Genomic DNA, 144,179 nt, shown 5'->3' on the forward strand with positions numbered 1-144,179 from the left:
TCCATGAGTAAAGGTATGAACGGTGCCATGCTACTCTAATTCCATAGAACAGTATCAAATCCGTTATTTTTAGTCTATGTCTTGATCAAAAACATGAATACTGTTCTTGCATCAAGTATTAGTAGAGATGTCACCTGTGGCTACTCTGTGAACATATTTACCAATCAGAGTTATCTATTTTCCATAGTCAAGTCTAAAACATTTGTTTAGTCTCTACTGTTGAAATTAGTGTGCAAACACACATTAAAGACTTTTACCATTAAAATAAAAGAATTACAAAAATTAAAAGTTGTGAAGCAGAAGGCAATTAGAAATATTATTAGTCTCAAAGACCCATCTTTGAACACTTAAATGTAAAGTTATAATATTTTAAATAGGATTGCATTTTGGATAATTTTGATAGTTAATAGACTATTTTCTCAAATCAAAGTATTTCTAACAAACTTTATTTTTTTACCCTTACAGTATATTTGCCATGTTATATCATCAAAGACATGGACCATCATGATGCGATACAAGCACATATATATGATATATTCCAAAAAAAGAAACATTCTAGTTCTAATGTTAATGAAACGTCTAGGCACTACTTGCTAGTCATGAATAGAAGATATTAAGTTATCTGAGCAGGCATACTGCAGGGAATCTCAAGTGTCTGGCTGTATTATTGAGCTGAAGTGAAGTAAGGACAGAGACGTATTAGCACTTTCATGTTCTTAGAAAACAGTCACCACTAATGTAACATGGATTTCTCCTTTGCGTGTATCAAAGGACCTTTGCTCATTCTCTTTGTTTATTTGTACTGTCTCATATAACATGTAATTTAATTATTTACTTGTCTTTCAGCATATATTTATTTCTCAGCATGGAGGTGTTTAGGAGGAGACTTGATAGGGTGCTTGGCTGCATGGTTTAGTTGATAGGTGGGTTGGATAATAGGTTGGACGTGATGATCTTGAAGGTCTCTTCCAACCTGGTCTGGTCTACTCTACTCTACTCTACTCTACTCTACTCTACTCTACTCTATTCTATTCTATTCTTTTCTAATTCCCATGTATTTCTACCATTTGTTTAATGCAAGCTACTATTTCAAACAACAAAATGTTTCCATTATTTTTCAAATACTGTGTTTCATTAACAAGTCAGCAGCTCACTTTACTAGTTTAGTCTATGATTCAGTAGCATTTTCATCCAGCCATAACTAATGCCTATTGAAATGTTGTCAGCTGTTGTTTGGGCTGCTCTCCCTTACCCATTACATTTCTTCAGGGGAAACTAGCAGTTCTGAGGCAACCTATATTTCAAGCAAACTTCTGTCTGAGAACTTTTTAGGTAAAAGAGGTGTGACTGAGCACAGGCAGAAGACATCCTGGCCTTGTCATATTTTATCCATGTTTAGAGGAAATGCTGGGAACCCTGACAATTGCAATCAGTGCTGTCACATTACTCTTCCCAAAACACAAAAGAAATATTTGTAAAATTATTTCTCTTCAGCTCTAGTCATTGGCTGCTTGATAAACTAGATTATGGTTTGCTTTTACAGACTCTGTACTTGTAGTAGCCAGACATAATCCCCCTCTCCTTTTTTTCATCTTCCGCTGTTGCAGGTGAGCTAGGCAGAACAACAAATTGTTAGAAACTTTGAAGTTTGGTTTTTCTTTACCTGAAAATGCTTACTTTTGAAGATGTCATTTGACCTTGGTTTAGTAGTAGGACTGAAAAAACAGTGAAATCTTTTTGAAGTGAAAATAGCCAAAATTAAAGCGTCTTCTGATTAACCCACTTATCAGAAAAAATTTCAAGAGACAAAATGGCTTAAAAGCAGATATTTTGTCAGGAGCCATGAGCTTCAGAAAAGCCAAACACCATCTCTCTAGCACATTTCTAATTAAATATACAATTAAAAAGTTTTCAGTGGCCCCTAAGGCTTCCCAGATGAGTTAATAGAAAACTCCTCATCTTGCTCTAACAAGCAAGATAAAACTTTTTAATAAAAAATTATACAGTTAAATAAAATGTATCCCTACTTTTTTCTTTTTTCCTTCACAGTGCTTCAGGGATTTATTATATGCTGAATCAAGTGACTCAGGATTTCAGAAGCAAAACCAATAAAGATAATGAACATTAAATAAAGTTTGCTTAAAAACTGAATTACTGCAGACTGTATTTTAGGTATTTTTGGTATGAAGTAATATGCATGTTATATAAAGGAGACCTTTGTATTAATTATTTGGCTTTTAAAAATAGTTTAAGATTTTTATTTTAATAGAAGAATTAAGATTAAGTCTTTTCAGAGGAAGTATTTATATTTCAGTTGGAGTATCAATGATGTCCCACCTCCTTTTTAAAGAAATGCCTAGAAAAGAGATTGCAGTAGCATGAATTACGGAATGTTGTTCTCTCGGTTCTTTCTCCTCCAAAGGATCTGTTTGTTTGTTTTCTGTGGGGGAAGGCTGTGCAGTCATGGAACTGAAGCATGGATGAAAACTACACCACAAAACCGGCATGTGGACACTTATGATGGATGAGGGTAGTCAGAGCAAAATGGAGGAATGGGCATGGGCATGCTTTCAATGGGAAGGTCAAAGTGGGACAGTATCTGAAGTAATGATTAAGAGCAAATCTGACAAAAGTAAGCCTCGGGAAAGCATCCAGGGGTATGCTAAACATGTTTTTTGCTGCCAAAGAAATAGTTACAATTAATCCATGGTGTAAAAGCACTTATGCAGTACTGCTGTTTTTGAATTGTGATGGCTGGAATAGTTCTCATGCTACTATTAATCATACTAATCAAGACCTTTAAGTTTGATGGTAAGTCACACATTTCATGCATTAATTTCCTCTTTTCACCATTAATATCTCCCCCCACATCCCCTGCAAATCTGCCTTTGTTCTTAAAAATAGTTAGAGATCATTTCAACCCACCAAGTGTTAGTGGGAGATCCAGTGATGAAAGAGCTTATATGTAGCTTCTAATTCTTTACCTCATATGAAAATGACCGTTAAGGTCATGCAATAAATGTTTTGTGAATGTTTAGTGAATTTTCCATCCAAAAAGTTTTTGTGTAAAATGTTACTAGAATATTATAGGCTGGTTTTTGTTTTGTTTGTTTGTTTTAACACAATTTTGAATCATAAAGGAAAAAAAGCCTTAATGAGAGATTTGCTTAACATAGTAAATATGTGAAGTTGTTTTTCCCTCGAAATATATAGTCACTTTTTAAATGTGAATGTAGAAAACTTTCTATAGTGTTTCAAAGAATAAGTCACACAGCAAACAGATATAATTGCCATTTGTATTGCCTCCCATCTGTATTTTTCAAAGCTTGTTTTTAGTGATTTAGCTTTGCTAGGAGCACTTTTTTTTTCAAGTGGTAAACATCTTTGTGTGATTACTTAGTTTTAGTATCTGAACGTCCACCCAGGTGGAGGACCTGGTGTTTGGCCTTGTTCAGCTTCATACAATTAGCATTGGCTCATAGGTCTAACCTGTCTAGATCCCATTTTGAATCTAACGAGAAGACTGCATTTTCCAAGGTAAAAGAACTGATCACATCCTGGCTTAAACTGTGTGATAAACACATTTATATGCACAAATGCCTCTCTGAAAGTTTGTGAGATTTTTTTTCTAAGGCAGACATCTATGTATTAAACTCATTTATCAAACAGCACTTTAACTGAAATAGGATGCAAGCAACCATTTAAAAAAATCTCAAAATCTACACACACCAATAACAGTGTATTAAGCAGCAAGGAAGTATGCATTTTTCCTCTTTCTGTATGGTGTGGTTTCTTTGGGAGTTTTATTTGTTTGGGTTTTTTGTTTTGGGTTCAGTTGGGTTTTGTATTTTAGATATTAATATCCTGTTTTTAAATGTTGCACTGGACAAACAGTGCAAATGATAATGTGATCGTCTGGGTTTGGGGTTTGTGGTTTTGGTGAGGATTTTACCACATATTGCAACCAAAATGAAATGAGAACTCTAGTTCTTGGTTTGTGTGCTCTTATGTTCACATTCTGAAAACCTGTATTTAGTCTGTGCTGACTTTTCATAAAGAACATCAAGAATATTTCTGGTTTTGTGGAATTTGAGTTTTATTAACATCTTTCTATTATATATTTTATCTCCTCTTATTGCTTGCAGAATACAATCCCTAATGCTGTGTTTCAAATATAATGGAAATGATCACCAGAGATCTTTTGTTTTCCTGTTTATTTGAGAAGGTGAGCTGTGAATATGCAGACACAGAAGGAATATTAAATGCATCAGTATTGTTGAGATTTCCATAGATGAACTGAACTCTCAGCATCTTGGCAATTAGGATGAGAAAAAGTGATTGCAAATAAGTGTGGTTTTTTTTATATACTTGGAACGTTTACTTCAGCATAAAAATACTTGAATATGATCATTGAAGTAAAGTATGTTTGAACTAGATGGGGTCTCTTAGTCATCTTCAGGGGTACTGTTTCCTGGAAGTTATCCTAATGATTTCAGTTATACTATTTGTGGACAAACATGTTATTAGTTGAGGCAGGAGAATCTAATGGCTTTATTAATTATATCTTTTCCAACAACATTAAAATTATGGTTGGAATACCCTCTTGTCCAGAAACTGTAAGCCTGTGGTGGGTTAACGCCCATTCTGAAAAAAACAAAAAAAACACCAGGGTGGAGGGCTTGTGGGTGCTGTGCCCTCCCTGCAGGACATTTTCCCCCTGGGAAACTGAGTCTCTTCCACTCCCCGCTCCCTGCCCAGCTAGGGTATAAAAAGCAGGGCATTGCAGCCATTAGGCCTTTTGACTCCTGCCTCTCCTGGATGAGAGCTACTAAGGCTGCCTTCCTGCTCCTCTGCCACGTGGTCGGGCCTGATCCTTCTCCCTGCTGCCTTTGCATCTCTTCAGAGAGAGACTGATTTTGTATTCTTCTTTGTCCCCCTGATAACCATCCTTGTTCTTTGCTCTTGTGAACCTTACCTGTTATTGTTATATATATATACACGTATATATATATATATATGTATATATATTATTGTTTAAAGAAAACTCTTAACCTCTCTGCTTCCAAGCCGACTCCAAATTATTGTTTGGTGGATTTGCTCCTTTCCTTTATTTTCCTCTCTCTGTTGGGAGGGAGAAGGGGGGAGAAATCTGCAATTAGAATAGAATAGAATAGAATAGACCAGGTTGGAAGAGACCTTCAAGATCATCGTGTCCAACTTTTCATCCACCTCCACCTAATCAACTAAACCATGCAACCAAGCACCCCATCAAGTCTCCTACTAAACACCTCCAGTGATGACGACTCCACCACCTCCTCGGGCAGCCCATTCCAATGGGCAATCACTAACCTCCAGCCTAAACATCCCCTGGTGCAGCTTGAGACAGTGTCCTCTTGTTCTGGTGCTGGTTGACTGGGAGAAGAGACCAACCTCTGCCTGTCTACAACCTCCCTTAAGGTAGTTGTAGAGAGCAATAAGGTCTGCCCTGAGTCTCCTTTTCTCCAGGATAAGCAGCCCCAGCTCCCTCAGCCTCTCCTCATAGGGCTTGTGTTCCAAGTCACTCACCAACTTTGTTGCCCTTCTCTGGACACGTTCCAGCAAGTCAACATCCTTCCTAAACTGAGGGGCCCAGAACTGGGCACAGTACTCAAGGTGCAGCCTAACCAGTGCAGTGTACAGGGGCAGAATGACCTCCCTGCTCCTGCTGGCCACACTGCTCCTGATGCAGGCCAGGATGCCATTGGCTCACCTGGCCACCTGGGCACAGCAGTGGCTCATGTTCAGCCTACCATTGACCAGTACCCCTAGGTCCCTCTCAGCCTGACTGCTCTCCAGCCACTCTGACCCCAGCCTGTAGCTCTGCATGGGGTTGCTGTGGCCTATGTGCAGAACCCGGCACTTGGATGTGTTAAATCTCAAGCCGTTGGACTCTGCCCATCTGCCCAGCCTGTTGAGGTCCCTCTGCAAAGCCTCTCTACCCTCCAGCAGATCAACTCCTGCCCCCAGCTTGGTGTCATCTGCAAATTTACTGATGATGGACTCAATGCCCTCATCCAGATCATCAATAAAGATGTTAAAGAGCACAGGGCCCAGCACTGATCTCTGGGGCACACCACTAGTGACTGGCCGCCACCTGGTTGTGGCACCATTCACCACCACTCTCTGGGCTCGGCCCTCCAGCCAGTTCCTAACCCAGCACAGAGTGCTCCTGTCCAAGCTATGGGCTGGCAGCTTGGCCAGGAGTTTGCAGTGGCGGATGGTGTCAAAGGCCTTGCTGAGGTCCAGGTAGACTACATCCACAGGCCTCCCCACATCCACCAGGTGGATTTTTCCTGATCATAGAAGATCAGGTTGGTCAGGGAGGACCTGCCCTTCCTAAATCCATGCTGGCTGGGCCTGATCCCTTGGCCATCCTGTAAGTGCTGTGTGATTGCATGCAAGATGACCTGTTCCATAATCTTGCCTGGCACTGATGTCAGCCTGACAGGTCTGTAATTCCCTGGCTCATCCAACCGGCCCTTCTTGTGGATGGGCAACACGTTGGCGATTTTGTTCTGATTAACAGTACCAGGCCCAGAAGTTGCTATAGAAAAACATTTATATTTTTGGTGTATTTTTAGAAATTTTCAGACGGGACGTGATAGCTCCTGCTTATATATAAGACCTAGCTCTGGTTTATTTTCACATTTAGACAGTTTTAGAAACTGACTGTAGTTTTTGCCTTTACTCTTATTCAAAAGTGAAAAAGCATTGCAAAAGTATCTGTTTGTAACTGTGGTGATGTATTTGTGAATAATACAATATCAATGAGCTTTGAAGATCAATTTACTTTTATGAAATGCAAAATCAATTGTTTATTTAATGAGGTTCTCTGTATTGCTCAGCTGAAGAAAATGGCATAAATTGAGAAAAGTTAGGCAGTGCATTTGAAATTTCATTGTGGCGTTTCTTGTGTTTTGTTTGTGGTTTTGTTTTGGTTGTTGTTTTTTTTTTACTTCCAGGTAAATTCTGCTTAGCTCTTTACTAAAACCTATATCAGTAATGTCAACCATGCTCATGGAGTACCAGTTTCCTGCTGAATATTCTGAGACATTTATTTCAGTATTGAAATCACCAAACCTTTCATTCATAGCTGGATAGCTGGATGAATTCCTCTTCCTGCCTGAATCTTTATTCTCAATTTGTAACATCAAAATCTCACCTAACTTTTAGGTGGCAATGTACATTTTTCTCCAGCTTTACTATGAAAACTAAGCTGAAGTTCTAAATTGCACACAACTAAAAAATGTAAATACAGACTCCAGTTTTCTGAGCCCACTTGCACCTCCTGTGTCATGAGGGCAAGTTCCAGTACACAGGTGACATCTGTCCTTCACAAGTGCCCTTATTCTTGACTGTAAAGGAAAATACTTCTGATCTCCTACTTTTTCTGTGGAAGTTCCCAGCTTTAGTAAGCCCTATTTTCCAAATTGTTGGAGGGTAAGAAAATAGGCATGCAGTTGTATCCGCAAAGCAAAATTAGTAACCTAGATCACACAACCCAAAAACCCAATCATCATCATCAGACTTCAAGAAAGCTGGCCTCCTGTCTTCACAGCTAGTTCAGATCAATAAGCTACAGACAAACCCTCTTATTCCAGTGCAGAATGCCTTGCCATACTCTCCTTGCTCTGGGTTCTCTTCTTATTTATCATCCCCACATTTGATAAGCCCCCATGACAGCAGAGCAGATTACGTTAGTTTCACCTTGGCTATATGTGGTGGTAGCACTGGTGACTGCTATTGCTCTGGGGAGCTGGACTGCCTGTCTTGAGGCTTCCTGCTGGTTTGCAGCTCACAGCTTCTCCCCCAGGAAGGGCCTAGTGGGGTTGGGTATATCCTTGCAGTAGGCCATGTGCAGCTACACCCCAGCAGAGGAGCCTGGAGGTACTCTCAGATCTTCCAGCTGAGGCACACCATGTTGAGCTAACCCGGAGACTGATCCTTACTTCTACCTGTTAGCATGTTTTGTATATGTCTATAATAACATATCATTTGCAGTTGTGTGCTTTTGTGAACTTCAATGCTGAATTTAACTGACTAGTGTTTTATCTTTCCTTTTTGACTGCTGCATTCTTGTCTCTAACTTCTACAGGATAGTGAAATCACTATCCCATTCCTAGAAGATGAGAAAGACATCAAGATGAAGGAAAGAGAAAGTGAGAGAGGATGACTCAGAACTGAAGAAAGTTTGTTCTGCAAAATGTATTCTTTGGTAAAACCTTCCATAAATATCTGATGTGATATGGAGCAAATCACTGACATTTCTCCCTTTGCTGTACTGTGGGAGAAGTACATTTTTCAAGATGAAGTACATAAAACTTATTTTCAGAAATGTTTTATCTTGACAACTGAATTTCTTAAATTTGTGTGAGCCAGGAGGGCTATGAAAATGTGCATTCAATCCTCTTAAAAATAGGTGATTTTAATGAGTCTTCCATTTCCCAGCAGAATTCCTAACTACTAATTCAGTCAATAAGAGAAAATGTTACTGTTCTCTCAGATATGTTTTCTGTGGGGCTAACCATCTCTGAGAAAGTCTGTTTTTTACCCTAGATGACATAATAAGTAAACTCTTCAATGCTCAATTCCAGTGGTGGCTAAGAAGTGGGCAAGGTCTGTTCATTGTTAGAAAAACATCTTAATCTGACGGACATAATCAGACACCCCCCAAAAATGTTGCCAGTAAAGTTTAGGCGCCTCTGGAGTTTACTTGCAACTAAATAAACAGTTTGATAATCAACCTGTACTGTACAAAATTCATCAAGGGGAAGAAACAGTTATTGCTTGCAAAGCAAATGTTGCTGAAATAACTTTTCATTCTGATGATCAGAAATTAGCAGCTGAATTGCAATATTTTGTAGAGTGTAGCTACCCTCTTTGTATGTCAGTTTGCTTCTTCAGAAAGGTCAGCCTGATTTTGGGGCTTGCATAGATGTCATGTGCTGTCTCTGAGGTACAGTATAGACTATGCTAGTGAACAGTCACATTCCTGAACTGTAGTCCTCAGACATAGCAGTATTTCTGTTCAGTGTGTGGTTCCCACTGCATTAACTGGGACTTGGATATTAAATACCTTTCTTTGTCCAGCCTTTATATCCTTTTAAAGATCTAGCCTGAAGATACAGATATGAGAACTACAGAAAGGCCTGAGAGGAAGTAAATAATTCTTTATTCAGTGCAAGTTCGCATAGTATGTAGAGGCATACTGCAGCAGGAGGATAAGGGATTATTCAACTGCTGTTTTTTCGTTCTCTGAGCAGTGGACATTATCCTCTACAAAGAATAAAGCATACAGCTTGTGAGGTAAACAACAGTACTTTTTAATAATCAGTTAAAATTCAGCCTGAGACTAGAATTAATGTGAAGAAAATAATTTTGTGAACTATGCACTTCTTCATTCATTTAGTTTACTTTATCATAGGATATATATATATATATGTATATAAATATTTACACAAAATAATCACTTTCAACATCAGCAACAGCATGTTCTGAATAAGTAGCCTCTACTTAATTACAGACATTTTAGGACCACTTAAACTACTAGGTGGTAGTTTATGTGATTTTATGCATGTATCCTCAACCTCTGCCCTTCTTGCTTCTATCTGTTTGTCTCAGAAATGAAAAAAAAATATATAAAAAATTTCTAATAGTCAGCTCTTCTGAGATGCAAGAATCTATCACATTCACTCATTTTTATAGCCTTTAAATATTATTGTGGAACAAATCAGTAATGGTAAGTACAAAAAGAATGGGAAAAAAAAGTTTAAAATTATTAATTTTTATAGAATTTGAGCCAGCAGGAGCCTCTCTTGTTCTGTTCTTCACAGAAGCATGCACAATGCTTCAGAACAAAGTGTTTCACAAGTTGATAAAACCCAGTAAATTTTAGTAAAGAAAATAAATTTTAATACATTCCTTACTGCAGAACTAATTACAGCCATTGTAGTAATGCTTACACGTATATGTTTTCTTGTTCAGCACAAAATCACAGAGCTGCAACATAATGAATGTGTTTTTGTCTCTGCTTTTTAATCTCAGCATTTTAAGGAAGTCATCTTGATGCAAGCTGCATTAGTCATAATCATACCTGCTGTTACAGGAAGACTGTATAGAATAATTGAAGCACCGACAAATCTTCTTTAGGCTTTTTGTTTGATCAAAACTGCACTATCTATCTAAGAGAAGATGTTAAGATTGTGCTTTGTCAATAATAACCTCCAAAATGTTGTATCTGGATAGGTAATGACTTTAGCTATCTGCAGTTAGGCTGAAAAGGAGTAAAACAATAAAAGGCACATATTAAGAAAGTGAATTTTCTCTTTTTTTAGAAAGAAAACCAAGGGCAAAAAATGTTATGCTTAGCAATCAATGTGAAGTATGTGAAATTTTCTACACAAATCATGCAAAGGTTAAAAAATAATATTGATGAGTTGGTGCTAAGATTTTTAAAAGATGTTTTTATGCACTTATCTTTGCAAATATGAAAGTGAATTCTCATTTCAGGGATAAGTTACTGCGGGATTTTCTAGGGCTTAGTTGTTATTGTTCCCCAACAAGTTTGGTGAGAAACCCAGGTCTTTGTGAGGAGAAAGGGTATGACCAGACAAAATATGAACTTAATCAATATTTGGAGAGCATACCAAGCATTTTAAAAGCAGAACATTCAACACAATGTTAATGAGATTGGTTCTACTGAATGTGTGTACCCAGTAATGGTTCTCCAAACAGAATATAATTCCCCAGTTAAGTAATGACTGAAGAGAGTGAGCCCACACACTTTTTAAAATAAGTTTTTGAAGGAGGCAGAGGATAGCAGATTGACAGCAACACAGCATTATGAATATAATGGTAGGAGAGGGCATTAGAGCTACAGCCTTGGCAGTGCTGCATAGTAAGGGATTGCTGAACAACAGAAACAGGGCCATTGTTGAGTAGAGAGAAGTGGCACATGCTTGCCATGGCTTAAACCAACTCTCCAGAAGCCTGCAATCTGTATGCAACATGCATCTGATAAAGAGAAGCCTTTATTTAAAACACTAGAGTTTCAAACATGCAGAAGTCAGACTACTGTATTTTCCTTCTGCAAAAACTGGATACCTGATGTGGCTCATCCAGGTGATCCAAATACCATGGGCACTGTTTCTCTGTTGTCCCTGTGCATTTCCATTATGTTTGAATCAGGATCAGCACACAGCCCCTTCCTCACAGGAGGATTTCCCCCATGACGATGCCCTTTCAGACATTTTCAGATCTTCAATACTTCTTCAGATGTATACAAGAAGCGACATCCACAAAAAATCCTCTAAAGGAGCCAGAGAATTACCCCATGGAAAATTTATCTGCTTAATTTTATTTAACTGTGCATATTTTGCATAAACAGTGAGGACATCAGATAGGACCAGAATTATCTTACCAGATGCATTTCTTTGCAATGCTTGATATACACTTCCAAAGGACACTCTACTTTTCATTACCTTTCTGTCTATAAGCATGTCTTATTCAGTAGAGACTAAAGCTACTTGGATTTAAATAACTTATTTTGTATGAAAGATGTAAAGACAAGATACTGAAGAATTTGAAGGGTGGGTGGAAGGTATTTTATTTCATGTAAAGCATAGGATTACCTTTGTTTTTCAAGAATGACAATGAGGCTGCATTACAAAAGAATTAAACACTCATTTAAGCATTTGGGGTTTATTCAAACTAGACACAATCCCAATATTAACTTAAAGCATGAGCCTCCAGATCCACAGTATATCTTGTGTCTGATATGCATTATGGACTGATTCAGAGTACATGCTTATAATGTTGATTGTAGACTTATTCTGAAGAGAGCTATCACAGTCTCTGATGGACTGTCTTAATAAACTCACTAAGCACACACTTTAAAGCACTGCATCAGTTTAAAAATGAATAAAAAGCAGTATAAACTCAAACTGATCCCAATGGTAGTAAACCTTGTAGGTCTAGCATCAGGTAGTCTTAACTGCCTTCATGCAGTTTGCAGGGTGCAAAAGTACTGAGGTATCTGTCTTATTTGCCTTTGTCCTTTGGGCAATCGCTATCATTTTAGTGGGCTTCTGACTGTATGCCAGGGTACGGGTAATGAAAACCAATATCAGATGCATACAGTATTAGACAACCTTATTGCAGTGCTGCCATCACACATCATTACTGTCAATTTGACCTTGTCAGCACTCTTTGCAAAATGTTCTTTGATTTAGCATTTTTTTACCTGCTATTCTCACCGTCGACAGGAGTTATGTGATCTAACTGATCTCAACAACACACTCACCCATAACAAGACTAAGTTCTCTGCCTTCAGGCATATTATTTTAGTGATTTCTAACATTTTTCCATAGGTCATATATGAGCAGACCTGTTATGTCCATTATTTTCCACTATAATGTATTTTGCCTTTTAGATAAGATCTTGCACTTCCTGTCATTCACTCTCCCTTAATATAAGTAAAAAGATCATTAAGGATGCATACTTCACCCTCTGAGATTAGCTGCTGTCAATGCATTTATGCCACCATTTGTTCTAAAAACGTTATGGGGAAAATCTTATTCAATAAACACACATTTTCTTTTTCATTTTTCCATGCCTATCTTTAATAAACTAAGGTGGTATTCAGGTCACTCAGTTAAATTGAAGAGCTCCTAAGAACAGAAAGAGAGTATGTTTTCTAGTTCAAATAGCAGTGTAATAAAGAAACAAATTAAAGAAGGAAGAATTATAGAATTGTAATAAATAAAGTGTTTTCAGATTGTAAAATTGCAAGAAAGAATTAGACTATTACAGCATTTGCAAAATTTTTCAAGGGGCAGAGGAGGAATATATTTCATTGGAAAGAAAAGTCATCTTTTGTTAGTCACCTCCTTGAATGGTGAGAGCCAAGAGTGGAAAAAGTTGATGGAGAGAGACTGTGGAAGTTTAAGGGTAGACAGAGTTTTAATAATGAAAATATATCACAGAGTCATGGAAGGTGTGAAGGTAAAGACTAGAGAAAATTATCAAAGGTTTAGCATAACAGGTGAGATCCAACTCGTTTCTTTTAACCTTGTTAAAGGTGATTGATGGTAGGCTGAACATGAGCCTGCAGTGTGCTCAGGCAGCCAGGAAGGCCAATGGCATCCTGGCCTGCATCAGGAACAGTGTGGCCAGCAGGAGCAGGGAAGTCATTCTCCCCCTGTACACTGCACTTTGAGTACTGTGTCCAGTTCTAGGATCCTCAGTTTAGGAAGGATGTTGACTTGCTGGAGCGTGTCCAGAAAAGGGCAACAAGGTTGGTGAGGGGCTTGGAGCACAAGCCCTATGAAGAGAGATTGAGGGAGCTGGGGTTGCTTGGTCTGGAGAGGAGGAGACTCAGGGGTGACCTTATTACTCTCTACAACTACCTGAAGGGGGGTTGTAGTGAGGCAGAGGTTGGTCTCTTCTCCCAGGCAACCAGTACCAGAACAAGAGGGCACAGTCTCAGGCTGCGTCAGGGGAGGTTTAGGCTGGAGGTTAGGAGGAAGTTTTACACAGAGAGAGTGATTGCCCACTGGAATGGGCTGCCTGAGGAGGTGGTGGGGTCGCCGTCGATGGGGGTGTTCAGGGTGAGGCTTGACAGGATGCTTGGTTCCATGGTTTAGTTGATTAGGTAGTGTTAGATGATAGGTTGGACATGATGATCTTGAAGGTCTCTTCCAACCTGGTCTATTCTATTCTATTCTATTCTATTCTATTCTATCCAGGTTTCCTTGATAACTTGGGGAGAGGGCTTTTCCAAACGTTGATTCATGCTTTCTGAAACAGAAGCCAGTAAAATCTAGAAATTATAAATGTTTTGACTAGAGTATAAGTAATACCAACCCAAATATAAACATACTTAAATAATGTAGCAAATAGCAGCATGTAAGAATTTTGTAACATTGGGAGGGCATAGCCAGGCACAAAGCCTAAACATTTTATGTAAGTATGGGAATAATGTGACCACTGAAGCAGAAAAGACAAGTTGTATGTAGGAGGCATCCAAGTAAGCACCTTCTTTGCCTCAATTTTTAGTAGCAAGATAGATTGTCTTCCAGACAACTGGCCTCCTGAGTTGGCAGTTGGAGTCAGGGAGCAGTATATTTCCCCTGTAATCCAGGAGGAAGTAGTTAGAGACCTGCTCAGCCACTTGGATCCCCACAGGACCAGACAGGATCCATCTTAGGGTGCTGAGAGAGCTGGCCAAGCCACTCTTCATCATTTTTCAAGAGTTCTGGTTCACTGGAGAGGTCCCAGATGACTGGAAGCTGCCCAACGTGACACCCATCCACAAGAAGGGCCGTTTGGATGAGACCTGTCAGGCTGACATCAGTGCCAGGCAAGATTATGGAACAGGTCATCTTGCATGCAATCACACAGCACTTACAGGATGGCCAAGGGATCAGGCTGAGCCAGTATGGATTTAGGAAGGGTAGGTCCTCCCTGACCAACCTGATCTCCTTCTATGATCAGGTGACCCACCTGGTGGATGTGGGCAGGGCTGTGGATGTAGTCTGCCTGTACATCAGCAAGGTCTTTGACACTGTCTCCCACAGCAAACTCCTGGCCAAAGCTGTCAGCTCATGGATTGGACAGCAGCACTCTCTGTTGAGTTAGGAACTGGCTGGATGGCCGAGCCCCTTTTCCCTTCCCAGTACCTCACAGACACAATATGAGCCAGGTGAGAGATAAAGGAATGAGCCATGAAAAGCTGCAGAGAGAAGTGAAAAGGTGACAGAGTAGTTTATACAGCAAACTTTATCCTAGTCAGCAGCAAATTGAATGATATAGACATAACCATATTACAATTCTGCATCCAATCCCCTACTTTAGTTAACTTTTACTCAAAAATGTCCAGAAAGTTCCTATTCTTTTTCATAACTAAGACACTAGGTTAAAGTACCAGCCTTAAACAGTAACAATCTGGTAATGAAACATCTAGATCTATATACAGAAAAACCCCACCAAATATTTTCATTGTCTAGTAATTTTATTCATTTTCAGATCTATAGTCAGCTGTTTAGATGGTAAAATCTTGAATAGTCCTAAACTTTGGATTCTTTCCTTGGTCCTTTATTTTTGTTTCAGTTTGTTTTTGTGGGTTTTTTTTGTTTGTCTGGGGTTTGTTTGTTTGTGTTGTGTTTTTTTTTCATTCACCTTTCTGTCTCCCATAACTCAGAAAGTCTTGAATTTTGATTACCAATATGCTTTACCTTTTTCCCCTTGACACACTTCTGAAACACAAAGCCAGAAGGAAGCTGCTTAAGAGACGTCTCCTAATGTTTTTTAATGAAAAAGTCATTCTGACTGGACCATGTTTCCTGCAGACATTTCAGAAATAAGTGAAGAGGTAGGAAAAAAAAAAAAAAAAAAAAGCACTTTACAGACTTGTGTCATGCTCTTCTGTTGTAAACAGACGGTGAAGAGGTGACGAGGTCCTAGAGCAGATACAAGAGTAAATAATGTAAAGTTAGCTAGCATAAATTAATGAAAATCTACAGTCCAGCTGACAATTCCACATAAACTCTTGTGCTTGAGATTTTTACTCCAAGGGTACCAAATATGTGGATGTATAACGTGTTCTTTTTAGACATGTGTTACAAAATGAAGTGTTGAGGTGGGGAATTAATAAAAATATAAATTATTATTTAATCCAAACCCCTGCCCCCAAGACTATACACAAAGTTAGGAAAATTTAGGTGTTGGAAAATGTTTTTGCAATAGATATATAAATGACAACGAACACTTTAAGAGACAGTAATTGGAAAAAGATAAGTTTACAAGGAGTGAACTTTCCTCCACAAACAAGAGACAGGCAATTCCTCTGAGACTGTGGGAAGTATTCCAATTTTACTCATGAGGCAGCATTGTAATTGTGAGGGTTCCTCTTATGGTCTCCTGTTTTTGGGATGCCTTCCAGAACTACAGTTGTAATCCACAATGCAATGCAAAAAGCCAAATAGAGCCTGCAAGAGTTCCTTGCAGCAAGACAGCGCAAGGGAGCCATGCAGCTAGGGAGCTCTGCAGCAGAAAGAGCACTTTGCCATAGGGAAGAAGTGCTTTGGTGCCAGGGAGAAGCTTTACAGAGGGAAGAAAGAGCATGCTTTCAGCTCACTCCCTTTTAGATATCTCCAATGATAATTGTGCCAAATGGCACCAAAAGAAGTGGAAAAACTCAACCTGTTGCATCCTGGGCTTGCCAAAGCATGGGGATTCTGACACGCGGTGTGGGGAAGGGTCCATGTGCCCCAACCCCAGCCCTAGGTGGGAAAGGAGCCTTTTCTCTTTCCACCATCCCAACTTTCAAAGTGGGAGGAGGAAAGGAGGGCTTGGAGTGCACTACCACAACATGTATCAGATTAACAACTAAAACATTCACTCAGATTATGCTGATATGAAATTATATATGTTATTCCAACCTTACTGATTCCATGATTCTATGATTACTATACATATTACATGTATCTAATAAAACATGTTAAATAATACTTATAAAATAATTTAAAATTGGGACCAAAGGCAATGGAATATAAATTAAGAAATGCCTTTGCTAATAACAAATAAAATACTTCACTATGAAAAAATAGGAATATAGCAGTATTTCAAAAAGTTTTCCTTTTAAAGAGGCTTTAAAAATCAAATAATAATGAAGAAGCTTTCTTATTTTTTTAACTAGTTTTACTTTTAAAAGTTAGCTGCGGAAAACTCAGCTGCACATATGTGAAAAAAAATAAAGGCAAATAATTGAAAAGCACAAATATAAAGCTAAATTGCTTGAAAAAGGATTCAGATGTTTTAGATGACCTAAGTCAGATATTTTCTTTTGAGCTAGAAATACCAAATTCTCTTCGTAGCAAGTAGAGAAAAGGCACACCTCTAGAAAGGGGTTTATGGATTTGGTGCTTATTTTAATACTGAAAACAAGTGTCCAGGATGGCACCTCTGGATAGAGGCCTTTTCTCAGTAGATAAGATAGAGGCCCTAGAGTGACTTGCATTGTTCAACATATTTCTCTATTTAGAGTTTAGGTGCATAAAATTAGGTGTCTGTGATTTTCAAAAAGCTTGAGTTGCAGTAGAAAATCTGAGTGAATTTGACCAACCATTTGCCGTATAAATGTGAAAATGGTGAAAGCTGCATAGAAAGACATCGAACATCACTTTGAAATATAGTACTGTCAGTATATCATTCCCCAGAAAATCAAAAGATTCATATCATAGTGCCCTGTATCCCATAAACTGATGATTTACAAGAAAATAGTTTATAGAACAGAAACTTGAAACAAGGTTGTTTAAAGAACAGCAGCAATAGCGTTATTCTAAAAAATCTGAAAGCTATTATTTAGAAACTAAACAAATACATCAGTAACGGGAATTTAATAAATGTCAGGGACTAGCGCTAAGTTACTGCAGGAATTGAGGGTAACGTCTGACAGTCTGGGCAGAAAATGCATATCATACATGCTTATTTTTAAAGAACTGAGAAATTGGTAGCAGCGGGGTACAGAAATGAAAGCCCAGTGAAGTGATACTGTGGAGTAACCCAGATGTTATCAAGGCATTGGAAATGTCACTTGCCTGCTCTTTCATCTTATTAGGTGCAATAAAGAATTCTCTAAAGAGCTTTGCAAACTATATCTTTGATATTCTTCTGGCCATCTGGAAAACAATGCCATTTTAGAATGTACTATCAAGCTTAACCCAGAAAGGTCACATCAAATTTTTAATGTCGAGTGAAAGTGGGAATTATTTTACTTTTCTTTTAAAATACAGATGCCAGTTAAGAGGTTTTCTGTAAGTTACTTTTTATAGATAATACATATTAATGGCAACAGGTAGCTATCCAGCTGACTAGGATATGTTGCAGATTCAATATCTTAAACATACACTCCATATTTAAAAAAAATTTGTTAATATATAGTGATATTACATTATTATGCATTATTATGCATACAAAGGGGATAAGCCGTATGAGGAGAGGCTGAGGGAGCTGGGATTGTTTAGCCTGGAGAAGAGAAGGATCAGGGGTGACCTCATTGCCCTCTACAACTACCTGAAAGGTGGTTGTAGCCAGGAAGGGGTTGGTCTCTTCTCCCAGGCAACCAGCACCAGAACAAGAGGACACAGTCTCAAGCTGCACCAGGGGAGGTTTAGACTCGAAGTGAGGAGAAAGTTCTTCACTGAGCGAGTCATTTGTCATTGGAATGGGCTACCCAGGGAGGTGGTGGAGTCACCGTCCCTGGAGGTGTTCAAGAGGAGATTGGACGTGACACTTGGTGCCATGGTCTAGTTGTGAGGTCTGTGGAGACAGGTTGGACTTGATGATTCTTGGGGTCTCTTCCAACCTTGGTTATACTGTGATACTGTGATAATGATATCATCAGGCCTTCATGTGACAAGCTGAGGGATGACACACCAAGGCTGGAGGGGTGGGGGGCTAGTAAGGGCCTTCAGCCCATTGCTCTGCAGCATGCTGGTGACACAGCAGCACAGTTAAAGTCTCACAGAGTCTCCCACCCCAGCAGGGTAGAATTGGTGTGCTCAGTTTGATTCCTGCCATGCCTGCACACCAATGCATACAACATGGGGGATAAAGAGGAGAAGCTAGAAATCCATGTGCGGTCAAGAGGTTATGATCTGGTGGCAGTTACAGAGACATGGTGAGACAGCTCACATGACTGGAATATGGTCATGGATGGCTATGTCCTTTTTAGGAAAGACAGGTCAACAAAGCAAGGTGGTGGAGTTGCTCTTTACATGAGGGAACAGCTAGAATGCATTGAATTCTGTCCAGGGGTGCATGAGGGGTGAGTTGAGAGTTTGTGGGTGCAAATTAAGGGGCAGGCTAGCATGACTGATAATGTTGTGGGTGTTTATTACCGACCACCTGATCAGGACAAGGAAGTTGATGAGGTTTTCCACAGGCAGCTGACAGCAGCCTTGAAATCACAAGTCCTGGTTCTCATGGTGGGTTTTAACTACCCAGATATTGCTGGAAGGCCTACTAAGCCAGCCACCCACAGTCCAGGAGGTTCCTCCAGTGTATTGGTGATAACTTCTTGATGCAAATGGTGGATGAGCCAACTAGGAGAGGAGCACTACTGGACCTGATACTCACTAACAAGGAGGGTTTAGTTGAAGTAGTAAAGGTTGAGGGCAGTCTTGGCTGTGGTGATCACAAGGTGGTGGAATTTGGGATCTTGTGTGGTAGGCACAGATTATCAAGCAGGATCACAACCTTGGCACTTCAGCTGGGTCAACTTTGGCCTTTTCAAGAAATTGATTGGAAAAATCTCATGGGACAGGGTGCTAGAAGATAACAGGGCCCATGAGAGTTGGTTAATATTCAAGGACCACTTCTTCCAAGCACAAGAGCATTCCAACAAGTAGGAAATTAAGAAAGGGAGCTAGGAGACCTGCATGATTAAGTAGGGAACTGCTGAGCAAATAAGTGGAAGAATGGAGTCTGCAGGTCATGAAAGGAGGAGCTGGCCAGTTGGGAGGAGTATAAGACTGTTGTCGGAGGATGTAGGAAGGGAACTAGGAAGGCTAAGACCTCCTTGGAATTCAACCTTGCAAGGGAGGTCAAGGACAACAGAAAGGCCTTCTTCAAATACATTGCAGGCAATATTAACACCAGAGGCAATATAGGTCCAGTACTGAATGAGGTGAATGCCTTGGTGACAGAGGATACAAAGAAGGCAGAGTTACTAAATGTCTTCTTCATCTCCATCTATACTACTGAAGACTGCCCTCAGGAGCCCCAGACCCAAGGCCCCAGAGGAAGACATGACAAAGGAGGAGTTTTCCTTGGTTGATGAGGACTGGGTTAGGAAGTAGTTAAGTAATCTGGACATCCAAAAATACATGGGCCCTGATGGGATGCACCTAGAAAGATCAGAGTATACAGCTCAAGCATGGGTATTTAGTCTTATGCATTCTTGAGCTGGCAGAAAGCAGATTAGTTTTGTACAAGCTTGCAGTCTGTCAGTACTCAGATGAATTTCAGGGTTACAAAGTGCTTGGGGACTGTCTCCCATACACAGTTTGGATGAGGTCACCTTGTGTTGGGAGAAACAAGCTTAGGCACAAAATCTGAACCCTGATACTTCTCACAGAATAATAAAACTTCTTCAATTTTATTTATATAGGATTATCATTTATGGCTGAAGGAAATATTTCTCTTCCCAGACTTGAGAAAAAAAAAATTAGTTAGTGAATAAACTACACAATCAAAACAGAGATGTTAGAACACATTATTACAGTAGCAGGCATAGTACAGTAATTTGTCTGATTGTATGCTGTTTCCATGTTCTTGTACTATGCTTGTCCAATAAGAAAAAAAGCCTACAATTCTTTCTTCAGTAGAACCATCTTTTGACTACATTCCAGATTCAATTTTCTTTTCTTTTTTAAAAAAGTTTATTCCTCAAGTAGTTTATTTATTTGTGGTGCACAAACATTAAAACTTGCAATCTCCCCACTGGTATCAAATCCCACTGATATAAACAAAGTAGACTGCTTTAGTCAAGGATAAATGCAGACTAAGAATTCAGTTTTCAACACAATTTATAATTCTGTACCTGACGAGTATCCCTGTTAGAAGATAGAGATCATATAAGAAATTCATCCCATATGTGAAAGGTCAGATTCAGAGGCTGTGTGTTCTACAACAACCCTCCATGCTTGTTGTTACAGAAGCTCAGAGGAGCAAAAACATATTTAAGACAGACAACAATAGTAAAAGAGAAATGAAAAAAAAGCTCTGGAGGAAAAAATAATACCTCTGTGCTCCCAGAGGAAGAGCAGACAGGAAGAAGGAAACCCAGAGAAAGTAAATCTCTATTGTAGAAGATTTCAGCTTAAGACTCTGTGTGAAACACTGTAAATAATATAAAATCCCCAACAGAACATTGAGCTCTATCTCCCAAAATCATCCTTGGAAAACATTATAATTATCCACATATTAATCTATGAGAAAGAGTACTTAAATATTCCCAAAAGTATTAAGAAACTTCAAGTGCAGTGAAATTATCTATATAACTTAACCTTGCCCTAAAACGACAGTACGCAGAAATCGTAATAGTATTTTTTATTTATGGTCTTGAGTAAACCCAAAGTCTCACTTTATTTGCAAAGCACAACTTCTTTACATTGTCCTACTCTGCATGGGCAACAGTGACTAAAACACAGTCTGAACCAATAAAATTTGAACTGCTGGCTAGAGCAGAGAAATTTCTATCAGCTGATACTTTCATTGAAGATACAAAAATATAATATGAACACACTGATTCTTTGATTTTTTTCCCCTGGATTTGTCAGTTCACTCTCTCTTTTTTCTCAGGCTCTCACCCCCAGCACTTATGATTTCTTTATGGATAAGAAAACTGGTATTCAAGTATGGTTCTCACTGCTGTAGTCAATTATCCAAAGAAAGGAAGTTGGTTTATGTTACTTTCTCCTATGGGATGTTGTGGTGATTTTAGAATGTGATAAAACATTCCCAAGAATACTTGTGCATGAAAACTGGGTACCTATTGTCATAGTTTAAACATATCATCCTGATTCATGCTGAAACAGAGAAAAACCAAAGGAATAATAAAGGCGATAACTAAGTTTCTTAGATGTTTTCTTACTGCTGCAGTTAGTCATCTGCTGTCCTAAGGATGGCAGTAAAACGTGTCAGAATTAAAGTAATTTCATTCTGTAAAGTATAAACACTATATACAGATATACAAGTCAAACTTGCAAGACTGTCCGCTCTCTATTACATGGCTTACCTTTTTATGTCTTGAGCCAAGGCATATTGAGTGTCATGACTATGTGGGCACATAGGAGTTAAAAGCAGTCTATGAACAATCTGATTTATTTGTTTTCTACATATCAGAATAATTTCTATTCACTTATACTGAATGTAGGACATACTTGATAGCTGTTAATCTGTACGGTAATTAGCACTAGTCTTGCAAACCAAAGATAGCGTAAAAGCTTTTGCTGAAATATAAAGAGTCCCCATGGTTCATAATTAGCAAACAACTTCAGTTTCTGATAAATAATTCTCCCTATTATTACAGGTTCTGTCTAATTACTGTGAGTGGATAAAACTTGATTAACCTGTCCATCTTACATAGCAGAAGCTTTAACACAAAAATCTCTGCTATGTGTTCACCTTCACCCCCCCTCTTTTTTTTCGATAAATTTCTGAAACATACTTCTTTCAACATCGGCAAGAAATTTGAATTTAGTGTAGGTTATGTCTTGTAAATGAGTTCATGTTCAGGAATGTGACTTCATATGCCAGAATGTATGAAATATACCAAATCTGAATTATTACATAGTTTTCTAATGAGATAGAATGACAGTCATTTTACAGTTAGAAAATCAAAAGGAGGGTAGAGATCACCATGACTGTTGGAAAACATATTTAGAAGGGGCATTGCTTGATTGATTAATTCCTGCTCAGATTAAGGAAGCCAAAATGGAGCTGTTTTGGGTTTTGTGGCATTTGGTATACTCTGTCTTAAGAGTGATGCTTTACAAATGGTTTGTTTCTGCACAGATTGATAAGGTTGGCAAGTACATAGTATATAAGCTGTTCCTTTGGTTTAAATACAAGTTAAGGAGGTTTGGTGATTACAGTAGTGGTGCTGGTAAAGGTGGCAGACCCCATGCCAGTGCCCATAAAGGCAGTGGTGGTGGCAGACCTGGCTGTGCCCATAAAAGTGATTGTCCTGGAAGTTTTGCCTATAGCCCCTGCCCAAGTGGTAGCAATGGTAGCAGTGGCAGTTCCACAGGCAGTGGCCAATTCCAAGGCAGAAGGACTTCCACCCTCAATGGCTGGATTGGAAGTGAGTCCAGCAGTGGTAGCAGCAGGGTCACAAAGAGTGCCCACTGATGATGTTTCTGTGCAAGACCCTTCCGCTTGTCTCGTGGTGAACTCCCAAGCAGCACCAGTAATCCTGGTTGTTACTCTGTACAAGACACTTGAGGACAAGGATCCTTCTGATCCAGGTCCAAGCTCTCCATGTAAAGCAAAGAGAAAGGAACACAAACCAGTCTTAGATGACCCCTTGCAGGGGACTTCTTCTCAAATGCAGACCAGAAGTCAAACTAAGAAAATTGCTCAGGGTGATAGTAATGAGGAAGAGAAAGTCTGTCTTAAAGACTTTGTGAAGCCACCAGTGGATGATAGAGATGCAAAACAGGATATGAGTCCTAGTAGATCAGGAACTTAAGGAGGTGCAGCTGAACTTAAGGAGATCCTACAGAGGCTTTCAACAAGGGGACAGCAAGATAATGAAGATGAGGGTGATGAGGATGAAGATGATAAGGATGATATGCAGTCAGCTAATGCACCCAGGCAGGAAATTAGGCATGTAAGAAAGGATTACATTAGAGGAGACACTGAGCCAATAATGAGCTGGTTAGGAAGATGCTTTGACATGGGTGATCCTGCTTTAATGGTGGATCACAAGTCAGTGGCCCAGCTGGGAACCTTGGTGAAAGATACTGGAATTGACAAGAATTTAGACAGTTGCCTTGGTAGAGTTTCTCTGTGGGCATGCCTTTTATTGGCTGTTCCTCCAGGGATGACCTCCCAGAGAACCCTCAGACATGGGTTATGATAGATAATGGAATAAAATGTTTCAGAGAGTTTGCTGTGAGAGAAATACTTTATGGGAATCATAGTCCTCTGAATCCTGATGAAATTCCTGAGGGAACAGGTGTTGCCAAGAAGCTCATTAAACTTGCTCATCCTAATCATGCTACTATATTGGCAAGCAAAATAGAGGCAAGAAATTATAGTAAAGTGCCTTCTACTGTTGGCTATTTGTTATGATCGCAAAAAGGCTATTTAATATTCAATAAGTGAAATGATTAATAAAGAGATTAATAACTTTATTAATCATAAAAATCCCATGAAAAATATTAATAAAACCTGTTTACTGGTTCGAAATATTCAGTTGTGGAACAGATATCTCACCAGCAGGAACAAGTAACAATTTAAACGATATGTACAAAAATCCAGAAACAACAAACAACACTTTAAACTGTAAAGAGTGAAAAAAGGAACATTGGTAATGAAGCCGGTGATTGCCCACCAGGTGGGGGGAAACTCCAGAATTCCCCAGGGCAACAGACCTTTAATAGATGCTTATAAAAATCAGATTTTGTAATTACTCACTGATCCTGGAACCCTGCGGCACCTGTGGGAATTTAAACAAAACTAAAATGGCGTCAACCACGTGGAAGCTGCAGGAGCATAGTTTTCACTTTCTGTTGGTGTCTGCAGCTTGTTGCTGAGACAGGATTTATTCCTGAAGCCTTTGTAGCTGAAAGCTTTGTAGAAAAGAGGTTCTACTGCTGCAATCCTTCACAGCGGCACTTGTCACTTCTCCCAGTAAAACAAAACTGTCCTAGGGATTCAGCTCCTCTGGAGTTTTGCCTCTCAGTCTGGCAAGCTGCATCTGTCTGCTCCTGGTCTTTACAATGCTAATGCAGTGAGGGGTCTTTGCAGTCCTGTCTGGGTAAACTGAAACACAGTTCAGCTTCCAAGTGAGGCATGTGATTCCTTCCAGAGCGTGGACAATTGCAAGGCAAGGCTCTGGCTCTCTGGGCTGGTACTTATAGATTTCCCAAGACAATAATGGCCAGTGACAACACAGATTGAGAGATAAAACACTGTCACTGTAACCTATAGAAAGGGTTTTCTCCAAACGTGGCTAAAGGCACGCCCACCTGGCCCACTTGGGCTCCAGGATATGATCAGGCAAGCCTGGGTGACGTGGGCAATTCCTGAAAAACCAGACCTGTTGGCTCTGCCCCATTGTCTGGTTCAGAGCATTTTTGAGGCATTTTATCCCTTTGGGATGCTATTTCACTGACCAAATGAGGCAATTGGAGGATAGTCTCACACATGTTTCTTTGGTCTCAGCCATTGAAACTCTGTCTGGGGAGATAAAGAATTGCATGAAAGAGCTGAAGGAGGAATTTAAAACCTCCATATCCAAACTGACAAAGGGGGATGAACTCAATTTCTCTTCTAAGAAATGGATATACGTTTATTCCCCTTCTTACAAATGGATACAAGTTTCAGCTATTAGGAACAGAAGGCCATTCCAAAATAGGTCAAACCAAAACAGACAACAGAGGCAATCACATGGGAATATTTGGACAACCCTGCATGACCAGTTTGGTGAAAACATGAGTAGGTGGGATGGTCAACCAGCTTCTGATCTTTTCATGAGATTAAGCAAACTGCAAAGTGGCAGAGCCTGAGGTAGCAATACCAGAAGGGTAGTTGTCCCTTCCTCAGTTTCCCAGGACAACTCTCATTTCTCCAGAAGTGATTCTAACACTAAGACTACATGCTGCATCAACTGTGCATGTGGATGTATTCCCTGTAATTAGGGGTGCCTTGTCTCCTGCCAGGGGAAGGACAGGGATAATGGAGATAATAGAATCTATTGGCATGTGTACATCCAGTGGCCTTGTCACTTCAAAATTTCAGAAATACAGGGCCTTGGTTGACACAGGAGCTCAGTGCACCATACTACCATCAAATTATCAGGGATCAGAGCCTATACTATTCTGGGAGTCGCTGGTGGGTCTCAAGATTTGGCTAAATTGAAGGTTGACATAAGTTTAACTGGGAAAGAGTGGAAGAAGCATACTGTTGTGACAGGACCTGACGCACCTTGTATTTTGGGAATTGATTTTCTGAGAGAAGGGTATTTCAAAGACCCTAAGGGTTACAAATGGGCTTTTGGAATACCAACAGTAGAAATTGATGGAGGAAAATTGAAGTTGTCTATTAGACCTGAGCTTTCAGATGAATCTGCAATTGTGGGACAACATGAGATAGAGGATGTAAAGCTGTCAGTTGCTTCTCAAACTGTGCATCACAGACAATACAGAACCAACTGTGAATCTTTGGTGCCCATTCACAACTTGATTCATCAATTGAAACATCAGAATATCATCAGAAAAACTCATTCACCTCTCAACAGTCCAACTTAGTCTATTTGAAAGCCAAATGGAGAATGTCATCTGAGAGCTGACTTCCATGCCCTGAATGAAGTAGCTCCACTCATGAGTGCGGCTCTACCAGATATGATGGAACTCCAGTATGAGCTGGAATACAAAGAGGCCAAATTATATGCTACCATAGATATTGCTAATGCTTTCTTCTCTATTCCCATAGTGGAGGAATGCATGCCTCAGTTTGCCTTCACCCAGAGGGGCAGGCAGTACACATTCAATCATTTGCCCCAGCAAAGCCAAAGAAGAGTGGGTGCAAGAAGAATGTTTGCAAGTCTCTGTGAAATAGCAATAGCACTCACCTTGCTAGTTCTAATTTTGTCCCATGTTTCAGTCAAGAAATTCAGTTAATTTCTTGGCACATCTGATAGAGCAAAGTAGTTAATGGAATACAGATCATCAAAGGTCGGAGGGAACCTTGGATAAATAGTACAATAATACATCTCAGCCACCAGCTGTGGAGGTAAACTATAAATGATACAAGGCAAGACAGAAAAATGTGTTCCCTTATTTAAGTGGCAGTGTAGTCAAAGATATAACAACCTACCTGCTGTTTCTACTTTTCTTTTAATCACCAAGAGGACCCTGCAGCAGCTGTGAAAGAAAATGCTAGATGCTGTAAATGTGTGTTTTCTTCTCACTAAGTAATTTGGAGTAGCCTCTCTATTTTGCCTTTGACTGTTCTTAGTAATTCTGACACCCTTAAAGCAGCCACCTGTTCAACCACATCAATCTCCATTATCATCTTCTCCCATCCCTTCTCTTCCCTTCCCTTCCCGTGTCCATATTTCTCTCTTTTCTTTTATTTTACTAATGTTTAATCTGAGAGCTCCCTTGTTGTGTTGTATCGTATTGTATAATTCAGTAAATTCTACAGATATTCCTGCAACCACTAGAATGGTAGTTTTCTTAAGGGAAACTCAAGACATTCCAAAGTATTCCAAATACTTTCTTTTTCCTAAATATTTTTACCAAGTTCAGTCTCTTAGTTACATGTATTATGTCAAGTACCCTTACCTTGATTTGTGAGTCCTTACATGCCATTGAAATAACAGAATGAAGATCTAAATCTCAGAGATTCTTTTAAATTATTCTATCATAAATGCAGTGTTTCTGGATTAAAATATGGCACATAATCTCATCATAGGTTGTCCATAGTGCTCACACTGACATTTGCAGTAGACAAAGCTCAAATATAGACAGAATGCTGCTGTCAAGTAACTTGTTTAAAGCAGGAATAGTCTAGTTCAGAAATAACTCAAAATATGAATTATTGGCATTGATTGTTCCTTGCCCAGCTTTTGCACATCTGAAGAGTTTGATAATTTTTATAAGAAAAAAATATTCCCTCAATTTTCTTAATGTGGATGAAAATACTGTTTAGTTGAAATGTGTTATTTCAAATTTTATTTCATATTTATATTACTTTGTCTCAAATCGAACCACAGAATCACAAAATCACAGAATACTTAGAATGGGTGAGCTTTAAAGGTCCCTTCCAACTCTAAGTCCCCTCCAGTGACCAGGGACTTTTTTAACTAGAGCAAGTTGCTCAAAAATTGTACTTCCTCTCTGGGCAACCTGTTCCAGTATTTCACCATCCTCATTATAAAAGATCTAAAGATGCTACTTGCTTAATTGGAGCTGTGTTTGAATTTACAGCAGGCTTAACAGAAGCCAACAGGTTTTGAGACAAAACAGCTGCTGCAGAGCACACTTCTGGTCCTGCCGATGAAGAAGGTCACCATCTTAGGAGTTGCTGCTGCTCCTGGCTGATTGCTGGAATCACTGATAGCCCCATTCAAAGCCACCTTACCAATGGACTGTTTAGCTCTAACCATTTCCCCTATCTCCTCATCACTAGATACCTGTTGATTCAAGTTAGAACTACTCCTCCTATGTCTAGGTCTGCATTTGAAAATTAAACAGGTCTTGGATACTCATTTCCCCCAGCACAGTGCAATTAACAAGTACACCATTACTATCACCAACAGCAGATTCACACAAAGCAAATAAATTACTTTTGGATCCTAGCCATCCCTCAGAATGACTCTTTCACCTACTGGGATTTTGAACTCATGGATTTCTATAGGCAATGATTCTATATAAAGAAACACATGTGGCTTTTTTCAGGCATATCAATGTCTATAGAATAGTATTTTCTTGTTTCAGTGGAGTAACAACTGAGTTACTAAGTTCAGCAATGCAGTTAGACATATATGTAAATTAGTCTTTGCTTACAACTGTGTTTATTCATATGATACCCATGAAGCATGTGCCAAAAGCTAAGCACTTAGACACTTTGCTGAATGTAATTATACTGTGCATGTCATTCTGTGGAATTTATGAGAGAAATACTGCAAAAATTAAGTAAAGGTAGCTGCAATGCTAGCTTGGATAAAACCAAAATTCCCCAAACTTGTGACAAATTGCATGTGCATGTTGACTTAAATGCTCATGTTCCTTTGAAGATGATCCCCCCTTTTTATGACAAAAAGAGAAACCCTTCATTTAAATATGATTCTGCCATCACAGATTTCTTCAGTAACAGCAAAAAGTTGTAATCAGGAGCAGATCATTATGCAGATCTGAATAGATTTCAGGGCTCATCAATAGATTCCAGGGCTCATCAATAGAATCATGAATAGACTTTCAGCTCATCAACAGTCCACCAAGGTCAAGTATTATACTTCTAACACTTTTGATGCTGTTATTTCATGTCATGGGACAATTCATTTGTTTTTATATTTTTCCTAAAACTACACTTCTTCCACGTGGCTGAACTTAATATTCTTGTTTTAAGATACACTTAAACAAGTCTTGACTTTTATCTATGCTATCAAGTTAGAAGCTAATGTTTTAAGTCAGTTGGTGAACATAATCTTATTTTTAAGAAGAAGAAGAAAATAATTTTATGTAAACCAAAATAGAAATTCCTAGCATTCTTTGAACATTAAAACATTGCATACATTTTCTCTAGTGAACTCCCCTTCTTGACAAAGAAAAATGAAAGCCTCTCCTACAGAGCAGTTTATTTATATTCTAGCTTATATGAAAACATGTCTTTGTGAATTGCCATGGCTTCAGATCTTTCTTTAATAAGCCTAATGCAGTGTGACGAGTTCTCAGGTCATATATATCTATGTATATATATCTATATATATTTGATGGAACTTATTTAAGGCAACAAATTTCAGTGAATGGTGCCGTTTGTGATATAACTTTGCTTCAGTACTTAAAAGATAAGTTAGAAATAAATTTGTGTGTTCCTACATTCTTGTTTGCTTTGTTACACAGATCACTGCAAACATTGTTGATCATTAACACCAATTCTGAACTGTGGATACATGTGCTGGAATTAAATCCTAGTATTATTAAAACTGATGTGTCTTTTGACATGCACTTCCCTGGTACTTTTTTACTTCATATGAAAGCAGGACAGTACATCAGGTGTTGTCATAGACTACTATTAGTAATCTGTTGTGACTGACATCTAAAATAGTTGTAGTCTTTTGCAGGAGAGAATTCCAGAGGAGTTCAACTATCTTCTCTTTCTATTTTCTGTTGTTTAAAAATGGGAATCCAGGTGATCAGCAGACAGAAAGACAAGGGCTATGCATGCTTGCACGCAAAAGGGGATGAACAAAAGAAAGGTGACAGCAGTTAAGAATGAGAACAGGTGTGGATTAAACCAGGGAGCAGCCTGAGCTGGCAACACATAATAAAGAATTAAAGGGCCACTGAAGAGAAACTGAATGGGTGCAGAAAGGAAAATCTGGTGTCAGAAGTAGTGAAAAGAAAGATAACGAAAACCTAGCATTGTTAGACATGTTGCATTTGGAACAGTCCATATACATTCATAGCTGGAAAGAAAAACAGGAAGCTCCAGAGCAGATACAGGAACTATAAATTTCTAACTGTAGAAGAATATTCAATTATTTTACTGAATTAAAGCCTATGAGAAAGAAAGGTGCAATAGAAAAGAACAAATTCTCTAGCTTCACTAAACTAGAATAGTTTTGCTGAAGACAAAGAAACTATATTACTTCAGCTTCAGAGAGGAGTTAACTTTTAAATGATAAAGCTGATGATTTAGAATTAGAAGCAATATACTTTCAGAGATATATTAGCGCCAAAAGCCATGCATGGTCATAACCATAATGAGTAACTGGTTGGTAATTTATATGGAAAAAATACATTAAAATGCAAAACTTAATGTTTTCTTAATGTAAAAATGTCAAAGAGAAAAATTCAAAAAGAGGAAGCACATGGTAATCATTACATAAATTATCCCAGTTAGCTGTTAGTTTTGGAATGAAGGTATATTCTGTGTGATATATATTGTTGCACTGCAGATTGTTCAATCAAGTTACTTTCTAATTTTCAATTTTTGAAATGTAATATGTAATTATGTTCTACTTAATATCTTCTATTTAAGCTGTTGCTTTAACTAAGGCCAGATGGACTGCAATTAAATTTCAAATGGGAACATTTAGCACTTCAGAAATTAAACTGGTTATTCTAATTCTTCCTGAAAGTGATAAAAATAGAGATGGGAAATAAAACATGTAGATCTCTTAGACAAATAACAGTACACTTCAAAAGTGAAAGGAGGCCCTTTCATAGTTCTCAGAAGACGTTTTTTTTTGTTTGTTTGTTTTATCATTTTTTCTATTATTATAGCAGATAAATAAACAGAAGACACCACAAAGACCAGAATACCTATTTTTCTTTTTCTTCTTCTTCTAATAGAGTACACTTGTATTGCATGCTTTTTTTTTGTAAAATGTAATGAAGGAAACAGAAAAATACAGGTGCTGGAATAAACAAGGCCTTTCTCGTGCATTGTTTAAGATGCACACAGTCTGCAGATGAGATGTGTGGCTGGTACAATCACAGGTTTGCTAGGCTGATAAAGATGAACTTGATGCCTCAGGCATTAGCTGGTGCCTTCAGGCCCAGATGTCTTTTTATTGCTTGGAGGGCTTGGCCCTCCAAATAATTAAGAAATTGACCATAACCAAACTCAGCTAGGGTAAAAGAGAGTCCTGCTATATTCTCTCCACACAGAAGCAGCCTGGCAGTCAGATTTACTCCCCTTAACATGGGACCTCTGTCTAAGGAGTCCTTACTCTAACTATATATCTAAATGTATTTTATTTCTCTATGACTATAAAAATTACATTTATGGTTGACTAATTGTAGGCAGTTCTTTGTCTAATAAAGGGAATGTTTTATATTTTGAAACAACTAAGAACTACTTAAGTTTGAATTTTAGACTTTACACTAGAGAAAAGTTTTATCTGGCTAATTTGGAAGTACTAAATATTTGTGGTCGAGGGGGTAGGGACTGTGGATTATTGAACAAAATCTTGTCAATGCAGTTCAGTTTACCAGCATGCACTGGTTTTGACTGGGACAGATTTAACTTTATTCATAGTAGTAAGTATAGATCTATGTTTTAGATTTATGACTGATATAGTGTTGGTAATACAGGGAGGTTTGTGCTATTGCTGACCAGTGCTTACACAGCATCACAGTTTTCTCTTTTTCCACCCTGCTCTAAAACTGAGTAAGCTGGGAGTGTTCAAGAATTTAGGAGGGGACACAGCCAGGACAACTGACCCAAGGAATATTCCAATATTAGATGATGTATATTCAACACATAGCTAGAGGAAGACTCGGTCATTAAGAATTAGAGTGTTTGTCTTCCCCAAGTCCTGCTTTTCTGGAAATGGCTGAACACTCGCCTGCCAATGGGAAGTGGTGAATAAATTCCTTGTTTTGCTTTGCTTGCATCCATGGATTTTGCTTTACTTACTAAACTGTCTTTACCTCAATTCATCATTCTTCTCACCTTTATTCTTCTGATTTTCTTCCCCATCCCACCAGGAAGGACTAAGAATGTGCTGTCTGGTGCTTAGTTGCTGGCTGGGGCTAAGGCATGACACAATGTCTTACTTGGAACTTTATTACATTGGTATTTAGCAAAATTTGTTAAATAATATAACAGATTTACCTTATTTATAGATATACTCAATTATTCTACCATTGTTCCTTCTTGTTTACTTTTAATGTTTTGGGGATTTGGATATTTTTATAAACTGTTTGCTACATATTTCTTTTTCTAAAACATCCTGATAAGAAAAGTATTACACTCGAATCACCTAAACAGAATTTGTTTTGCTTACTCTTCAAAAAATATTGTTTCATATTTACTCTCTGATTGACTACCAAATTAGATGACAGTAGGGCCTAACTAAGGCAATTTGATTCTAGGTCTTAATAGCATTAATACTACTACTACATACCAAATATAACAATTAATATTGTTAATAATTTTCAGCATACACTTGGCATCATCCCTGTTCCATGATATATCATGAACTCACTAGCCATCTAAGTTTGGGGGTTTTGGTGAGGGTGTGTGTTTGGTGTTTTGTTTTGTTTTTCATAACTCATATAATTTAAAACCAGTGAGGTTGTCTGTCTGAATTTGCTAAATTTGGTCTGGATTTTTCAGGCAGCTGTGGTGGTATTTCAGCATGTCTTGAAGAAAAACTGAACAGAATATTAACAAAGTCTCAAGGTAATCCAGATAAGAAAGTTCTCTGTGAATTTAAAAACAAATAATGGCTAACAGTTAGAGATTAAATCAGACTTTGAAGTCTGGGAATAAAAGCAAATTTTGTTTAAATAACATTTAGTGTGAATATTTTTGTGACTATACAGTCTCATTGGTGTGCACTCAGAGTCATGATCTATAGCTTTTTAAAATTAGCTCAGTATGCTATTTCGATATATGATCCTGAGTTTCTGAAATTATAACTCTCCAGAACTGTTTGTATTTATTCACTTTAAAGTAAGCCTGTGGAAACTAGCACAGACTTGATTAACTAACTTAAGTAAGTATAAGATGAATCTTTTTCTTGATATATGCTTTGCCAATCAGGAAATTCTTAAGGCACCTGTCATGTTATATGTAGCCAGAAAAATAATTTAGGAGTAAAGATCATTCTAGCACTTCAAAAGAGGCATTCACCACTCTTCTTTTTGAAGCTGAGACACCCCACTCTTACCAACGCAAGAATCCAAGGGGATGATGCAGACCCTGTGACTTCAGTGGCTTTTTTGTTAGGGTGTTGTTGACAAGTGTGAACTCTTTAATTGTGGCACACATGGTGTCAGGAAAACCTTGTGAATCTTTCTTGAGAAAAGGCAAAGTGCATCAATAAAAATACTGGGATGAGTATCCAGCTGAAAAGATGAAACACTGAATCATAGCATGATTGAAATCAGGAAAAAAAAAAAAAAAAAAAAAGAAGAAGTGGAGATTGTTTTGGTTACTACCTGCTCAAATTAGAGTATGGTCAGCTACATCAAGCTGTCCAGGACTGTGTTCAGTCAGGTTTTGGATATCTCTGCAAATGAAGACACCACAACGTCCCTGAGAAATATGTTCCAGTGTCCACCACCCTGACAGTAAACAACTGTTTTCATACATTCATACAGAACAGCATATGTTTAAAAAGCTGCAGACTGCCTCTTGGCACCACTGAGAAGAGTCTTTCTCTTTTTCATTTCCCTGATCTTCTTTTATCCAGGCTGAGCAGTGCCAGCCCTCTTTGCCCCTTCTCAAATGAAAGATACTCCAGTCCCTTAATCCTCTTTATACCTTTGCATTGGACTCACTCCAGTGATTCCATACCCTTTTCTAGATTTTCATAATTCATAATTTCTCATGCAACCCTTATGTTCTGAACTTTGATGTAGATCAGTCACAACTTTACTATTGCAATGGGATAAAGTCTACCCTGAGATCACTGCTTAGTTAAATGAGAACCAGAAGATGCCAACCCATAGCTGCCTGCTCAGGTTACTCTGTTATGTAAGCGGGTTAAAAAAAAAAGAGAAAGAAATACAGATGTGTAATGGGTTGGGGCAGGTCCCCTCCCCACCACAGGCAGAAATAACGACTCAGAGAAACAGATTGCAAAAGTGATGAAAGTTTAAATCGAAAGCAGTGAATGTTACAGAAAACCCAAAGCGCAGTGACAAAGAAAGATCCCATCCCCACCTGAGGGTGCATCCAAAACCCCCAGGGCTCCTTCTTCCCCCTCCCTCTGCTGGGCTAGTCTCAGCTGGCCCTGAGACTGCCCATCCCCCTGTGGCCTTGGGCCCAGTCAGGCCCATGGCCGGGAGATCTCTCCCCCAGTTACCAAGTCTCGGAGAGGGAAGGAAAGAGGAAGTGCCAGACTCCGCACTGGATCTTATAGTGGTGCAAAGAATTATGGTAGGAAATACACAATTTCCTGTGTCCATCCCTCTGGGCTGGACTTCTGGACACAGGAAGTGAATGCACCAGGGGGGCACCCAGCTCAAACTACAACAAGATGACACAAATTGACATGTAGATGTTAACAGCTTTATATATGTGTCACTCATATGGGGGCTGTCCTTATGACCTACGTTTAAAAAATTGCTTATTATTTTCACATATAGGAATGTGGCTGCAAGGTCCAAATTCTCCCATGTAAGATTGGTTTCATGCTTCATGTAGTACCATCATGAAAAAAAAGGTAGCAATAAGATAAATACGTGATCCAGAACTTAACAATATTAGTTAATTACAATTACATAAATGAAAAGAAACCCAAATATATTATGAGAAAGAAGCACATTTTTCAAATGGCATAGATGGTAACTACAACAGGGATGGGTTTGAATAATTTTTCAGTACTTGTGACATTTAAATATTTAGTTTAATATTCCTCTTTTGTTTAATATATAAAACCCCCCAAAACTAAAGGGAAATAAAAATTTCCTTTGGCTATTCAAGTACCAAAATCCAGGTGATTTTGAGCATAATTTATCACTATTACAGAGTCTCTGGAGGAGTTAAAGGAATAGTTCTTTGCGGTAAGCAGAAGAGAAAATGCATTGTTATGAGGAAACTGTGGAGGGGCAAAGAAGTATAAAGATGCATACTAATAGAGTTTTGTTTTTACCTTCAATTTATACTGCATAATTGAGGACATCTACTCTCCAGGAAATAGACATTAATATTACTGTCACACAGGGACCGATCAACCTTCCAAAAGGCAGAAGCAGAAAGTTAAAAATCTTTAAATACTTTTTTTTTTTTTTTTCTGCTGTGGGATTTGAAATTCTTGTTTTTTTCCATACTAGTTGAAGGACTTTTGACCTTCATGAATTAATGAATTCTAGATAAAAACTAAATGAGAGGGAAGTAGTAAAGATTGTACTGGCTGGAGAGACTGAAAGTTTTATTTTCAGAAGCATTTCCAGTTGAAGATACAATATTTGGAAGTCCAATTACAATAACCACTGGGACTGGTAAAAATTTATTATCTGTATATAAAATCATAACTAAAAAATATGTAAGCTTTTGGTTATGAATTTATTAATTTAATATATGAATTGCATACTATCTGTATAGGGATCTTGATTGTTACCTACCTCAGTCTTTCTGTTCTAACTACTTCACCTGGAGTCTGTAAAAAAATGAAATAGTTCCTTTCAGATTAAAAAAAACCAAAACCAACCCCCCTCCCAAAATCTCTTGTATCTATACAGTTCTTCTGACTTATATTACACCTCCTGTGACTTGTACCTTAAGTATTGCAGAAGGTATTAACACAGAAAATGAAAGACTGTATAAATAGAACAGGCCAATTTATTGCTCAGTTCAGATAATTTCTATTAATTTAGGTTAAATGTTGATCTCACAGAAAGATTCTCTTAATTTTGTTTTTGTTTTGTGTGTGTTTTTTTTATGTTACTAAAATCACTGGTATTTTGACATATTTTCCTCTGATCTTCATGCAGCATTTTAATTCAGTCTCTTACCAGAGATTTTCCTCCAGCTTTCAGTAAATTTATTGTCATTTTTGCAATATGGAACTATGTATTCATCAAGAAATATAAAAATTACATCATGTTGTAGATGATAATTGCAATGTTTAGTTTGTATAGGTTTCCTAGAATAGCATGTTTACCTCTATCTAATTACAAGTTTCTTAATACTGTTAAACCTTAGTTGTTTGCAGCAGATTTGTAGAATGTACATGTGGAACCTTAACCTTGAAGGATGTAAGTAGAAGATTTCATTTTAAGATAAGGGTTTTGAAGGAAGAAGCAGGTCTAAGTGGGGATACAGCCACAGCTTCAGGATGTTTCACTTTCAGCATTTGCTTGTAAATAGCATATAACCTTAGTTTAGTTGCTATAACATGTGCAGAAAGTGAAATGTTTTGAAGGATAACAGATCTTATGGAGATGGAAATAAATACTGCAGGCAGCCACCCTTACCTGTCTGACTCCAGTGCAAAATTAATAAAGGTGTCAGGGGCTGTATCTACATGAGCAAGTAGTGCAGCACAAACTGAGCAGACCTTTTGAGTGTAATGGTTGGTGTAAGGACCAAGAACCCATCTTACATTAATTCAAGGCACTGTAAGGTACATTAAATAAAACTGCTCTCATGGGCTAGATTCTTCATAGGAGTTTTAATATGCTAGGTGCTCTCCTGAACAGCATTTTCTTGTACAGTTTAATCTGAGAAAAAGAAAATAAGGCAAATCATACAGAAGAAAAACTTCATACTGTAAAAGTACAGCTACCCATGCTGTTCTTTTTTTTAATGTATGTCAATAGAATTAGTAACAATTCATTTGATAGTATTTTTTTGTTGAATTTATAGGACATCTAAAAAATAATTTATTTGCAATTCACTTTAATACTTCCATGACTTATGACAATGTAATCATAAATGCATTGAATCATTAAGGTTGGAAAAGATGTCCAAGATCAAGTCCAACCATTAACCTAACACTACCAAGTCCACCACTAATCCACGTCCCTAAGTGCCACATCTACAAGTTTTATGAACACTTCCAAGGACACTTCCAAGGGGAGTGGTGTGGCTCAGTAGGGGAGTGGTGTGGCTCAGTTGGTAGCACATAGGACCTTTAATGGGGAAGGTTGTGAGTTCAAGCCTGCAGTGGGCACTAGTGTCCTCCCTACTCTAGTCATGAGGTCTGTGGTGACAGGTTGGACTCGATGATCTTTGAGGTCTCTTCCAACCTTAGTGATACTGATTACTGATTATTCCACCATAACTCTGGGAAGTGTGTTTCAATGCTTAAACACTCTTTCAGTAAAGAAATTTTTCCTAATATCCAGTCTAAACCACCCCTGCTGCTGTTTAAGACAATTTCCTCCCATTCTGTTGCTTCTTATCTGGGAGATGAGACTGATCCCAAACTTGCTACAACCTCATATCAGGTAGCAGAGGGCAACCTGAGGTAACCTGAGCAACTCCTCATAAGAGCTGCTCTTCAGACTCTTGAACAGTTTTGTTGCCCCTCTTTGGATAGTCTCCAACAATTCAATGTCTTTCTTGTAGTGAAAGGCTTAAAGCTGAACACAGTATTTGCAGTTTGGCCTCACCAGCACTGAGTACAGGGGCATGATCACTTCCTGATAATGCTGTGCAAATTGTTCCATCCACAGGCCAAGATGCTGCTGGCCTTCTTGACCACCTGGGTGCACTGCTGGTTCATGTTCAGCTGGTTGTCAACTAGCACACCTGGGTCCTTTTCCATTGGGCAGCTTTCCCGCCACTCTGCCCCAGGCCTATAGCATTGCCAGATACACCTGTTAGAGAAGCTTTTGTTCACACAAGTATTATAACCAAGATAGGAAATCTAATTAGTTAAATGGCCTTCCTAAATACTATTCATGTACTAAGGAGAAATGGGATGGAATTTATATAGCACAATACAGGTACTTACAGGCATCTTCATCTAAGCTAGTGACTCAATCACTCTCATTTCTTTTGGAAAATACTTTCAGAGACTCTTCTCATCTTGGTGTAGATACAAGGCTAGATTGCTCTTGTTCTGAAGTATTTCTACCTCTCTGTTGACACAAGAAACCTAGCTTAAACAAAGATTTACACTGATGGCACTCCAATGGAAATAAATATAAGCTATGAATTTAGAAAATTATTTGATGTTCAGACCCTAATTGTATCCCAGAATCTGAAAGAAATCTGTCTATATTAGTCATTTTACAAGGTTTTCTTAAAAAAATAATAAATATATGGATAGCTATATTGGTCAAGGATAAATAAACATGCACACAGGTATATATTAAACTATACATGTGTGCATGTGTGTATTCTGTGAGCTTAATAACTTGAGATAAGGAATGAATAATATAGAGAAGACTTTATAGAAAATGCCCATCATATGTGACAAAAAGCTTTATATAATTTTTTACTCAGACACATATACCTTGGGAAAAAATGCAGGTATTAAAAAAGCCAGTAACTTGATCACCGCTTATGAGAAATACAGATTAAATGGATTTATCTAGCACTCAGTATTTACATCCTTTGTGACTAATGGCCACTTGGAGCCAAAAAGTTTATGCTCTCTTTTTTAAATTTAACAAAGTGTGTAGGACAATACTTTCTCCAGAATAGAATAGAATAGAATTAACCAGGTTGGAAAAGACCTCTGAGATCATTGAGTCCAACTTATCATCCAACACTATCTAATCAACTAAACCATGGCAGCAAGTGATCCATCCAGTCTCTTCCTAAACACCTCCAGTGATGGTGACTCTACCACCTTCCTGGGCAGCCCATTCCAATGGCAAATCACTCCTTCTATGAAGAACGTCTTCCTAACATCCAGCCTAAACCTCTCCTGGTGCAGCTTGAGACTGTGTCCTCTTGTTCTGTTGGTGGCTGCCTGGGAGAAGAGAACAACCCCCACTTGGCTACAACCTCCCTTCAGGGAATTGTAGACAGCAATAAGGTCTCCTCTGAGCCTCTGCCTCTCTGGCCTAAGCCCTCAGCATGGGGTTATTGTGGCCAGAGTGTAGAACCCAGCACTTAGATATGTTAAATCTCATTCCATTGGACTCTGCCCATCTGTCCAGCCTGTCAAGGTCCCTCTGCAGTGCTCTCTTACCCTCTAACAGATCAACACCTGCCCCCAGCTTGGTGTCATTCGATACATGACTGTGGTTGGCTACAAAAAAACAGGGGGGGAGGGCTCGCGAGAGTTTTTCTGGAGGGTGTTATCTTCCCTGGGAGACTGACTTGGTCTGTTTCACTCCTCCTCCCCTTCTTGTCCAGCAGGGGTATAAGAAGGAGGACATCGCAGCCATTGCTTGCTCTTCCTTCTGCTTTGCGGGGACGGAAGGCTTGCTGCTGGCTTGCTGCTCCCCTGCCACGTGGTCCTCCCTGCTGCTTCCACACTTTGCAAAGGACTGGTTCTGTATCTCATTTTTATTTTCCTTTTCCCACCCATCCTTGTTCCTCACCCTTGTGAACCCCGCATGTCCTTGTTACATATATATATATATATATATATACTGTTTAAAGAAAAATTCTTTGCCTCTCTACTTCCAAGCCGAACCCAAGTTATTTCTTGGTGGATTTCCTCCCCTTCCCTTTTTTTCTCCCTCTACTGGGGAAGAGGATGGGGGGAAACAGGGGAGGGATTCTCAGCCTTGCCCCCATCTGAGCTTTTAAGCCCCCGTTAAGGCTCAAACCACCACAATGACATGGCCTTGGGGAAAGAATTACAGTGTTAAATATATTTATTTTGTACAAACAGCATAATTTCAGTACAGACTAAGTGGGAAACACCAAAGTAGTATCTTCAAGTGATTCTTCCTTTGAAAAACATATATGAAATAAAGTATCTGTTCAAAGAACATAAGAACTGTCATCAATAAGAATCTTCTTTGCAATAGCTTTAATGTTTTAAATTTTTCAAGTAAGCAAGACTTGTTTTTCCCAAAGCTTTCCCTTTCCATTTAAGCAGTGATGAACAATCTAGATGAGTGTGCATAATTTGTTTTGGGACTTATCAATGATAAAAAGACTGAATATTCCACAGAAGAATAAGGTGAAGTACAAAGTGCATGAATTAAGTACTAAAAACCTAATCAAAATCTCAAAATAAATAAATGGTTATATTTCAGAGCACAATAGTAGTTTAGTTTGGTATATGTCCATGACAAGTCTTAAAATCCAGAGAGATAATCTCTGGCCATTAAATTATACAAAATGAACATACATTTGCTATTAAGAATAATTTCATTAACTGTTTGTGCAAGGTAATGACTCTATTGGTACAAATAATTGTGTGATTCTGGAAGATGATTGAATTAGATAACCCTTATGTGACTGCATGACAAGATAATGGAAGACTAGAATTATGGCATTGAGGAAGGAATATTATAATGAAGAATTCCCCTGGGGATGCCAGTAAATAGAGTAGCCTTTTAAATAATTGAAAGGAGTAAAACAGGAATGGAAAAAGCTAAAGGCTAGTACTGTAAATAAGATTTATTTCACCTTGAATAGTTTATTATAACATATTTTCCAGTATAACATTGATAGGTGATAAAAAAAATTTACAATTTCACCACAAAAGTGGCTTTTCAAGTAAATATAGCATTAAAGTGAACTGAATAACTTTTCTTTTTTAGATTTTCTGTCAGTCAAGCCATATTTCTTCTCAAAAAATGCACTTGTATCTAATTTCACAAAGTAGAAATTATAAAATCATAAAATAATTATGGTTGGAAATTACATATAAGATCATCAAGTCCAATCATCATCCCAACACCGTGCCATTTCTACACATTTTTTCAACACTCCCAAGGATGGTGATTTCAACTCTCTGCTAGGCAGCCTGTTAGTTACCTCTTTCAGTAGAGAAACCTTTCCCAATATCTGATCTAAACCTTCCCTGCCACAACTCGAGGCCTTTTCCACTTGTCCTATCACTAGATACTTCAGAGAAGAAACCAATCCCCACCTCATTACAGCCTCCTTTCAGATAGTTGCAGAGAGCAGCCTCCTCTACTCCAGGCATAAAAAACAAACCAGTTCCCACAGCTGTTCTCCAGACCTTCACCAGCTTCATTGCTCATTTCTAAACATGCTGCAGCATCTCAATCGATGACCTTCTTGTATTGAGAGGCCAAAATCTGAACACATTACAACAGGTGCATCCTCACCAGTGCTCAGCACAGAGGCACAAGCACTTCCCTACTTGTGCTGGATGGACCATTCCTGATACAGGCCAGGACACTGCTTGCCTTCTTGGTCACCTGCACACACTGCTGGCTGATGTTCATATGCCTGTCAACCAGCACTCCCAGATCCTTTTTCCTTGTTGAAAAATAAAAACAAATTAGTTGTAAACTTAAAAGAATGTCTTACAATATGCTGAATTACAATTCTGAATGCTCTTTTTACACTAGCTTTAAATGCTAATCCACTTCAAGTGATTTTAGTATAATAGTATCAGTCAGAGTTGGAAGGGACCACAAGGATCATCTAGTTCCAGCCCCCCTGCCATGGGCAGGGACACCCCACACTAGATCAGGCTAGCCAGAGCCTCATCCAGCCTAGTCTTAACACCTCCAGGGACGGCGCCCCAACCACCTCACTGGACAACCTATTCCAGGGCTTCACCACTCTCATGGTGAAGAACTTCCTCCTCAATTCCAGCCTGAATCTCCCCATCTCCAGCTTCATTCCATTCCCCCTAGTCCTATCACTACCTGAGATCCTGAGAAGTCCCTCCCCAGCCTTCTTGTAGGCCCCCTTCAGGTACTGGAAGGCCACAATTAGGTCACCTCGGAGCCTTCTCTTCTCCAGACTGAACAGCCCCAACTCCTTCAATCTGTCCTCATAGAAGAGGTGCTCCAGCCCTCTGACCAACCTTGTGGCCCTTCTCTGGACACGTTCCAGCATGTCCATATCCCTCTTGTAATAGGGGCTCCAGTACTGGATGCAGTACTCCAGGTGGGGTGTCACCAGAGCTGAGTAGATGGGGAGAATCACCTCCCTTGACCTGCTGGCCACACTTCTCTTGATGCAGCCCAGCATCAGATTGGCTTTCCAGGCTGCAAGTGCACACTGAGAGTTCATGTTGAGCTTCTCGTCCACCAGCACCCCCAAGTCCCTCTCCTCAGGGCTGCTTTCCACCAGTCACTGCCCCACCTGCATTTGTGCCTGGGGTTGCCTCAACCCAGATGCAGGTCCCTGCACTTGGTCTTGTTGAACCTCATGAGGTTGGCTTGTGCCCACCTCTCCAGCCTGTCCAGGTCCCTCTGGATGCCATCCCTTCCCTCCAGCGTGCCTGCTGCACCACAGTTTTAGATACTGAACAATCCTTAGACAAGATCAGAAAGTTCAAAATACTTTATACATGATAATAAAAAATATAAAAATATCACTCAAGATTGCTTAGTGAAAACTAGCTCATACAGAGAAATCTGAGAATGCATTATTACACCTGTAGTGCAAAATGGATAAAATGCATAAGTTATTAGCATACACTTGGGGAAAACAGTGTAACAATAAGTGAAGAATAGCCCTTCCACTGTCATTACATGTGGAAATAAATGTCCTAAGGACTTTTTCAGGTATAGATTACATTTAGACTTACTGTTCTTGATGACCACTAATAAATCTGTCCTCTGTGACTTACTGCTGGTACTGTTCTAATTCCATTACATTTTTGGCCTGTATATACACTATTGTAAATTTCACAATTAAATTATGTCAAGTGTTGAAGAAAGGCTTTCACATCCGTCATTATTTATTTTTTATTAGACACCAAATAAATTCATCTCCTTCCCAACTTCTGGACTGAGACACTTCCATACCCCTTTCATCTGGTGAGTCAGAGCCTAGAATACAAGCCACCTGCCACAGGTAACACTAGTGACATCTACTCTCTAGTGGACTGTCTGAGTCAAGGCTATACATAGATTTACAGAAAAGAATGTGCTGTTTGAACTGTTGGATTATAGCAGCTCAAAATGTATATTGAAAGTAATATCTAGGCAACATAAAACAGCAAAAAAAAAATTAAAAAATTGGAAGGGTCTCTAGTAAGATAGAAAAAAGAAAGCATTCACCTCTTTAATTTCCTTTACAGTGTCAAAATATAATAAGCATGCGATTTCTTTTCTGGACTTGTGCAAGCATAATCTATCTCACTGAATACAGTATAAATCGTCAGATTTGAGGGGTGGTGCTGAGCGGGATGGTGGTGGTGGTGTTTTACTGCTGGCTTCTGCTGCTGCTTCTGCTGTGCATTTTCTCCAAATTGAGCAAAGATTATTGTACATTTTATTATTTTAATTAAACTCTGTGCCCCCAGAGCTTTTTTTGCTACTTTCCCTTCTGATCCACGTGTGCAGGGGCTGCTTGTTAGACTAAACTGTGCTAAACCAGCATGATTACCAACCAAAGTGTTTTAAAAATATTTGGTTCCAATTTATCTGTACATCAGCAAGCACTATTTAATGGAGGTGTTTACTGGGGTGTGTGTGGGGAAAGAGTAATTAAGTTATTTCCTTTAAAATGTTTCTCTTTAGAACTGTCTGGGTAGTAGTTAACTCTTTTCTGTAACTGAACCTTTAATAGGAAAATTCTTTGGAATGCATTTCTGAGAGCAGATAATTTTAAATCAACAGAAACCACTGAGGGTCTTTTTCCAATAGAATAGAATAGAATAGAATAGAGTAAACCAGGTTGGAAGAGACCTTTGAGATCATCATGTCCAACCTATCATCCAACACCACCCAATCAACTAAACCATGGAACCAAGCATCCTGTCAAGCCTCGCCCTGAACACCCCCAGTGACGGCGACCCCACCACCTCCTCGGGCAGCCCATTCCAATGGGCAATCACTCTCTCTGTGTAAAACTTCCTCCTAACCTCCAGCCTAAACCTCCCCTGATGCAGCCTGAGACTGTGTCCTCTTGTTCTGGTACTGGTTGCCTGGGAGAAGAGACCAACCTCTGCCTCACTACAGTCCCACTTCAGGTAGTTGTAGAGAGCAATAAGGTCACCCCTGAGCCTCCTCCTCTCCAGGCTCAGCAACCCCAGCTCCCTCAGTCTCTCCTCATAGGGCTTGTGCTCCAAGCCCCTCACCAACCTTGTTGCCCTTCTCTGGACATGCTCCAGCAAGTCAACATGGGTTGGTTTGCTATAGTGGGATGGCATGTGAAAATATCTCTAGTATGCCACTACATTTTACCAATCTTTGAACGAAATTATATTGTTTGGCAGTCAAGATTAACGCTTATTGTTTAGAAAAGGAAGATAAACTCTAGTCAAAACCAAAAGAAGCAAATACTTAAATTAAACTCCCTAAATAATAGAGATATTTTGTCCAGACAGAAATTTATCTAAGATATTGCCTGTGGCAATATCAACACAGCATACAGTAATCCAAACATCAATTTTACATTTTATCCACAACTACTATAGATAATGATGGGAAAAAAAAAAAAAATCCAGCCCTCACACAACTCTCTTTATAGATTTATTTGCCTTTAGGTTTTTTACCTCAAGATTTATGATAGAGGGCTTCTTGGAAAGAACAGCATGAAAGTAAACTGACTTTGAAATGCTATTTTGCTTCTTTCCTATCATAACCATTACCTTTTAATTTATTGGAATGAAACATTATAAAAATGATTATATATTCAGAATGTAAATCTAATACATTTTGCAGTTGACTGACAGCTATCCTGGAGGCTAAGTGCTTGTCATGCATACACTGTAAAACATATTTTTGCTTCAGTCTTTTGAGATTCCTAGGTATACAACCCAGACTTCAGATGGAAAATGTAATTTGAATTTCATTTCATAGTTGTCAGCAGGGAGTAAAAAAAGCAAATCTGACTGACTAATATTTATGTAGAGTTCTCTTTCTGTATGCTTTGAGTCTTTGAACTTATCAAGAAAAGGCTTAATTGAGGACCTAAAAAATGTTTCTTAAGACATGTCCTGATGCTATTTAGTTTGAAAAGACAGCTGCAAAGAGATTCTCAAGTATATTATGTTTAAGAGTTCTTGCTGGAATTATAAATCTTCAAATAAACATAGATGATCAGAGTGCAAAATTAATTTACATGATTTATGAGCTCTTTGACTAATCGTATATCAGGATTGCTTAGACATGTTTAGCACTTTTAATTACATTATAGCTTGTAATGACATAAGATTTTATACCTGCAGTACAGACAGTTTTGATTTTTTTTAAATGTGTAAGGGAGTGCAAAAAGAGAGGGCCTCAGATCCCTCATTACTGTTGTAAATAAACAAGTCCATATGAAAAATCACTGTCACAAAGTTGGAAGATAATGTTTACATGGAGAAAGATTGGAATACTGCATGGGAAGAAACAACTGCTCTTGTAATATTTGAGTAGGGCAACGTGAAGGGAGACAAATGTTGAAGTCAAATGTAAAACTAGTTTCAGCTATAAGATGACAACTTATCTCTGGAGGCAAATAATTAAGAGAATAAGTAGGCCACATTTTTAATAGCACAATGTGTCACCAGTAGAAAACAAATTTGGAAATAAACATGACTATAGAATGACTAAACTGAAGTATATCCAATAGAGAAAATAGTGATTTCTGAACAATAGTGAAACTTTGTTTTCATAAAGTACTCTGATTGTGAAGGTGCAAGAAGTGGTATCTGATATTAAACAGATGCAAAGATGGAATGTGAGAAGAATACAGGTCTATATAAATTAAAGGAAACTTAAGAAAATTTATTTCTTCATATTAATGCCGGATAAGGCTATGGGTATTAGCAATTAAAAGACTATGAAGAAACATAATCACAAAAAGAAGATAAAAATTCTAGAAGTATGACACAAAACAAGTACAAAGTAACTATCTGCTAGAAGAAAGTATTTTCAAAGATTCTGGACAGAATTTCCAGTTTTCATTTATATAGATTGTTTTGTTTTTATTTGACATACTGCCGCAGAATACACTGAGTACGTGTTTTGACAAAGACTGTCATGAAGTACACATGAAAGTGTTTCTTCTTCCCCTCTACTCTGCTCTGGTGAGGTTGCATCTCAAATATCCTGTCCAATTCTGGGCCCTCCAGTTTAAGAATGACAGGGAACTGCTTGAAAGAGTCCAGCACAAAGCCACAAAAATGATTAAGGGAATGAAACATCTTCCTTTTAAGGAGAGGCTGAGGGAGCTGGGGGTCTTTAGTCTGGAAAAGAGAAGGCTAAGGGGTGACCTCAGTAGTATTTATAAATATGTAAAGGGTGAGTGCCAAGATGATGGAGTCAGGCTCCTCTTGGTGATGTCCAGTGACAGGACAAGGGGCAATGGGTGGAAGCTGAGGTATAGGAAGTTCCATGTAAACGTTTTTTCACTGTGAGGGTGGGGGAACTCTAGAACAGGCTACTCAGAGGGTTGTGGAGTCTTCTCTGGAGATATTCAAAACCCCTCTGTATTAATTCCTGTGTAATCTATTCTAGGTGATCCTGATCAGGCAGAGGGTTTGAACCAAATGGTCTTTTGAGATCCCTTCCAACCCCTAACATTCTGTGATTCTATGATTCTGTGATATTCAAAAGCTCAAGAAAATAGATTTATACTTTTTAATAAGAAAGTCATATATCAGTCTGATATTCCTAACATTAGTTTATTTTATAGTTCATACTACAGTCAGATTGTAAAACTACCTTATTAGAGAGTTATTTGCACGTTCACATACATACGTTTTCTGACATATGTTGTTTGCATGTGACTATCACAGGCATTGAAACTAAACGTGCTTCACTAATATATACTAAATGCCATTGTTTCACTCCACAGTTCATTGGTTTCTAAGAGTACAATGATAACTGAAATCCTAAACTAAATGGGCACAGGATAGTTCTCCGCTGAGGAATCTGGCAGCAAAGTACAGGAATCGCTTACTTTATCTCTTTCTCTACCTGGTCTGACTGCAACTTGTTTTCCAAAATTTTCTGGAGAAAATAAGTGTTTATCATATCAAAAATCTTATGGAGGGTGGAGAAATACAGAAGATCATGAAGGCATCATGAAGACTTCTCTCAATAAACTTATAAATTGCAAGGATTTGATGAAGATTCCACATAATTTGGATGATAGGTTGGACACGATGACCTCGAAGGTCTCTTCCAACCTGGTCTATTCTATTCTATTCTATTCTATTCTATTCTATTCTATTCTATTCTATTCTATTCTATTCTATTCTATTCTATTCTATTCTATGTCTTACCAGAAACAGTACCGGTTTTCAACAAACTCAGCAGTGGTTTTTTAGATTTATTTTATTTTTTTTCAAAGTAAGAGTGTTACATATTAAATTAGAATGTGTATTCTATTCTATTCTATTCTATTCTATTCTATTCTATAAAGGGAGAATATATTAAAGGCCTTAAAGTCATTGGCCGTTCTGTGACCAACCAATAATCCTAGGATTTACAAGTTGGGTGGTGTGGGGTTGTTTTTGTTTTGGTTGGTTGGTTGGTTGGTTTTGGTTATTTTGTCCTTTTTTTTTTTTTGGTGTGTGTATGCATATGTTTTTGTTTGTTTGATTCTGTTGATTTTTTTTTTCACGTTTCTTCACGTTTTTTCACGTTTCTTGGGTGCTGCATTTGCATCTGTGTATTCTTATAACTAAACTACAATTCAGTGATCTTATATTAACTTCAAGCATAGGCTCTGGCGACGCTGGGCTCCTCGGCTCAGTGCAGTGTCCTCTCTCTGTGGAGATGATTCTCCAACTGCTCCTCACGATGCAGAGGCTTTTAGTATGCATGCACATATTACAGAAGCTAAACAACAATAAACTCGATGGCAGAGGCTGCTGCTTGGAGGGTTACACTCTCGAGCAAGCACAGAGACAAAGTGAAAGAGGGGGCAACTTGTTTACCAGCTGGGATAATACTTATAGAGTCCCTCGAGGCTGGTTTTGACCAATGGGCACTCTCACAAACAACTAGCTTCAGCCTATGGAAAAGCATGAAGCTAGAATTCTGCCATATTTGGCGTTTGCACGAGCACTGCATGTTCTGGGTGCGTGCTGGCCTGGCTAATGCCTTGGCTTTTGTCTTCCTCCTGAAGAAGGGGGAACTTGCCCACATGCTGGGACAAGATTCAGTATCTGGGTATAATGTGCCTTCACCACAAAGTTCTAATTATCACAGGAACTTCTGATGTTAATGCATACACTATAGACAGATGATTATATGGAGAAGTAAACACGCAGGTAATGTGTCACAATGTTGGCACGGATGTCTAATATACATTATACTCGAGGACGACAGTTGACAATTATCTTTGTATTCACAAAGAGGGTAACGTTTTTTTACAGCCTGAGACTGTCTGCACAAAATTAAATTATTCCATTGTTTAGATTGTACCTAGGAAACATTCATCTGAATGAGATGAACATGTTCTGATTGCTGAAAGACCAACTTAACATTCTCACATTCTTTTAGTAGAAGGACTACAATGTGAGAAAAATCACAGCTCTCCCATACTCTCCTTTTTTAGATATCTAGATACTGCCTTAATAGCTCATTTAAAAAATTATTAAATTGTATCTGTGTATTTATGGGAGTAATAAGGTACTAAGTGTCCCATCACGTAGCACCTACATACATATGTACATGAACACACAAACACACACATGCATGCACAATGAGAAATAAAACCCTTGAGTTTCAGGCCCTAGGACAAGTATTAAAGAAATACTTCTCTCTGGATAACAGTTCAGAAGTGGTCTTCAAAAGTTTTACAAATATGAAGTATGTGGACTTGCTACTGCCAAGGTTAGGACAGTGGACCTGATTCTCTGATCCAATATAACAACACATGAATTCTAATGGCAAGCCATTCAGTTCTGTTGGAAGTAGCAGCCTTTCACAACTCTTGAAGTAGGACAACAATATGGCAAGCAATTTGTTATAAGCCTTTATAGCTAACAGTCAGAGTTATATGATTGACATTTAATAAATAAAAGAGTGTTTTCCCTAATTTTTTAAATTACTGTATTTCTCAGTAGCTTGCTACAGCGTAAAAGAATGTATACATTTCACAATAACATAAGTTTTTCATGGTTCAGAACAGCTTAAGATTGACAGATTTTAGAATTATTTTTTTTTTTACATTGCTTTTGCTATATGTATGAAATCTCCAATAAAGACATGTTTGTTTGTTTTCCTCTGGAACAAGAAGATAATATTACAGCTGAAGTGCATGCTGCTACACTTCAGAGTTTATTTAGTTTCAAAAATATATTAGTCTACGGAGAGGTAACTTTATAAATCAATCACATAAGTACTTTTCTTCATCACACTGTGGCAGCTGCATACTATTCTGCCATGAAAGAGGTGTGATAAAAGTCAAGACAGTGTCAGTTATCCATATACTTGTACTTGATAGCTTGCAGATCTGAAAAGCAAAGCAATTCATTTTATGTAATCCAACAGAGATGCTGAATGATACTTGATGCACTTGATGTAGTGCAAAATGGACTTAGTACCAGAAATGAATCACCTAATGAAAACTGCTCAGAATTAATCCTCTGAAAATTTCTGCAGTTATTCACCTTTTGTGAATTATGGTTATCATCTAAATATGCATCAGGTAAAGAACTATGGAATGTATAACTAGTTTTGCAGGCTACACTTGTACCAGGTAGTACTTTCCCACAAAAATGCTCTTGTTAAATTCAATGAGACTGTAGCTTAGTATTCAAATAAACAATGAAAAAGATTTTTATATGTAAGTGCAATGAAGATGTTATTAATTTATTAATATGAATTATTAAAATATTATTTTTAGTATCAAAATTATTAACAACCAATGAATCACTATCTTATATACATGTTCTAGTGCATGATCGTGAAATACACTCCATAAGTGGTTTAGTATTATAATTAGAACTCAATTGGAATATTTACAGAATCATTTTCTATTTATATAATGAAGGGTGCAGTTCCACCGCTTGACCAGTAGATGATGACTCGATGGGGAGTGGGCGGTTACTAACTACACACAGCGAATGTTTCTATGCAGCAGAGGTTACTGCTAGACGCGGATGCTTTGAACTGAGTGTGAGTGAGTGGAAAGCATGTGAAAGATACTTTGTGTCTATTGTTTGTAGCGAGGTTGGGTTCTGGCAGACTAATGTCACTGGGCTGGTTCCTAGGCTGATCTGGATGGAGGAGTTGGTGGGCTCTCTCTGTGGCAGTGGAGAGGAGATGGAACCTGAGCTTAGCTGGTAGGCAGGTACCCTTGCAGGGCTCTGGATAGGTTCCCTCCAGATGATAGGGAGCGGTCCTGGTAGATCAGCCCAGCAGGGCCAGTAGAGCTTGTAGGGCTGGTCCCGGGATGGGGTTGGCCCTCAGGGACCTCACAGGGTTGGCTCGCACAGCAGGGCGATAGGACAGATAGGCGGGCTCAGAGGTTTCCGATCTGGCATGGCAGCAGCCGGGGATGGACCCAGTGGGGTCGGCCCTGCTGCAATGGACTCGGGGCTGGCATGGAGTGGCTCCGGGGAAGAAGTGCAGCTATGTGGAGCGGCAGCGTCTTCTTTGCTCGGCTCAAAGGAGCGGCGGGACTCTCTCAGAGTGGTCCCAGCTTTGGGGTACAGGCACGATCGGTGCTCTGAGTCTTCCCTGAGGTTTACAGGGCACGGAGTGGCAATGGTAGCAACACCTCTCCCACGATAGCGGGGTTATGCAGATGTGTGGAGTGACAGATTCAGCCAAGTCCTTTTTCCCAGCAATTGGGCTGGTCTTACCCTCGGGGGTCCAGTCCTCTGGAGGCACGGTAGGCTCTCCCAGTCAGTGTGACTTGCTATAACAACGCTGGAGCTTCTCGGGCTCAGCAAAGGTCCCTCCTCTGGGGAGATATTCTCAGGGCTATGGCTCAACGGGCCTGCCTGGATACAGGCTTCTTCTCATGATGCAGAGGCTTCTAGTTTGCTTGCATGTATGAGAAGACTTAATAGCAATGAGCTCAATGGCAGAGGCTAGGCCACGAGCTTTGTCCTCTCGAGCAAGGAGAGAGAGCAAAGTGAAAGAGGGGGCAACTTGTTTACCATCTGGGGTAATATTTATAGGTTCCTCAAGGCCGTATTTGACCAATGGGCACTCTTGTAAACAACTGGCTTCAGCCTACAGGAAGTGTGAAGCTAGAATTATGCCCATTCTGTTCAATATCTTTGTTGATGATCTGGATGAGGGCATTGAGTCTATCATCAGTAAATTTGCACATGATGCTAAGCTGGGAACAGGTGTGGATCTGTTGGAGGGCTCTCCAGAGTGACTTTAATATGCTGGGTAGATGGGTGTGGTGGTTTGAGCCTTAACTGGGCTTTAAGAGATCAGATGGGGGCAAGACTGAGAATATCTCCCCTGATCCCCCCTCCCGATCGACAGAAAAAAAAAGGGAAGGGAAAAGAACAGGGAGAGATAAGGGAAGGGAAAAAAAGGAAATAAAGGGGGTAAGGAAAAAAGGAAGGAGGCAAATCTATCTACCAAAAAATAATTTGGAATCAGTTTGGAAATAGGTAAAATTTTCTTTAAAATATATATATATATCTAAAACAAGAAGGGTTCACAAGGGTAAGGAGCAAGGATGGATGGGGAAAATATATACAAAACCAAAAGTCCTTTGAAGAAGCATGCGTATAGCAAGGAGGAGGACCAGGCCTGACCACATGGCAGAGAACCAGTAAGCCGGCAGCAACTCTTAGTCCTGTTGTCCCTGCGAGTCAGAAGTAAAAAAGAGAGTAAATGACTGCAGTGTCTTCCTTTTTATAGGCTTTCTGGACATGGAGGCGGAGTGGAACAGACTAACTCAGTTTCCCAGGGGGAAAACCCACTCTGGGGAGAGCAGCTTCAGAATGGCCATAACCCATCACAATGGGCAAAGTCCAATGGCATGAGATTTAACATATCTAAGTGGCGGGTTCTACACATTGGCCATAACAACCCCATGCAGTGCTACAAACTGGGGACAGAGTGGCTGGAGAGCAGACAGACAGAAAGGGACCTGGGGGTTCTGGTTGGCAGTAGGCTGAACATGAGCCAGCAGTGTGCCCAGGTGGCCAAGAAGGCCAATGGCATCCTGGCCTGGATCAGGAATAGTGTGGCCAGCAGGAGCAGGGAAGTCATGCTGCCCCTGTATTCAGCACTGGTTAGGCCACACCTTGAGTCCTGTGTCCAGTTCTGGGCCCCTCAATTCAAGAAAAATGTTGAGTTGCTTGAATGTGTCCAGAGAAGGGCAACAAAGCTGGTGAGGGTTTTGGAGCACAAGCCCTTTGAGGAGAGACTGAGAGAGCTGGGATTGTTTAGCCTGGAGCAGAGGAGGCTCAGGGGAGACCTTATTGCTGTCTACAAGTACCTTAAGGGAGGTTGTAGCCAGGTGGGGGTTGTTCTCTTCTCCCAGGCAACCAGCAACAGAACAAGAGGACACAGTCTCAAGCTGTGCAATGGGAAGTTTAGGCTTAATCTTAGAAAAATTTCCTCACAGAGAGAGTGATTGGCCATTGGAATGGTGTTTAGAAAGAGACTGAATGGGGCGCGTGGCGCAATGTTTTAGTTGATTAGATAGGTTTGGGTCGGTTGGACTTGATCTTGGAGGTCTCTTCCAACCAGGTTGATTCTGTTATTCAGATGAAAATTGTTTATAATATTCTCATGTTGAACTGCAAAATTTCACTATATGAATAGAGGATTGAAGTGATTTTGTATTATAGCTTTAGAATTTCCTCGTGGTTCCATGTGTTTTCATGCTGTAGATGCTGGCATACAAGATTTTTTAGATTTGATTGCAGTGTTGGAATTGGAAGGTAAAATCAACCATCTATTAAGCCTGAGCTTTCAGATGATCCCGCAGTTGTTGGACAGCATGAGTTAGAGTATGCAAAACTACCAGGTGTTCCCAAAACATGATTGTCCTAGGGGTGGAAACACACCATTTAGACCACATGAATTGGTCATGGACTGATCCAGACTCTACTGGAACAAAGTTGAGCACCAGAGTGTAATGAAGAGGTTATTAATTTTTATTTATTAAAAATATGAAATATTAAAATTAATTTTTATTAATAAAATATTAACAACCCTTTATCATTATTTATATGCAGATTCTAGTGCACAATCATGGATATATCCCATAAACTGATACAATATAACAATTTGAACCCAATCAGAATAATTATAATTTTTCAATTAAGAATGAAGGTGAAATTCTGCCACTTGTCCACCAGATGGTGACTTGGCAAGGCTTGTGGAGACTGCTAGTAGCTAGAAGAGACAGAACATCGGGATAATACAACTTAAAGGAACCTGTCAGAGACTTAAATCAATTACAATCACTAGTTATCACTCCAGGTGCTTCCAGGGTGCTGCTTATAAGGCATAGCTTACAGTTCCATGTGAGCTAAAGGCACAGAGACTTAAACTAAACCATATCTGGTGCTGAACAGGTGAAACTGAAGATACAGTGCATTGCTTGTAGCTGAGCTAGTTGCTAAGCTACACAGTCTGGCTGCCGATGCTGGCTGGTTCTGAGGACCTGGCTGTAGCTGTGGCTGCTGTGGCCAGTCCTGTGGCCAGCTCCTTAGGGTGGTTTCTGGTAGCGGTCTCTTCTGAACAGCAGAGGCTGCAGGGGAGGGAGGGATGGGGAGAGGGAGGGAGGGTCAGAGCAGGGCAGACATAGACTTCTGCCAACAAGTTCCCCTGGAATGGGTACTCTCTCTCATGGCTCCCTCCATGCAGTTGTCCCTGTGGAGCAGTGGCGGGGTGCTGTGGGGGAGGCGTTTACCTCCTGGCTTGCTCTGAGCTATGTGAGCACTGCCAAGTTCCTCTCAATGACTGTATTGCCATTTCTAAGGTTATGGGCAGTCCTTTATAAAGCTATATGGACCGCTTCTGGGCAGTCCTGGCACTGAATCACCCTGGGTCAGCTTTTGACTTAGAGGCCTGCAGAGCAGCACTGGGGGCTTCTTTTCTCCTGAATCCTGTGGGGTCATGCAGGATGCAGCCAGCTCTGCAAGCTGATAGACAAAGAGTTTTGTTTCTCTGGTCTGCAGCTCGTGGCTGTGTGGGGAAGGCACATCATGCCCAGATACTGAATCTTGTCCCAGCATGTGGACAAGTTCCCCCTCCTTCAGGAGGAAGACAAAAGCCAAGGCATTAGCCAGGCCAGCACGCACCCAGTGCATGCAGTGCTTGTGCAAACACCAAATATGGGCAGAATTCTAGCTTCATGCTTTCTATAGGCTGAAGCCAGTTGTTTATGAGAGTGCCCATTTGTCAAACCCAGCCTCGAGGAATCTATAAGTATCACCCCAGCTGGTAAACAAGTTGCCCCCTCTTTCACTTTGTCTCTGTGCTTGCTCGAGAGAGCAACTCTCGAGCCATAGCCTCTGCCATTGAGCTTATTGTTGTTAGCTTCTGTTATACATGCACGCAAGTGGTTACTACAGTGTATATTCTACCATAATACAGATACTGTAATTTAAAACAAGAAAGCAGGACAGAAAATTAGCTTGTCTGAATAGGGAACTCTTGGAACTCAGGAGGAAAAATAAATTTTATGATCTATGGGAATGAGATCAGTCTCTGAAGTAAGATTGGAAAGATGAGGTTTGCACATGTGGTGAGAAGACACAAAAAGTCCAAAACTTAATTAAAGTTGAATCTGACTGGTGTCAACAAGAAGAGGAAGGGCAAGGAAAACACTAAAATGATACTTGGTGAAGATTTTCACCTGTCTAATAGGAATGATGAAAAAGTGGAGGCATTCAATGCTTTGCATTTTTGGTTTTGGTTTGTTTTTTTGTTTGGTTTGGTTTTGTGTTTGGTTTTGTTTGGGTTTTTTTTTTTTGTTATTTGTTTGTTTGTTTGATTTTGGTTTTGTTTGTTTCCCCCCATAAATAATAATAAAAGACCTTGAGCTGTCCAGTCATTTGAGCAAAAGGACCACAAATGAAGAAGCACTGATATTCTTTTTGTGAACATTGAAACTGTAAGGGACCAGCTGTGTCAACTGTCCCTGGGGTCTGGTGCAATTTATCCCAGAGTACTGAAGGAGCAGAAGACGTTGTGGCTGGACCCTTCTCAATCATTTACCTTAGGAATCTCAGGAGGTACCCACTGACTGGAAGCTAGCTAACATTTTCCTAGGAATATACAAGAGTGGCATTAGGGAAGATCCAGGAAACTACAAACTTGTTAGTCTAACCCCAGTTCCTTGAAAAATCATGAAGAAGATCATACTGGGTGCTATTGTAAGAAATGTAAAGAACAAGGCAATCATCAGGCACAGCTAGCATGGATTACCAAAGCAAAGTCCTATTTAACTGACAAGGATGGATGGAAGGGAGGAAAAAAAACCAAAACCAAAACTGAAAAGACAGTAATAAACATTTCACCTTATTCTAAACAACAGGTCTATTTATTTATATTTATGAAAGAAACAATCCAGAAGTTAATGGAGAAATAATCACAAACGTTACAGACAAATTAAATCTGCCTTAGTGAACATGACAGACACTAAACAATGACAATCCTACCTATTCTAATCCATTGACTGAACACTAACCAGTTTGTCAGGGGCCTACTTTATTGTGGTGGTTTGAGCCTTAACTGGGACTTAAGAGCTCAGATAGGGGCAAGGCTAAGAATCCCTCCCCCATTCCTCCCTCCTTCTTCCCAATAGAGAGGGGAAAAAAATAAAAAAGGGGAAGGAGCCAATCCACCAAGAAATAATTTGGAGTCATCTTGGAAGTAGAGAGGTAAAGAATTTTCTTTAAACAATATATATATGTAGCAGTTACAGGTAAGGTTCACAAGGAGCAAGGATGGATGGAAAGGGAGAAAAAAACCAAAACAAAACTAAACCAGTCTCTCTGAAGAGGTGTGGAGGAAGCAGGGAGAAGGATCAGGCCTGACCACATGGTAGAGAAGCAGGGAGCCACCAACAGTCCTCGTCCAAGCAAAGGCAGGGCCCAAGACAGACTAATGGCTGTATTACCCTCCTTCTTATAGCCTTGCTGGGCAGGGAGCGGGAGTGGAACAGACTAATGTAGTTTGCCAGGGGAAAAACACCCTTCAGGGAGGGCAAAAGTTCTCACAAGCTGTGTTCCCTCGCCACCCCCCCACCCCCCCCACCCCCCCCCCCCAGCTTCCAGGATGAGCATAGCCCATCACATTTATTTACAGGGCAGACACATGAACAAAAGGGAGGCACATTAAACCATGTTCCCAGTGGGTGATCATTTAATGTCTACCCTATGTTAGCACTGAGGGATTTTTTTTATTGTTGTTGCATTTGTGCTGTGAGTTAAACAAAGATTGTGAATTATCATTACTCTCAGGACAAGTGGAACTGACTTTAAGGCATACTAACCTATCTAAGTTGCATAGTGCTTGGATCTCCACTGAGCTCTGCTTTCCTGTTAGCTCTGGTTTTGTGTGTTCACAGTGTCTGAAATAGTAGATGAATAATAGATGTCTTTGTCTTCATCCAACACAGTGGTATTTTTATAACATGGCATTGTGGATATATGTTGCATGCCAGTAAGAATGATGCAGAGACTTGTAGATTGTTTCAATGTACCTTTAAAAATATTCTTGGAGGCCTGTGTAGAGTGGTATTGAGGACGTACTGATGTGTGTATTTGGAGAAGACTTTGCACTCAGCTGTCTCCTAAATCATGCATAAATATTGGTTTTTTGAGAGATATTTGGAACAGCTAGAGACAGAGAAAGAGAGTAAGCTTGAAATGATGTAATGTAGATGGTAAAAATGTAGTGGAATTTCCCTGGCTCTCTCTTATTTACTTGTGTAGATCCCATAGTTTCAAACCTTGTTTCCATTTTGGTGTTTCCATGCTATTTACAACTTTCTGATCAATACACAATGACCAAGATTCATCACACTTATTTTTGACATTTAATTGGACTATCTAAATGATGAATGTTGTTGATGATTGCTCCAGATGTTGTAAGACCTTCAGAGAGTGATTCAGCTCATCTTCAGTGTCTGTTGTTCTCTGCTGATTTGTAAGTGATCCTATAGAAGCTATTCTTGTAACTCAGCTGCTTTCAGCTTAAGTAAGATGAATTTTGACAATCCTCAAAGAAAACCTAGCTTACTATTACTCCTACTTTTCTGGCCATGAGCATTCTGTATCACTCTTCTGTTACCCGGTCTCAGTCAATTGCTTTAATCATCTCCAGATTTTAACTGAGGGAACATAAGAAGATGTTAGCTCTTGGTCGTATGTGTGACCTATAATTCAACAGAACACAGGTGAGCTGCATCTTTCACTACAAATGTTGTAGGATGTTATGCAAATTGAATGCAAATCTCCCTTGCCATTGTGATCACTGACATGGTTCACAAAAGATTTCTGACAGTACTTTCCTAAGCTATGTGTTATTGGGAGATAAAATGTCTTTCAAGCCTGAGGGCTTATGTAGGCCAATTTTGGAGAATTCTGTAGTTTGTTACTAATTCTGCCTTTGCAGAATTCTTCCTTTTTGCACTATTTACTTAAGGGTTTTAAGAAAATAAATAGCAGCGGGTTTTAAAATTTTATCATTTCAGTTCTTCATGTCTCATTACATTGCTAAGGAAATGTGCTAACTTATGGACAGAAGCTTCTCCAGTTATCTTTCAAAGGTGAGAGCAGGTGCAGATGCAGCAATTTTATTTCAGTTACTTGGTTTTAATTCTTTGTAAAACAGATACCACCCTTTTGGAAATCAGCTTAATGCCTTGTGGCTCCTTTTGTGCTTGGTACTTCTAGCAGATCACTAAAGTGCTTCCCATGCTCCCACCTACACAAGAAAATTTTAGAAATAGGAGACTGTGAGCTATAGTAAGCATAATTTATCTATAATCTATTTGAGTCTAAAATAAGCAAGGAAGCAAGCTCTCTAAAAAGTTCAGCTTTTCAAGCTATATTTAAGACAACTGCATCTAATTAGGCTTCTACATAGGTGCCAAACTAGCCACATTACTATACAGGCATCTCTATTTTTAATTGATGTGTAGTCTCCAATAATTGTGGAACACTGAATTTAATATTTTTGGGTTTTGTTTAATTTCTTATATTTTGTTTGCTCTATTTTCAGTAAAGTAGTAATTTTATGAAGCAAACCTAAATATAATTCAGATAAATATAACGATTCTATTTTGACAGAACACTACAGTGTAAGCAGTGAAGGAGGTAATCAAATTTCCATCTATTTATGCTATGTCCAGTTTTAAATAAGGGTTTATAGTTTGAGATATTATATTAGAAATTAAGTTTGACATTTGATTATAGTAACTTACGGATGCAGTTAAACCTAACCAGAAAATTTCCCTGACATTCATGGGGAAAAAAATAATCAAAACTCAAAACGACTGTTGGCAGTCATAGAATCATAGAACCAACAAGGTTGGAAAAAACCTCAAAGATCATCAAGTCCAACCTGTCACCCAATACCTCATGACTACTAGACCATGGCACCGAGTGTCATGTCCAATCCCCTCCTGAACACCTCCAGGGACGGTTACTCCACCACCTCCCTGGGCAGCCCATTTCAATGGCTAACAACTCTCTCAGTGAAGAACTTCCTCCTCACCTCAAGCCTAAACTTCCCCAGCACAGCTTGAGACTGTGTTCTCTTGTTCTGGTGCTGGTTGCCTGGGAGAAGAGATCAACCCATCCTGGCTACAACCACCCTTCATGTAGTTGTAGAGAGCAATAAGGTCTCCCCTGAGCCTCCTCTTCTCCAGGCTTAACGGTCCCAGCTTCTTCAACCTTTCCTCATAGGGCTTGTCACTCTAGGTGTCAGCTGTGTAGGAGCATATTCAAAGCCATGAATTGTGGATTAAGAGGCATAGTAATAATATATAAATATGTAATCACATTTAGGTGGAAGTTAACTTTCTTTCCATCATTAAAATGAATAGTTGGATTTCTGATATGATTTTTTTTTTCTTTTTCTGAAAATACTTCCTCCAACATGTTAGTGCTGCATTAATTTTAGACAAGTAGTATTAAGTTAAGGAAAGAGTCCATAGTGATGATCATTAAAAGCAGATCATGTCATTATTCAACAGCAGTCTTCAAGAAGATTGAAAAATGTAACAATGTTGAGAAGCAGTGGACAGACACATGAACATTAAAAATGTTGTTTCTCACAAAGTACCTGGAAAAGATGTGATTTACAGTGATTCCCCAGGGGGAAATGGAGAGAGAGAGGGCAATGGATGATAGCTTTTTAAAAACATAAACCATTTGATTCGTCAATATTACGCAATATTTTGGAGGTATTCTTAAATGTCCAGCCTCAGATGACTTCAATTTAATTTATTTTCAATTAGTTCTTTCAAAGGTAAACTGTCAGGAAAAATAATTTTGCTACTCTTGTTTAAAAAAAAAAGTCAATAAGTAAATTATATTACTCCAATTTTGATCATATTATGCAATTTATAACACAAATCTTAGTCCTTAGCTAGCCCATCGTGAATTGCAAAACATTTATTTACAACATGGAAACATTAGGAAAAATGTGGGATGAACTAGGAAAGTGCTTGAAATTATTCATTATGTACTCTTATTGTCATTATATTTAACAAAATAATGAAATTTTGATTCATTGAAATCACATGTTAAAATGTGGATAAAATAGCTGATACATATAAATGCTTGGGCAAAGTCTGATGGAATTGAGATCCTGCAACAAACACATCATCGGTGTAGCACTGAATTTTCTGGGAATGTTTGAGAAATGGAGAAAGTCCTTTAATATGGGTAGATCACACATATGGCTGATTTCACTAAATGATACTGAGTAAAAGATATATTGTAAATAAAGATCAGAGTATAAATATTTACTGTGGCACAAATGTGAGTTAAGTTATAAGAAGATAGAAATAAATATTACTTGAATTCTATAACTCAATTACAAACAACATTTTTGAGTTCATAGCTATTATTAGACTTGGTAATTCTGGTTAGTTATGAAACTACACAATTATTAGCTGCTGCTATTCTTTGGCTAAATGAGTTATGCAAAACTCCAGAAGAGCAGTTCTGATAAATATTTGAAGTGAAATACAGTCTTTCGTATGAGTACATGTGCTTCTTCTATTCCAAAACCCAAATGTCCAAGGAGGAAAAACATTAAAAAGTTTTGAACCTGTCCAGCAGATGATGCCTGGTTCATATCTATGTATGGATGAGCGTTGAAGATTTTATTTATTTTACTTTTTTATTAGCTACATGTAGTCAAAATAATAGAGAAATTCACAATTAAATCTGTGAATTATAAAGCTATGCATACCAAAGCTGCACAATACAATACCTGTGAACTGTAGAATCATTTGAAAAGGTAAGTAATTGGAATAGATAGAAGGGCATTCTACTCTGAATAACAGCAGAAATTCAGGTGAGACATCAAGCTACCATTCTACAGAAAAGTAGTATTTTTTACATAACTACTTTTAAAAATAGCTCTAGCAAGTATCCTTTATTTAATAGGTCTACACTATTCATCTTCCCTGCAGTGAGTAGTGACCCTTGCAACTGTAGTAATTACACTTTTCAATTGCAATAAGAGCCTCTGACAGTCTCAAAAGGAGAATTACAAATTAGAACCCTGACAGCCCGGCCCTCTGAAAAGAGAGTCTTTTTCCCATGGCTTTTAAACTCCAATTTAATCATGGCAGATAGAGTCAGGTGGCGGGGTGGGGAAGTTTCACATAGTAGATCATGGATTTTAGTCTGGTAATATATCTGAATGCCCATATCCTATTCACTTTATTCACAGTGATGGAAATATAATATTACACCCTACAAACTCATTAGCTCTCCATCTAGTGGGAGAAGAAAAAACTGAATATTTGTTGTGGGCTAGACAGTGACAGTAATGAAATAAAAGTGAAGTAGAAAGACATAAACAAGACCAGTGGAGGGAACACAACCTAATGTATTTTCGTTTAACTCCAACCACCGTGTACCACACTGGTCTTTTTGAATCAGTTGTGTGCAGAGAAGGAAGAAGTTTGCAAGACAGCTTAGAGGGCTAGCATATAGAATAGAATAGAATAGAATAGAATAGAATAGAATAGAATAGAATAGAATAGAATAGAATAGAATAGAATAGAATAGAATAGAATAGAATAGAATAGAATAGAATAGAATTAACCAGGTTGGAAGAGACCTTTGAGATCATCGAGTCCAACCTATCGCCTAACACTATCTAATCAACTAAACCATGGCACCGAGCACCCCACCCAGTATCTTCCTAAACCCTTCCAGTGATGGTGACTCCACCATCCCCCTGGGCAGCCCATTCCAATGGCCAATCACTCTTCTTATGAAGAACTTCTTCCTAACATCCAGGCTAAACCTCCCCTGGTGCATCTTGAGACTGCTCTCTTGTTCTGTTGATGGTTGCCTGGGAGAAGAGACCAGCCCCCACCTGCCTACAACCTCCCTTCAGGGAGTTGTATAAAACAATAATGGTCTCTTTTGAGCCTCCTCTTCTCCAGGCTCAGCAACCCCATCTCCCTCAGCTTCTCCTCATAGGGCTTTGTGAGAGACTAAAAGCTTCTCTCTCCTTGTGTGACTCAACAAAGATAAAATCACTTGCTGCTTGCCCAGACAATAGCTGATGTGTGCTGGACTGAGTCAGTGGAATGACTCTTGGAAGGTGCAAAGATAACATTGCTCACTGGACCACAGCTGGCCTCACAACAATGGACCGAGGCCACCTTTGGGAATATGCATAAGAGAAGATAATCTCCACCCATCAAGTACCCTGGAAAGGGAGGATGGTGAGACAATGGATTCACCACCTGTTTCCTGAGGTGTAATGAGTGTGTGGGCAGGTAGATGGAGAAGGAGGAGGCAGAGGCCCCCCACCCACCCCGCCCCATCCAGACCCCTGCCCAAACACACAGGAATGCACAGAAAGATTTCCTGGGGAACGATACCTGGATACTTACCTGAGGATGATTTCCTGGCCCCTGAATTCCTGAGGGACAATACTTTGACACATACCTAAGGACTAAAAACTGTATAAAAGACTTGAGCAACTACTGGCTCAGCAGAAGAAAAACGGAGAACCAAAAACACATATGAAGGGAAACACAGGACAATGCTGCTGAGAAAGAAAGCACGAGAGATGGAAAAGCCCGGGACAAGGCTGCTCCTAAGAAAAGAGGCAACGGAGCCTGGAAGAAGCAGACTGAACCCTCCCTCCGTGTCCTAAGATCCACCTGTTGCAACTCGTGGAGCTGAAGAGGCTGCCCAGAGGACCACATCTCTTCTCCAGCCAATGCCACAGCACCCTTTCTCTACAGACCCAACATCTCCTGCAGCACCTTTCCTCCACAGACTCAAACTGTATTGGGGGGGTGAGGGGTGTGGTAATAGAATTCCTTTCCTCTTCCCTGTCTCTCTCTTCTCTCCCTCTATTTTCTCTCTTCTCCTCTTCTGATCCATCCAATTTATTTATGTAATAAATAGTCTAGCTGTTGATATTTTGGCCTCATTTGTGCCTCTAATTTCACAACACGGGAATATTCAAAAGAACTTGAGTCTCTTTCCCTCTCCAGACCGAGACAGGCTTGTGCTCCAAACCCCTCACCAACTTTGTTGCCCTTCTCTGCACATGTTCCAGCAACTCAACATCTTTACCAGAACTAATGGGGAGATAACCTTTTATTCAAGGTTTAATATGAGATCACAGCTGTACTTATTCATTAAGCCTTCTGGTGAGAAGTTCTCAGCTAGTCATCACATATCCATTCAAGATTCTGCTTGACTTAGAATCTCTATGCTAGAACACAAAATACAAAATTTTGAGGCATGGCTTGTGTCAGAGTTATCTCCAATTGGTCCTTGCTAAGTTCCCCATAATCCTATCCTACCTCACCATTTTACTCACCATTCGCTAGTTACTCTTATCATAATTTCTTAACAAAATGTGCATTAATAGAAACAATTAAATCCAACTTTTCTTAAAGTCTCCTATATTAAGTCTATCCTCAACTGCCTTATTAAGCTAAGTAGCAGTAACAGACAATTAAATAATAATTAGAAAATTACTTTTGCTGAGGTGAAATTATAATTAATGAAGTTTAAATTAAAGTATTGACCTTAGGGGATAATAAACCACACTAATTGAAACTAAAGTTAATATATTATACTGCAGAATTTCAAAACACTAGAGGCTTTGGGGAGGTCTGTCTTTCCTCCTTCCCTCAATGACAAGGGCTTGGTGCAAGATTTTTTTTTTACCTTTAAGGGATGGACAGATATATTCTTACAGATTTAGATGTAGCAGTTAAAAAAACATTGCTGAAAGTGAATTAATTTAATCCATTTCTTAATTTGTATTGAAATGAAAGGAAAAGTTCATACTGTCTTGCATCTGAACTATGAAGTTATACATTGAAAGACAGCATAAAACAATATACAGTGGTTTCAAAACCTTTTCTTTCTAGATTTGAGACAGGATAACAATGATTTTCAAAGTTTATCTTGGTGATTTTCATGTTTTTACCAATGTGGTGAGTTTAGGAATTACCCCCCAACTTGAATTAGTAGAATTACCCCCAAAATAAATCATCAGACTAGCTCAGAAAGTTTTGGAAGCAAATGAAGATATATTTACAAGAAAACTAAAATCTCGAGATATGAAATGCAATTAATACATAGTGTGTAAACACACACACATGTATATTTACAATACAAGACCCCCCTGGACAAAAGCCTCTGGAACAAATAGCTCCCTCTCACTCCCCCTGTACAATGGACAGAGAGAGAGAAGCAGTTGAAATAATCTGCTGTTAGTCACAACAAGGAGCACAGCCAAGGTCAGCAAAGCCAAACAAAAGCACTAGCTAATATCAGCTAGAGCTAGAGGTGAAAAAGAGACAGAATAGTTTATGTAATTACTTTTTTATCCACATTAGCAAGCAAATGGAATGGTATATACCTATCTATGGTATTGTTCTGTGTTCAATGGTCATTTACTTACCCTTTTACTCAAAAATGTCCAGAAAATTCTTGTTCTTATTTTTGCAGTTAGGAACTAGGCATAAGTTCCATCTACAAACCATGACAACCAACATACATTGACTGTTGTGATCCACAACAAAACTGCTAATTAATTAAAGCCTAGGAATTTAAAAATATATCTTTCCCCCAAATTAATTACATATATGTTTAGATGAGTTTCTCCTATGTCCATAAACTGCAATACCTTGATCTGTGGCCAGCTGTTACCCTTCTTTGGTCATACCATAACTGGAGTGTTGCATTCAGCTCTGGGACATGGACCTCTCCAAACATCAGAAAAGATGGGTAAGACTCTTTATCAGCAAGCATAGGGATAGAATACTACACTATTTTACTTTGTTTATGCCAGAGGACTGTCTAGAAAAGCATTTTAGGTTTTATTTTGTGGGAAACATTATTAAACCTTTTTTAATTATTTTTTTTTTTCATTTTGCCTGATGTTAAGTAATGGATTCAGTGACTAGTCCTATGAAATTCTGTGAGAATAAACACCACTATGAGAGATGGTTTTATTTTTCCACTCAGTTATGTATTTAAAAATTGTATCCTCAGGAGATACTATAAATGTTCATGTTATTTAAAATAACATTTATCCAACTACTACAGAAAAGCAGTCTCATGGATATTTGGGAGATGAGCATTTGTATAATGCCTGTAATACAATTATATTTTTATTATTAAATATGTTTCTGGGGCCATATAGCAGGTGATACCACCCTTTGAAAAGTAGTTTGCTGTGTGAATAGTCACATCAATTTCAAATAACCTCAATGCTCATTATTTGTTTTGAAGAACAGAACAGAGTTAGGTTCCCCATTGTTCTACAACAATTTACATCCACTGGATTTAGCAGAACTGCACTGATTTATGCCAGCTGAAGACTGGCACATAAATCATGCAAAAATGCTATTCCACTGCACTGGGAAATCAGTAGGACTGTTTGAAAAGTAAAGGTCATCTGGAAAATCTGGAACTGTTCCTACAAAAGTTAACTCTAATTATTATTATTGATGGTATATTGCTTTCCTGTTCCCAGCAGTGAATAAGGATGGCAGAATAATGTGTAAGATACTTGGGGACTAGCTTCCTTATGCATAATCCACCTTCCCTCAGTTCTGATGGAGGCTTTTTTCCAGTGCTTTACTAACAGTAAGTTCTGATGGAGGGAGACAAAAATAGCCTTCTGCAAGATATTGTAAGAGGCCAGTCTGACGGCATAAATCTCATTTGTTTATGTCCCTGCTTCAGGCTTGTATTGCTAAGCCATTATATTCTTGGCAGTATAGGTCCTGTGCTCTGAACATGTCTTCTTTCTATTTGCATTTTTAATGCAACCAGAAAGGCATCTTAGTAGAACAGCCACTTTTACTTTGACTCATAAAAAGAAAATTGTTTAGACTGCAAGAATACTTAGCTGGAATATGTCTTGATGCAATATTTCATTGCAATATTTCAGTGCTACATCTTGTGCTTAAGTGCTTCCATCTATCAACTAAAACATCTATTATTATTCAGATAAAGAACAAGCAATCATCTACCTGTTCATATTGTCTTTGTCTTACTTCAGTTTTAATTTTGACCTTCTCAGAAAGACAGGAGAGGGAAAATTTAATGAGACTAGGGTATTGTTTTTAACATCTCTGCTGAAATGTGTGATGTAAGTATTGATTCAGACATTGCTGTGGAGCTTAGGAAACGCTTTGTTTCCAAACCCAGCATGAAATTGAAGAGATTTCACCTGGAAACATATTGTACACTTAAGTAAAGCAATGCTGAAGCTGCTTTAAATTCTGATTTGAAGGCAAACTAGCTCTTGCTTTTACAGCACAGATAAATTTCTGGTCAGCACCCAACTGTTGAAATGCTTATAAATGAATAATTGAAATAACATCATAATGGTTGAAGTTCCTTTTATTTAGAGAAATAGGTTCATAATTACCCACACATTTCAAGCCCAAAATTAAAAATAATTTCATTTTCAAATGCACCATTAATAAAACAACATAAACAAATATCTATTGTCTACGTACTGACTTGACTAAAGCAATAATTCAGTAGTGTTCTAAGCATCGGGTTTATGTAGGTTTATAAATATATATGCATATGTGCATAAATATATATATGTGTGTTTGACTGTCTTGAAGAAAAGAATCTGTTACTTCTCCTTGGAGTATCATGGATAGATTTCAGAATCAGAAACAGCCAGGTTGGGAGAGAACTCCAAGATCATAAAGTCCAACCGATCACCCAACACAATCTAATCCACGAAACCATGGTGCTAAGTGACTCATCCAGTCTTTTCTTAAACACCTCCCGGGACGTTGACCCCACCACCTCCCTTGCACAGTTTGAGGCTGTGTCCTCTTGTTCTGCTGCTGGTTGCCCAAGAGAAGAGACGAACCCCCACTAAAAGCTAAAAGCTCCCTTCAGGTAGTTGTAGACAGCAATAAGGTCTTTGCTGAGCCATCCCTTCTCCAGGCTAAACAACCCCAGCTCCCTCAGCCTCTCCTCATAAGGCTTGTGCTCCAAATCCCTCACCAGCTTTGTTGCCCTTCTTTGGACATGTTTGAGCATCTCAACATCTTTCTTGAATTGAGGAGCCCAGAACTGGATGCAGTACTCAAGGTGAGGTTGTGGTGAAGGCACATTATGCCCAGTTATTGAATCTTGTCCCAGCCTGTGGACAAGTTCCCCCTCTTTCATGAGGGAGACAAAAGCCAAGGCATTAGCCAGGCCAGCATGGACCCCTGCATGTACCCATCACATGGGATGCTCATGTGAATACTAAGTATGGGCATAATTATAGCTTCACACTTTCTGTAGGCTGAAGCCAGTTGTTTACAAGAATGCCCATTGGACAAATCTAGCCTCAAGAAACTTATAAGCATTACTCCAACTTGTAAACAAGCCCAGCATCATTACAGCCAGTCACATAGACCGGGATTGCCCACTGTGCCTCCAGAGGACTGGAGCCCCGAGGGTAAGATCTGCCCAGCTGTCGGGAAAAAGGACTACCAAATTTGGTAGTCAAAACATCCACATAACCCCGTGGTCGCGGGAGAGGAATCGTTACTGCTGCCGGTCCAAGCCCTGTAAACCTCAGGGAAATCCAGAGCACCATTCGTGCCTATGCTTGTCCAACCCCAGGAGTCCTGCTGCTCCTTTGAGACAAGTAAATGGGAAGCCGCTGCTTCACACAGCCACACGTCTTCCACAAGGCTGTTCACATCAGCCCGAGACCCATCGCAGATGGGCTGACCCCCCCACTGCGTCCAGCCCCACCTACTACTGTGCCTGATTGGAAGCCTCTGAGCCTGCCTATTGGGAACCGTCGCCCCACCCTGCTGTGTGAGCCGACTGTGAGGACCAACTCTGAGGGCCGACCCCATCCCGGCACCAGCCCTACCAGCCCTGCTGGCCCTGCCGTGCCGACCTACCAGGACCACTCCCTGTTGTCTGGAGGGAACTTGTTGAGTCCTGTGATGGGAACCTGCTTACCAGCTAAACCCAGGTTCCATCGCTGCTCCACTGCCCTGGAGAGAACCACCCAGCGCTGCTGTCCAGACCAGCCTAGGAACCAGTCCAGTGACAGTAGTCTGCTAGAACCCAACCTTGCTCCAAACAACAGCTACAAAGTATCTTTCACATGCTTTCCACTCACTAGGATTCAGTTCAAAGTATCCGCATCTAGCAGTAATCTGTGACGCATAGCAATAGCGCTGTATATAGTTAAATAGCTGCCCAAGTCCCATTGAGTTGTCATCTAGTGCCCAAGTGGTGGAACTGCACCCTTCATTATATAAATATAGAAAGTGATTCTGTAAATATTCCAAGTGCATTCTAATTATAATACTAAGACACTTATGGAATGTATTTCACGAATGTGCATTAGAACATGTATATAAAATAGTGAGTTATCAGTTATTAATATTTTTTATAATTAATAAAAATATTATTTTTATAATTCATATTTTGTATTCATAAATTGATAACCTCTTCATCACAGAGGTCTAACCAGTGCTGAGTACAGGGGCACAATGACTTCCCTGCTCCTGCTGGCCACACTATTCCTGATACAGGCCAGGATGCCACTGGCCTTCTTGGCCACCTGGACACTCTGCTGGCTCATGTTCAGCCTACTGCCAAACAGAACCTCCACGTCCCTTTCTGCCTGGGGCTCTACAGCAACTCTGTCCCCAGCCTGTAGCACTGCATGGGTTTTTATGGCCAATGTGTAGGAGTGACACTTAGATATGCTGAATCTCCTGCTGTTGGACATCCAGCCTGTCAAGGTCCCTCTGCAGAGCCCTCCTACCCTCTAACAGATCCACAGCTGTTCCTAGCTTCGCATCATCTGCAAACTTACTGATGATGGACTCAATTCCCTCATCCAGATCATCAGTAAAGATATTACACAGGATAGGACTCAACACTGATCCCTGGGGGACACCACTAGTGATTGCTGCCAGCTTGAAGTGGCGACATTCACCACCACTCTCTGGGCCCAGCTCTCCAGCCAGTTCTTAACCCAGCTGTTATAGTTGTTGTTATATATAGTTAATTTATTGCCTGGAAATATGATAAAATATGAATATTATTTATTACATATCAAATATTGTTTTCCTGAACCAATTTTATTCAGGTTTGTTTGCTCAGTCGATGACAGGTTGCTTACACGTGGTAGAAGGCTAATATACAGTAGAGTAACAGTCTAGAACTATCAGAACTTGGAATACAGAGGAACAAACTGGAATCTCTATGCATGCAAAACTAAACAGCAATTCTGCCTCAGATGGCATAGACAAACCACCGTCGAGTTCACAACAGAGCTAACTAAGAGGTAACAAGCTATGAACCTCAGAAATTACCACTTAAAATAGTGTATTTTACTCACGAACCACTGAGCTGCTAACTACCAAAACCTTTGCTGAATGAAGAGGAATTTGAGTTTGTAGTTATAGTCCAAAGGGCAGTATCCACAAATTTAGAGGAAATGAGAGAGCAGGCTGCTGTAGTGATGGCCCAACTTTAGCACTATGCCGCTAAAACTAAGAAGCTAATTGCTCTGAAGATAGGAGCAAGTAGGGTGCTTGTTGCCGCCTTGAATCCCATTAACGAACTGGGGAGAGAGGTGAGAGAATAACAAACAAACAAGCTGTGAGTGTAACAAGCAACGAGCAATGAGCAAAACGTATAGGAGGTCTCCCCTATAAATTCCCTTTTTGAAAATGGAACAGCCCAATGGCACATTAGCCATTCAAATCCTGCCTGCGATGAAGAGATTATAAAATTTATGAATATGAAATACAAATTATGAAAATATTATTTTTATTATCAAAATTAATAATAACCAATTAATCACTAACTTATATACATGTTCTAGTGCACGTTCATGAAATACATTCCTTAAGTGGCTTAGTGTTGTAATTAGAATTCAATTGGACTATCTATAGAATTATCTCTATATTTATATAACAAAGGGTGCAGTTCTGCCACTTGGCCACTAGATGGCGACCCGATGGGACGCGGGTGGCTTCTGGCTGCATACAGCACTATTACAATGTTTCTATGTATCAGAGATTACTCTGCTAGACACGGATACTTTGAACTGAGTGCTAGCAGATGGAAAGCACGTGAAACATACTCTGCAGCTGTTCTTTGTAGCAAGGTGGAGGTCCAGCAGACTACTGTCACTGGATTGGTTCTTAGTCAATCTGGATGGTGGCGTTGAGTTGCTGTCTCTTCTCTCCGCAACAGTAGAGAGGGAATAATGGAACCTGGGCTTAGCCTGTAAGCACAGTTCCCTTCAGGACTCGGCTGATTTTCTCCAGACAATAGGGATCGGTCCTGGTTGGGGTCAGCCCGTGGGATTGGCCCTCAGAGTTGGCTCGCACAGCAGGCTGGGGTGACAGTTGCTGATAGGCAGGCTCAGATGTTTCCTATCGGACATGACAGCAGGCAAAGCTGTGGGGCTGGCCCAGATACGGCGATTCTCGGGGCTGAAATAAACAGCCTTGGAGAGAGAATGCGGCTGCGTTGAGTGGCGGCTTCTCGTTTCCTTGGCTTAAAGAAATAGCGGGACTCTCGGAGTGGTCCCGGGTTTGGTGCACTATAGGCACGAATGGTGCTTTAGTCTTCCCTGAGGTTTACAGGGCTCAGAGCGGCACAGGTGGCAGCTGCTCTCCCGCAGTAGTGGGGTTAAGCAGATATGTGGACTCGGTCTCGATCAAGTTCCTTCTCCCCAGCAACTGGGCAGATATTACCCTTGGGGATTGGTCCAGTCCTCCGGTGGCACAGTGAGCTGTCCTGGTCAGTATGACTGGCTGTGACGATGCTGGCTTCTCGGGCTCAGCTCCTCCCTCTGGAGATGATTCTCTGGTCTGCTTCTCACAATGCAGAGGCTTTCAGTATGCGTGCATGTATGAATAAGAGAAGTTTAATAACAATGAGCTCAATGGCAGAGGCTAATAGCTCAAGCGTTTTCCTCTCCAGCAAGGAGAGAGACAAAGTAAAAGAGGGGGCAACTTGTTTACCAACTGGGGTGATACTTATAGATTCTTCGAGGCTGGGTTTGATCAATGGGCACTCTCGTAAACAACTGGCTTCAGCCTATAGGAAGCGTGAAGCTAGAATTATGCCCATACTTGGTATTTACACGAGCACTGCATGCGCTGGGTGCGTGCTGGCCTGGCTAATGCCTTGGCTTTTGTCTTCTTCCTGAAGGAGAGGGAACTTGTCCACATGTTGGGACAAGATTCAATAACTGGGCATGATGTGCCTTCACCACACTGCCAATCAATTAAAAATGTTTATGTGGCAAGTAAACTGCATGCGCCTTCTCTCATGGTGTCTGATACATGCAGTTTCTGCTCTGAAACGTGAGGCTTGGGGATCAGGTTCAGCTTCCGCTCCCTTCCAGGCATCCTTAATGGCGCCTGCCTATTAGGCTCCTCAACCTCAGTCTGGACCCTGTAACAGAGAGGGAGGAGAAAGGGGCAGTGGTTCAAAACAGATTTATCTGTTTTGGTAATGCCTCATCCAGGACACCAGCAAAGAGTGCACCAGAGCAATTTGAATTTGAACCAGAGTAAATTTTTATGTGAACAATATGGGCCATATTTCCTTTTGGATTAGTTCTGCAGAGAGATGTGTGAAATGCTAAGGATGTACACTGTCTATTGCCTGCACTGGTTTTTACTGAGAACCATTGAGTGCCTGCTAGGTTTTAGCCTTATGCACAAGGACATTTAGAGGGCTATGTAAACTCCAACTAAATAACTGAGTCATGTTATATTAATTAGTGTCAGCTGTAAAGCAAGGCATTCAGGTAATCATGTCAAAAATCGCCAACCTTCTATCATCTACTAGGCATGCTAAGCAAGAGTGACTTTTTAGCATCACCTGGCTTTCATGGACTGAAGCTCTTGTAATGAGAAATGGATTATTCTGATTAGTGTTTATGTATATATATAAAACACAAATATGGAAACACATCCCATGTGCAAAAATAGACAGCGAGATGGAAAGTGTAGAAGCTGCAGTTCTGCACAAAAGACTCTGATCACTTAATGACTCATAATGGCCCACTGAGAACTGAAATGTAAAGTAATGAAGTACAGCTCATTGACAGCCACCCACATGTGACAGCCTGTACAGTAATCCAGTGATACAGCAATGGTATTTTATTACAAGATTTTAAAAACTTTTGACCAAGTCAAAGTGAATTTTGGATATATGACAGTAAATCCAGCTTGCAAGTGCCTCTTCCTTTATAAAATTCATCTTAATTAATAACTGAAAATGAGCACACAGTTTGTATTGAAAATAGGGTTGAGGTTTGGTGCCTACTGGGAAACTGCCCATATTAGAAAACTTGAGTGCTATTTGCTACAGCTCAGTGCGTATTTCCATCTCTATTTTCAGGCAAAATACTTGTGGTAAATTTACATCCAGTGAGTGACCTCAGAGCTCTGAGTGAATGGAAATTGTCCTATAAAAGGATTGTCCCCTTGCTTCCATATTTCTCTGGTTTTGTCTATAAACAAGATGACTAATTTGCAGTCCTATCTATATTTGGGCAATTCAGAAAAGACAGAGAATATGCTCTCATGACACACAGTGAGATGGAGTATTTTCCTTTCCTAGTTTAGTAAGTAAGTACTATTGATACAATATCCTTCAAATCTATGTATTTTGGAAACTGTTTCTGAATATTCTTGTAAATAAAATCCAAGCAGTATAGTTTTGTTGGTGTAATTACTGTTCAAGTACTCATACATATATATAAAGCTGATTATTTAGAAAGCATCAATCCAGTATTGGCTTTTAAAGTAACCCCCCCTTAGCACTCATAGGCAGTTTTGTGTAGTCAAAAAAGTATAGACAGAAATAGAAGGGGAAAGAAAGAGGAACATTCATTCAAAAGCATTCTTACATGGAGCTTCTATTAAATCAACCTCATCTTCCCATCCCAGACAGTTAGCCTGATGTTCATATAAAAGATGCTTTGAATCTCATACTTCTTTACTTCTTTTTGTGCATGTAACTTTACATTCTGGATCTGGACTTTGGTTTTGGTTTTTGTCTTGTTGTCTTGTTGTCTTGTTGTCTTGTTGTCTTGTTGTCTTGTTGTTGTTTTGTTTTTGTTTTTGTTTTAAATAAAAACCAGATAATATTAGCTAGAATCAAATCCAGATGTAACTATCATGTTTTGAAGATGTATAGGTTTGTCCTAAAATTGTCTTCATGTTTTTCAGAAAGCACTTGTCTGTAGAAAAATAAGAACTAAAAACTTTACATAAGATAGCTGTACTTGAAAGATGTCCACATAAAAATTAGGGCATAATAAAACAAGAAAAAAAGAAATGTATTGCTCTAGCAGGCACTGGGAAAGGTTACTTTTTAGGATAAAAGTATACCACCACTCAGAGTGATGAATGTAATTTGTTAACAGAACATTCTGTCACTTTGTTCTGTACCTGACTGAATAATAATGCAGAGGGTATAAGGCTGAAATGTTTTGGATTATTAAAATCTCCTTTCCACTGAACAAAAATGTGATTGGCTGTCTAGTGACTGGGACTGAAGGAGTACATAATGTTTCTTAGAAATTAAAAATCACCTCTGCAGGCTCTGTTCAAGCATTCTCATAATCATTTAAATATGAAGTAGAATGAAATGTAAACCTTTTCTAATTGACATGGATTTTAATAGGAACTTTGTGCTATCAAGCAGCTGAAATTTCATCCATAATCAACATGCAATTTGATAGTCACAAAATGGAGTTAGAACAAACTGTACCTAGAATTCAAAATTTTATGTTACAGTATCACAGCATCACAGTATCACAGTATAACCAAGGTTGGAAGTGACCTCGAGGATCATTGAGTCCAACCTGTCTCCACAGACCTCATGACTAGACCATGGCACCAAGTGCCACATCCAATCTCCTCTTGAACACTTCCAGGGACAGTGACTCCACCACCTCCCTGGGCAGCCCATTCCAATGATGAACGACTCTCTCAGTGAAGAACTTTCTCCTCACCTCGAGTCTAAACCTCCTCTCGTGCAGCTTGAGACTGTGTCCCCTTGTTCTGGTGCTGGGTGCCTGGGAGAAGAGACCAACCCCCACCTGGCTACAACCACCTTTCAGGTAGTTGTCGAGGGCAATGAGGTCTCCCCTGAGCCTCCTCTTCTCCAGGCTAAACAATCCCAGCTCCCTCAGCCTCTCCTCATAGGGCTTGCGCTCAAGGCCTCTCACCAGCCAGTGGGGGGGAGAACTGAACTTTCTCTCACCACCACAACGTGTTTCTCCAAAATGGAAAGCATTCTCTATAGTCTTCCATCTCAATATTATTTACTTTTTCTTCTCCATTTTGACAGCAGCAGGGCATGAAGTAACCAAAATCTTCCACTAAACATGCATATATAGAGAGGTGTGTGAGACATAATACAAATAGTTGAACCACTTTTGTTGAAACATTTCAAGGACATCAGTTATACCTGGCTAAATGAAAAATTCAACACAAATTGTTCTGAAAAAGCCTTCCGATCTCTTGGCTCTTAAAGCAACCATTTAAACAGAAAATTATTCGCACTGTTAATTGTGGGTAGAATTCTAGTCTGAATATGCAAAAGGGTTTTTATTATTATTTCTGACGTGCAAACAGGAGCTGCCTGATTATGTAGCGCAAAGCAGCCAGGCAGCAAATGCAGCTTTTATCAGCTGTAAGGAGCAGCTAATTACTTATATCAGCAGCACAGCTGTAGCTCCTTTCTAAGTAATGTACCTCCCTTTATACAAGAGTTCACTCAGTACTATTTCATGCACAATTACATTCCTATATGATTACTAAATAAAATAAAAAAAACAAAACCAAATAAAACAACAACAAAAAAACACACAGAAGAATTATTTTCTTGAAATTATCTGAATAAAGTATCAAACTTCGCTGTTTCTGCAGTAGAAGGAAAATCAAAGGCCAAAAATTATTCAAGAACATGTAGCGGCAAGCCATGCAAGTATTTTCCACTTCCACAAACTGTACTTTTAAATTAATAATGTATTTTTCATGAAATAAAATTTAAATAAAGATATCTTAGCCTGAAGAAGAGGAGACTCAGGGGTGACCTTATTGCTCTCTACAGCTACCTTAAGGGAGGTTGTAGACAGGCTGAGGTTGGTCTCTTCTCCCAGGCAACCAGCACCAGAACAACAGGACACAGACTCAGGCTGCACCAGGGCAGGTTTAGGCTGGAGGTTAGGAGGAAGTTCTACACAGAGAGAGTGATTGCCCATTGGAATGGGCTGCCGGGGGAGGTGGTAAAGTTGCCATCACTGGAGGTGTTCAGGAGGAGATTTGATAGGGTGCTTGGTTGCATGGTTTAGTTGATTAGGTGGTGTTGGATGATCTTGAGGGTCTCTTCCAACCTGGTTTATTCTATTCTATTCTATTCTATTCTATTCTATTCTATTCTATTCTATTCTATTCTATTCTATTCTATTCTTTCTATCAAAGCTGCCTCCAATATTTTTTCTTTTCCCACTCTTAGGTGCCAATTGGGACTGCACTATATTTACTCTCCTTATTTCATATCATATCCATTAAAATAAATATTATGGTCAGAAATACACACTCATTGAGAAGTCCTTCATGTTTGTGGTGGTTTGAAAGGAAAGGCTCTGCTTTCCCTCCCCCACTGAGAAAGAGACCATGGCTAAACCCAGTCTGAGAAATGAGATTATATTTTACAAGGAAACAGATTATATGTAACACAACAAACACAGGTATTTTACAATATATACAGGAATATACAGCCAATGAACTCAACCAGAAACCAGACCCCCCACAGAGGGGGCTTCCGCCTGTGCCCCCTTCACCCCCCTACCTCCCTTCTCCCCCAAAAGAGGTAGAAAAGAGATGTGGACGGTTAACAGGGCAGGAAAGGAAGAAAGGCCTTGCACAGGGAGTTAGTATCTTATCTTAGTTGGCCAGAATCCCAGAAGCAGATCCAGCCGAGAGGGACAGCGAAGGAAGGAAGACTGAGAGAAAGTTCCCAGCTCCCCCGGGTCCAATCTGACCTCCCACAATCCTTGGCCAATGAAATTCGTTTAGAATACCAAAATAGTTTACAAACATTTAGCCAGTGTGCCCCTTTCTTAAAGGCACAGCGTCAAACGGCCACAATGTTTTATAACATTCAACCTTCCAAGATTTAATCTAATATTTTTTTTTTCATTTTATATAGAGGTAAAATTTCATTTTAGGTGTTCCAAACAATGTTTTGATGTTTCCAAGCTCTTCACTCATGCTCTCTGAGGGCTTCCTGATATGTACATGCACTAGGAGAAATGAAGAATTTAATGCATCTTAAACAGGAAATTCTGTCATGTGGACTCCTACTGAATTATTTGCATTGACCTTGCTGGTTCTGTTTGAGAGTTATGGTAACAACAGACTAAATGTTGACAGACAATTAAGCAAAGATAAATGGTGATTGCAGGCTCTCCATCCTTGAAAGACAAATCCATAGACTTTTTTTTTTTCAGTATTTTTTTCAAGGATAAACAAGATTAATTGGGATGTGTACATAGATTGGGGGATGTACCTGTTTTACTTATATCTGTATTCAATCCCAAATGGTAAGTGCAATAAAAAAGAGGTAATTGTTTGCTATAACCTTTCAGTTGTACTGCGACATTTATTCTGAATATTGGCATCAAAAGAATAATGTCAAATTAATACAGAAACAGCACTCCTAGGATGTGATTTGTTTTCTGGGCTGCAAGTGTGCATTGTTGGCTCATGTCCAGCTTCTCATTCACCAGTAACCCCAAGTCCTTTTCTGCAGGGCTGCTTTCAATTTCATCATCCCCCACACTGCATTATATTGAGGACTGCCCTGACCAAGGTGTAGGACCTTGTACTTTGCTTTATTACATAGAATACATAGAATACATAGAATAAACCAGGTTGGAAGAGACCTTCAAGATCACCGCGTCCAACCCATCAACCAATCAAACACCACCCAAACAACTAACCCACGGCACCAAGCACCCCATCAAGTCTCCTCCTGAAAACCTCCAGTGATGGCGACTCCACCACCTCCCCAGTGAACCTCACAAGATTCTCCTCAGTCCACCTCACCATCCTGTCTGGGTCCCTCTGTGTGATTGGTTTTGTAATCATGTGATTAAATATATAAATAATCTCAGGAAAAAGAAGCTAAAATTTGGATGGCAGAATTTTTTTATACCCAAATTTCCTCAATAGTAAAATAGAAGAACACTTTCAAAACTCAAACATGCCAATATATGTGTCTCTGTGCAAAATTAAGCCTTAGGTGCATAATCTGACATTTCAGAGTAAAACTTAGCTTTGACAAGTACATCAGCTTTTGCAGGAGAAAGAACACTGACACTACTTTGGACATCAACTCTTAAATTCTGCTTAATTTGCACTTCAAATATAAAAACTGGTTAACAACACTGCCCCAGTTGTATGAAAAATGAAGGTTTGGGGGGAATATCCAGAGGCAGAACTTTAGGTACGCTAACCTAATTTGTTTTAGGAAGGATTATCAGATGTGTTAATTGCTGAAAATATACTCTCTCTCCTTGCATTAACCATTTCTCTTTTATCAGAAGAGTATTTGTACAAAGATTTGAGGTAATATATAACAAACAAACTTAATTTACTGCTAAATGGCTGAAAAATTAATCTTTGCAAATTTGAAATATAAGTTTTTAATATGGAAATTTAAACTCACATGCATGTGCTTTTAAGTTTAAAAAAATTATCTCAATTAAAATATTTTCCATTGCATATATTGTACTGAGTAAACAATCTGTAACACTTATAAATATGAAAAACCACCATAAAATGAAGAAAGTATACTTGAACTTGCAAACAATTTTGTTATGTCTGAACATATTCTTACGAAGTAAAAACTTAAAAATGTTCACACTAAGAAAGACTGAAGAAAGAACTCTTTTGAAAAATATCAGAGATATGTTCACAGGAATCTTGTTCCATTTTTTCCTAAACTGAAGAAGTATGAAGATATTATGTTTGTGGCAAATGGATATTACCTGACAAACCTCAACATATATCCTAGCACAGCTTCAATACCTACAGTTCTTTGATTTCCTTGATATAAATGCCATGCCTATTGAAGGAATTTAAAACTATCATTGAAAGATTTGCTTTTTTACAAATTACTTCCCCTTTACTGAAAAAACTCCTTTGTGGAGTCTTCTATTTTAAGAGACTTTTTTTTTTTTTTTCCTCAATATATTGAATTATCTCATTTACTGAGTATTCATGATTTGGTAAACTTGTACCATCATGCATATAGAATCATCATCACTGCTACCTTGGGCTGTCTGAGAAATCTCATATCATGTGTCCATTCACTCAGTGTCTTATACTTTGTGGTGGTGAGAGTAAGTGCAGTTCTCCCCCCGCCCCAGAAACCATGGCTAACTCAGTCGGAGGAGTAAAAATGGAAAAGAGCTATATTTTACAGGCAGGATGAAAGGCAGTGAATATATACACAATATACAGTATTCACAGTATATACAAAAACATACAGCAAAGAAAGTAACACAGAAAACCTGCCCTCCTCCAGCAAGAAGTGTCCCCCCCCCCCAAACTCCCTTCTCCCCCTTCCTCCATTTTCCCCCAAAAAGGGCTAGAGAGAGAGAAGTAATTATTAAGGGGAAAATTCTGTTAGTTCAAAGTGTATGCTAAGGGAAGAAAAAGAATTAGTTTTTTATCTCATTAGTCCAAGGTCAGCCAAGCACAGAAAGAGAAGCAGCTATCCCAGCAGACTGAAACAGACAGAACTGAGACTCAAACTGAACTACAACTAAAATTTAAAGTTGCATTCTCACTGATCTACCAGTGAAATTCATTTAGAACTATATTTTATTTTCCTTTTCACACCAAAACATTCAGCCAGAGTGTTCCAGTAACTGTCTCTTCCTAAAGGCGTAACCTAAAACAGTTGCATCCTTCCAGTGTATGATTGCTTTTCACAGAAGTTCCTTCTTTTGTTTTACTGTGATGTGTTATGAGTATGTTTACACTTTGGACATGAGAGAAGAGCAATCTTGAGTACAGAAAATCTATTCACCTTTATCCTAGACTATTATAGATTCTGTTCTATCTTCTTCTAAAACAACTAATACAAAATGTTTTCTTTTTGCAGGAGCACAATTTCAAAGATAGGGTAGAATGATTTTCCAGCAAGTGAGATTCAAGGGCTAGAATTCGAAGATACCAGGGTATGAGAAAGCTCCCAGTTCAGAAGCCCATCTCCAACACTGTGTATTGCTTAGCTTCCCTTCATTTGAAGGGTCTAGAAGCAATAGTTATCAACATTTTTTTCATCTATTTAATACTTCAATTGTTGTTATTTACATTTAACAGTGTTAATTCCAGTTGAGCCACTACCAAAACCCAGGCTAAACAGACTTGATTACTGCAATGACTGGCATGTATCCAGGATAGATGGCAGCTTTTGAATTTCAGTATAATTTCATATGCATCTATACTGCAAGCCTAAACTTATAATCAAGCAATAATCCCACAGAGCTGTCAGGTGTATAAGGGAGTAAGAGCTTCCTGGGCTAAAACATATTTAAGCAGATATGCTTATTGCTAAATTACGTACTGTGCCTGTTGAGGTTATATGAAATACATTACACACTTCATATGATTCTATGAAATGTGTAATGTATTTCATATAATCTCAACAGGCACAGTTTGTAATGAAGGAGGTTATTAAATTATGAACATGAAAATATGAAATATGAAAATGTATTTTTATTAATAGTCAAAGTTATTAATAAACATTTATCATTATTTATGTGCAGACTCTAGTGCACGCTTGTGGATATATCCCATAAACTAGCACCATATAACAATTTTAACCCAATTAGCAAAATTATAAAATAGTTATTCAATTAAGAACCAGCCTTCTCCTCCTGCCACTGCTGGCAGGCAGGGGGAGGGTGTGGATGGGAAATGAAGTGCAAACTTCTGCCAGTCAGCAGGTTCCCTTGCAGGGCTCAGGTGGCTCCCTCAGTGTGGCGGTCCCTCCTGGAGCTGCCAGTGAGTGTGGGCAGGGGGTGGGGGGAAGGAAGCACAGCTTCCCCTTGGCTCATACAGGGCTGTGGAGCAGGCATGGGTGGGCTGCTCCTCTTCTCCTATCACAGCGCAGTCAGGCAGAATGCAGCCGGACACTGTTTCTGCTTTTACGAGCTAGTACGCAAGGATTTTGGCTCACCAGACTGCTGCTCATAGCTGTAGCAGGTGTTTGGACTTGCTGAGATTCAAGAAAGTTCTCCCCCCATCCTGGGCACCCTCAGTGGTGCAGTCTTCTTTCAGACACCGTTGCTCTTTTCCAACCGGTTGGACTGGCAGATATGCTGCAAAGCTAGCTGTAATTGCAGAGCAGCTTGCAAAGGACTCTTTGTGGGGCTCCCAGGTAAACTGAGACATGATAGCACTTTCCAGGTTGCTGGCTTCTCTCCAGACTTCAGAGGCTGGTAGTATGCATGCAAGTGAATGGACCTTGACAGAAGCAATGGCAAGGAGCTTAGTAGCAAGAGCTTAAGCACAAAGCAAAGAGTGACTTGTTTACAACTTGGAGTAATACTTATGTATCACTTGAGCCTTGAATTTGGACCAATAGTCAACCATGATTAATACCTTTTCAGCCAATGACCAGGCATGTGACTAGAATTATGCCATGCCCAAATTTGGAAGGAGCACAGGCTAAACGTGAGCATCTCATGCAGTGAGCTCATGGTCTTGTTTACCCCCAACAAGGAAGGTTAGGTTTTTTACAGTGTCTGACTGGCACTTTGGTCTTTCTCTTCCCATCTCTGGGCTGAGCACCCACTGCAGGAAGGAGGGGGAAGGGAGGCATGTGAACCAATCATGCTGGGACAAGTTTTGGCAATATCTGGGGCATAATTCTGGGCATAGGGTGCCTTCCCATCAACATTTTAATGAAGAATCTAATGAAGCAGACAGGAAAGTTTCCTTTAGGGTCTTATCCTGAAGATTTTACATTGAACTCCAAATTGAAACCAAAACTTCTGTCTAAAAGATACATTCTACTATTAGTATCTATGCACTTTCATAGTCTTTTTCCTATATTGTTACAGAAATTATTAAGTTTTCTTGTCATCTTGAAGTTTTGTATTTGTTCTGGTGATTCAGTTCTAAAGAAGATGAAGCTTATACTTCGCATACTTCCATGGCTAGTAAAAATGTTCAGGTTCTTAGGGGAAAACACAAGAAAGCACAGACTAACATGCAGAAGAATGTTCTACATGGAACTAGAATTAGATATGAAACTGTTTGCCAGGAAAATTTGCATACAGTGTAGCGAGAACCAGAATGCAGTGGTTGATTCTGTAGGCTTGGACCCAGAACTAGTCATTCAATCACAAGACACTTCAATTAGCATAAAAATTAAGAAGTTTACAACAATTTCCCACAAATGTTTGAGCTATATACTTTAATATTGATGAAGAGATACATAACTACTTCATCTTTAATACTTATAAAGAAAAGGTAAAATGAGTTGCTCTGGTAAGCAAAAATACTGAATGCTTTCTGCTCAAATGAACTATTATATTCCTTTAAGACAATTCACCTCTTCACAGAAATTTGGCTTGACAAAGTGTAAAAAATACTTCAGTCTGGTTGTTCTCACTGAACTGAACTCCTTGTTACTGCCTTGATTTATGTCACCTGAAGATCTACATTTTGAATGTTGTGGGCTTTTTTTGTTGTTTGGGCTTTTTGTTTGTGGTTTTGGGTTTTTGTGTTTGGTTTGTTTGTTTGTTTGTTTGTTTTTAGCCATAGTGAAGCTGTATAAATGGGAAGCAATTATATTCCCTTGAGTCATTGTTCATTTCTTTAAAGCTGGACTATAATTAAATAATTGCCACACTAAAAGGTTCCTTGGCTAATTTTGAAGCTACTTATTTTTAGATTTGGCAGTAGAGTTCATCAGCATAATATGATCACTTTCCCACCTTTAATTAATTCATCATTATGACATGCCTACAAAGTAATGTTCTTGCTTGATACACCATGATGTGACCATGAGGCCAAATTTGCAGTGCTTACTTATTGTGATAAATACAAAATAACTAGGAAAAAAAAAGTTAGGCTTAATAAAATCAATCATTTTGAACAACTAAATATTGACATTTACTGACATTAAAAGTCTCTACAAATAAAATACCTCAAGTAGGTTTTTTATGTTTCTTTGTTTTAAATTATTCTCTAGTCTTAACACTTTTAGGAAGTCAGCCAGCATAATGTTTTTACAGACATAGTGTAGAGAAATATTTTGTCATATTTGAGACATTTTTCATTGCTCTATTAACATTATAACTTACACTACCCAAAATTTAAGGTATAAACAACTATGTTGTTTATAAACAACATGTTATTTTCTGTGTATCCTGTATATTATATTACATTTTTGACCTTGGATGAGGACAAGTAATTTTAAAAACTCTTATAAGTCACTACTATGCAATTTTACAATATTTCTTATCATGTTATGCAGTTATGTTTCTCCTATGGAACAGTTTTCCATAAAAATATAAATAAACTCCTGAAAAAGTGGCAGTGTAATTGGTTTCCTATAAGCGTGGTGATTTTTATTTATATCCAGTCGAATTGTTAATTTTCATTAATATCAATTAGAAACATGATGTTAACATATTCAGCAAGTTTCATATACAGTTAAATATAAATTAAAGCTGCACAATGAGTGTTGATTAATCAGATCAGATCTTTCCAAAGTCATTGCCTGAATTTGATCATGAAAATGCTACAGGCCAAATGAGCCCCAGCACAAACCCAGACAGACCCTCATGGTCCCCGCTCTCCCCCTTCCTTCCTGCAAAAAGTCTAGGTAACACGGGAAAAGGAACAAAGGGGAGAGGACCATGCATGTCTGGTAAACAACTCTCCTTCTGGGATCAGGGCACATGTAGTGGCCACTGGTCCTGCCTGACCAGGTCTATGCTTCTGCCTTTTATAGACACAGCCTGGCAGAACCCCTTTTCACTGGGTAACTATGTGTTGGCTTCAGTTGCCCTATTGGCCCAATTGAATCCTGGGCACGATATATATACAGGCCAATTTCTAGTCACTTTGCCTTGCTTAAGACTTGCCTTGCTTGAACTGTCTTGGACCTATCTGGCTTGAAGTTGCCTTGAGTTGCCTCTGCCTGTCTTGAGTACCTGGTCCAGAGCCTGGGATAAAGCCACAAGCCTACAAACCACAAGCTATGAGACAAGCCATGAGCTTAGGAGTCAGAGCCAAGCCTGCTTCCCCTTGTGACCAGGATTTTGCCGTGACTCAGTTTACCTGGGACAAAGCAAGCACCTGTCGCAGGAAGCATCATAAACAGCCTGGTGTCTGCTGAAGCCAGACCAGCCATCAAAGACCATGCAGCATTACTGCCGGCAACCTGCCATGCCTGGCACTGTGATAAAGAGGTTATTAATTTATGAATATGAAATGTGAAATATATAAATATTAATTTTATTAATGATTAACATTATCAATAACTGATGAATCACTATTTTATATACAGAGTCTAGTGCTCAGTTGTGAATTACATCCCATGAGTGGTTTAGTATTAATAATTTGGACCCAATTGGAATATTGACAGAATTAATTTCTGTTAATATACTGATGGGTGCAATTCCATAGCTTGTCCAAGAGGTGGTGACTTGACAGACCGCTGGCAGCTGCTTAACTATATGCAGAGACTATTACAATGTGTCAGAGGCTTGAACTGGAAATGTTATGCTGCTAGGAAGAGGTTCTTTGAACTGTGAGTGAGTGGAAAGCATGTGGAAGATACACTGTGTCCTTTGTTTGTAGCAAGGTTAGGTAAAGCTGCAGCAGACTGCTGTCACCAGGGCCGGCTCCTGGGCTGGTCCAGACGGTGACAGTGGGGGCAACCTTCTCCCTCCCATGCAGTGGGGAGGGGACAGAACATAATTTAGCTGGTAAGCAGGTTCCCTTCGGACGGCAGGGAGCGGTTTTGCAGGGTTGGCCCAGCAGGGCTGGTAGGGCTGGTCCTTGGATGGGGTCAGCTGTGCAATAACAGGCTTCGGGGCAGGCATGGGCAGCACCAGGCAAGAGGTGCGCCTGCATGGAGCAGCAGCTTCCCCTTTGCTTGGCTCGAAGGAGTGGGTGGGAACCCCTTGGTGTGGTCCTGTCTGTGGAGCACAAGGCTTGGATGGTACTCTGGATTTCCCTGGGGTTCACAGGGCATGTAGCGGCGGAAGTGGCTGTTCCTCTTCTCTCCTGCAACAGCGGGCAGCATGCAGGCATGCAGCTGAGCGCTGCTCCTGCTTTATGCAAGCCAGTACGCATGGTGGTGGCTCATCAGTCTGCTGCTTCAGGCTGAGGCAGATGTTTGGACTGCTGGACTCGCCTAAGTCCCTTCTCCAGCAACTGGGCAATCTTACCCGCACGGGTCCAGTTGTCTTGAAAACACACTAGGCTCTTCTGACCAGTGAGGCTGGCAGTACAATACTGTAGCTTTTCAGGCGCTCAGTGGGCGTCCCTCCTGTGAAGATATTCTCAGGGCTGAGGCTTGATAGGCCTGCCTGGATGCTGGCTCCTCCTCGTCTTGCAGAGTCTGCTAGTATGCTTGCTTGTAGGAGGGAGAAGACTTACTAACAGTGGCATAATAGCAAAGGTTATGACATGTAGGCAGAGAACTTGGTAGCTTGGACAAAGAGCGAGGGCAAAGAGAAAGAGGACAACTTGTTTATAAGTTGGAGTAATACTTATAAGTTTCTCGAGGCTAGATTTGTCCAGTGGGCACTCTTGTAAACAACTGGCTTTAGCCTATGGAAAGCGTGAAGCTAGAATTATGCCCATACTTGGTATCAGCACAAGCATCCCATGCGATGGGTGCATGCAGTTGTTTATGTTGCCTGGATGGCACCTTGGCCTTTGTTCCCCTCATGGAAGGAGGGGGATGTGTCCACACATGCTAGGACAAGTTTCAGTACCTGGGGGCATAATTCTGGGCATAATTTCCCCTCACCACAGGTGCATATGAGAGCCCCAATGCCTCAACAGCTAATAGCAGCAGCAATCCCCACTTGGGTGAAACCAGCTGTGAGTAATTAATGCATTGCTTCTTTGGCTTAATGGTTCTTGCCAAGTCTCCACCCCATGTGGTCAAGTGCCATTTTGCTCCTACTGGTTTGCATTAAATTGTTATAGTTGCCTAAATACTGTACATTCCCACTGTAAATATATATTCTAACCATACATTGAACCTATTTAATATGTTTTGACAATTTTTCATATTAATAAAATGTTATTAATGGCTTTATTAATATTTTCCATATAATTTCTAAATTAAAACATATACTCCTTAACAAAGATCTAACACTTCTAAAAAGGGAAGCCTGATGACTCTTGCTGTTTGACTTTGTTAATGAAATCTGCTTCCGACTTCTCTATTTAAAGCTAGAGAAAAGTAGTTGGCAGTACTATCATCTGCCAAATGAAAACAGAATGCTCTCTCTTGCTATAAACCACCCATAGCAAAACCACAGAAAAAATTTACCCTGTTTCATTTTGTCTCTTGTCTTTTTAGACAACATATTACTGAAATTGCAGTACAGCATCAGTCCTAGAACTTGCTTAAATTGTCTTGGATTTTATACATAGAATACATAGAATAAACCAGGTTGGAAGAGACCTTCAAGATCATTGCGTCCAACCCATCAACCAATCCAACACCACCCAAACAACTAACCCACAGCACCTCTGGAATAGTGGGAGGTTCTTCTCAGTCATTAAATGCTCTACTAACTGTTAAATTATCAGTAATTTAGAGGTTTTGAACAATTGTTATTTCTTTTCAAAAGTTGCTTTCCTTAGCAAAAATCTAGTTTATAATTTAGATAGATCCAGACAGAATAATCATTGGAAAGTTCTACTTGGAAGAAAACATCTCTAGTTCATTTCTTGTGTACAAAGTAATATGTATGTTTTACATATAGATGAAATTTTGTTATGATGAAATGCAGGCTTATACATGAATTTATATTGTGATAAAGTGAAAAAAAGTGCTTAGGAATTAGGAAGAGAATTCGATTAGGTTCCTAATTTTGGCTTCTTTGGATTACTATAAAAGTATTTTGTCTGGTTGTTTTAGGGTTGGTTGTTTGGGGGTTTGCTCATTTGATTGGGTTTGTGTGTGTTTTTCTTTTATTTTCTTTTTTCTTTTCCTTTTCTTTGTTTTAAACATTAGTTTATTCTCTCAAATAATTAACTGAAGAATCTAAGATGTCAAATAACCTGCAAATGAAAATGACTAAAAATCTCAGACCATCACTTCAAGAATGTGTCTGTGTTTGAGACTTCAGGCACATCTACAGTTTTGCATTAAAGAAGCACCAGATCAAGTACATAAAGAGCATGAGATGCTCAGGTCTTAGCTTTTCTGGGAGAGTGCCCTAAGTACTAGTTCACCAAGATGATGCTCTTGTGGAGTGAATCTGGAATTCTGCCATGCTTAGGAAAAAGGATGTTATTTAGAGGAGCCTGCATTTGTTTTCTCTGATGTTATATTGTAGTTATGATAATGATAATGATAATGGTGATAATGATAATTATGATAATGATGATGATGATGATGATGATAATAATAACAACAACAACAACAACAACGAGGTTGGAAGAGACCTTCAAGATCATCATGTCCAACCTATCAACCAATCCAACCCACCTAAACAACTAAACCATGGCACCAAGCACCCCATCAAGTCTCCTCCTGAACACCCCCAATGATGGTGACTCCACCACCTCCCCGGGCAGCCCATTCCAATGGGCAATCACTCTCTCTGTACAGAACTTCTTCCTAACATCCAACCTAAACCTCCCCTGGTGCAGCCTGAGTCTGTGTCCTCTTGTTCTGGTACTGACTGCTTGGGAGAAGAGACCAACATCCACCTGCCTACAACTTCCCTTCAGGTAGCTGTAGAGAGCAATAAGGTCACCCCTGAGTCTCCTCCTCTCCAGGCTAAGCACCCCCAGCTCCCTCAACCTCTCCTCATAGGGCTTGTGTTCCAAACCCCTCATCAACTTTGTTGCCCTTCTCTGGAGTCATTCCAGCAAGTCAACATCCTTCCTAAACTGAGGGGCCCAGAACTGGACACAGTACTCGAGGTGCGGCCTAACCAGTGCATTGTACAGGGACAGAATGTCCTCCCTGCTCCTGCTGGCCATACTGTTCTTGATGCAGGCCAGGATGCCATTGGCCCTATGTCCATAACCACTTTCCTTAAAATACAGATATCTGTAGAAATCGATTCATTGTTCTTTTTAGAAGTTTCCAATGATATAGGTCCTCTAAACAAGAGGTCTTGACAAACCAAAGAATGTCCTAGCTTCTAGAGGAGAACAGAAAACTTGTTATCCAAATACGTTCTGTGCTTAGAGGCATTATCTTGAAGTGTGGCAGATGCTGGTTCAAGCCCCTTGCTCCTGAGATAGTCCTGGAATATGTTTTCTACTTCCTGACAGATAAACCATTACGCAAAGAAATGGACATCACTTAGATTTTATATTAGACCATTTCAAACACAGACATATAGCTGTTAGTCATCCCAGATATCTCAGACAGGATATTAAGTGTGGAATTTAAAATTCATTTGCAAGCATTCTGATGAAATCAGAATCCTTTGTTGGGTAGCTACAGCCTCTCTCCATAGAAAAATAGGAAAAGCATAATAATCGTCTTTATTATGATTAAGAAACTAAAGGTAATCTGTTCAGGATGTGACATGACATGATATGACATGGCATGACGTGATATAAAAATGTTTACACTTTTAAAACTGGATTCTATCCTTTCATAGTTAGATGACTGATCATCTGACATGCACCTAGAGTTTATTGTCATGTTGATCTTAAACTATTAATAGTATTCTAGAAGTTACAGTCAAAGGTTATATGAGCATTTCAGCAGTGTGTCACTTGATCTGATGCACCATCTGGGGAGAAATATAGTAATATTTTTTTCTCTGTATGATACTTATGGTGCCCTAGATCATCTAACTCCTTTATGCCATGTCTCTGAAAACAGATTTTCAAAGGCATTTTTGAGCTTGGTTTGACAGTAGTTAGCCAACAGGAACAAAATGCCTGAAAACCAAGCTTGTAGATCAATTACTCCTTGATAGACTATTAATCAGTATTTAAAGAGATGAGACTGACAATCTATTTTTCATATTTTCAGCCTCTTAGGAGGCATAGGCAAGCAGTGTTCCATAGGCATTTTTTTCCCTCACGTTATTGCACTTGTAGAATGAATCTTCAGTCTTGGTTGTAGTATTAGGTATCAATTAATCTCACTACACTATTAGTTTCAGTCTAAATTGTCCACATACTGCCTGTAGAGATGGGTTTGAGTCCTAATTTGTTCTGTTCTCTTCAAGCACCTTTTTAAAGCAGTCAAACTGCTTATACACAAGTAAATGTATAAGTGCTGCAGTATAAAAGTAATAGAAAGGAGACTCAGACTGCAAGCTCCAAAGTTCTCAGACCTTTGGTACTGTGGTGGGTTAAAGTTTCCCATTCGCATTAACTAAGCATGACCAGCTCAGTTGGAAGCAAATGGAAGCTGTATTTACAAAGCAAAAACTACACTCTACAATGGAATGCAATGACTATGTACAAAATATGCAGTATTTACAATACTATACAGGTATTTACAATTAGAAAATAGCACGGAAATCCCCCTGGACAAAACAAACAAGGAAGCTGCTCCACTGACCCCCCCAAAACCTCCCCAACCCCCTTGTATCAAGAGAGAGAGAGAGGCTGGAAGAAAAGCAGTATTAACCTTATCTGTTTCTCAAGCCCAGCCAGAAGTGATTACGTTCTCCCCAGCAAAGCAGAGATGCAACCCACCAGTGGGATTGTGACAGAATCATACACATTTTCATGGATGCTATCACACAAGTCATCCATGACTGTGACGTGTGCTACTATTAAGTGCACAAAGCAAATTAAGCCCTTGTAGTATGGTGATCAATGGTCCTCACAAGTATGGTGAGGCCTGGCAGATTGACTACATCACTCTACCTTGTTCTCGATCTGATAAGCAATATGTGCTTACTATGGTAGAGGCAAACATTGGATAGTTGGAAACTTATCCAGTTCCACATGCAACTGCATGTAACACCATTCTTGGTCTGGAGAGACAAATCCTGTGGAGACACGGAACTCCAGAGAGGATTGAGTCAGACAATGGAACTCATTTCAAAAACAATCTTGTAAAAAACTGGGCCAAATAGCATGGCATTGAGTGGATATTCCACATTGCCTACTATGCACCAGCTGCAGTAAAAATTGAATGCTGCAAAGGTTTGCTGAAGACCACTCTCAATGCCATGGGGGGTGGATCTTTGAAAAACTGGGAAAAACACCTAGCACAAGCAACCTGGCTGGTAAATAGTAGAGGTCCAGTGAATCAGATTTGCTACAGAAGGTAGAAGGTGATAGAGTTCCTGTTGTTAGAGAAAAGAATCTGTTGGGCAAAACTGTTTGGGTATTTTCTCCTTCAGGAGAGGCCAAACCTGTCTGAGGGGTGGTATCTGCTGACGGTCCTGGTCACACTTAATGAGCAATGCAAGAGAATGGTAAAATTCAGTGTATTCCACAAAGAAATCTAGCTTTAGCTGGGAGAGTTTAAATTCAGAGTGTTGTACAGATACAACATCACGCCCAAAGGAAGAATCCATGAGGACTCTATGGTGCACAAACCATGAAAACCCTGAGAGCCCTGAGTCAACTGAAAGTCCATGTTCCTTTTCTTCATCTCATCTGCAGAGAGACAAACTCTTTTCTGTTTTCTTGGTTTCTGGTTTTGGTCTTCGGAATCATCTATATCTGAGGACAGACAGAATGGATTGTGAACTTCACTTATTAATTGTATATATTGTTTTAGATTAGATAGATAGTATCAACAGCCAATGAAATTGTTCAGAAGAGGTGGATTGTGGCAGTTTTAGGCTATGCCTATAAAATTAAGCTGCAGGTTTTGAGCAGAAAATTAAAAAAATATAAATAATTCACTTTGGGGCGTAAAAAGGAGAACATAATTGCTTCTGGCTGGCCTTGAGAAACAGATAAGTTTAACACTGCTTTTCTTCCAGCCTCTCTTTCTCGGTACAAGGGGTTTTGGGAGATGCAGTGGAGCAGCTTCCCTGGTCGTTTTGAAGAGGGGGTTTTCCATGCTATTTTCTGATTGTAAATACCTGTATAATATTGTAAATACTCTGTATTGTGTACATAGTAATTGCATGCTATTGTAGAGAGTAGTTTTTGCTTTGTAAATACAACTTCCATTTGCTTCCAACTGAGCTGGTCATGATTAGTTAATGAGAATGGGAAACTTTAACCCACCACATTACACCTTCTCAAAGGCACAATGCAGCAACTCTTATGTGGTTGTCATAATTTTGAGAGACTAGCCCTTTTTTCTCCTGATTTTTTTAATATGCCAAAACTCCCTAGAAATCTTGTCAAAACTCAATTTGCAAATTACAACAGCAGTAATGGCAGAGTAATGTCATGTTCATTTGTTGCAGCAACACTGGCTCAGTAAGAGCATCTGTTAATGATCACTTTTGCTTACATTAAAAACTGATAAATAGTAAAAAATAGGCCAGAAATTTTCAAAATATTAAATCTTTAGAATTTACACTGTTTGATACTGAGACATCAAACAGTTCATACTGAGATAAGCAGGTTTTAGGTCTACTATTAGAATTTTCCAACTAGGTCAGGAGGTTTTTCTCTGAAATCGTACTACAAATAGGATTATAATTGAATGGACAAACCTGGAATAAGTTAATGTGAGTTTCCATACTAACCATGTACAACACAAAAATAAAACCTTTGGGTAATCTGAGTCTTGTGTTTCTTGCATAATAAACACTTGATTGTTTACCTTTATTATTTGATTCTTGTGTTGGGTTTGCATTATAACAAGTTCTCTCTTGTAAATAGTTTTAGAAATAGGAGAAATTATCAGCTGCAGATCACAGGCAGTTGCCTAGCAAAATCCCTTAGTTGTGTGATAGGTATTTATCCCTGCTTCAATATTGCTAAAGAAGCCAGCCAAAAACTATAAGAAAATAAAATTATAGAAAGAAAATTATAAAAATTTGAAAGTTGTTTCATGATCAGTGAATCAGATGGAGCTGTTTCTGATGTATTTCTGCTTTAGTTTTTATGCATGTCTTGTATGCATTTTCAGTGTTTTAGATAGGTGTCATATATCAATAACACCGGGAACAAACTGATTGATCAGGTTCAATTGTTGAAGCGCTCAATATGTGTTGCATTTCTGCATAGTAGAATCACTAATTTTCAGTAAAACTCAGTGAAAATACCAGTTATGAAAAACTCAAATACATCCCTGCATTTTCCCAGCTCACACAAGTCACTTCCTGAAACATCATGGCATTCAAACTACTGGCTAAGTCCTTCTCCATCTCAAAATACACAGTTTGGTTTGCTTCCTTCTCCACTCCCCCCCCACCCCCCACCCCACCCTGAAACAGTAAAAAGTAAGCTGATTTTAGTGTAGACATGGTAAAACGACATGCAAGATTCACAATCCAGTAAATATTTCTTCAATGAATTACCAATAAAGTAAAAATAAAAGAAAATAAATAAAGTTTATTCTTAGTCTTCCAGAACTAGATTTCACCTCACCACATTGTTTAGTCATAGTTTATTTACCTAAAGAAAAAGGTAGATATTTTTGAAAAATAAAACTTTAAATATCTTCTTGGGTAAATGAACCTTCAATTCACTGCTTTGATAATGTTATTCCTGATTTATGGTAGTGACTGCAAAGAGTTAGGTCTCACCCTTTTATACTGCTTTAATGTCAAAGGCATTTTCATTCTGTCCCTCATGTTATATTTTTACGCTTTCTCATGCTGCTGCCTTTTTCAATATCTTATTCCATAAGCTGCCTCTCACAGCATGTCGCTGAGCTGGACAAAGATATTTTCATAACCAAGTCTACACCTAATGTCCTAAAGTGAGAGGAGATCGAAAGGAAAGTTGTGAGATAATTGCTCTGACCTATTTACTGCAGCCTCCTGTCACTGCTGTACTGCTGCAGAGTGTTGTCAGCAGCTCAAAACAAGGAAATAGAACTTGACTTATTGTATTAAGGAGACAAAAACTTAGAAAAAAAATTCAGTCACTAAAATCTAGGAACTAGTACGTGATACAACAGGTGGAGTAGTGAAGCCTACATATTCATATAGAAATAGGCATTTATGATTTAACTATAGCTTAAGTTTCTGCCATGTCTTTAGATAAATTATCCTCTTATTTAACATCCACATGTCACAATGAGGGTACAATGAAGCTTAGAATCTGGAACAGTGATTCCCTTTTTGGTTAAACAATACTTACACAAGGTCCAATGTTATGAGTGGCTGGCGAAATTTAAAAATGATCCTTTAATATTTTTATATTTTATTATAGTTTGAATGCAATATATGAGATTGTTGTCATGTTCACTCCTTTATAACTAGAGCTAACTTGCTGTCATTTAATGATGTAATATGGTAACATCTCCAATAACTTAGTGCCATATAAACAAGCAGTAAATGACTGTTCTGAAAATGAAAGCCTGTAATCAAGAAAGAAACAAGCAAAATCAAAATACTTCTTATTTTCTAGGGTGCAATGTAATGCCTGTTACTCTATATTCCAGAGTAATATACGCCTTCAGTTGCACTTGAGTGCAGAGTTAGGTAAGGGGCATAGGCTTTATAGAGAACTCAGCAACAGGCTGGGCTTGCTTTGAGTGAAAATCGATATAAATGCAATATGAAACAAGGCACACATTGATACATTGGCAGAGGTCAGCTGTAAACTGTCAAATCAGACAATCAACAGGATAAGCAGTTTCTCTAACATTTATCTATAACAAGAGTGATGAAATCAGGTTTTTGCAGTGAAAACAGCACAGCTTGTTTTCCTATATCTTTCTGTGCTGTGCTCTAATGACTGAATAAATTCATTTCCCCTGACATATATCCTGTATCTGTATTTTCCATTACAGTGTTTCCCACACTTTCCCTCCTTATTTTCCCTCTGACCTTTCACACTATTTTCAAGATACCACAGACTCCTCCACTCACTCATTTATTAGCAGTTACATAAGAAACGGTATACATCGATCCATTTATTATTTTTTCCCTGCTAACAGGCCAAAGAGAGAATTAATGAGCTGAAGCCTTTCTCATACTGCAAATATATGGGCCAGCCTTTCCTTTACAGCCAACTGGCAGATGAAACACAAGATAAATTGTCTTTGAGAGTTTAACTCATCTCAAATTTGGCAGAAATTGATCAACCATTAAAAAATAACATTGGGAAGCAGATGACAAACAGATGGACAGACGGTTAAGTCATGTGAGCTTAATTTCATGAAGGAATTTGCTAAAAATTAATTTACCATAATGCATTTTAAGGAAGATGGTAAATAAAAGAAGACTCATTTTGTATAATGTCATAACATATTATATATAATTATTTAAAATATGCAGCTAAAATAATTTTGGGATTTGGTAACTACAGTTTAAGTTCAACAAGAGCCTCATTACTGCCTAGGTATAAATACATAACATTTTATTTCTATTCCTGTGTTAAGAAATTATTGTTTTAATCACTGATACTTCTAAATATATTTTTTAAAAAAATCTTAAGAATCCAGTAAAATTATGAACAATTCTGAATATCAGAAATAAATGTAAAGTAGCAATAATTGAGAGGTTTGGAGAAAGTTACAATTGTGAACTTTAAGAAAAGTATAATTCTGAGATATGTTCTTCAATTAATGAGAAAGAGAATGAGGCAGAAAAAAAGTAAGAAATAGCAAACTCGAAAAATTTGAAAGCAGAGACTAGAAACTACAGACAGATTAAAGTTTCCTTTTGAAAAAAGCACTATCTAGGAAACTAACCTGGACCTGGTGGTGAGACCTCCACCTCTCCATAATGCCTACAGAGATGGTGGCCATTTTCTCCTATCAGCCTTGGATTCTCATCTTGCAGTAAGATAATGTGCTCTGAATGTTATCTCTATCCAATAATGGAAGACAGCACTAATTCCATCACTGCTACCATTTTAGACAGCTAAAGAAGACTACATAAATTCCGTTCTACTTTTAGCAATTAGTGACTTTTTTCCTTCTCTGAGGGCCATAATGTAATGAACACTCATATCTTGAAATACCAGCAGTAAGTAATAGCTATTAAACAATGACAGGAATATGTTAGCAGTACATAATTTACACAAAGCTATAAAGTGGATTCTGGAATATCTTATTTTGCTGTATTTATATACTATGATATTCCTCTAGGAACATCACTGTGACTTCACTTGCAATATGCCATAAATGTAAAGTACTGTATTTAAGTAGAGCTATTGGAATTATGTGACATACTAATAGATCATAATGTGATAGCATAGGTTAAACAGCAAAGAAGATTCTAATATTACAAATGCAAGACTCTCAGGTAGTTGTAAGAAAAGGATCAGTTATCTCAGTTATCAGTTATCACAGAATAACAGAAAGGTAGGGATTGGAATGGACTTTTGAAGACCATCTAGTCCAACTCTGGTAGAGCATGATCACTGAGAGTAAACATGTCCAGGCATATTTGGAATGTCTCTACAGATGGAGACTACACAATATCTCTGGGCAGCCTGTTCCCTTATCTGCTACCCTCAAAATGAAGATTTTTTTCCTTTCCTCCATATTCTTATGAGATTACTGGTCTTTTAATAGTACATTTCTGAGGTACTTGTGTTTATTTAATTGCTTCTTGCTTTTTAAACATGCCAAATATCCCAATACCAATGTCAGACACAGAATCAAGTCAGAAACTACATTCTTTTGTGTGTTGTTCAAAATGACAATAACTATGGAACACAAAAGTGAGTCTGAGTAAACTGAAACAATAATAACATTCAGTGAAAGTAAAATGGTAATCAGTCCATTAAAAAAAAATACAATCACTTCTCTGCAAGCAGATAATATGTCTGCGCACACAGCTTGTAAGACATGACTATACCTGAGCAAATACAAATGTCAAGTGATACTACAGTCAAAGGAGATTACCTGTAATCACTTATGTTTTGTTTTAGTCTCAGAGGACTCTTAAAGGAAGGATACATTTAAGGATTCACATATGTATCATTCTCCAGAGGGTAAGTCATAGCAGTTCCTTGTCTTATGATCTTCAGGTACTTCAGGCTTGTACTCAAAATTATGTAGAAAATTTACTTTAAGATGATCTATGTTGTTATCTTCTGTAAAAGAGTCAGAAGAGCATAACAGAAGAGAAATAGAAAAACAGAAATTTCAGAAAATCCCAATTATGTGGTACATACAACACTATGCAGGTGAAACTTTTGCATAGAGTGTATTAGCACACAAATTTGTTTCTTGATACATTTGAATGATCAACATAAGTGTTTTGTCTGAATATACTAGTGGTTCTTCAATGTTAAAAAACCAAACAAAACCTTTTTCAGAAGTTACAACTCATAATAGCTCTCTACAGTTCAGACATTACTTACACTGTGCACTGTTTTATTGTTTTCATCACCTACAACATGTCTGTAATATTTTCAGTTGTTTGCTGGATATTGATTTCAGTTGTTGCTGGATATTGAAGTAGAAAAATGCAATTGCAAATGTTACATGCCATAAAGAAAAGGCCATAAAGACACTAGCTATAAAACATGACATTAAGCATCTTTTACATTGCTGTGTGCTCAGCAAAAGTCAGTTTGTAGCAAATGCTTCTAGAGTTATTATCTTACAGCATGAAAAATTTGGCTCATTGAGTTTAAGATCAAAGAAAAAGAACAATTCTCTGAATAACAGCTGGAAGAAAACTGTAGATATATTGGTTAAGTGATCAAAAAGATTGTTCCAAATGAAAATGAGCTGCTACCCTTTAAAAGGGCAATTTTCCAAACACGTTTGCATTAAACAAGTGGCATCAACAGCTTGATTACTATCTGTGTTCATTCAGATGGTAGAAAATTTTAATGGTTCTGAAGGTTTATTGGACTCTACTGATTTAAACATTCTCACAGTAAAAGAAAGATTTGTTGAATATAGATGAGATGCAGTGGATGTTTAAGTTTCTGAAAGAAATGAAAGGCAAGCAGCTGAGGGAGTTTGGATGATCTAGATAATTGAATGGTGTTGGTAGTAGCTACAGCAAACCTGAAAATTTATGAACAGTATGTTCACCAATTTCCTGACATCATAAATATGATGTAACCATGTTGCAGCCTCACCACTACTATTTGGCAAGAGAGCTGCTTGGGACTGCATGCTTGAGCTGAGAGGTGCTCTATTTTGGGTTTTTTGGGGGGCTTTTCAGGGCTGGAGAACCTTGGCAGACAGCAAGGACCAGCAGGGTTATCTTCTCTCGTGCCTGCTTGAGAGGGTGACATCAGCCAAGGGAAACTTAAATGAGACAGAGCAAAGCTGTGCAACCGCCAATTTGGCAAGAGAGCCTTCTAGCTGGATTGCAGCAAGCAGCACATGCTGAGTCAGCTGACAGAGTACAGAAGCCTCTGTGATAGCTTGAACAAAGTATAGTAGTAAGGTGGAATATATATATTTAACAACAAACAATAAAACCCCGTAAACTTAATATCACCTACCTGAAGAGATCCAGCCAGGGTAACAACTTGGCCAAAGGCTACTAGAAAAATGGTAGGTACCCAGCCACAGTTGGTGTGTAAGCACGCAGATGTCCAGGCTGCTAGCTGCAGAGAGTGCTGGGGCCTGGCACTTGAAATGGAAGGGGAAGGAGACAACACCTGTGTGAGATGTGACCAAGTGAATTATCTTCTCAATCCAGAGGCTGAGCTAAAGGATGAAGTATCAAGACTCAAGACTATAAAGGAATGCAAAAAGGAGTTAGATATGTGGGAGCAGGTTTTACAGACCTCCCCTGTTGAGGGAGGCATCCCCAGAAATGGGGGAATGGGTACAGGTTACTGTTAGGAGAAGCATGGGGAATCCATCCTGGCCCTCTTTGCCTCCCTCATTGCGCTTCCACAATAAATATGAGGCTCTGTAGGTTGAGGGCAATATGGATGAGAAGACAGAAGCGGAACCATCTAAGGGGATGCCTATAACAAATCAGACCCCAAAAACCATCAGGACTAGTGCCATAAAGAGGAGGGTAATTGTTATTGGAGACTCTCTCCTGAGGGGAACAAGGGTCCTATATGTCGTCCTGACCCATCCCACAGGGAAGTCTGCTGCCTACCTGAGGCCCAGATAAGGGATATCACCAGGAGACTAGCAAAGATAATCCAGCCCTCTGACTACCACCCATTGCTGGTAATCCATGCCAGCAGCAACAAGATTGATAAGAAAGGCACCAGGACAATCATAAATGAATTCAAGGCTTTCAGTCAATTGATTGATGGTGCAGGAGTTCAAGTAGTGTTCTGCTCAGTTCCCTCAGTGGCAGGGGTGTACACTGAAAGGAAGAGGAGAACCCATGTCATCAACAATTGGCTCAAGGGATGGTGGCAGCAGCAGAATTTGGCCTTCTTTGATCAAGGGGCAGCTTTTCTGGACTTAATTGTAGTGGGTTGTGACTAACTGTGCAGTGTTAGAACTGGAGCCACTGTTGGAGCTATTATAGTTGTTCATTTATGTTATTTCTGTATCTTGTTCAGTGCTATATTCATTCAGTGTTGGCTTCTGTCATGGGAAATGTGAGGCATTTAGCTAGAATAGCAGACTGCCAGGGTAACAAAGTGAACACAGTTGTGCATTTTGCCTGCATGAAAGCAAAAACTTTGCAGACTCTCCATTATATTTTTCTTTTTATTCTCTTGTCATTTTTTCCCCTTTTTCTTTCAATGCTTTTCAAAAACAATATGGCTTCTGTTCCTTTTGGTGCAATAAAATTTACTTTGGCTTACACAGTTGAGAAACCCTGAGTCAGATCTTCTTTAGCTGTTCATTCATATGTGGAAATCAGCTTTGTATGAATGACTTGATCTAGTCTAGATTTGTAACTTTTCACTACTTTATAAAGTAACAAATGGGCTCTGATCTGACCACTGTAACTGGAGAGAAAGTTCTTGAATTTATAATGGGTAGCATTGTGAAGATATTACCTTATTGCTTAATGGAAATTAAATTAAAAAAAGAAGAAACCAGAGTTTGGGAAGTGATATTAAGAACATCATTATGCCATTTTATGTATAAGGTACACTCAGAACTTGCTTGCACTTCTCTCTTTGGGTCCTGTTACTTCAAAAGACACAGAAATAAGAAATTATATCTATATATATATAAAAATTTCTCCTGGAAATACACAGATACATGACTTGCTGGTGAAGACAGTGGGATAGATCATTACGAAAGTAGTTGTCATGGGTAGGCTGTGTATTTGTACAGTCTCCGTGCATCAAGCAATTGGATTGAATCCATCAATAGCTTGCTGAAAGACAGAAGATAGCACTGAATGGCCCTCTGATAAGTGTATTTGTAAATGCTAATATTTTTTTTTTTAGTTCCTGTATATGTTGCACAGGACCACAGCATGTCACCTTTTCAAGTTCTTGGCATATCAGTACAAAATCTGTTACCCAGGCTTGTGATACAAACTGTATAGAATGGCTGCTTCCTGTCTTGCCCCAAAGTATGTTTTTTTCATCTTTATTATTGCTCTAGGTGCCTAGTTATTCCTACTCTCCATCAGAAAGCCATATATGTGAAAAAAAAATGTATGCATAATCTTGGCATGAGCCAAATCATCCCATGAATGCCAATCTGAGCTTTACTTCTTTAAGTCATAATTAAATTAAATTTCTTAATTTCTTATTCTTCATCTTCTCCCAAATTAAACATTTCCAAGAATGACTTGTAACTTACTTGCCTTATATTTTCCCAGGATGAAACAGCATTCAGTAGGAACTTTAAATGTGTTTTACTCATGAACAAACAGAACAACCAGCCATTAATTCATTAAATCTTACATTGTAATCAAATGCAATACATCAATACAGTCGTTGATACTGAGGGCTTGTTTTCTTGTCCAGATGTAAATGTCACTTGCCAGATGAGCAGGATTGCTGTCTGGTGTCCACCATCAATAACGAGAATGATCTCAATTCACTTGCCTGAATGTATGCCTCTAGTGTTAATTGTTTTTTATCCTAGGGTGTCTGGGACATCTACAGAGAGCCTGAAGGTATGTCTCAGGGAGGTCTGCATCTTACAAACCAGCAGCCAGATGACAGACAAAATGCCCTGAGGCATCATTTCATGGAGTTGTTTACAATTAAACAACTGATTCTTCCCTTAGCTCTCCCACTGAATTTTAATAAAAGCTGAGACCTCTCTACACACAAGTATCTTAAACCTTAATCAATGATTTTTAGGGTGATTTGGGAGGCTGTAAGGCACTTTATATACCTTCCACCTGGTGCTCCAGATGGTTGTGGTTCTCCTGTAAGTTCTGTGTCACATGTGTCAACCTTGTGCATGTACTACAGATTTCTTGCAGTGTCTCCTATTGCATTATGCCTAGTTTTAACTACCAAATTGATTATGTTGGGAAATTAATATTCCATACAACTTAGAGGATTTAGTGCTGCCCATATTTTGTAGTAGGCTATCACAAATGTTTTGAATGAAAGATAAAGAAAAATAAACCATGCGTGAGTATAAATATTTTTTACATCTACTGCAGCTCAAATTCATCACTTGTAGCAATTGTTTCATGAAATGGTGAGCAAAAGTCATATATCTCCATGACTCAGCATAAAATGAGACAGATTTGTTTTTCTTCACCCCTTTCCCCAAAGTAACGAATTCTTTCTTATATATGTGTTGTACCATGCTTGCACCCACTTTCATTTAAATTCAATGCTGTCCTGATTTCTGCAGATATATTCAAATACAAATGCTCATGACATTTTCCTTGTTATTACAAAGAGTAGCCAGTTTAAGCACATGTAAAGTCTGCTGGAACACCTGCCACCCCCAGTATCATCCACACATGAAAGAAATGTGCTGCAAAAAGCTATGGTTTAGGTGCTTTAGTCAAACTAAGTAGATATATTTTACATTACTTGCTGTCCATATAAGCAGCAAAGGATTCTCTTTTCTAAAACTTTGTGGAATTTCAATACAGAGTGACTAGCAACTCAGAAGTTAACATTTACCCTCACATTTTTAGCGCATCCAAAATCATCAGGCAAGCTGGCTTGCCTGTGTTTGCCTAGCAAAGTATTTCATAGCCCATTTATTCTATTGAAGAGCATTTTATATCACAGTACTACTACTGTAGGAAATGGGAAAATAAAGTATCCGTAACATATGAATATGATTTTGGATTTCTCAATGAATTATTTAAAGAGAAGGAGGAAGAGGCAGACATTCCAGGATGCATGTTTCACTCCTATTTATTATAAGGTAAATTATTAAATTAGGCTACTAAAATAGCGATTGTATTTATTAAGCTCTGCCAGTAGGGCTCTCTCTTGCATTATATTTTAATTCAGTCAGGACATTTTAATTTTGTGTGTATAGTCTCTTTTGTCTAAGCAGTTTTAACACTGAAATGATAAATCATTAGTCCTATTTTAGCCAAAGAATTAGAGAGCCTTTGTATTTAGAGTTCCTATAGGAAGATATTTCTAAGATACTTCTTTTTCAAGCAGCTTGATTCTTAGTGAAAATGTGCTTATGCATTTAATGCCCAACATTTTAACTACAATGTCTCTTAGGAAATTTAGTAGTCATAAAATTTGACTACTTACTACTGAAGTCTCAAAATCTTAATGTGCATTTCAAAAAGGTGGAGGTAATCCTGACAGCAATGCAGAATTCATACCTGTCCCCGGGTAGACAGATAGATACCTTGAATCTGTACAAGACTCAGAGAATATTGCTTCAAGTCTTATGGTTCCTATTGTAAAGAAACCCAAGCCAGTATATAGGTTCCCCATTCCTAACAATCTAACCTGTTGGGTTGAATCTGGGTACGAACAATCCCACATACCAATATGGGTTGGGGACTAATCTGTTGAAAAGCAGAGTAGGGGGAAAGGGCCTGGGAGTCCTGGTGCACAACAGTATGACCACGAGCCAGCAATGTGCCCTTGTAGCCAGGAAGGCCAATGGCATCCTGGGGTATATTAGAAGGAGCGTGGTTAGTAAGTTAAGAGAGGGTCTCCTGCCCTGCTGGGGCTGCATCTGGAATATTGTGTCCAGTTCTGGATCCTTCAGTTCAAGGACAGGGAGCTGCTTGAAAGAGTCTAGCACAGAGTCACAAAGATGATTAAGGGAGTGGAACACCTCACTTATGGGGAAAGACTGAGCGAACTGGGTCTCTTTAGCTTGGAGAAGAGGAGATTGAGGGGTGACCTCATTAATGTTTATGAATATGTGAAGAGTGAGTGATTCCATGTGATGCAAGGTGAGCACTGAAAGTTGTCTGCCTGAATTTCTCCAAGGCTTTTGATATGGTTCCCCACGGCGTCCTCCTAAAGCAACTGATGTGTTGTTGTGTAGACAAGTGATATGTGTGGTGGCAGTTAAACCAGATGAGAGGACATACCTGCAGGGTGACAGTAAACAGCTCTTTTTCAAATTGGCTGCCTGTCACAAGTCCCCCCAGGGACTGATACTGGGCTTAACATGGTTTAATATCTTCATAAGTGATCTGGCTGGTGGGAACAAGTATAGCCTGATGAACTTCGCTGATGATAGCAAACTGAGTGGGGATGTGGACACTCAGGAAGGGAGAGCCACACTGCACGAAGATGTGGATAGGCTGGAAGAATGGGATAACAAGAGACTTATGAAGTTCAACAAGAAAAAGTATAAGGTCTGGCACTGGGGAAAATACAATCCAGAGTGCAGCACAGACTGGCATCTAATTGTTTGGGGAGTAGCTGTGTGGAAAGGGACCTGAAGGCCTTGGTGTCCAATAATCTCAATATGAGTGAACAATGTGTTGCTGCAGCAAAGAAAGCCAACAGAGTTCTAGGCTGCATAAGCAGAGGCATCATCATCAGAGATAAGCAAACACTCTATTCAGTGCTTGTCATGCCACACTTATAATAGTATGCTCAGTTTTGGACCTGCTATACAAAAAAAAAAAAAAAAAATAATTGTGGACAGGCTGAAGAGGGTCCAGAGAACAGCCACAAAAAAGACTGAGAAGCATGCCTTAAGAGGAAAGGCTGAGAAAACAGGGTTTCCAGAATGTAAAGGGTGCATACAAAGAAGATACTCCCTTTATACAAGGAGACACATGAAAAAAGATGAGGGGTAATGGGCATAAGTTATTCTTGGGGAGACAGATATTTTTTCACAAAGAGAAATCAGGCATCGAAATAATCTCCCCAGGAAGGTGGTGTTGGACCATCTTGTTTAGATGAGCATTTTCTAATGGTTGATGATCCTTGAGGTCCCTTCCAACTTGGTATTACAGACTTACATATAGCTAAATATGTTATGTATCACATGTATATCACAACAATGATTCAAGATTCAGCACATCAAATTTAGATCAGTTATGGATTAGATAAGAAAGTGAGTCAGAGCACAGAATAAGATCACTGTCAACTTAGTAGTTTCTATCTTCTTCTATTGATTGCAGACAGAACCTAGATGGCTGCCTCTGAGGCAACTCAAGCTAGATGAAAGACATGAATCCTTTTCCACAAGACCATACACCACTGGATGATAGTTTGGACTCAAGGATCTCAAAGGTCTTTTCCAACCTAGTTAGTTCTAGTCTAGTCTAGTCTATTCTGTAATATTGTGAGTACATTTAAAAATTGAATGTGTGTTGAAGTTTCTTTTGGATACTGGATATAACATAGTGCAACAGGGTAAATGAAGATTGAACCAATACTTGAGTTCATTCTGAATCAGTGGGCAGTCTGGAGATTTTTAATTTGTTGCCTTTCCTTTTAATTTCCTGTTAAGGATCGTATCTGCAACCAAGATCCAAAAAACCTATAAAAAACTGAGAAAAAGACTATTATTGCAGAATATTTAGCTGTGAATGGGACCGGAGCAGAGATACTACTTTAATATTAGTATTATTATTATTTTAATAAAGTAAATGCAAAACAGTATAGTCTTCTCAGTTTTTTTCCTAATAGGAAGAAATCTAAGTTCTGATAAACTATGAACCTTTATTCAATCAAACCAAAAACTGAGTATGTCTTGGCTCATGGCCTTCTGCCATGAGTACTGAATACAAGCTAAATGGCATTGATGAAAATGAGAGCCCACGTAAGTCACAGAACTTCATAACATATCAGGCAGCTCTAGCAGAAACAGATGAATCTCATTGTATACTAGCCAAGTCCTCAGAGGTTAGAGGGGCTAGGTGTGGCCAAACTTATCTCTTAATAGGGGAGCCAATCAGCATCAGTCTCTCTAGGTCCAAAACCAGACACACTAACAGACCAGTTTTTCTGGAGGTTCGGTTCCCTACAAAGGGAGCAGTGGGATGCACAAATAGCAACACAATTTTTCAGTGATTATAGGTCTGACACCAGATGCACAAAAAGCCCATTTAGCTGTAGACTCCATTGCATTTCAGCAGACAGATGCACGAATAACACAATTTATTTTTACTTGCAACATATACACAGATTATTTACAATTGCCTGAGATAAGAACTTCACTGCAGAAATCATTATATAGCTTCAAGAAAATGCAATTGTAATTACACATTCAATTACCCAGAACAAAATACACTCAGTAGCAACCTGGGGACAGAACTTACTTTCAGAGGGTGAGGAGGACAAAGGCTGTCAATGTGTCACTAGGGCTTTGCTGTTTAATTCTCGTCCATACATTGGGTTCTCAAAAGGGCTAATATTTATACCCTGATTTTCCATTTTGTGAAGTGTGAGGATGGATCTGTAGCCATATCATTAAGTGGGCTTTTCAGTTACATGAACATTTCTTTATGGACCTTTCAGACTTGATGTCTTCTGCCTGAAAAAATCAACTTCTGCCATTAAAAACTGCAGATGGAAATAGTTAACTGCTGCTATAAGCAGGACAAAAAGAATGATAGGGCCACACCTGGCCCCAGTCAATATTATGGCTTTTGATCCTATCACAAACAGGGACAGCTGGGACTTCACCCAGTCGAAGTGTCTGTTTTAGAAATTGAAGCTTATTGGCAGTTATGCTTTCTTATTTCCAACATTTCTGCTTCCAACAGGGGTTGAGAGTTAGAACTTTTTATTTAATTTTTTCTTTTCCCTGCATTATCACTGCACAATGTTAGGTTTCATTCTTTTTTATTTTTTTTCATATCCCCATTCCTTCATTTCTACCAAAGTCAACACACTATATTACAGACAGTAAGAACAAAACCTAACAGAAATCCTACAGCAAAATTCATTTAGGAAACCAGTATTTGTTGTAAAATAACAAAATAATTTATAAAGACAATCTCCATAAAAGCAGTGTGATCACTATTTAAGGGAATACATGGACAGCTAAAGGAGTACACAATGAAATAGTGGAAGAAATGAAATATGTAATTATCCTTCTGCTTTGATTTTTACTTATTTCTAGGATTTCATGTCTGCATTTCTTTATTAGTAGAATACTATATAAAAATCAGTCTATGTTTATTTGACTAAATCCGTATTCATTCAGTAACAGTTTACACATGAAAACTGTGTTGAGAACTGCTGTGCTGCTGGAAATGACAGAGGAAGAAAAAAGGTGGCAATAAGGCAAAGGATGTCATTGTCAATTTATCACACTTTTTCAGTATTAAAAAAAGTAATACAAACTTTTTGTGGTGGAGGGGAATCTAGCATAAGTTCGTAAGTTCCATGTGTGAATTCATGACTGCTTTCACTTCTGCCAGAAAAGTGCACAGAATCAATCATGAGTAATAATCATGCTAGAAATTTTTTGTAGAAATGAGGTACATGAGCAGTTAGCATGACTAACTATTCCACTTTAGCTTGACATCTACTTACACCCTTAATGGTATGCTTTCTACCAACACTAATTTTTCAAGTACTTGTGCTTTGAGAGGTATATAACTCTAGTGAAAAGACACACACACCCCCACCAAAAAAAAAAAAAGATAAAAAAGCCCAAAGCCTAGAAAATAGTCAGGAAACTCTGTTTAGTTATTCACTGATAAATTACATATTGATGATATTTAAATAAGACTTTTAACAGCTGTAAATGTAAAAATTGTGGCTAAATTTGCTTTCTTTTTTTTTCAGAATGGTAGGATCACTGCAGTATATTATTGACTCTCCAGGTGACCTTAGAACTTGTCAGGTGGATTTAATTTCACACATATTTTCTTCCAGGTCTACTCACGTAGCAAATAGTTTAAGTTTGATCAAGATTGTAGAAATCCTGTTTTAGACAGTGAAGTACCTTTGATTCTGGCTTGCATCTAGGACTTCAAAGCTCAAATCTGATATCAATTTATCACAGACTATCCTTCTCTAACAATAAAATTGCTGCTAATTGTCTATTATTGTACCACCAGAAACTGCATTTAATGTGATTGTCATGAGTTGCTCTGGTAAGGGGGATTGGACTCAATGATCTTCGGAGGTCCTTCCCACCCCCTAACATCCCGTGATCCTGTGAATTTAGTTGAATCTGATGCTGACATTCAATACCATGCTGCTGTCACGCTAGCTTCAAAACGAAAAGTGCTGGCTGGAGCGATGCGACATTGGACTTGAAGTTCAGATTATAACATGAGAGGCTTCTGGTTTCTAGTTGCTGCTTTCAATTTCTGGGTTGTTGGGTGTTGGTCTTTTCTGCTGGCTGGGCTGCGGGCTGGGGGTGGGGAGAGGTCACTGATTTCTGATGCTGCTTCTGCATTTTGTTGTACTTTTATGCAAATAGGCTAAGGAAATTGTGTTTATTAAGGCCATTTTGTTTCTAATTCCCAGAAAAACTCTATCTCAACACAAAATTTGTTGGTTTTCTTCCATGGGGTTTGTTAATTTATTTGTTTGGGGGTTTGTTTGTTTGTTTGTTTTGTGGGTTTGGTTTTTGGTTTGGTTTGGTTTGTGTTTTTGTGGTTGGGTGTGGGTTTTTTTGTGGGTTTGTGGGTTTTTTTGTGGGTTTGTGGGTTTTTTGGTGTGTTACTTTCCCTTCCATTTTTGTTGAGGGAGAGGAGCTTGTGTAAGAGGGCTGTGTTAACTCAGGACAGTGATGAATTTAGAGAGTCAGGATTTACTGTGAATCCTTAAGCTGCTACTGCAAAGGACTTGAGTCTCCTTAAGGTTCTGCGTCACATCCTGTCTCATGCTCTGTTGTCTTTAGTGCCTCTCTGGACACCAGCTATGAGTGGATATTTCAGATAACCCTTTTCCCTACTCCAGCATAAGTCCTCTCCATGGGCTGCAGTTTCCTTAGGAAATACCCACTTGCTCTGCTATGGGAAAGTCCATGGGCTGTAGCATGGATATCTGTGCTGACATGGTCCTCTCCACAGGCTGCAGGTGCACCTCCTTCCTCTCCTTCCTTGATGTCTGCAGGGCTGTTTCTTATACTATTTATAAATTTTATTTGCCCCCTCACTCCTTTACCCTTGGCATCATTTTGCCTTTTCTTAGTTTTCTAGAAGCACCACCATCGTGACTGAGGGGCTCAGCCATGTTCTGTGGTGGTGCCATTAGAGCCTGCTAGAACTAGAGTGGGATAGCTATGTGGTTTCCTTACAAAGGTCAGACCTGAAGCCTCCCATTGAAAAAACTTTGACACCTACATCCAATACATTGACCTTCTATGCAGTTCCACACTTTCCTTCTTTCTTTATGTTGTATTCATAGTATATCAATTGCTCTGCCAAACATGTGCATCTTCTGACAATAAATACTGTTCGTTATACAGACTTCTTAACTCACACATGGAAATATTTCACAGAGTGTATACAATGTGCATTAAATGAGAATGATCCAAAGATTTGACTTTCCTTCGTTGCATGAGATATTCTGTCTAAGATATAAACTGTACACCAAGTGGTATCTGTCTTTGAGGAATAATTTTGGCACCTCTGAGCTACAGTGTACACTGTCTTTTACTTTTCATGTACTGTTTTTTAAGACTTACGATAGATATTTCTTTTCTAATAAAAGCTTATGGAAATCTTAGAAAGGCTTCCAAAAGAGAGGCATCTCCATCAAGCTGTTCATCCTTGTAACACATATAGGTGCAAGAAGTCACTCCCTGAAGTGTTACCACATTTCTCTACTCACTGTAGAAGAAATTTGAATAACTAGAGGAAGATTTCAGGAGACATAAAGTTAGGTGAAATGATTTTTTTTTTCCTAGAAAGTTTTTACTCCATGTGTTTTGGGTTTTAGTAGATAAAATATGAATTAGAAGCAGTGATATTAATGAATAAGAAAACTTATTAATGAAGAAAAATTAAACAACTTTGAAGAATATTAATCATTGTCATGCAACTACCAGTTATTTTCTAAAAGCTGTGTCGATTATTTGGATGCAAAAAGCAGCTAAGAGATATTCAAATTCATGGGTGGTGTCTTCCTTGCTCCTTTGAAAGCAGGACTGAGAGTAGCTGTGCTAAAGGATAAGAAACTCATAATTGCATTTTTTTCTTTCAGTCTGTTATATCAAACCAATAGAAGCTTGTTTTCTTTCAAAGACTGAAAGTGATCATTAATCTCATTCATAGCCTCTTTTTCAAGTGAATCTGAAATGAAACAGAAACTTTTAGTTTAATGAAAAGGCAAACAAGCTTGTTTTTTTGTTTGAGTCTTTTGTTTGCAATTTTATTTTCATGTGAACTAAAGGGTGATCATAACCTTTATAGGAAAATAGCTTGAAATTGTGTGAGCAAGGCAAAAGAAGGGAGAGTCTGGAAAGCTACTATGTTTCTTTTCTGTTTCAGTGAATAATATGGTGCTTTGAATGAAATTCTTCACATCTGTGAGCATCAAAATAATGAATCAATTACCTGTATGACAAGCACACTACGTTTCTGTCATCTGTCTTCAAGTGACAGAATTGCAGGAGACAGGAAGACAAAATGTACATAGAAAATCAGGTCTTGGTCAATTTTTCATTGATCTGGATAAGATTTAACTTTCCCTTATAACCAAGTGCTCCATGTGTTTTGTATGTTTTTGCTGCTGAGTCCAGTACATGAGTAACGTTTTCAAAACACATAGTGTTTCAATGAGATGTACATACAAAGCTTTAATGAAAATTTGTATAGAATTTCATAGAAGCTGTTAGAATTTATTGACATTTATGACATATCTGAAGAAATTGCTCTAGAAAAACTGTCAAATTTAACAGAGAGTGATAATGTTTTTATACAGGCTTTATAAATAATCTCCCCCCAAACTCATGCTAGGAAATACAATTTTCTATTGTATTAACAAAATGATCAAGTATTTATAAAAAATGTCTTTTTTTAAAAATTATTTTCTATAGGTTTTCCTCAAAGTGTTTTAAAAAAGTAATAAATTCTATTTCACTGTTCTATAATAGTTCTTCATATTGTTTCTCTTTTATTGTTGTAGGGAAGGGATATTATTCTCTCAACATCTCTATATTGCCATGGAAACATCATTCCTTGACTGTTACACTGTTACATCTGCTCTGTTGCTTTTCTGGTTTCTGTTGTTTGGGGTTTGCGTTTTGTTTTGTTTGGGGTAGTGCTGGTTTTTTGTTGTGGTTTTGTTTTTTTTTTCCCTTCCCCTGATGCTTTAGTATTTACCTTCACAATGGGGTTTTCTCAAAATGCATCTCATTGATTCACACAGGAATAGCATCACTGCCACTCTCTCATCCTGTTGGTATGGAGAGAACCATCTCTGCTGCAATGTGCCTCAGTAATTTCTCCGTTATCTGTGAAGACACAGAAGATTTTTATTTACTTCTTGTTGTTTCTTTCAAACCACATGAGAATTTCAAACCTTTTACTTGTACAAAGTAGTCAGCAAAAACAAAAAATAAAAAAGGAGGAGTGCATGTTTTTCCAGTACTAGTTCTAACGGCAAGGTCAACAACAACAACAAAATCTTTGCAATATTTTAGAATTTAAAGGTTTTGCTTTATAAGCAGGATGTTAAAATCCTTAATATCATCATGGTATAATGCAACAATAATTTGATGTGATTGAACAATACTAATATAACATAGAAGTTAATAATATGATGTGATAGACAGTCATAATTATTCACATGTTATTTTGATGGGCCAGGCTAAATAGCTAGTATTTCCAAGGACATCATATCAGAACACATAGACTGCATAGCTTCTCCTGAAATCATAAGACATGATTATAATAATCAGCTTACTGCTTTGCACTTGCTGGAAGCTGTTTGCTATTTCTGTAGGTTCAAACTAGTGCTGCTATGTCATCTTAAAGAATTTCAGATGAGATTGCACTTATGTGTAGAGTTTATATACATTTATGCATGACATAAAATGCACCAAAAAAAGCTGCTTCTAAAAATACATATTGCTTTGAAATTACAACAAAAGAATTCTTACAAGAAGAAAATATTTTGAAATGAAATATTTCCATGTTAGAACATCCTATCCTTTACTTGTAAACCATGCTGTTATTCTTTCAAAACTTCAGCATTAGTGTAGATGCTCTTTGTGTTAGAGCTATTAATATCTTTCTATCTAAGATCACAGAATTGCAGAATGTCAGGGGCTGGAAGGGACCTTGAGAGATCATCTAGTCCAACCCCCCTGCCAAAGCAGGATCGCCTATACCAGATCACATAGGAACTCATCCAGGTGGGTCTCCACAGTGCCTCTGGGCAGCCTGTTCCAGTGTTCTGTCACCCACACAGTGAAGTCATTCTTCCTTCTGTTTCCATGGAAGTTCCTATGCCTCAACTTACACCCACTGCCCTTTGTCCTGTCATTGGGCATCACTGAGAAGAGACTGGCTCCATCCTCCCAACACTCACCTTTTATGTAATTATAAACATCAATGAGGTCACCCCTTAGTCTCCTCCAAGCTAAAGAGACACAGCTCCTTCAGTCTCTCCTCATAAGGAAGATATTCCACTCCCTTAATCATTTTCAAGTCTCTTCACTAGACTCCCTCAAGAAGTTCCCTGTCCTTCTTGAACTGAGGGGCCCAGAACTGGACATAATATTCCAGATGTGACCTCACCAGGGCAATGAGCTAAACTGTCTGTTCTTAACCGAAGCTTGTACTGGTTTTGGCTGTATATATTTCATTTTCTTCACAGAAGCTAGTATGAGGCTGTGTTTTAGATTTGTGACTAATACAGCATTAATAATATAGGAATGTTTTAACTGTTGCTGTGCAGTGTTTACACAGCACCAAAGCCTTTTCTGCTTCTCAATTTACCCTTCCAATAAGTAGGCTGCATGTACATAAGAAGCTGGAAGGGGAAACAGCCAGGAGAGATGACTCCCAAAGGCTTAAAGGGATATCCTGTACCCTATCCTATAGTGCTCAGCCTATAAATCTGGGGGAAGAAGGAAGAAGGGATATCATGTTCAGAGTGATAGCATTGTAATATTTATATATGTATACATATATCTGAGATTAGCTGAATATATAGTATTTCTTGATACATTGTGAAAAATTTGTTTTTCCCTAGCTCTTATCATATGTGCATTTGTTTTGCTTAAGTTGTGAGATGACCAAAGACTGGGACTCTTAGCAAAGAAAAAAATAAACAAAACAACAAATCAAAACAAAGTAAACCCCCTTGAGTTAATGAATCATCTCCTCCAATAAGGTCTATAAAATTGAGCTTTGCTTCTCATTCACAGTACCATTGTGCTTTTGGTATGTGCAGAACTCTGATGTACCATGGCTGCCCTTCTATACATAAAAAAGACATTTTGTCTATTAGGATGTGAAATATGAGTTTTCAGTGTCTCCCAAGGGGTTACACCATGCATCATGATGTGTCAGAAGTCCTCTAGAAGTCCTCTAAAGGAAATAAATATATTTCTGAATCTTCAAGGCGAGACAAGAAGGTGTTTTGTTGTGTTGTTTTTGTTTTTTTTTTTTCATTATGCATATCCATTTCATTTTGCCAGGTTAAGAAAAGAGAACTTATTTCTTCCTGTAAAAATGTTTTCTAGATTTTTACAGTAGCTGTGTTTGGCCCAGTTTCAGTTCATCTTGACCTCCTTTATCCAAGCTTATAAAAGCATGGATATAAAAGCTTATATATTCTTATACAAGCCTTGTTTACAGTAAATACAGTTTTCCTTTTACAGGAATTATCTTTACTGATGTAGGCCAAGATTATTATTACAAGCTGGAAGTGTGTATGAATCTGGAAAGACACCTATATGTCAAGTTAACTGAAGTAACACAAACATTGAAAATTTCGTATCTAACTATGTAGACACCTTCCTGTAGAGTTTTACAATTACACATTCTAATTTAATATGTAACACTCTTACTTTGAAAAAAAATAAAATAAATCTAAAAAACCACTGCTGAGTTTGTTGAAAACCGGTACTGTTTCTGGTAAGACATAGAATAGAATAGAATAGAATAGAATAGAATAGAATAGAATAGAATAGAATAAACCAGGTTGGAAGAGACCTTCAAGATCATCGTGTCCAACCTATCATCCAACACTACCTAATCAACTAAACCGTGCAATCAAGTAACCTAGCAAGTCTCCTCCTAAACACCTCCAATGATGGTGACTCCATCACCTCCCTGGGTAGACCATTCCAATAGGCAATCACTCTCTCTGTGAAGAATTTCTTCCTAACCTCCAGTCTGAACCTCCCCTGGTGCAGCTTGTGACTGTGTCCTCTTGTTCTGCTGCTGGTTGGCTGGAAGAAGAGACCAGTCCCTGCCTGTCTACAACCCCCATTCAGGGAGTTGCAAAGAGCAATAAGGTCACCCCTGAGCCTCCTCTTCTCCAGGCTAAGCAACCACAGCTCCTTCAGCATCTCTTCATAGTGCTTGTTTTGCAAACCCCTCACCATCTTTGTTGCCCTTCTCTGGATGCATTCCAGCAACTCAACATCCTTCCTAAACTGAAGGGCCCAGAACTGGACACAGTACTCAAGCTGTAGCATAACCAGTGCTGAGTACAGGGGCGCAATGACCTCCCTGCTCCTGCTGGCCACACTGTTCCCCTGATACAGGCCACCTGGGCACACTGCTGGCTCATGTTCAGCCTACTACCCACCTGTACCCCCAGGTCCCTCTCTGCCTGGCTGCTCTCCAGCCACTCTGACCCCAGCCTGTAGCTCGGCATGGGGTTGCTGTGGCCAATGTGCAGAACCCGGCACTCGGATGTATTAAATCTCATGCCGTTGGACTCTGCCCATCTGTCCAGCCTGTCGAGATCCCTTTACAAATCCCCTCTACCCTCCAGCAGATCAACTCCTGCCCCCAGCTTGGTGTCATCCACAAATTTACTGATGATGGACTCAATGCCCTCATCCAGATCATCAATGAAGATGTTAAAGAGCATGGGGCCCAGCACTGATCCCTGGGGGACACCACTAGTGACTGGCCTCCAGTGGCACCATTCACCATCACTCTCTGGGCTCAGCCCTCCAGCCAGTTCCTAACCCATCACAGTGTGCTCCTGTCCAAGCCATGAGCTGACAGCATGGCCAGGAGTTTGCTGTGGGGGACAGTGTCAAAGGCCTTGCTGAAGTCCAGGTAGACTACATCCACAGGCCTTCCTCACATCCACCAGGTGGGTCACCTGATCATAGAAGGAGATCAGGTTGGTCAGGCAGGACCTGCCCTTCTTAAAACCATGCTGGCTGATGCATCTGCTAAGTAAAAAAGGAAACCATAGGCAGTGACCAACATGACAACTTTTACAGGTTCCAGAAAACCTACAAATCAGACTGTGTATTTATGACACAATTTGATATTTAAACCTGCATGACGTTCATAAATTATTTACCTGCAAGTATTCCATATTAGAATAGAATAGAATAGAATAGAATAGAATAGAATAGTATAGAATAGAATAGAATAGAATAGAATAGAATAAACCAGGTTGAAAGAGACCTTCAAGATCATTGTGTCCAATGGGCAATCATTCTCTTGGTTTTCCATCATTATTTTCTGTGGCTATTATTTTTATTACTAAACCATGCTTGATTGAATAGTGTCTGCACTAAGAAAGAAGCTGATAAACCAATTATCAAAATTATCCTCTTGCTTGGCCTTTTGCCCTTTTGCCCTTGCTCATACACAGAAAACCAACATGATAAACCCAAATGGTTATATAAAATTCTGTAAATTCTGTATTAAATCATACTATTACTTAGCAAAATCTAGTTCATCAAATTCAAAGGTAAAAGAAACATGAAAAACAAAAGTAATACATTGAAACTGATGGTTGCAGACATAAAAGCTTGAAAGTATGAATAAAATCCTATTTTTATCTTAAAAAAAAAAAAAAGAGGAAAAAACCTCTCAGTTTTCTGGAATGAATGTAGTCTTCACAGTGAAAGATACTCTGTTGCTTTTTTGGCCTTATAATAGTATCATAAAGGAACTCATGCTGCATATTTCTGTAGCATTTATGCACACTTTAACACAGATATATGCATGCTGAGTTGTAAGAAAAGGTCGTAGTCTTTATAAAAACTTATTTCAGCCCTAGAGCTCAAGTCAGATTTATAGAACAGTTTCCCAGTTGTGCTGCTTTTAATCTTTTGAAAAGTTATAGACTGAGTAAGTGCAGTCCTCTTTCCCCTGTGACATCAGGGAAAATTCTTGAAAGGTGAGAAATGTGCTTATGTATTTCTCCAGGAAATTGACAGCCTGTTTTCTGCGACTTCCATTGCTCTAGCTACGAAGATGTTTTTCAAAGGTGGAATAGAACCTCTTACTTTCCAGAAGTCCTTCTTTATAGTGTATCCCATCAGATGACTTAAATTTTAATACATTTAAAAGGCAGGGTTAAAAAAATGATTCTTATGCATTCAACTTTCCCCAGCTTACACAGTTTGAATTCACTAAGGTAGTCTGAGGAATCTTTATGCAATTTGAAGCTCACAACATCAGAAGATGTTTAGATAGTTTTCATAATATCTGAAGGACTCTATTCTCAACATGTCTTTGCTGGAGTAAGATTTACTGGTTTTCATATTAGTAAAGAAGTAAATGAAAGAAGTAGGGAAAGAAGAAGAAATAAATATAAAGCTCCAGGGTTTTGCTTTCATATACTCTTTTTTCGTTTGGTGAATGTCAGAATATTTCATGTGCATATCCAAATCTTCAGTCTCAGATTTTTCCTTAGCTCAAAAGACTCCTACATGTGCTTTTTATGTCCTACCTCTTGTTGGAGCATTTTCATTAAAGAAAAAAAAAGAAGGGAGAGAGAGAGAAAAAGAAAAGTGTAAACTTTATCCAATGTGGAAAATGACAGGAACTCATCTGGCTTTAAGACCAGAGGTCTGTAATGTGAAAAAGTGTCAGTTGCCTATGTGACAGAGTCTTTTTGAGCCTTAATAAACACTAAAGAAAAAGCTGTTTAAAGCTCTGCCAATAGTATGTTCACTAGCAAAACTTAAGCTAGAATACCTGGCAAGTAGGTGAAGTGGCCTGGAAGATGAAGACATGTGCCTGTGGGATCTGGTTATCAGAGGTACCAAAGGCCATCTGCTGGAGGGACTATGGAATCTGTGTATGTTTGTGTCTAGGGAGAAGCAGCTGGGAAGAACAAGGATTTGGGACATCTTGATGTGTTCAAGGCCAGCTCCTAAGGAATGTGTTCTTATGTGCTCGTGTGAGTTAGAAAGGTGGGTCTGAAGTGGTGATGTGTTCTTGGGGGCTCGTATGTCCAGGTCCCAGCAACTGTGGAGACAGGGATCCAGTGGCAGCTACAGAGACTGAATTTCCCCAATTACTGGGGGCAATTAGTATTACACATATGGATAAACTGCACTAGTGGACCTTCCTCAGAGAGCAGAGGGTGAGGGCATTGTTACTGTGTCCATGTGAGTGCTCTGTGATGTGTGACTGGATATGTTTATACGTGTGTATGTAGATCTCTGTGCCTAGTAGGAATATGTGTTTAGATTGGACCTGAGGACATGTATCTGTGTCAGCTTTGCTTCTGTCAACAAGTTTGACAATAGCTTGTTCTACCAGATACTCCAAGGCAAAATAAGTTTTCGATTGTGGTGGGGTTTGTTTGTTTTTTGGATGTTGTACCGCCTTGCCCAAGGAACTTGGTCTTAAAGAGCTATTGAAACAGCCACATGCATGCAGAGATAGCTTAATAAATTGAAGCAGAAATAGGGAAGAAAACCAGCAACATATATTTTTGTAATTGTCCCAGAAATAAAATTCTCAAATTATAAAACAAAATTAGCAAAAAGGAAACTGGAAGGAAAATTATGTTATGGTAGTGAAAAGTGTCCACGACATAGGTGGATTCATCACAGAAGATGGAAAAGAAGGAATATGTAGAGACATTAGACAAAGCCAGATAGTAAAATGGATATGCAAGAAAATAAACAATGACATAGTGACAGGTTTATATGCCTTTCTTTTTTTTTTAATTGAAAACAGCAAAATGGAATAAGAGAAATGTGGCTAGACAGGGAAAAGTAGATGGTGGAAGTTAAAGTGGATGGAAGTTAAAGCTAAAGGAAGAATATGGAACAAGAAGAAGAAGAAAAAACTTGGAGGGATGTATTTTTTAATAAAAAAATACAGAATTTTTACACTGAACACAGTAAAAAATAATTTTAGTAGGAAATATTTTGAAATGTACAGAGTGGGTTTATCATTGAATTTTGTCTCTTGCAGCCACATACACCCAAGCACTTTAAATGTTTTTGAAGTATCTGTAAAGAATCTGCTGCAGGTTCTACCATACTCATTAAGAACTTTCCACTTCTACAAACTAAGAAAATATATAAATATATTCAAAGAAAGACTAGGAGGCACAGCTGTGAAGTTCTGTGAAAAGGGACTGAGAAACATCAAAGTTGCTGCAAGTATTCTACTTTCAGCAGGATGAAATTTGATGATCTGCATGCCAAAGGGTGAAAGGAAAATAAACCCAAACAGTTTCTTAAAAAAATATGTTCAGAATTTCTTCCTGTGCCAAAATCTGACACATCAACACAGCTAGGCACTGAGTATTTGAGAAGACATCAATAAGCTAATTCAAGATTAAGAGCAGTGAAAACACCTAGAACAGTGAAAACCTCTATACATTCTTCTATGCACACTATCTTTCTGTGATCATTATCTAATGTTAGGAGAGTGGAAAAAAAATAATATTTAAACATTGTCTATGAAAGACAAAGGAAAAAAAAAATCTTCCTGCCCTGATGTAAGAGATAAACAGAGTCATGAAAAACACATTTAGTATAACAAAATATTTTGAAAAGTAGCATTTGAATCTAGTGCTAGGGCTATTTGAAATGGGAATGAATGTGGGACTATAACTAGAAAAAACTCTTACAGATACTCTTCATTTTTCAGATGGAAAAATGATATAAAATTCAAAGTTTCAATTTATTTTTTTAATCTGCCCTTTTTATTGGAGAGGTTGGAAGATGTGTTTCTGAAAAAAAGTCTAAATGACAGCATAAAGCTCCGTTTAGTCCTTGGTTGCAATTTACTGTTGTACCTGTAATGTATAATAGCCTAGAATGCTAACTCTAATAGCTGGTGGCCTGAATGATTTTTCTCTTTATATTAGAAACCATGCTAATGAGCAGTTACATGTGTAACTGTAGTATTTTGTGAACTCCCCATATTTCTATACACAGTAACAAGTAATTAGATTGTTGTTCTTTCTCTCTGTCAAAGCGGTACACTGTGCAATAATTTGTCTTATTTACAATAAGGAACTGAAAATTCCATTTATTCCCACACAAAACCATTTTATATCTTATTATGGAAATTCTTCTATATGCTACTTTTTAGAAAATTATTTCTTATTTTCTTTGTACCTGATTAAGATACCTTCTTATTCTTCAGTACCAATATTGTAATTTTCTTTTTAATCTTCCAGCCAAGTGGTGCATACTTAAGACTTGCTCATGAGTGAATTGTCTATATGACTTCTTCTGAAGTCTTTCCAATTATTGATTATCTGGTACAGAGGTATCCATAAAGGAAAAGAATATGCCAAGTGCAATGGTCTAGTCTTTATGTAGATGTATATAAAGTAATTTTATATCCCTGATCTATGATATTTTATGTTGAGATTGAGAGGCTTTTAGCTAATAGACAGTGAATTAATTTCTAGTGTTCTGCTTAATACCCCTGTTAGCTCAATTTCATTATGATAGTGTGGTGTTCCTCAGAGTCACTGTATTTCATGAGAACTTTCATAGAAAGCATGACTGAGGTGTATTACCTCTTGTTGTTACAAGAGGTGTTAGGTATGACATTTTAACATATCAGATATACTGAGGCAGCTAAGTGGAAATTTGTAGCAGATGCAGAATCTCATAGGAAGAATAGAAGTAAACTCAGAAAATTAGTCTCTAATGATTTACTAAGATTATTATACAGTAAACATATTCCTTAACAAAAAACACAGAAGCACAGTAGGCACATTTCTTTATTTGTCCTTAAATTCTGGTTTACTTCTGATTGCTTTTGTTTTTTTTCTGGCTTAAGTGCAGTTTTGTGCCACTTTGCACTGTCTTTCCTCCAAGACAGAAGCTTGATTGCATGGGTTTGAAATTTTACTTTCTGCTGCTTTAGTAAAGATAGACAACTTTGATGGGTAGTAATACTGAAATACACAATCTGCTGAGAATATCTCACATAGTTTAGAAATGTAATATACTTGTGTGAGAGTTTATCAGTATATCTAGAACATATTAAGAAGTTGTTCCACATACATAGTGATTACATCAAGGTCTTAAAAAAATCATTACCATTCTTCTCAGTGGGATATAGAAAGGAATGAATCTGTTATCTGTTCTTTAAAGGATACTTGCTGTCACGTAAACCAGAAAGCATAACAGCTGGATAAGAATACCTCATAATAAAACGTCTTATGGTGTAATTATCCAGTCACTAATAAATGCTAACCTGATTCTTACTGCAGTTTAGTTTCATATGCACCAGAGTTTATATACAGATACAGTTTTACATGTAGTGTTTCCTCACCAAATTTTTATATGCAGATGCCCAATCTCAGAAGTTTTTATTGAAACTTAAAGAGAATACTAAGTTTGAATCACCCTCTTTTAAAGCTTTTTATTCATATATAAAAAAAAGGACACAAACTATTTATTTCCAGTCTCCATAAATATTGAAAGATTACTTGTGCTCAGAGACTAATGAATGATTGTTAAAAATCCAACACTGTTCTTCAGCATTCATCACTAGGTAACTGTAAACTACTTGCTTTGTCTACATCCTGGCTTCCAAAGTTAAACATTGTAGTAGACCATTCAGTTGCATGCTCTTGTTGTCCTTGTTGGCATACAGGTTATACTGCAAAAAGGTGTGAGTTTCCTGGAAGCCCTTTACCATGTTCGCTGCCTGTGCTCACTGCCCCAAAACAAATCACATTTCCAGCTGAAGTACATGTACATTAATACACAAAGTATGGGTAACAAACAAGAGGAGCTGGAAGCCTTGTTACAACAGGAAAGTTATGATGTAGTTGCTATCACAGAAACGTGGTGGGATGACTCAACATGACTGGAGCACTGCAATTGATGGCTACAGGCTCTTCAGGAGAGACAGGCAAGGGAGAAGGGGCAGAGGGGTGGCCCTGTACAACAGGAAGGTACTCGATGCCATTGAGCTGGAGATCAGGGATGATTGGGTTGAGTGCTTGTGGGTGAAAATTAGAGGGAAGACAAGCAGGGCAGACATCCTGGTTGGAGTTTATTACAGACCACCCAACCAGGATGAAGATGTTGATGAATCATTCTATAGGCAGCTAAAGGTTGTCTCAAGATCACCAGACTTTGTTCTCATGGGCAACTTCAATGTAACTGATATCTGCTGGGATCTCCATACAGCAGAGAGGTCAGTTCAGGAGGTTCTTAGAATGCATGGAGGATGGCTTTGTATCCCAGGTGCTGTGCAAGCCTACCAGGGGTAAGGCTCTCCTTGACCTCCTCTTCACAAATAAGGAAGGGCTGGTGAATGATGTGGTGGTAGGAGGATGTCTAGGGTCCAGTGACCATGAAATAGGTGAATTTTCAGTACTGAGTCAAACTAAGAGGGGCAGCAAGAAAACCTCCACTCTGGACTTCTGGAGGGTGGACTTCAGGTTACTCAAGGAACTAACACAGGTGGTACCTTGGGAAACATCCCTTAAAAACAAAGAGGTCCAGGAGAGTTGGACCTACTTCAAGAAAGAACTCTTGAAGGTGCAGAAATAGGCTGTGCCAATGTGCTGGAAGATGAGCTGCCAGGGCAGATGGCCAGCCTGGACGGGCAATGAACTTCTGGGTGAATTAAGAGGAAAAAAGAGGGTGTATCATCTTTAGAAGAAAGGTGAGGTAACCCATAGAATATTTAAGGACGTTGCTAGGTCATGCAGGAAAAAAAATTAGAGAGGCAAAAGCTCATTTAGAGCTTAGACTGGCCACTGCTGTGAAGGACAACAAAAAAATCCTTCCATAAATATATTAATGGTAAGACGAGGGGCAAGGACAACCTCCAGTCCTTGGTGGACACAGATGGAAACATGGTAATAAAAGATGAGGAAAAGGCAGAGGTACTTAACACCTTCTTTGCATCAATTTTTAATAGAAGGACAGGTTGTCTTCAAGACAAATGACCTCCTGAGCTGGCAGATGGAATCAGGGAGTAGTATAGCTCCCCTGTGATCCAGGAGGAAGTAGTCAGAGACCTCCTTAGTTGCTTGGATGCCCTCAGCTTGGTGTTGTCCACAAATTTACTGATGACGGACTCAATGCCCTCATCCAGATCATCAGTGAAGATGTTAAAGAGGATGGGGCCCAGCACTGATCCCTGGGGGATGCCACTGGTGACTGGTCGCCAGCTGGATGTGGTACCATTCACCACCACTCTCTGGGCTTGGCCCTCCAGCCAGTTCCTAACCCAGCACAGAGTGTTGCGGTCCAAGTCACGAGCTGACAGCTTAGCCAGCAGTTTGCTGTGGGGGACGGTGTCAAAGGCCTTGCTGAAGTCCAGGTAGATCACATCCACAGGCCTCCCCACGTCCACCAGACGGATCACCTGATCATAGAAGGAGATCAGGTTGGAGAGGCAGGACCTGCCCTTCCTAAATCCATGTTGGCTGGACCTGAGCCCTTGGCCATCCTTCAGGTGCACAGTTATTGCCTCCAGGATAATCTGTTCCATCACTTTCCCTGGCACTGAGGTCAGGCTGACTGGTCTGTAGTTTCCAGGTTCCTCCATCCGTCCCTTCTTGTGGATGGGCACCACATTGGCCAGTTTCCAGTCATCTGGGACCTCTCCAGTGAGCCAGGACTGGAGGAAAATGATGGACATTGGCTTGGCCAATTCATCTGCCAGCTCTCTCAGCACCCTAGGATGGATCCCATCTGGTCCCATAGACTTGTGAGTGTCCAAGTGGCTCACCAGGTCCCGAACTAATTCCTCATGGATTTCCAGGGCATTACACTGCTCCCTGACCCCATTGCCCAGCTCAGGAGGCCACTCGTCCTGAACACCTGCCTTGATGTTAAAAATTGAGGCAAAGAAGGTGTTCAGGACCTCAGCCTTTTCCTCATCTTCAGTCACAGTGTTCCCCTCCAGGTCCAATAAGGAGTGCAGGTTCTTCTTGCTCTTCTTTTCAGTGTTAATATATTTGTAAAAATGCTTTTTGTTGTCTTTCACAGAGGTGGCCAGCTTCAGTTCCAGCTGGGCCTTTGCCTCTCTAATTTTTTTCCTACATAATCTAACAACTTCCTTAAACATACCTCGAGAAGCCTTCCCCTTCTATGATCAGGTGACCTGCCTGGTTTGATGTGGACAAGGATGTGGATGCAGTCTATCTGGACTTCAGCAAGGCCTTTTACACCATTCCCCACAGCAAACTCCTGACCAAGCTGTCAGCCCATGGCTTGGACAGGAGCACTCTGTGCTGGGTTAGGAACTGGCTGGAGGGCCTTGGCCAGAGAGTGGTGGTAATGGTACAACATCCAGATGGAGGCCAGTCACTGGTGGTGTTCCCCAGGGATCAGTGCTGGGCCCAATCCTATTCAATATCTTTATTAATGATCTAGATGAGGGCATTGAGTCCACCATTAGTAAGTTTGTAGACGATTCCAAGTTGGGAGCAGGTGTTGATCTGTTAGAGGGTAGAAGGGCTCTGCAGAGGGACCTTGACAGGCTGGACAGATGGGCAGAGTCCAACATGATGTCATTTAACAAGTCCAAGTGCCAGGTGCTGCACTTTGGCTACAACAACCCCATGCAGTGCTACAGGCTGGGGTCAGAGTGGCTGGAGAACAGCCAGACAGAAAGGGACCTACAGGTATTGGTTGACAGCCAGCTCGATGTGAGCCAGCAGTGTGCCCAGGTGGCCAAGAAGGCCAATGGCATCCTGGCCTGCATCAGAAATAGTGTGGCCAGCAGGAGCAGAGAAGTCATTCTGCCCCTGTACTCAGCACTGGTTAGGCCACACCTTGAGTCCTGTGTCCAGTTCTGGGCCCCTCAGTTTATGAAGGATATTGAGGCATTTGAACATGTCTAGAGAAAGGCAACAAAACTGGTGAGGGGTTTGGAGCACAAGCCCAATAAGGAGAGGCTGAGGGAGCTGGGATTGTTTAGCCTGGAGAGGAGGAGGCTCAGAGGAGACCTTCTTGCTGTGTACAAGTCCCTGAAGGGAGGTTGTAGCCAGGTGGGGGTTGTTCTCTTCTCCCAGGCAACCAGCACCAGAACAAGATGACACAGTCTCAAGCTATGCCTGGTGAAGTTTAGGCTTGAGGTGAGGAGAAAATTCTTCACACAGAGTTATTGTCCATTGGAATGTGCTGCCCAGGAAGGTGGTAGAGTCACCATCCCTGGAGGTGTTCAAAAAAGGATTGAATTTGGCACTTGAAGCTATGGTTTAGTTAGTCATGAGGTGCTGGGTGATAGGCTGGGCTTCATGATCTCTGAGGTCTTTTCCAACCTGTATCGGTTCTATGATTCTATGATAAAACCACATAGAACCACAGAATGTTAGAAACTGGAAGTGACCCTGATAGGCTATCTAGTCCAATCCCTCTGCTAGAGCAGGATCACCTAGAGCAGATTACACAGGAACACATCCAGATGAAATTTAAGCATCTTCAGTGAAGAAGACTGCACAAACTTTCTGGTAGCCTGTTAGTGTTCTGTCATCTTCACAATGAAAAAGCTTTTCTATATGTTTACATGAAACTTCCTATACTGCATCTTGCACCTGTTGCCCCTTGTCCTGTCATTGAACATCACTGAGAAGAGCCTGGCTCCATCCTCCCAACACTCACCGTTCATGTATTTATAAACATTAATGAGGTCACCCCTCAGTCTTCTCTTCTCCAGGCTCCAGAGACCAAACTCCCTCAGCCTTTCCTCATAAGGGAGACGTTCCACTCACTTAATTATCTTTGTGGATCTACACTGAATGCTTTCAAGCAGTTCCCTGTGATTCTTGACCTGAAGGGTCCAGACCTGGACACAATATTCCAGATGTGACCTCACCAGGACAGAGTAGAGGGGCAGGAGAACCTCTCTTGACCTACTAGCCCCATCCATTCTAATACACCCCGGGATGCCACTGGCTTTCCTGGCCACAATGGCATACTGCTGGCTCATGGTCATCCTGCTGTCTACCAGGACAGTGCACTATTCTCTCAGACATTGTTGATGAATATATTGAATAGTACTGGTCCTAGTATTGACCTCTGAGGGACTCCACTAGATACAGGCCTCCAACTAGATTCTTTCTCATTAACCACAACGCTGGCTTTCCTTCAACCAGTTCACAATCCACCTCCCTACCCAATCATCCAGACCTCACTGCCTCAGTTTAGCTGCCAGGATGCTGTGGGAGACAGTGTCAAATGCTTTACTGAAATCAAGATAAACCACACCTATTGCACTATTATCATCTATCCATCTGGCTATCAGGTTGGTTAAACATGACTTCCTTTTGGTAAAACCATGCTGACTGCTCCAAATTACTTTCTTATCCTTGATATGCCTAAGGACAGCACTGAAGATAAGCTGTTCCATCACCTTTCCAGAGATGAAGGTGAGGCTGACCATCTATAGTTACCTGGGTCCTGCTTGTTTCCCTTTTTGAAGACTGGAGTGACATTTGCTTTCCTCAGGCACCTATCCTGCTCCCCATGACTTCCTAAAGATGATGAAAATTGGCATATCAATGACTTCTGTTAGCTCCTTCAACATCCGTCAGGACCTATGGATTTATGGATGTCCAGATTGCTTAACTGATCACTAACCCAGTCCTCATCAACAAATGCAAACTCCTCCATTATCCTGACTTACTCTAGGCCCTCAGGGGTCTGGTGCTCCTGAGGACAATCTGCAGTAGTATGGACAAAGAAGACATTAGTACCTCTGCCTACAAAAAAACTGGTGGAAGCAAAAAAATGAAATCTGAAAAGAGATAAATCAATAAGGCAAACAATTGTAATTTTGACATTTTTTCTTTCTTCTGTGATAAATGACATTGCACATTTTATATCTGAAGTCTTCACTGTATAATCAGTTATTAGGTAAAATAACATGCTAACATTTCCATACAAGATACATAAATATATGGATTCCCCTGGGTTCTGATGTTATTTTTAAGTTGGTTTGGTTCATTGTTTTATGGTTGGTTTTTGTGTTGTTTTTTTAATTGTGGCAGGACATATGTAGTATTACAAGTGGTGAAATGTAAGTGGGAATGACTATCATTTTGTTCCCTTTCACTGCCTGTGGGAAATTGCTATAATGATTTATAGCAGGTCAGACTCAGCATCTGTAGGAGGTCAGATTCTAAAATAAAGCAGGAGTGCTTCATTTTATTTCTTTTGTCACATATGTCCTACTTATAATTTTAGGAAAAAAACAATCTTCCCAAACTAAAAATCTCAAAAACCCCATTTTCAGTGGAATTGCCTTGTTGCAGAGATTTGTGAGACTGCATCATATAAGAAACCATCAGAACAGAAAATTCCACAAGATTTTAAAATCTGATTAATTTGTCGGAGTACAAAAGAGTTACAGAACATGACTTAAGATTAGCAAAACCAAACAACAACAACAAAAATATAACCAGGAAGATAACATGTATCACAGCATGTGTGTGTATATGTGTATGGTGAGAAAGTAAATTTGTAAAGTTTTTGTGCATGCTTGTCTCCATGTTTTTTGTTAATGCCGACCACTACATAGTATTTAAATGTAAGAAATTATCTAGTCCTTGCACTCCCAGTGTGGGATTCAGCTCACTTAACTTCAATTTTCTGAAAGTTTTATGATTAATCATTGCCATCAAACATAGCTATGTATGGTTCTCCTGTTCTAGATAAAAGAAGATGGATCTAGAAACTTATTCAATCATGTTTTAGGACAAGAAAATTTTTGAGATGTCCTCCCTACTGAGTGTAGATGGAACCCAACTAAGTTACGCTACATGCTGTTTCTAATGGACAAGAGAATAAATTGCATTTCTAAGTGCAAGCCAGAATTCTACCAAACATAAGGTAAGTACATAGAATAGCTGATACATAGAATAAACCAGGTTGGAAGAGACCTTCAAGATCATCGCGTCCAACCCATCAACCAATCCAAACCACCTAAACAACTAACCCATGGCACCAAGCACCCCATCAAGTCTCCCCCTGAACACCTTCAATGATGGCAACTCCACCACCTCCCCAGGCAGCCCATTCCAATGGGCAATCACTCTCTCTGGATAGAACTTCTTCCTCACATCTAACCTAAACCTCCCCTGGCGCAGCCCGAGACTGTGTCCTCTTGTTCTGGTACTGGCTGCCTGGGAGAAGAAAGAGACCAACCTCCGCCTGTCTACAACCTCCCTTCAGGTAGTTGTAGAGAGTGATAAGGTCACCCCAGAGTCTCCTCCTCTCCAGGCTATGCAACCCCACCTCCCTCAGCCTCTCCTCATAGGGCTTGTGTTCCAAACTCCTCACCAACTTCGTTGCTCTTCTCTGGACTCATTCCAGCAAGTCAACATCCTTCCTAAACTGAGGGGCCCAGAGCTGGACACGGTACCCGAGGTGCGGCCTGACCAGTGCAGATACAACCTAGCCTCTCAGTGGCAGGCAAGTCCACAGCACCCACACCATAGAGGGCTGCACAGAACTTGGAAGACTTTAACCCTGGTAAAACACTGCTTTAAGCCAACAAAAAGACTGTTTCGTCTTAACTTCATGCGAGACAAAGTTATTTCAGCATGCCACTAGTTTAACGTTCCTGAAATCTGTGGACACTAGAAGGGAATGGTAAAAACAGTTTTGCAGGTTTAAGTGTATCTTTAATATTCTCACACAATTCATGTTTAATCCTCAACAAAGTGAGGTGAAGCAGGAGAAATAAAATTTTGTAATTTAAATACTAGGCAAGGGAGATCAGCTCTGCAAGGAAGCATCTATTAGTTATTGGCTTTTATTCCATGGAAACACATAAAACACTCATCTAAGACAAGCTTGATCCTTTGCTAAAAACATGAAGGATGGATTTTAAGTAGAATTGATTTCACCTAATTTTAGAAGTCAGAAGTAGATATTTTAATCTGAATTAGTTAATTAAAATGTGCATTTTATTTCATGGTGAAATAAGTGTCGGGTTTTTGTGTGTGTGTGTGTGAAACATATTTGATCTATTTTAGGGATGATCAGAACTGAGGAAGAAAGAATTGTTCCTCATGTATAATTACATTTTCTGGTAAACACACAGATCCCTGAAATTCAGTCCTTGCATAAACATTGTTCTACATCATCACTAAGACTGAGGTCTGGAAATTGGCATCCCTATGTCTACGTATTCATAGCTTTCCTAATTAAGACACGCACAGAAGCAGGGAAGAAAAAGCGTTACTCATATTGTACAATTGTGTAAAAATCCTTGCCTAGAAAGACATCTTTCTTCCTTGTTTGGCTCACCAGAAGGGAAATGAGTCCAGAGGTGATGTACTGTAAGTAAGTACTTCAGCAACATGCTATCTAGTACCATTTTTTGCATGTCCTGTTATGACTGTGTCATGTGACCCAAATTGGCCAGGTAAAATCAGAGAAGCTTGAGTGAATAATTCATATGTAAGATAAAAACACAACCAAACAAACAACCCCTCCCCCCCCCAAACAAACAAACAAACAAACATACAAACCCACAAACAAACAAACAAATAAACAAAACTGTTATGGTTTGAGGCTGGATGCATTTAAGAACCATAAAGAAGACTTCCAGGAGGACTAGACAGTACAGAAGATGCACACCAGAAAGTGTAATCTTTTGTTATTCCATTCCCATAATGCCTGCATCTCCCCTTTATAAGGGAACAATGCAGGATGTCCTTCCCCTTCCTTGTCCTCTCCTGGCTCCCTTCCTAGTGCAGGTTGCCTTATCTTTGTGATGTTGGGGAGCTTGGCCTTGAGCTGGCAAGCTGAATTTTAGACTGTCTCTCTTGGGTTTGGTATGAGGGGACAGAGAGGCATGGCAGTGGGGGAAGGGCAGGGGAGGGGAGGTGGGGGTGGGTTTTGGCCTGGTTTGGAGGGAGTTTTGTAGAAAACTTTGGGGTAAGGAGTTTTTTTGGAGAATGGTGGCCAAGGTGGTCAATGAAGCTTTGTGTATTTTATATGCTTTTTGTACTGTTGTACATAGTTATGAATAGTGCTTCCATTTAAACTTCTAATTCTTCCCAATCCAGTGTGGAGTGTTTTCTTTACTGCTTTGGGAAGGAGTGAAGGGCATCTGTCTCACTCCTTAAAATGAAGACAACAAAACAAACAACAAAAAATAAAACATATTGTGTCAGTTAATTATTCCTTAACTTATTCAATTTCAAAGTAATACAAAAACTTCTATTTTTGTTTCCTAATAGTGTTAAATGGCTTTAGAAGCTGAAGTATTCTATGTAAGAAATAATGTAAAATCTTGGTAGTTGTATAGATGATGTAGTCTACAGTTTTATACAAAATCTGCAATCATGTTTTTTATATGATAAGATTAATATAGCACAATTTTGGATTAATCATAAAAATTACAGGATGATAATTTTGAAAGGATTTGTGTTTCTCATTTGTTATTAGCATACTGAAGTTAGGAAAACACTTGGAGAAAATTCTTACATGGGAAATTTATAACCAAAAGACAACATGAATAAGAAAAAGAAACTGAAATGGCCACCAAAATTTCAGAAATGTTACCAGTGTAGAACTTATTATTACATTTCAAGTAGCATGAAAATTCATGAGCCCTGATGGGATGCACCTACCAGTGTTGAGGCAGTTGGCAGGAGCCATTGCTAGAGCATTCTCAATAATCTTGGAAAAGTCCTGGAAAAAAAGAGAAGTGCCTGACCACTGAAGGAAGGCCAATGTCTCTCCAGTCTTCAAAAAAGGCAAGAAGGAGGACCTGGGTAACTATAGGCTGGTTAGCCTTACCTCCACCCTGGGAAAGATGACGGAGCAGCTTGTTCTTGGCAGCATCTAAAAGCATGTTGAGGAAAAGAGTAGTTAACGTGGATTCCCCAATGTGAAGTTACACTTGACCAATCTGATAACCTTTTCTGATAGCATAACTAGATGGATAGGTGAGAGGAAGGCAACGGATGTTGCTTACATCAACTTCAGCAAGGCATGCAACACTGACTCCCATGGCCTAGTTTAAGAAATGCAGGCTGGATGACTAGATGGTGAGATGGATTGGGAACTGAATTGTTCTCAGTGGGACAGAGTCCAGTTGAAGGTCTGTGGCTCATGGTATCCCCCAGGGATCAGTGCTAGATATGGCTATTTATTGTCTTTTGCTTTCTATGTGCATATTCTATGACAGGTTTACTCACTGTAGGTAATACTTTCAATATGCTTCTGTACAAGTATCTATAAACATATAGTAGACATACATTATAAATACATTAAACGTATGAATATTTTAAGATTGACATATCTGATTGAAACAAATTGTTTGCAACAAAAATATTTTTTGTGTTGTTACTGTAAAGTTTTAAGTGTTCAATACACACATCTACACAAAATACAGCATTATATACAAAGAAATATAGAGGGGAATATTTAAATTAGTTTGTTGTATTATTCTTTATTATTATTCTTAAAGTCATATACAAAAAGCTACAGGAGTAAGTGAAGACAAACATGAAATTTTCAGGAATATAAACTATTTATCACACATAAAAGAAGCAATATCTCTGAGATTATTTAGTGCTTAAAGAAATTAACCTTGAGGTGCTAAGTAAATCACAACATTCATGTTTATTAATGAAGTAGTCTTTGCTTTTATGAGTCATTATTTGCTGAAAGGAATGAACAGTGATCCCAAAGTAGATGCTGAAATTCAAGTTTCAAACAAAAGTCTTAATGTAAGTTTTGTCTTTGTCTATTATAAACCCTGTTCTGTAGGGTTTATGCTTCGCAGGAAACATCCAATGCTAACCACATAGTGCAGTACTGTTTATACAGATGAGCCTTACCTGTTATCTGGAAAGTTTAGCTGTTGTTAGGTATTGCAATATCTCAGCAATCTATGCTCATGTTCATTTTAGAAATCAGGATGTATGTTCTGTGTCTAAACTAACCTTCTGATGAACAATCACAGGCAAGCTGCTGGAAAGCACCACATGTTTTTTTCCCTGTTTGTTCTCAGTACAAATGTGAACAACAGAAAAGATCTATGCTTCCAGGTTACATATGTGCTGGAGCTTTTCAGTGATGTATCAAGAAATGGAGATACCATCTAGTCCCTCTGTTTAGACATACATCATTGGAGAAACTAGGACAGTACTTCTTGTCCTGAGGTTCACCCCAGTTTTAGTATTTCATGATAACAGGCTGCGATAAGGTTCATAAAGTACCTAAGCATCACAAAGTACAATATGACACACCAAAAACCTCTCGGTCAGATTGATTTTTCTTTTTTCATGGAAATTAGGGACTTATGGTCCCCACTGTTTATTCTCTGTCTTTGTATGAATTTCCCATAGGTGTCAGCTGGCATTCCATCCAGTAGCTAAAAGAAAAATGGAGTGCCAAGCTTTTGTTAGTGTCTTCTGACTAAATTTTCCTCTTTCATGTTAACAGAACCGATTCATAGAACTATTCTGATCTTCTTGCCCATGGTAGAAATGCCAGCGCCAACAATGAGAGTTCTTTCAAGGAAGAAGAGCAGAGGAGATAATAAGTGCTCCATTATGCAGACCCAAGAGAAGAATTTAGTTTTAATGATCCCATTACTTTTTTTGCTAGACTGCTAAAAATTTCTATATAATGAATTCAATAGATGCTGGTATAACTGAAATTACTTTTATGAAACTTTTTTTTTTTTTTTTTTTAAACAAAGATTACATAGGACAGTTAGGGTGGCTTAGTAAATTCTGTATTTCCCACTAGATATTGTAATTCATAACAAACTAATTAATATTTTATCTGAAAATGCTACATATTTTCACTGTTGTTTATTTTTAATTAAAACAAAGGTGCTTCAACAGTAAATGACAACTCTAAATATGTGAAAGGCATTAAATGTGATAATGTGAATTGTTAATTATGAATTATCATATTGATGTGCTAATAATTTCTGGTGAAAATACAGGATACTTAAATGCTAACAACTGCACTGATCATTTAAGCTACTGAGAAAATTTACATAGCCTCTGTACTGAATTACAAATCATAGGATATAATAAATTTGAATGATTAAAATATGCACATGAGGATATTTTCAATCTTATATTTGAGCTGTGAAAGACAGAAATTTATTTATGCCACAACAGCACAAAATTAGAAGATGAGTTTTTAATGCTTTTTCAAGAACCAATCCAGCTATGTATCTTAAAATTGCAGACTGTACCATTGCATAAAATAGTAGAAATAAGACAGACATCAATATGTAACCCTGCTGAAAATTGTGATGAAAAATCATGGAATCATCAGGGACATCCCCAACTAGATCAGGCTGCTCAGAGCCCAATCAAGCCTGACCTTGAATGTATTCAGGGATGGGCTTCTACCACCTCCCTGGGCAAACTGTTCCATTCTTCCATATGTCCAACCTAAATCCAGCCTTCTGTAGTTTAAAACCATTGCCCCTTGCCCTAGTGTTACATGCCTTTGTAAACAGCCTTGCTAATAAATAGACATATGCTAGAACACTCTTTGTCATCAGTTTCATTACATAGCTGCCTCAAAACCACCAGAAACTTACGGGAAAGTCAAATGTTTTGTAAGATATAAAAATGATCATGAAAGAAGCGGGGGTGGGTGGAAGTTAACTACTCTAGCATTGCTGATTCTGACAGATGAATCAAAAAGTATGCAATACAAGACAATTTCTATCACTTAAGGATATGAGGCAGTGATTGCATCCTATAAGACATATATCCTGTATAACTAATGTAACATTTTTTTCAGTTAGTTGTGATTTCACAAAGCAGTGCGTATGGTTTAATGCAAGGTAGTATCTGGAGCATAAACGTGGCTGTTTTTCATAGATGCCAACATATGGTCAGTCTACATTATAGCTGTTTCTCAATATTCAGATCCTTTTAAGCTGTACTGAGCATGATGTCATTACGTGGGACTGGTAGCAATGGTGCTTTAAAATATACATTTCACAATTGAATTTTATGATCGGTTTTATTGGAGTATATTAGGCATGTTTTGTAAATACTCCCTTGGAATCAGCTCTGAAGATCAGTTTGACTTTGTCTTTGTACTAGCAGAGATAATAGAGACATTTCACAGTTATATTCCAAGCACCTGATATGTTTTGTATGTTCATTACTATTTATTATTTTATTTTCTCCTATGTTGCTCAAAATACAGCTAGAAGTTCTGTTCACATGTACATGAGCACACACTCAAATTTTCTAAAAGTGGCTTATTAACTAATGCAACTAATGAAGTAAAAGTACTTTGGTCAATAAAATGATTACATTGGCAGTTTCTGTGTTATTTACAGGAAGCATTTCTTTCTCTGTAAAATATATTGTTTTAGCAGACTGCAGAACCCTGGACACCTGGAGAATATCAATAGAGTTAAATTTATGTTCTGTGTTTTGTATGAATTCTTCTGTTGGATCAGTCAAGGGAGAGAAAATTGGTGTGTCAGCCTTTTGATAGTGGATTAAATACTGAAATATATTGATAAAGATTCTACCTTGATTTATCAGGCTTCAGTATTTTCTGCTAAAATTCTGTTCCTTGTCTGGGCTCAAACAGAAAAGGATATAAAAATGCACCACCTGCAAATTTTCATCCTAAATGTCCTTAACATTTATAACATTCTGCTTTGCCTGGGAAAAAAAAAAAAAAAAAAAAAAAAAAAGTAGAGGTACTGCAGTGACTTTTCCACAATATAATCTATTTAGGATGTCTAGAAAGGAAGTAAGGGTGGGATGGAGGGATGTACAGAGAAAGGGAGGGAGAGGGAGGAAGGTAAGGTAAGCCAGAACTCGGGGCAGAAGAAGGGATGGACAAAATGAAATGCACTCTTTCTGCTAGAAAAAAAATATCAGTACTTACTCAAAATCAGCGTGGAAGCAAGAACTGTCTACATGAAAGGATTACATAGAAGTTGTCTGGGCAGCAAGACATCAGGTTAAGAAGTCAAAAGCATATATAAAATTTAATTTGGCTAAGGACATAAAGGGGAAAAAGAAGAATTTCTTCAGGTGAGGAAAGCTAGGGGAGTTGTGGAGCCTCTCCAGAAGGAAAATGGAGAACAGATCATGAGGGATACAGAGAAGGCTGAGGTAGGGAATGGGAAAAGGAAGATTTGATCATTCTTAGTGAAGATCAGGCCCAAGATCATCTGAAGAACCTGAAGATGCATAAGTCCATGGGGCCCAATGAGATCCTCTTGTAGTTTCTGAGGAACTAGCAGATGAAGTTTCAAAGCTACTATACATCATATTTGAAAGGTCATGGCAGTCTGGTGAATTACCTACTGACTGGAAAAGGGGAAACATAATTCCCATCTTCAAAAAGAGAAAAAAGAAAGCCCCCTAAACTGTGGGACAGTAAGTCTCACCTCTGTGCCTGGCAAGATCATGGAGAAGATCGTCTATAAATCCTTGCTGAGGCACATGGAAAATGAAGAACAGGTGATTGAGGATAATCACCACGGCTTCACCAAGGGCAAATCATGTCTGATGAACTTGATGACTACTTGTTAAACTGCTGGTCTGATGTAGCATTGAAGCTGGAAATAGACAAGACGCATTCCATAAGTCCATATCTGACCACACAGATACATGTATTTGTATGTATATGTATATATATAAAAACAGAGAGTCCTACACTTGTCTTCAGTAAGGAGTCACTCATTTTTGTTTTGGAATTTCAAATTAAATAATCATCAGATATCAAGCTATTTGAACAAGGAAGTTTTACATACTGAAAATTATATATCTTAATTTTTTTTAATTAAAAAAGGTTTATTTTAAATGAAGAAAAGAAAATTACAAGAAGAAAGATTTTTTTTTTTCCCCCAAAGCTATATGGGAACAACAGACGATAACAAAATTCCTTGTTACATCTCCATTTGATAGTAATGATTAGATGAGATACCTCCAGTGTCTGAGTATCTAAGTATAAAAGATAAATGCGCTATCTTTTATAAAGTATTTTAAAAGATACTGCATGACATTTTGATAAAGAAAATGAAATCATGTAAATGTGAATTAAAAACTAATCAAGAGATAGAAAGTATTGTTAATAGAAGAAATAAATCCGTGAATAAACAAATAAAAAAAATAAAACAAAACCTTTACTGAGCAAATGTATTTCTAATTTGATTGCTAAGCATCAGTTTTAGTTCCTATTCTGTTAGTGGGGAATGGAATAAAATATTGGAGAGGAGAAGGGATGACAGGGGAGGGGAGAATATTTGTGTTTAAGTAATTAAGTGTCATTCAACTGTGAACCAAGAAGACAGATGATACAGTAAACCAGAACTCTATTGAAAGATCAATGTTAGTAGAACTAGTGGAAAAACACAGAATAAATCTGCAGAACCCTTTTACCCTCTAACCGAGCAACACCTGCTCCCAACTTGATGTTGTCTGCAATCTTACTAATGATTGACTCAATCCCCTCATCCAGATCATCAATAAAGATATTAAAGAGCGTGGGACTCAGCACTGATCCCTGGGGGACACTACTAGTGACTGGCCTCCAGCTGGATGTGGCACCATTCACCACCACTCTCTGGGCACTTCCCTCCAGCCAGTTCTTAACCCAGTGCAGAGTGCTGCCATCCAAGCCACAAACTGACAGCTTGGCCAGCAGTTTGCTGTGGGGAGTGGTGCCAAAGGCCTTGCTGAAGTCCAGATAACTACATCCACAGCCTTGTCCATATCCACCAGGCAGGTCACCTGATCACAGAAGGACATCAGTTGCTCAGGCAGGACCTGCCCTTCCTAAATCCATGCTGGCTGGGCCTGAACCCTTAGTCATCCTGCAGGCTCGCAGTGATTGCCCCTAAGATGATCTGTTCCATAATTTTTCCTGTCATTGAGATCAGGCTGACAGGCCTGTAGTTTGCAGGTTCCTCCATCCGGCCCTTCTTGTGGATGGGTATCACAGTTTCCAGTCATCTGGGACCTCTCCAGTCAGCCAGGACTGGTGAAAAATGATGGAGAGCAGCTTGGCCAGTTCATCTGCCAGCTCTGTCAGTACCCTAGGATGGATCCCATCTGGTCCCATGGACTTTTGAGTATCCAAGTGGCTCAGTGTCGTGGTTTGAGCCTTAACTGGGGTTTTAAAACTCAGATGGGGGCAAGGCTGAGAATCCTTCCCCCATTTCCCCCCTCCTCTTCCCCAATAGAGAGAGGAGAAAAAAAAGGGAGAGGAGCAAATCCACCAAGATATGATTTGGGTTCAGCTTGGAAGTAGAGAGGCAAAGAATTTTCCTTTAAACAGTACATATATATATATATATGTACTGTATGTAACAATGACAGGCAGGGTTCACAAGGGTAAGGAACAAGGATGGATGGGAGAAGGAAAAGAAGAAAATAAAATGAGATACAGAACCAGTCCTTTGAAAAGTGTGGAAGCAGCAGGAAGAGAGAGAGAGCAATGGCTGCAATATCCTCACTCTTATACCTCTGCTGGACAAGGAAGGGGTGAAGTGGAACAGACCAAGTCAGTTTCCCAGGGGAGAAAACACCCTCCCCTCCTTTTTTTCCAGGATGGGCGTAGCCCACCACACTCAGCAAGTCCCTAATTAATTCTCTCCACCACATTCCTCATGGATTTCAGAGGGACTACACTGCTCCCTGACCTAGTCTACCAGTTCAGGAGGCTAGTGATCCTGAAGTCCTCCTGCCTTACTGTTGAAAATGGAGGCAAATAAGGTATTTAGTAGCTCAGCCTTTTCCTCATCTTTAGTTACAATGTTCCCCTCCAGGTCCAATAAGGAGTGGAGGTTCTTCTTGCCCCTCTTGTTACCATTAATGTATTTATAAAAATGCTTTTTATTATCTTTCACAGAATTGGCCAGCATAAGTTCTAACTGGGCTTTTGCCTCCCTCATTTTGCTCGTACATGATCTAACAACATCTAACAACATCCTTAAATGTATAACAAGTTGCCTTCTCCCCTTTCCAAAAGTGATACAGCCTCTTTTTTCCCCTTGATTCCTTCAAGAGCTGCTTGCCCATCCAGGCCAGTCTCCTTCCCTGCTGGCTCATCTTTCGGCACATGGGCACAGTCTGTTCCTGTGCCTTCAAGAGTTCCTATTTGAAGTATCCTGGACCCCTTTGTTCTTAAGGGCTGCTCTCCGAATTAGTTGCTTAAATAAGCTGAAGTCTTTCCTCCAGAAGTCCAAAGTGACGGTTCTGTTATTGCTCCTCTGTATTTCCCTGCATATTGAAAACTTCACTATCTCGTGGTCACTGCACCATAGACAGCCTCCTACCATCACATCTCCCACCAGCCCTTCTCTATTTGAGACCAGCAGGTGAAGCAGGGCCTGACCCCTGGTAGGCTCATTTAACAGCTGCATCAAGAAACTGTCCTCTATAAACTCTAAGAACCTTCTGGACTGCCTCTTCTCTGCTGAATTAAGTTCCCAGCAGATGTCTGGCAGGTTAAAGTCACCCACAAGGACAAGGTCTGATGATCTTGAAACACTCCAGTTGCTTATAGAATACTTCATCAACCTCTTCATCCTGGTTAGACTCTAATCAGGATGTCAGTTTTGTTAGCCCTCCCTCTGATTTTAACCCACAGGCACTCAATCCTTTCATCCTCAACCTTAAGTTCTGCAGCATCAAGAGATTCCCTAATATACAGGGTGATCCCTTCTCCTCTTCTCCCTCACCTGTTTCTCCTAAAGAGCTTGTAACCCCCCAGTGCAATACTCCAATTGTGTCAATCATCCCACCATGTTTCTGTAATGGCAACTACATCATAGTCTTCCTGGTGAACCAAGACTTCCAATTCTTCTTGGTTTTTTGCCCATACTGCACACGTTGGTGTGTATACACTTCAGCTGGGCTGCTGATTCCTCAATTTACTCTAGTTTATGTCCCTCTCTCTCTTCTCTCCAGAGAGACTGGTTTCCTCACCCACCCCCTTCAGACCTAGTTTAAAGCCCTCCCAATGAGCCCTGCCAACTCCAGTGCTACAGCCCTCTTGCCCTTTCTAGATAAATTCACCCCATCTAGGTCCAGTAGGTCAGGTGCTGTAAAAGTTGCCCTTTGATCAAGGAACCCAAGATTCTGCTGCTGCCACCATCCCTTGAGCCAATTGTTGATGGCATGGGCTCTCCTCTTCCTTTCAGTGTACACCCCTGCCACTGAGGGAACTGAGCAGAACACCACTTGAGCTCCTGCCCCATCAATCGACTGAAAGCCTTGAATTCCTTTGTGATTGTCCTGGTGCCATTCTTATCTATCTCATTGCTCATTGAAATAATTCTTCCTTTAGTTTCCATGGAACTTCCTATGCCTCAATGTTAGGAAGCACTTCCTCATAGAAAGGGTAATTAGACACTAAAATGGACTGCCTGTGGAGGCAGTTGAGTTGCCTTCCCTGGAGGTGTTTAAGGACAGATTAGATGTGACACTTGGTGACATGATCTAGTCAATGTGGTGGTGGTAGGTCACAGGCTGGTCTATTCCAGCCTCAATAATTCAGTGATTCTCTGCAATTCTGTAACCCTTGCATTAACCCATTACTCCATCTCACTGGGGTGGGAGGTGGAGTGGGGCAGCAGCTCTGTGTGTGGCTGTCTGTGGCTAGGCTGCTGTCTGAGCCTAAACCGTGACAGTTATGCACAACCAGTTAGAAGGAGAAGCAAAGCAAAACCTGTATCTTGCATAAATATTAAACAAGAAAAATCCTGAAGAATATGTACAGGTTGAAAGCTTTTAGCAGAGGGAAGTTTCTTTTTCACATAAGAATGATTCTCCATATAAAGACTCCACCAAGGTTTATAAAGTGTCTGACATTGTGGCTACTAAAATAGACAAAAAAAAAAAATTAAAATAATTCTAAAATATAATGCTCTAGTATGAACAGATATCAGTTAATGGAATATGCTGACTTGTGCTGCACTATACCTCTGACTAAAGGATTGCCACAGTGTCCTCTTTCTTCATTGCTCACAAGTCTAAGTACCTTTTTTGTTTTGTGATCTTCTGTAAGTGACAAAAATAATTTCTTTGAAAGACAATCTGTAAAATATTCAGATGCTAATAAATTAATTAGAATAGAATAGAATTGTTAAATCACAAAAATGTGTCTAAGTTAGTTGGGGGCTACAAGCTAATGAATAACATCTCAGAATCAAATTTAATTGCTGTAAAATCTGCTTGGTTTATTTAATGATATCAGTATTCTGTCAAACCAAAATAAAAGTCTAGCAGCTTCTTTAAAGAACTCCAACTCACTTTGTAACACAAAAGGAACATTTAGTGCCACTCTGAGATTTAAATGTCCAGACATGGAAAAAAAAAGGCACGAAGATAATTTGGTACATTAGAATACATAGAATACATAGAATACATAGAATAAACCAGGTTGGAAGAGACCTTCAAGATCATCGCGTCCAACCCATCAACCAATCCAACACCGCCCAAGCAACTAACCCACAGCACCAAGTACCCCGTCAAGTCTTCTCCTAAAAACCTCCAGTGATGGCGACTCCACCACCTCCCCAGGCAGCCCATTCCAATGTGCAATCACTCTTTCTGTATAGAACTTTTTTCTAACATCCAGCCTGAATCTCCCCTGGTGCAGCCTGAGACTGTGTCCTCTTGTTCTGGTACTGCTTGCCTGGGAGAAGAGACCAACATCCGTCTGTCTACAACCTCCCTTCAATCTCTGAAGATTTGACTGACTGAGTGATTTTCCATAGACAAAGGATTCTTAAACATTTTTAAAGCTAGACCACAGTTACAATTTGACTGCAATTCTTCCCATTTCCCAGTATCTTTTATTATACTCCTCAGACATCAGTCTTTTTGCCTCTCTCTCTTCTCAAGTTGAATCATACAAGTCTCCCACTGTTAGACTGTACTCTTAACATCAGTGCCCTGTATATCAGTCTCACGGGCACGCTATATCCTGAGGGATTTATTACCTGAGAGATTTAACTTCTGGGAACTATGGACAATGATGAATATGCCCAAAGATTTTTCTTAAAGCAGAACATTTTTACTTTAAAAAAAAAATTAAAAAATACGTCTTTACAAAAGATTTTAATTTTTTTGAGGTCTATACATTTCTCACCCAAAGCTTTCTGTCCTTCAGAGTAACTCATGTAAAGTTAATATTCTAATGACAGTATTCATAAAAGAAGCCTTATCACTGTCACCCACTAAATCAGAATTTTTTTTTTTTTCCACAGGCTTTACACTAGAGTCCCAGGAAGTGTCTGATCAGTTTAGCTGGGAAACACAGAGAGGTGAGCAAACTGTGATAGATGAGTGTATAAAAACAAACCCACCTAAGAGTACCTAAGAGTTTCTTTGACCAGACCAAAGCTAGCTGCATAAGAAAATCTAAAGTCTATTATCCTAAGTATTTAATAGCTCAAGCTAATTACCTCTTTTCTCCCTTTTATACTCTATGCGCAATAAGCAATTTTAATTAACAGCAGTTACTGGACTGGAAACCACGTGCATAAAAAAATGTACTGTAGAGGGAGTTAATACCATTTTTATTAGAACCAAGAACAGGAGATAAACCTGCAACCACCTATATGTTCATCCAAAAAAAGTTTTAAGCTACAAACGAAGTTTCAAGGTACCTGTGCTTTTTAGGTTTGACAATACACTCTCATTTTAAGAAAAACTTGAACACTAGTAGTAGGGCATAGAATTAGGTAAAACAAGATAGCTCAGTGTCTTTCAACTATTTAAAATAGTTCGATCTGCATGACTAGTCTAGCAGCTAGACTAAAGCAGTATCATATAACCAGTTACATCTCATGATTAAGAACGGTATTCCACAGTTTTGTTTAAAGAAAAAATAAAATTAATATGAAAGACTAAAAAAGATTCCTCTCCAGAGGAAGTTAATAGATTCATTAAACTCCTTTACTACACTGTATAAAACAGTAATGATTATCAGTTAACTTGTCAACAGATACTATGGGAAATCCTAAAATAAGCATCATAGTTGCCATACTAATAAAATTTTCATAATTAACTCCTGTGGACATAAAAGAACCAAAAATGATGTTTTATTGCTGATTTGCCAAGATGAGGAGGAATCTGTCTATAATGATGAAAAAGGAATAGTTAATAAGCTTTCAATTAATGTCCTTAAAATGTACTAGACTAGGAATCAAAATATTTACTCATTCAGTCTTAAATTTTGTAATGAAATAACTAGCAACATATTCCACTACCAATAATATTGTATTTCATAATATGGAATCATAGAATGGATTGAGTTGGGAGGGACCTTAAAGTTTATCTAGTTCCAATGCACTGACATGGGCAAGAGCATCTCCTCCTAGACCGGGTTTCTCAAGGCCCCATCCAGCCTGGCTTGGAACACCTCCAGGGATGAAGCAACTTTGGTGTCTCTGGGCAGCCTGTTTCAGTGCCTTACCACTTTCCTAATGAATAGAATAGAATAGACCAGGTTGGAAAAGACCTTCAAGATCATCGTGTTCAACCTATTCTCCAACCCACCTAATCAACTAAACCATGCAACCAAGCATCCTGTCAAGTCTCCTCTGGAACACCTCCAATGATGGTGACTCCACCACCTCCCCGGGCAGCCCATTCCAATGGGCAATCACTCTCTCTGTGTAGAATTTCTTCCTAACCCCCAGCTTAAACCTCCTCTGGCACAGCTTGAGACTGTGTCCTCTTGTTCTGGTGCTGGTTGCCTGGGAGAAGAGACCAATCTCTGCCTGTCTACAACCTCCCTTCAGGGAGTTGTAGAGAGCATTAAGGTCACCCCTGAGCCTTCTCTCCAGGATAAGCAACCCCAGCTCCCTCAGCTCCCTCAGTCTCTCCTCATAGAGCTTGTGTTCCAAACACCTCACCAACTTTGCTGCCCTTCTCTGGACACGTTCCAGCAAGCCAACATCCGTCTTAAACTGAGGGGCCCAGAACTAGACACAGTACTCAAGGTGTGGCCTAACCAGTGCAGTGTACAGGGGCAGAAGATCTTCATTACATCTTCACAGGGTGAAGATCTTCATTACATCTAAGTGCATCCTCTTCCAGTTTACAGCTATTACCCCTTGTCCTATTGCTACATGCTTTTACAAAATGCCCCTCCCCAACTTTCTGGTAGGCACTCTTTGGGTACTGGAACACTGCAATAAGGTTTCCTCTGAGCCTTCTCTTCTCCATGCTGAGCAATCCCAGCTCTTTCAACCTGTTCTCGCTGGGAAGGTGCTTCAGTTCTCTGGTCAGCTTTATGGTCTTCCTCTGGATGCACCAACAAATCCATGTTCTTCGTATACTAGAGGCCTCAAAGCTGTAAACAGTACCTCAAGGTTGGATCTCATGAGAGCAGAGCAGACAGGGAGAATCACCTGTCTTGATCTACTGGCCATGCTCATTTTGGTTCAGTCTAGGATGCAACTGATGTCATTCACCATTACTCAGGTCCTTCTCCTCAGGGCTGTTCTCAGTCCATTCATCACCCAGTCTGTAGTTGTACTTGGTAAAGGTGTGCTTGCTGTGGAGTAAGTAAAGATGGAGAAAAGCTAGAAGAAGCAATAATACTCATATAGTCAAAATTAATATACTACAACTTTCTGTAAACATTGCTTAAACTGTTGAAAAATCAGCTTACATTTATGGCTTTGCTGCTAATCCAAAATATATGGTACAAGAATTATTTGAAACAAACATATGAGATTCTAATACATGAAGAATACAATTCACCTTCATCTCTTTCAGGCGTACAAATGCATCCAGTATCAAGAAGTCCCAGCTCTCAAGTTCTTAGTGTTCTTCTTTCTCCAAATTCCTTGGTTGGTATTTCCTTCACAATCTGACATAATTTAAAAAAAAAAAAAAAGCTTTTTTTTTTTTTTAATGGAAAAATGGGAGAAAGTGTTATGTATGCAGTGATATTCACTGTCACTCATGACATAGGTTGTGTGATCAGGTGATTGAAGGAATACCTTACCTGCTTATTAAGTGATATATACAGCATTTTGTTAAGGCCACCCATACAGTAAATGGCAACTCATGCCAATCCACCATGATTCAGAAAAATTCAATTAGATTTTTAAAGGCACATATCTGCAGTGTGTCTTTATTACAAACAGCTGCTAATTATGACTACAACAAATAAATACTCACAATGAAAGAAGACTCAACTGGACCTTATTTTTAACCACAAAAAAACTCCTGTGTTGTTTTGGTATAAGCCCTGTCTATCATCCACTCTGCAGACTATCAGGTGTTATGCAAAGCTAATTTCTTTCATCTATCTTCCATGCCTTACACGCCCAGTCAACATCCAATGTTTCTTCCTACTTGCTGCAGACTCAAAACTGCCTGATAGTTTGTATTAACATAGAGTTACATAAAACGGAAGTAGCATATTCTTTATTTAAAAAAACACTTTTTTTGCTAGTTTCCTGCATGGTAATTGTCTAACCAGGGACTTATATCTACAATATGGTTATCATTTATTCAGTATTTGTATAATAATGTCTTCCGCTCATTATGTACAACACATTGCAATTCATGTTCTGCTGTAAGACACTTAAGAATCTCTGACTACACAAGAACTGGTGTTCTTCCCTTTACAGAATTTCATATTTTTAGAACACTTTTCTAGGAAGTGGGAGGCTGGTAAGGAATCAGAATCTACTTCTGTTTCAGAGACAGAGATCTAAAGGCATTTGATGTGCCTAATTTTACATAACTTGCTCATCAATCATGCAGACACACATAAGACAGAACTGATAGCTGGAAAGCCTATATTACCTTGATCTAGAGCTTTACTTGTGTGATGAGTTAAAGGACTCAGTGTAGATCATCAAATACATCCATAATGTTTCCCAGGGCCATTTAAATAATTTATTAGTTGATTGCTTCCAATAGCTCTAGAAGTGTGCATCAATCAGTAAAGGTTGAGCCATATTTGACTTTTCTGCCCACCTTCCAGTTTCAAGATAACAGTAGGGTTGCATATCCCAGAGGTAGTCACAATGCAGTATATGAAACTGGAAATAAAGTATCTCTTAAACTTGACATCTGTTTTTACCTCTTCAAGACCATTTCTTTACTACATGTCCATTGCATCTTTTTTTTTCACAGTAATCTAGGCAATCTTACTCACCTTTTTGAAAAATCAGAGAAGGAAAATGAAATAGGATTGGATCATGGGTGTTACAAGTTGCCTTGACAGACCATTAGGGTACTTAAGATTTATTATTGGGGCTTATCACTAGATGCATTTATGAATTTGTTGTGTTAACTTGTCTTTGTGTTAAGGTCTTATATTAATCTTTCTTTTTTATTTCCTTTTTATCCCCTGATAGAATATATGCTATCTTCATTGCAAAATATTTAAATAAAGGCATAATTTTAACATACTGCTTTCAGTTTATCTTAGTGAATCCCATCAAGCATTTTTGAAAAGAATAAGTGTAAAAGGAAAGATCTGCTGAATATAGGTAAAAAATAGTTATAACAGCTAAAGATTGCACTATAAAATTTAAATAGCTGTTACCTTAATGTAGGAACAATTCATTAAAATTTACAACTTTTTATTGTTACCAACATTAGTAAGGAGGTTTTCTAGACCTCCTTATTTCACAACATATGAAATATTCAGTTTTTAGAACTCTGCAATATTATTATGAAACAATGCACAAAATTACTACTGCTATTAAAAAAAATGTTAATTGCATGACTGTAAAAATTCATGTTGAATAATGTTGTGTACAGAAAACATATTCTGAGTGATGGGAATGTCTGTGAATTTAATATCATAATTTCATTCTATTCCTGTTTTGCCTTTGTAGTATCATTCACTCCTGAATTTCTGAAAGGTGTTTCAAGGCATTGTTTGCAAATTCATTACAAATGTGCTCACTTCTAACAAATTCCATTCTATTTCCCTCCTTCTTGCATGACTGCCTAAAACTAATCATTCCAGTGACTGACCACCCTCTCAGTGAAGAACCTTTTCCTAATGACCAGTTTAAACTTCTGATGTAGCTTCATTGCATTTCCTCGTGTCCTATCACTGGTCATAAGAGAAAGGAGATCAGCACCTCTACCTCTGCTGTCCTCTTGAGGCAGTTATAGACTGTGATGAGGTCACCTCTCAGTCTTCTGTTCTCCAAACTGAACAAACCATTTTTTATAAGTCTTGCCCTCAAGGTCTTTTACCATCTTAGGCAACATCATCTGGACACACCCTAATTGTTTGATGTCCTTGTTTTGAGGCATGCAAAACTGCACATAGTTCTCAAGGTGGGAATACACAAGTGCAGTGTAGAGCAGAACAATCACCTCCCTCAAGAGGCTACCTATTCTGTGCTTGCTGCACATCAGGACACAGCTGGCTATTTTGGCTGCCAGGACGTGCTGCTGACACATATTCAACTTGTCATCAACCCAATCCCCCAGAAGTAGTTCTGTGGTGATGTTTTCCAATTTCTCACTTCCTGATTCCCTAATGTATAACAAGGATTACCCCAGCAGAATCTGACACTTGCTTTTAGTAAATTGCATACGGTTAGCAACTGCCTAGATCTAGTCTCTTCAGACCTTTCTGAAAGGCTTCTCTACCATTGAGGCAGTTTACAGCTCCTCCTGGTTTAGTATCGTACCAAACTTACTTAATATGTGTGTTTGAGTCCTGAATCCAGATCATTTACACAACCATTAAAGAGCACTGGCCCTAAAATTAAGCACTAGGAAGACCCACTGGTGACTGGCCACCAGCATAATGTAGCCCCATTTAGTGTAATATTTTGTATCTAAGCCATCAGCTAATTTTTTACTAAACATATCATATCCTTGTCTAGCTGTTACTTGGACATTTTGTCCAGAAGGACAGTATGAGAGACAATATCAAAAACTTTGCTAAAAATTTTGGAAAACACATCTGGTATACTGCTTTCCCAAGTCAACTATGTAAGTAGTTACGTAACTACGTAATTAAGTTATTTAAGCAGGACTTCCCTCTCCTGAGCCTGTTCTGGCTATGACCAGTGACTGCATTTTATGAATGTTTTTTATTAACTTCCACAGTTTTAACATGTGCTGAGGTGGGACTGGCAGGCCTGTAATTATCAGGGTTTCCTTCTTACCTTTCTTGAAAACTGGAATGGCAAATCACGTCATATCATAAAGGATTATTAATGATAACAAGGAATGTCTAAGTTAAAGTCAGAAGTAGAAATGAAAGTTCAAAAATCTGGATTCATAGATTCATAGAATTGTTAGGGATGGAAGGGACCTCAAGGATCATCTAGTTCCAACCCCTCTGACATGGGGGGTCATAAGGATAATGTAAACACAAACAGTAAATATAATTTTAGGATAAATCATGTTAGGCATGTTCAACAGAATTAATAATGTTTTAATTACATTGTTCAAGCCAATGACTTATTTGAAAGACTACTGGGTTTAACTCATGTCTATCAGGAAGGCATATTCAGATCAATAGCCACAGAAACCAGCTAATATTCTTGAGAACAGCATTGTCATTCAGAGAGAAACAGAAAGGTTGAGGGAATAGGTTGACAGGAACATCATGTAGTTCAACAAGGACAAGCTCAAAGTCCTGCCTCTAGGGTGTAAGAGCCCCTGGGTAGTGACACAAGTAGAGGGCTGATGACTAGAAAGCTGCTAAA

Source organism: Dryobates pubescens, chromosome 7, assembly GCF_014839835.1.
Source record: "Dryobates pubescens isolate bDryPub1 chromosome 7, bDryPub1.pri, whole genome shotgun sequence".
Taxonomy (NCBI): domain Eukaryota; kingdom Metazoa; phylum Chordata; class Aves; order Piciformes; family Picidae; genus Dryobates; species Dryobates pubescens.